Here is a 144,179-nt window from a genome sequence, read left to right as displayed (position 1 = left end):
AATCATACAATTTTCATACGCCAATTTTTTTTCCAGAATAGTTAACAGTGGCTATGTGAAACTTTTTCGTATTTAAAGTAATTAAATGCGTACTTGATCCTTAGTAGATTACTTGAATTAATATGTTATATTAATTAGTGAACTTAATTCAGTTGACGAATTAAACTAGAAACGATACGATTAAAGTTAATCGCCTAGAAAACTTTTCAGTTAACGGAACTCAGAAAAAACGATAGAATAATTATTCTTAATAATTATTGAACTTATGAAAGAAATTAATTTATTATTTACTTAATGAATTAAACACGGTGATTTTGTTTCAACGACTAGTTAACGTTCCGGAGATTCGGTACGGTTAATGGCACTTGAAACGAACCACGCGCGAACGAGCTTTTACACAAAACGAGCCCGAGACCCGAGCCCGAGGCCACATGGCCATGACCTCATACCTCATCATCCTTGGTCCCATGAGTAGCCAATGCATGTTGACTATTAGTTTAGGCTCATGTTCGTTGACTTTTGGTTGTTTAGGACACTAACTATATTCTCTTAATTTCTAAGTAACAAGAGAACATGTCCCATTCTTTTTCCTATCATTCTTGCTCCATGATTTCAGCCCCATACACACCAAATAATCCCATACCTTCATCCCTACAATTCTCCATCAAGTTTTGATCTCTTGTTTTTGCTTCTTTGATCAATATTGTTGCTTGCATCGTTCTCTACGCGTTTGTATAAACGATTTTGTGATCAAAGGTATAAACACATAAACTCTAGTCTCTAAAATCAGATTTTTATTAAGGTTTCATGGATTAGGTTGTCTATTGCTCAAGTCTTGATGTTTGATGAATACTAGATGCGATAAATTGCTCGTCTTGATTGTTTTATGCGAAAACCGAATTTGTATTTGATGTGTACAGTAATTATAATTTTTCAATTGTATGATATTATATTATAATTAGATTCCTTGCGAAAAACTATTGATTTTAGGCTTTGGATTCGCTTGATTTCATTTCCGGATGATCAAGTTATGGCCAATTGAAATTAACGTTGTGTTTTTGTGATTGATCAGAAATCTGGGTTTGATAGACCACGAATTGGATTGTGAAATTTATACCATTGGATAGGTAATTTAAAAACACTCAGTTTACACTAGGATATCATGTCGTTTGCTTATGTAAAACCCAAGATATGCTTGAATTAGTGTAAAAGTAGTTTTATACAGCACTTGCATAAAAGCGACCTTGTATGATAAAATGTGTTAGCTTCTGTGATTAAATCTTTGCATATTTGAAATCTACACAAAAATTAATTCATCTTTCATGTAGATATCATAGGCTAATTGTATCTAGATCTTCGGCTAATCGCGTACGAATGTGACTAGCGAAACTAGAATCGAATCTGTAAATTGCTCTCTGTTTTATACTCTGTGGATTGTGTTTATTGAATGAGCATGTAAGCTTCTGGAATATGAATTTTAACATGATATGAGACTTATTGTTAGTTTATGTCAATCTCTAAAACCTTATGCATTGGGCACAATAGGGCCATACTTTATGTAAATTCTGATTTGAGTTGAAAAACTGAATGTTCAATTTGCATGAATAAACTGTACAAATTAGCTAAACCAAAATTGCTCGATTTTTGATATGTGTTAGTTTAACTTGTTTTTGAACTATGGTCACTGGTCTTGTATTGATTGCATGTTCCTAACTCTGGTTATAGCTAAAACCAAATCAGTGCGCGGTCAGAAACTGACTTGGTGAACCTCAAATGTACCCCTTCTGATTCCTGACTTTTAATTATCGTATGAGACCCTGGCCGGACTTTTTGGAATCAATTTTAAGTATACTTATGATCTAGAGTTTTCCATGTTTACTTGAATTTTGTACTATGAGATAATATGCTAAGTTTACTACATGTACATGAACTTTGTGCACAACGATAAACTGAAATTGTGAAATTGACCAATTATGATCTAAAACGTGTTGTTTAACTTAGGTTTGATATGTTGACCAAAATTTGACATGAACCTACTGATTTTGACTTTAGTTGACTACTTGGACCAATTTTGACTTTTGGTTTGACTTCGGTTGACTTTGTTTGACTTGCATGAATTAGTTGACTGTATGTTGACTTCTACTTTGAAACGCGTCGATTCAAGCAATAAGACAACTTATACTATGAAACCACACTTGTTTAAGATATATTTATTGACCAACCTAAATACATATACTTAGGTTGCATTACTCGGCTATAAACCGTACAAGTAAATTGTCCACTTTTTAATCCGAGCTTTATTCAAAGGTGAGTCTACAGTCCCGCTTTTTACATGTTTTCAGGGATGAGAATACACGATGTTATACTTACATTATCAAATGCTTTTTGTATTGACACGAGTACTATATCTGCATATTGAGTTTGTACACAAAGCCTCTAGCTTGAATACTTTAAATACCATCGGTGTAGGCACAATTTAGATGGACGGATCCGTTAGGTTGATAACCTCACCCGCTATAAAAACTGTGGTGCATTTCTTTTGAACATAATACATTCGTACAAGTGTATAACATTTTTATGAGGTAAAGGCGGGTATAGTGGATTCTATACTCGGGTCATTGCTAGTATTCAGGTGCTCATAGATTATGCAAACGTTTCGCAACTTGAAGTTGTACTTGTAAAATCTCGTGGTCAAGGAAATTAAACTATTTTATGATAACTGTTTTTAGATACTATACAACGTTATTTAAAACTGTGGTTTACGAATAAATGAGATAAAATTTGACATGGTATTGTCTACGAATATTTGAAACTTTACATGGTAGTGTCAACAAACTTTTGAAATGGGACACAGAGTTGTATACAAACCTTTAACATTGAACCTTGGTTGTCTTCCACTAATAACCGTTTTTGAAATGTATTTCTTAAACATACTGTATTATTTTACCTAAAACCTGTAGATTCACTCAACATTGTTGTTGATCCGTTTTGCGTGTTTTATTCTCAGGTATTAATTGCTTCCGCTGTAGAATATTGCTGTTACGTAGAAGTCAAGCCAAACACTGGGACTAGAGTTAACATTCCATTAAAGGGATTTTTGACGGGGTGTTAAATATGGCTAAGTCTTTTGAGGAGTTATTTGAATTGGCTCGGGGTTTTGAGCCGGAGGTTCCAAGGAAGAGTGATTTCACTTTTTCAAAGAGAAAGTTTGAAGGTTCGAGTCATTCGAATTTTTCAAATAAAAAGAACAAGAAAGGCTCCGAGAGCGTTAATAGTGTGAAGAAGGGTACTTCCGGGGGTTTCGGACCCACGTGCTATAATTGCAACCAAAGAGGGCACATGGCCCGTGATTGCACCAAGACGTCGACCAAAGTCACTTGCTTTAATTGTGGTAAAGAGGGGCACAAGAGGCCGGAATGCCCCGATTTGAATAATGATCATACTAAGAAGTTAGAGAAGGCGGCGAGCACAGCTAGGGGTCGCAACTACTTGATGACCAAATGGCGAAGCCAAACAATCCAACGAAGTTGTCTCAGGTACTTTTATGGTTGACTCTAATCCGGCAAGGATTTTATTTGATAGCGGTGAAAATTTGTCGTTTGTGTCTCCAAAATTTGTGCCTAAACTTGATAGACCGTTGGCTAAGTTAAGTCGTCTGGTAGAAGTTGAAATAGCGGACAGCAAGATGGTGCTAGTGGTTGATGTGTGTAAAAATTGTGATGTTGTTTTTGGTGCCGAAAACTTTAAAATTGATCTCATCCTTATGACTTTGGGCGATTTTGATATCGTTGTTGGTATGGATTGGCTCGATCGAAATAGAGCCGATATTGCATGCCATGAGAAATTTATCCGCGTGAAGACCCCAAGTGGGGGAGAGTTAATTATTCACGGCGATAAACGAAGAAGACTTGTGCCGATATGTTCTTTTGCACGGGCACGTCTTTTTCTTGTTAGTGGTGGCATGGATTTTCTTGCCCATGTTGTTGATACTCGTGATGAGCCACCACCCATTCGTGAAATTCCGGTGGTTAGTGAATTCGAAGACGTTTTTCCGGACGAGTTACCGGGTGTTCCGGCGAAAAGACAAGTAGAATTTCGCATTGAGTTGGTTCCGGGAGCTACTCCCATTGCTAAAAATCCTTATCGTTTAGTGCCAACGGAAATGCAAGAGTTGTTAAATCAAACCCAAGAGCTACTTGAAAAGGGTTTTATCCGACCGAGTGCTTCGCCATGGGGCGCTCCGGTTTTATTCGTGAAAAAGAAGGATGGAAGTATGCGGATGTGCATCGACTATAGGGAGTTGAATAAAGTGACGATCAAAAATCGTTATCCATTGCCTAGGATTGACGATTTATTTGACCAACTCCAAGGTGCGACGTATTTCTCAAATATTGACCTATGGTCCGGCTATCACCAAATGCGGGTCCGTGAGGAAGATATTGACGAAACTGCTTTTCGAACGCGTTATGGGCATTTTGAGTTTGTAGTTATGCCTTTTGGTCTTACGAATGCACCGGCGGCATTCATGGATCTTATGAACCGAGTGTGCCAACCTATGTTGGACAAGTCGGTAATTGTGTTCATTGATGACATACTTGTCTACTCGAAAAGTATGAACGAACATGAACGCCATTTGCGCGAAGTTTTGAAGACGTTACGAAGGGAGAAGTTGTATGCTAAGTTCTCCAAATGTGAATTTTGGCTAAGGGAAGTTCAATTCCTTGGCTACATTGTGAACAAAGACGGCATTCAAGTGGATCCGGGGAAGATAGAGACGGTGAAGAGTTGGAGACAACCGACTACTCCTACGGAGGTTCGAAGTTTTCTCGGATTGGCCGGTTATTATCGTCGGTTTATCCAAGACTTTTCTAAGATCGCTTCTTCATTGACGAAATTGACGAGGAAGAACGCGAGGTTTGTTTGGGAGAACGAGCAAGAAGTTGCTTTTCAATTGTTAAAGGAGAATTTATGTCAAGCTCCGGTGTTAGTTTTGCCGGAAGGGGTGGAAGACATGATGGTTTATTGTGATGCCTCGTTAATTGGACTCGGGTGTGTTCTAATGCAAAGAGGTAAAGTCATCGCTTATGCCTCTCGACAATTAAAGGAACACGAGATGAGATATCCGACTCATGATCTTGAGTTGGCGGCGGCTGTGCATGCGTTGAAAATTTGGCGCCATTACTTGTATGGTGTCAAGAGTACGATTTATTCGGATCATAAGAGTTTGAAACATCTCTTTAATCAACGAGATTTGAATTATCGTCAACGTAGGTGGATGGATGTGGTGAAAGATTATGATTGTGAAATACTCTATCATCCGGGCAAGGCAAATGTGGTCGCGGATGCGTTAAGTCGAAAGAGTCAACACCCGGCGTTACGATTAGGATTGTTACGTATGATTATTACTAACGATTTCCTTGAAAAACTTGGTGTGATTCAAATAGAGGCTTACGTGCACAAGCATGCGGAATGAATTGTGGGGCAATCGGAATTCATTACAATGGGTTCGCATGGTTTGTTGTCTTTTCAAGGAAGAGTGTGGGTGCCTAATATGGGTGATTATCGACAAGTGTTACTTGATGAAGCACATAAGTCAAAGTATTCCATTCACCCGGGCGCGACGAAAATGTATCTTGATTTAAGGAAAGATTATTGGTGGCCGGGCATGAAACGTGATGTTGTGAAGTATGTTGAGCAATGTGTCACGTGTTTGCAAGTTAAAGCCGAGCACCAAAATTCGTATGGTAAGTTACAACCGTTAGAAATTCCGAAATGGAAATGGGAGCACATTACCATGGATTTCATCACAAAGTTACCTAAAACGGCGAGAACCCAGTTTGATTCGATTTGGGTTATAGTTGATCGACTGACGAAGAGTGCTTTGTTTCTTCCCATTAAGGAAGCGATATCGTCGGAGACCTTGGCTAAGTTGTTTATCAAGGAAGTCATCTCTCGACACGGTGTTCCTATATCTATTATTTCGGATCGAGATACTCGTTTTACATCTCGGTTTTGGGAAAAGTTTCATGAAGATATGGGTACGCAATTGAAGTTGAGCACGGCGTATCATCCTCAAACGGACGGTCAAACTGAACGTACGAATCAAACTTCGGAAGATATGTTACGAGCGTGCATTATTGATTTCGGTGGTAGTTGGGATGAGCATTTGCCTTTGGTGGAATTCTCGTACAATAATAGTTATCATACTAGTATCGGGATGCCGCCATATGAGATGCTTTATGGGCGTAGATGTCGAACCCCGATTTGTTGGGGTGAAGTGGGAAAAAAGGAAATCGGGAGTACCGATTTGGTTTTAGAGACGAATAGCAAGATTGATATGATTCGAGAGCATTTGAAAAAGGCTCAAGATAGGCAAAAGTCGTATGCCGACAAACGAAGACGAACGATCAAATTCCAAGAAGGTGACATGGTGATGCTTAAGGTTTCGCCATGGAAAGGTATTATTTGATTTTGAAAACGGGGAAAGTTAGCTCCTCGGTTTATTGGACCATTTAAGGTTTTAGCTCGTGTTGGTGAAGTCGCGTATCGATTGGAATTACCCGAAGAGCTTGCGGGGATCCATAATACATTTCATGTTTCCCATCTCCGTAAGTGTCTTGCGGATGATTAATCTTGGGTGCCTTTAGACGAGATTGAGCTAAACAATAAGTTAGAGTATGTTGAGGAGCCGATCGCTATACTCGATGAGAAGGTCAAGAGGTTGATACATAAAGAGGTAAGGACTTTTAAAGTCCAATGGCGTCGTAGTAAAGGTTTCGAATTTACTTGGGAGCCCGAAGAGTTCGTGTTGGTTTACCTTCCGGCTTGTCATGCGGCTTGGATCGCGAGGACGCGCTCCGATTCAAGTGGGGGAGAGTTGTAACATCCCGTTTTTCCCGTACATATTTAAAGGTACAAACTTAATTATTAGCAAGATTATAACTTGTTCGTTTATGTGATTAAATGAGCCAAAGTGTTAGTTTATGAGTTAGTGCATGTATGTGTGTGTATATATATGTATGTATGTATGTATGTATATATATATATATATATATATATATATATATATATATATTTGAGAATGCGTGCGTGAGCGTGTATATGTATGTGTCGTGATGGAGTTGAGTTGTGCGAGACTTAAGGTTGAAGCTTAGGCATGCATAGGAAGAGCGAATGAGGTGTGCTAGTTGTTTGAACCATCGTTTTGTGTTAAATTGTCGAAGTGGCCAGGCCTAGGCAAACGCGACTGGCGGGACCGCGCTGAGACAAACAAAGCAAACCTGGATCAGAAAGTGGGTTAAGAAGGGTAGAATTTCCCTTTATGTGTCGCACCGCGACGAATTGAGCCGCGCCGCGGCAGTCCTGCTGGACAGAATCCGGACTTAGCTCTTTTAAGGGATTTTAAGGGGCACAATGGTAAATTGACATGTGGATCTGATGGGAGCATTAAATCTCCACCACATATCCATTTAATTCATTTTCCTTTTATCTTTTCTTTCCATTTTCTCTCCCAAAACACATAACCCACTTAGTTTAATCTTGAGATTTGAAGGTGAAGATTTGTGAATCAAACCTAGGAGCAAGAATTAAAGTTGTTCTCCTTGTTGTTAGCTACAAGAGGATAGTCTTGGTAAGTTCTAACTTTATGTTTTAAGTTTTAATTGGTTAATGGCTAGGGTTTTGGTTACTAGAGATCTGTATGACCCATTTGAGGGTAAAATGGGTGAATTTGGGTTGTATTGTTGTAATGAAACCCTAATAACCACAATCTAGGGTTTTGGCATTATGATTTGAGGTTGTAAGTGTCAAATGGTGTTGTTAGTCACTAATGCACTTTAAGATTAATGAAAGAAGTGTTAATGTGTAAGTTTGACTTGACTGTGAGTCTAAGTAATATAAAATGGGTCAAAATGTACTAGTTGACCTAATTAGATGAAATGGGTATGGATTACCCTAAGTTTTGTGTTAATTGAAGTTAGTAGACTTTAATTCACTAGCCTTAGTGATTAAAGTCGAGTCTTGGCCATTTATGGGCGGTTGTGTGTAGTTGAGTCATTTAATGCAAATAGTCATTAAATGCTCAAGTGGAAGTATTATGGTTAATCCCACTAGTTGTGAAATTGAATGTGCACTTAATAATTTAGGTACATTGCGTTGAAGCTCGGAAGTGCTAAATCATCATCCTTGTGACAAGGTGAGTGGAGTAATTATACGTATGTGTATATAGCGTATTTATTTGTGAATGTTATGGTATGAACCACCGAGCCGGTAGTGCCATAACATGTGTGGGTTAGGATGTGAACCACGAGCCGGTAGCATCGAGTGTGAACCACGATCCGGTAGCACTATAAACTAAGATGTGAACCACGAGCCGGTAGCATCGAGTGTGAACCACGAGCCGGTAGCACTATAAACGAGTATGACTCAAACGCGTATGGTGTGAACCACGAGCCGGTAGCACCATAGCGATATTGGTTAACCATATTGAGATTATTGTTTTGTTTAGCATATCATATATATACTGAGTTTAGTATATGCTAATGAAGTGGTGTGATAATGTACGACTTGTTAGTGTTACGGGTATGTTGACATGCTATTTGAGTTACAAGTTCATATGAGGTATTTGGTGTTGTGATTGCAAATGGATAGGTTATATATATGCATGTATAATTGTTGCACTCACTAAGAATTGCTTACCCTCTCGTTGTTTATCATTTTATAGGTTCCGGCTTGGACAAGGGTAAGGGCATATGGTTGGATTAGTTGTCTCCCATTTATGTTGACAGGGGGTGCTTTTGGCATAGCTTTTGAAGTTGGCCTAACGTTTTGGGTAGTTTAGCCCAAAACCATGCTCGAGTGTCGTTTGGATTATAAACTATCATTGTAGTGGGTCGAACTTGTATTAAACTTAATTAATGGCCTTCGTGCCTTTTTGTAAACATTTAAATTGTTGTACGTTTAAATGGAAATTGTGGAATGGTTTGCATATTTAATTGGCGCGTAAATGTGTATTATAAAAAAAAAAAATTTATCGTATGGAATACGGGTTGGGTTGTTTCAATATTACTCAATAATGATAAAACTCTTTTTATCAACTCATATTTGTCATGAAAACATTTTTATTGTTAGCCATGACCACCTCACTCAAATTTCGGGACGAAATTTCTTTATCGGGTAGGTACTGTGACGACCCGAAAATTTTTGACCAAATTTAAGCTTAATCTTTATATGATTTCAACAAGATAAGCATAGCCTGTAATGTTGAGTCACAAAATTCTTGAACTGTTTATATGAATTCAGTTAACCTTTGACTACTTCCGACGATTCACGAACAATTGTGTGTACGTAAATATGTAAAAGTATATATATTTATAAATATAAATATAAGTGTATATATAATACTTTGAATTATTAAAATACACTTTAATTAATTGGAATTAAAGATGTAAAATAATATACAGAATAATTAAGTTGCAATTAAAATGAATATATATATGTATGAATTCTATACATAAGTAATAATATATATATATATTGTAAAATGTATAAAATTTATAAATATTAAATATTCAGTATATGATTAAATATTGTAAAAGGTAATAAAGTGTGATATTAATATATGTAATTACAAGATAATATAGTTATTGTATTAACACTAATATTGTTGTTACTACTTTCGTTATTATTAATATTAATATCAATATTAGAATTTTTAACATTATTATTATTATTATTGATAAATATAAATAACATTATAAGAATGATTAAACTATAAATTTAATTATTATTATCATTAATATTATTATTATTTCTAATAATTATCATTATTAGTATTTTTTTTATTATTAATAATATTCTCAATAATATTATTATTAATATACTTATTAATTATTAATATTAAAAATAATAATAAATAAATAATTGTACGAAGTTGTTAAACTTCCCTATCTACTTTTCACTTCTGTTTCTTCTCTTTTACTAATTGATTCCTGTGCATAATTGAAATTTAGGTAATACTCTTTTTGTTTTGGTTTGCCACTATCTATTTTTTTTAAACCTATACATATGCATATTATTGGGAAGAACAGAGAATCCATCTATCTTATTTCATTTCATCTATATTACACATATTCTTTCTTCTTCTTCTTCTTGATAACCGGCTCTCACCATCATCTAAAATCACCACAACCCGTCTCTCTCCTCTCTCTCTCTCACTAATCTCTCTTCTCTCCCTCTCCACTTTCCTTCTTCTTTTTCTGTTGGAATCGTAAACCCAAACCATCGAACACAACTAACCTGCTTTTGCAGTTTCTTTTGATTGAACCATCTTTCACCACCGGAGTCATCATACACCATAACAACCACCACCTACACGATAACCATCACTACAACCATCTTCAAATCATTATCGCAAACCATCTACTTCTACTATATATTGGTTTCAGTTTTACAGCCATCCACATCATTAGAACCACCCTCTTCATCATAACAAAACCACCATGAAACCATCTTATAATTTCAACCGGGTATTGTTGTTTCTGTCGAGCCAAGCCAAGGTACAACTAACACCCATCTAAATTCTGTTTTGATTATTTTTCCTTGCTATTACTTTCTTTCGATGACCACCACAACTATTATATCATCACCACTATCTGCTACAGCAGAGGTGTTGGTGTTTGCCGCCACACAAACCATCTCATACCCACCATCTTTGAAAACCCATTTAACAAACACCAAACTTCGATTACTTATCCCCACTAGCCTGTCTCAAAAGCAAAGTTGTTGCTGTAATCAAATTCACGAGACCTGCCGCTACTCGCCTTTTTAGTTACACCCCAATCATCACTTGAATCCATCACAAAACACCATCACCCTTACCTTCGTTTTTGTTGTTGTTGTTGTTTTGTTGCATGTTTCGTACAAAAATCACCTGCAAACATCACCATTTTCATAATCACCCTACGCTGCTACTTTTATCTCTTTGATTCAGTTTCTGTTATGAACGAACGAAGTACATGAAAGATAATGTTTATGATTGATAAACATTATAAGTGGAACCCATGTTAATTAGATGAACAAATTAAGAAAAAGTACAAAACAGACTGTACGCATGTGAGAAGCCTTTCCAGCTGTAGGCTGCAAATCAAATAAAAAAATAAAAAAAAATAAAGTTAAATAATGCAACGGATGGGAGTAGGCTGAACCGTACTGTATACAAGAGGCCCTAGATAAATAAAAATAAATAAAAGCCCAATGCTCTTGGACCAACACAAGCCCACGAATAAGAACACAAGCCCAACAGCAACCAAGCTGAGTGTCGTTCCTGTTTCTGTTTCATACGAACACAATTTACTCCTGTTGCTATTAGATGGACGATGAAGATGATGGGAAGGAAAAGATATGGCTGCTACTATGTGGTGGAGTTCTGTTGTTTTCAGATCGTCACAATCCATCACCATAACCATTTTAAACCAATCACAAACCCATTTAACTTTCCTATTTAAAATCCTATACTGCTTTTCTTTTCTGTTCAAACTACAACAAACAAAGATGATTCATGATGCTAACCGTGATGAGTCACGATGATGATGATAGTTGAATTAATATGATGATGATCATGCGTGAGTGATGATGATGATGAGGTGTTTAACTATGAGTAACGGTATGAAAATAATGATGTATGATCATAATGATACCAGATTATTATCACGAATGATGTTGGTAACTGTGATAATAATATGATTATGATAAGCGTTTATTATACTATGATGATGTTGGCCGTGATTTTTGTGATGATTACGTTAATCAAGATGATATATGATTAGATGATGATGGTTCTATTGATGAAGAGAATTACAAACGTACGGGTTATACCCTAAAAACCAAAAACAATGACCCAATACAGTTAACTTATTTCCATATTCAATTGGGCTATCTTGTTGGGCTGCTACATCTGTTGGGCTGACGAGAAGCTAGGCCTGGACAGTTTGGGCTTGTATCAATTCGTTTACATGAAATCAAAAAGAATGATGGTGTGTTGTGATGAAATTGATAATATAATTAAGATGATAATAATATAAGTAAGATGATGATAATATGATCATCGTGAAGTATGATTTCGATGATAATAATAGATGAAACATGATAATGATTATGTGATGTTAATAATGTTACTATAACGAAGAAGATGATATGATAGTGAAGATGAAAAGAAGAGATGATCATCGATGATAAAATGATGATGTATTAGGAGGAGGATGATGAACAATCATGATATGATTATGTTATGGAGATTAGATGATGTTATAAATGGAAGATTGATTAAGGATGTTATAGGGTTAGCGGGACGTCACGGGTTCAAACCCGGACTTGGGCATTTTTATTAAGGGGCTACTTCTTTGAGGTAGTTTACTTATTACTCATTATTATTATTATTATTATTAATATTATTATTACAATAATTATTATTAATATTATTACTATAAGTATTATTATTAGCATTATCATTTAAGTTATTATTAGTCTCATTAGGATTAAAACCATTATTGTTAATAATATTATCATTATAAGCAAATACAACTTTTATTACTATTATTGATATTATGTTACCAAATAAATATTTTGTATATAAAAATATACTTTTAGTAATATTACATATAAGTATGTATTAATCATGTTAACATTTTTTTTATATAAATATTCATATATAACAAATTAGGTATTTTGATATAATATTAATCATATTTAGATATTAATATAACTATATAAATATTAATCATTTTAAAAATATACACAAATTAAATATATAAAATATATAAATTAAGATAGAATATATCAATTTGTTCTATTACGATTATATGTGTTAATAAATATATAAATGATATAGGTTCGTGAATCCGAGGCCAACCCTGCATTGTTCAGTATCGTCGTATGAATATTTTTACGACAAAATATCGTATTGTGAGTTTCATTTGCTCCCTTTTTAAATGCTTTTGCAATATATATTTTTGGGACTGAGAATACATGCACTTTTATAACTGTTTTACGAAATAGACACATGTAATTGAAACTACATTATATGGGTGAATGATCGAAGCCGAATATGCCCCTTTTGTTTGGTAGCCTAAGAATTAGTAAACCGATCTACTAATTGACGCGAATCTTAAAGATAGATCTATTGGGCCTAACGAACCCCATCCAAAGTACTTCGAATTCGTTTTTATCATGTCCGAAGGATTTCCCGAATGATAGTGGATATTATTATATGCATCTTGTTAATGTCGGTTACCTGGTGTTCACCATATGAATGATTTTTGTCTCTATGCATGGGACGTATATTTATGAGAAATGGAAATGAAATTCTTGTGGTCTATTAAAATTATGGAAATGAATGATTATGATAAACTAAGGAACTCACCAACCTTTTGGTTGACACTTGAAAGCATGTTTATTCTCAGGTATGAAAGAAATCTTCCGCTGTGCATTTGCTCATTTTAGAGATATTACTTGGAGTCATTCATGACCTATTTCAAAATACGTTGTATTCGAGTCGTTGAGTTCATCAAGATTATTATTAAGTTAATTATAGATTGGATATATTTTGAAATGGTATGCATGCCTGTCAACTTTCGATGTAATGAAAGTTTGTCTTTTAAAAACGAATGCAATGTTTGTAAAATGTATCATATAGAGGTCAAGTACCTCGCGATGTAACCAAATGTAATGTATTCGTTCAGATGGATTAGGACGGGTCCTTTCAGTCTACATGCATCTGGGGCTGAAGAACATCGGTGTTACGAGTTTTTAACACCCAAAACCCGATTTTAACATGTTTGATCAATCTAACACTTCATGGACATCAATTATATATATATATATATATATATATATATATATATATATATATATATATATATATATATATATATATATATATATATATATATATATATATATATATATATATATAAAACTATTTTTAACATCAAACAATCAAAAACAATATCTTAAAAGCAAGATTTAATTAATACCCACTTTGTTTCAAACCTTTCTTAAAAAGAAAGATTTTGCATGGAATAAGTTATGAAATCAAGATTACTTTGGGTTGACCCACAACTCACAAAGAGTAGATTACACAACTTAACAAGCGTTTTCAACAAGCTAACGGAAGCGTTGACGGCTTTTATAGTTACGACTATCCCATTACGGCTAACTTAATAGGAGATGGGCCATGGAACGTCTTTTCTTTTAGATTCGAGAATAGGGCTGAAATAAAAAGTTAGGATGGGATACTGTCAACGGCAACTTAAAAAAGGTGGCGCCCTAGTTTCATTTTATCACCGTTTTGATGATTATCATGGATTTAATTTTCTTGACTAGTGTTTTTTGCTTTGATCTTTGTTTTAAGCATGTTTCCTTTTTATATAGTCTTGTTTAGATGATTTGGTCGGTTTGTTGGGCGACGTTCGATTATAGATAGTTTATTTATTGTATTTTAGTATCTTTTTAGGTTCGAGCATCTGTCGCGATCCGCTTTTGTATCCTTCTTTTTTTGACGTTTTCTTTTTGAAAATGTCTCAGTATCTATATGAGCATTCGTATTTTAGCCAAAAAAACTTTGGGTTTATGAATTTAGGATACGTATGTATATGTGTGTGTGTTGAGAAGTTTCCAAATAAGAAAATGAAATAGAAATCAGAATATAAGTGTTATTGGGGTTTCTACAAAGGATGGAAACCCCTTCCTCATAACAAATGGGTATTTTACAAGTTTTCAGTAATACAACGTACCTCATTAAGCGATCCAAACGAGGTTCAAATTAAATAAACAAATATGTTTTGAGACCCTTGTCATAAAACACATTCAACTAATTATTTAATTCATTATAAGCACATAATTAAAATTTTACTAATATTAATAAATTAATATAGACTAAGGGTAAAAAGGTTGTTACAGGTAACCGACTTCTTCTTCCGGTAACTGCTTTTCTTCAATTGACCATGAATTCAAATTTAAATTGATGTAAACCTATAGTTCCTTTGATTTGGGTATGAATACTTTTTTATTTTGTTAGTAAACTCATATGGGTATGATTCTTTTCTTATAGTTAGCAACATTACGTCTACATACCAAACAACAGTCAATGCTTTTTACTTTGTGAAACACCTTAATTCTGAGTGGAACACCTTGTATAAAAGACTTAGCAACATACCGGACAACACTCCACATATGGAATGGTTCTATGACACTTAACTAATAATATTTAATGACACCCTTCTTTTAATTAACATTTGTTAAAATAATCCTTTAAACAAATAAAACTATAATAGGTTACTTTATATGAGAAAAAGAAGTCAAAAAGTTATTTGTAATTATTCTATTTTCATTCTTTCTGGCTTTTCTCTCGTTTCAGTTTCACCCGATTTAGGATTTTCACTTTTAGTTAAAGTTGTTCATAATTTTAGTTAAACCTATTCGAATTTTTGATACATGGCTTGACATACCGGGTGTGAACAAAGTAGTGGATGATGCTTGGAATATGGGGGTCGTGGGAAAAAATCCGGATACCATTTTTTTAAAAAAGTTGAAAAATGTCAAAGTAGCTTTAAAGAACTTGAATCAAAGTACATATGGGTCAATCGATGGAGATCTTGAAAAACTGAAAAAAGAGGCTGAGATGTGGGAACTACAAGCAGAATCTGATGATCTAAATGATGATGACAGAAGAAAATGGCTAGAAACTAGAAGTCAATGGATCGAGAAAGACACTGTCAAAAGAAGAATGCTCAAGCAAAAAGCAAAAGTAAAGTGGTCGATTGAAAGAGATGAAAACACCAAATTTTTTCACTCAGCGATCAAGAGGCGGGAATCCAAAAATAATATTAGGGGGGTTACTGTGAATGGTACTTGTCAGGAAGATGCAAATTTAATTAAGGATGAAGTTTTTCGATTTTTCAAGAACCTGTTTAGTGAATCAGATACCGCTAGGCCTAAATTTGAAGGCACTCTTCCAAACAGAATCTCAGAAACAGATGCGAACAGATTGGAAACCCCGTTCACTGAACTAGAAGTGTTAAATGCTATTAAAGATTGTGGCGGGTCGGTTTTTCAAAAAATATTGGCACGTCATGAAATCGGACTTGATGGAGGCTATAGATTGGTTTTGGGATAAAGGTGAGATCTCAAGAGGATGTAACGCCTCTTTCCTCTCACTTATACCAAAAAAGAATGATCCATTGGTTTTAGGGGATTATCGCCCTATAAGCTTGATAGGGGCTTACTATAAAATAATTTCAAAATTGTTGGCGAATAGGCTGAAAGGTGTAATCCCGGATATCGTGGGCTCGGAGCAAAGTGCTTTTAGCAAAGGAAGATCAATTCTTGATGGCATTCTAATTTTAAACGAAGCGGTGGAAGATTTAAAAAGAAGAAAGTGTAAAAGTTTCATTCTCAAAGTTGATTTTGAGAAAGCTTTCGATACTGTGAATTGGTCTTTCTTGTTTGATATAATGAAACTCATGGGTTTTGGACAAAAATGGAAAAAATGGATCGAGGCTTGTTTCAAATCGGCTTCCGTGTCAGTACTCGTTAATGGTTCACCAACGAACGAATTTCAACTTGAGAAAAGAATACGTCAGGGAGATCCGTTATCTCCTTTTCTATTCTTGTTAGCCGGGGAAGGACTTAATTTTTTAGCAAAAGCAGCATGCTCTAGGGGCCATTTAAAAGGTGTAGAAATTGGGTCGGATAAAGTCTTACTCTCTCATTTGCAATATGCGGATGATACAATTTTCATTGGAGAATGGGGAAGGAGAAACGCTTGTAATGTAATGAAAATTCTTGAATACTTTGAAAGAGCCTCGGGTTTAAAGGTGAATAGGTCAAAAAGTATAATCTATGGCATTGGAGTTAGTCATGTGGAAACCGAATACCTGGCAGACCGATTAGGATGTTTAAGTGGATCACTCCCATTTACGTATTTGGGACTCCCGGTAGGTCTAAAGATGAACAAATTAAATGATTGGAAACCGGTAGTCGAGAAATTCAATAAAAGATTCGCGGGGTGGAAGTCTAGGTCGATGTCGTTTGGAGGCAGGTTAACCGTAATCAAATCGGTCCTTACAAGCTTACTGTTGTATTTCTTCTCTCTCTTTCGAGCTCCGACTGGCGTCATCAACCTTCTTGAGAGTTTGCGTCGTAAGTTTTTTTGGGGCGGGTCGGGTGATATCAATAAAATGTCTTGGGTAAAATGGGAAGATCTTCTCGTTCCATATGGGGCGGGAGGGTTAAACATTGGATCTTTAAAAGCAAAAAATCTTGCGTTACTTAGTAAATGGTGGTGGCGCTTTCGGGTGGAAAATGAGGCATTTTGGGTCAAAATAATTAAGAGTACTTATGGGCGGGAAGGCGGTTTGGGAAACTTATCTTTTAATCTTTCATGCTCTATTTGGTCCTATATTGTTAAAGTGAGTTCAACTTTGTCCAATCTTGGTCTTCCTTTTAATCAATCGTTTGTGAAAGAAATTGGTCACATTCTTTTGGAAAGACTTGTGGCTAGGTGAAAACAGGTTCAAAGATGTATTCCCGAGATTATTTCAACAGGAATCTAATAAAGATGCAAAAGTGGGCGATCGAATGCAAAAAGGGGCTGCTGGAATTCATCTCACTTGGGAGTGGTACAGGAGTATTTCTGGAAGGTCACAAAATGAACTAGAGCAGATACAATGCTTGTTACAATCGGTTCTGTTTGGGACTTCTGATATAGATCGGTGGAAATGGCAATGGGATTCGAGTGGGACTTTCAAAAGCAGTGAAATGGCGGCACGTATTGATGAAAAAATTTTAGGCAACTCTTTTCAAGATCACGAAACTTCGCGAAACAAGTTAGTTCCAAAGAAAATCGAAGTCTTCGTGTGGAGAACGATTCACAAAAGGATCCCTACCCGGGTAGAGTTAGATACAAAACATATCGACCTTGACTCGGTAAGGTGTCCGGTTTGTGACGATGATCTCGAAACGGTTGAACATACATTAGTGTTTTGTAAATTGGCTTCGGAAATTTGGAAAAGGATTTTCGCTTGGTGGAAATTTGACAACATGAATGCTTACTCTATTGATGAAATATTCAAGGATACAAGCCCATATTCGAACTCAAGCAAGATGGGTAAAATTTGGTAAGCGGTAAAGTGGATAAGTGGGTACTTGATTTGGAAGAACCATAATAGCATAGTTTTCGGGTCACATTCTTCTTCGAGCTCGAGATTAGTAGATGAAATTCAATGCAAAAGTTTTGAGTGGATTCGTACACGGACAAAGAAAATCAAGTTGGATTGGCACATTTGGCTCTCAAATCCAGTAGCGTCCGATCCGTGTGTGGGTGTGGGCTAATCGCAGAAAGCTCAGGCTTTTCCCTTTCGTTTTTGTATCATGTATAGTTCTCGAGAATTTACAGTATATGTTTGTTGTTTCATAGCTGAGTTTTTGTCTCCTGTATAGTATAGGATCCTGAGAATGTAGGCTGTTTTGTATCTTTTCTCCTTTAGTAATAAAAGTTGTTTTTCTGCTTTTCAAAAAATAAAAATAAAAAAAATAATAATTCATAGTGTAGTTTGATAGCATGGGCGAGTGTATACTTGTATGAGTGGTACCACATGGAACCACTCAAATAAGCCCATATAGTGTAAAATTTGTTAGGCTTTTGTCGGGCTTTTAGTGAGTGCTAACAATAAATTTTTTGTTTGAATCCTCTTAGCTGAATGTCTAATTTTCTAAAGCCTATTAAGTGTAAAACAAAGATACGATGTTTCTCGAATCTTTTCGATATACGATAGTTAAATCTGAGTTTTAATTCTCAAACAACTTCAACTAATATTTTATAAATCTCATATCTTATAAATGTCTAGTTTTATACTGTGTAGCTTGTAATCTATTTTATTCCCAAAAATAATTTCAGAGTTTATTACTTTATTTAAAACTTATTTATCTGCAATCTTAAAACTTAATTTATGTGCAATCCATTCAAGAATGCGGATATTTTACCTATGTGATTGTTATACATCGTTTGATATGATTAATGTGTTGATGTTTTATAATGTAATATTTTTATATGTATTCTTTATATATATATATATATATATATATATATATATATATATATATATATATATATATATATATATATATATATATATATATACTAGTAAATCTATTGATTGTGCCCATCCCAATCCAATATACCATCAACAATGTTGCAAATTGTTTGCCATGTTTAAGTCTTGAAATTACACCCTACGTGTCGCAGAGCGTAACAAGTGCAATATAATTCTGGTTTCAACTTTGGTACATCATAGTCGAATGGCAATTGGATTAGTTTGTCCTGAGCTATCATCATAGCTTACTTAATAAGAGCATATCACTAATCAGTCCAATTCCTTACCACTATCAGTCCTCAAGTAAACTAATGTCTAGTGCAAACTTTAAACTTACGTACTCCGTATAATATAATATACACACACTTGAGTTGTATCCATTGAGGCAAATATTCACCACATCATAAATGTTAGGAAGACGGGATCGCCCGGACGTTGGGAGATATAAATTTGAGAGAAAAAAAACTCTCAAACTCACACACACTCTCTAGGTTGTGATTACATTTCTCTGAGTGATTTAGGATGATTTACAACTGAGGTTTGCACCTCTATTTATAGTAAAAATTCTATGGCGGTGGAATGGTGTGAACGGAGAAGGTTGGCGGCCGTCATCGTCATCAACTTTGCTACTTCCATATGAGTTGTCAAGGTTGCCTACTTTGAATATCTAGAAGGTGGGCTTCTAGATTGTAGGCTGAAAATCTTCAATTCTCCCCCTCCAGCCTAATCCACGAACATTCCAGTTATGTTTCTGCATAACTCCAACTTCTCTCGAGTCACCACCTTTGTTAACATATCCGCAGGATTCTCCTTTGTATGGATCTTCACTAGTCTCAACAGTTGTCGATCAATTACCTCGCGTATCCAATGATAGCGAATATCAATATGTTTTGTACGGGAATGGTACATGGAGTTCTTGCTCAAATCTAGAGCACTCTGACTGTCACAATATACCTTGTACTCCTTTTGCTTGATTCCAAATTCTTGGAGATAACGCTTTAACCATAACATTTCTTTTCCAGCTTCTGCGGCAGCAATATATTCTGCTTCGGTTGTGGATAATGCAACACACTTCTGTAGTCTTGACTGCCATGAAACAGCTCCTCCTGCAAAAGTGTAAATGATTCCTGAAGTAGATTTCCTACTATCAGGATCACCAGCCATATCAGCATCCGTATAGCCTTCCAAGATTGGATCAGCTCCCCCGTAACAAAGACATATCTTCGTTGTACCTTTAAGATATCTAAGAATCCATTTTACCGCATTCCAATGCTCTTTCCCGGGATTCGAGAGAAAACGACTCACTGTTCCCACTGCGTGAGCAATATCGGGCCTTGTACACACCATTGCATACATCAAACTTCCAACTGCTAAAGAATATGGTACTGAAGACATCTCCCCGATCTCTTCCTTGGATGAGGGACAAGAACTCTTGCTTAACTTGAAATGGTTGGCTAATGGAATGCTAACAGGTTTGGCATTGTTCATATTGAGACGTGAAAGCACTCGTTCAATATACTTCTCCTGAGATAGCCATAACCTTTTATTCTTCCTGTCTCGGGTTATCTGCATTCCCAAAATCTGTTGAGCCTGTCCTAAGTCTTTCATGTCAAAAGACTTAGAGAGTTCCTTCTTCAGCTGGTTGATCTTCGTTGCGCCTTTCCCTACGATCAAAATATCGTCTACATAAAGTAGAAGAGCAACGAAATCTCCTTCAGAAAACTTCTGAATGTAGACACACTCATCTGCTGCAGTTTTCTTGTACCCGTGACTCACCATGCACGAGTCAAACTTCTTGTACCACTGCCTAGGTGCCTGCTTTAAACCGTACAAACTTTTCTTCAGCTTGCATACGAGGTTATCTCCTGAAACCTCAAAACCTTCTGGCTGCTCCATGTAAATTTCTTCATGTAAATCTCCATGAAGAAAAGCTGTTTTTACATCCATCTGTTCAAGCTCCAAGTTCATACTTGCGACCAATCCAAGTATGACTCTAATTGAAGTCATTTTGACTACTGGTGAAAATATCTCGTCAAAATCAATCCCTTTCTTCTGTTGGAATCCTTTGACTACAAGTCGTGCTTTGTATTTCACCACTTTTCCACTACCATCCTTTTTCAGCTTGAACACCCATTTATTTTTCAGTGCCTTCTTCCCGCATGGAAGTTCTACAATCTCATAAGTTTGATTTTTCTGCCGAGAATCCATCTCATCCTGCATTGCGAGCAACCATTTTTCTTTATCCTTATGAGTTACTGCTTCATGAAAACTCTCCGGTTCTCCATCTACAGTAAGTAGAAGGTACTCGGATTCTGGATATCTACTCGATGGAATCCGACCTCGTTCAGATCTACGAACTTCTGGAACATTCTGAGGAGATCCACCATCATCTTGACCTTGTGATGGTGCTGGAACGTCTGGCAGATGGGGTTGTGGCTCCCCCTGCTCAGCACCGTCATTTTCCTCATTATCTTCTACTTCTGGCATTTCTTCTTGCACTGAAAATTCATTTTTCATGAATGATTCCGTTGTTGCCTCTGGCACCTGAGCAGCAACATTTGACTTCTGAGATATTGTGGGCTTTTCAATATCTTCTATTGTCTGGCTTTCATGGAACACCACGTCCCTACTTCTGATCACCTTTTTCTCCTTTGGATCCCATAATCTGTATCCAAATTCTTCATCTCCATAGCCTATGAATATGCATGGAGTGGCCCTTGCATCCAGCTTCTGCCTGAGCTCCTTGGATACATGTGCGTACGCCAAACATCCAAATACTCTTAAGTGAGAGTATGATGGATCCTTTTCAGACCAAAGTTTCTCCGGAACTTCAAAATTCAGTGGTACTGATGGAGATCGGTTGATCAAATAACAAGCGGCTCTGACTGCTTCTCCCCAGAATGGCTTTGGCAGCTTAGCCATACTGAGCATGCTCCGAACACGTTCCATGATTGTTCGATTCATTCTTTCTGCTATACCATTATGTTGAGGGGTACGTGGGACCGTCTTCTCATGTCGGATGCCATATGATCTGCAATAGGCATCGAACTGCCTGGAAGAGTATTCACCGCCGTTGTCGGATCGAAGACACTTTAACTTCTTTCCTGTCTCACGTTCTACCATGACATGAAACTGTTTGAAGTAATCGAACACCTGGTCCTTCGTCCGTAAGAAATATACCCACACCTTTCGAGAAGTATCATCGATAAACGTCAGAAAGTATCGATTGCCGCCAATTGATTCAACCTCCAAGGGACCGCAAACATCAGAGTGTACCAGACTGAGTAACTCTGATTTTTTCATTGAAGAGGAATTAAACGAGACTCTATGCTGCTTACCAAACAGACAATGATTGCAAGGATCTAGTGCAGCATCCTTGTCTACATTGATAAGCTCCTTCTTTATTAGGGTAGACAACCCTTTCTCACTCATGTGACCGAGTCTCTGGTGCCATAAATTTTGTGAAGCCTCCTTTTCTGCAACATTAATACTGTCTGTGCAGATCTTCACATGAGTCTTGTACAGTGTGCCACAAATGTGTCCTCGAGCGACTATCATAGCGCCTCTTGACAATTTCCATGTGCCTTTACTGAAATGACTATCATAGCCCTGTTTGTCGAGAGCTATCCCAGAAAGTAAATTCAGCCGAAGATCTGGCACATGGCGGACATCCTTCAGAGTGATTGTGCTCCCAGAACTTGTCTTTATCCTGGCATCTCCAATTCCGACAATCTCAGCGGAACTGGAATTTCCCATCTTCACAACTCCAAAGTCACCAGCTTTGTATGTTGTGAAGTATTCCTTGTATGGAGTCACATGGTAGGAAGTTGCAGTATCTACCACCCATTCTGTTTCTTCTCGTGAGACGTGAAGGCATGTCTCATCATGGGTTGAACAATAAGCTACATCACCAGAGATAGTCACTAATGTTTCTCCACCCTTATTCTTCGGCTGTGAACTGCTTTGACCTTGTTCCTCTTTCAATCTATAGCAGTTCTTCTTCATATGTCCCTCTAATCCACAATGATGGCATTTATATGTTGGTTTTCTGCCATCAGCTGACCTGCCCCTGCTCTTGCTTCTGCCTCTACATTTATTTTTGCTACTCATTTGCTGTCTCCCCCGATTCTCTGTGACAAAGGCATGGGTCTGATCTGTGCCCATGTCCTTTCTCCTTGCCTCTTCACTGAATAGGACATCCTTGACCATTGACATGGTAAGTTTGCCATTCGGGGCTGAGTTGCTGAGTGTTACTACCAGCGTTTCCCAACTATCGGGAAGGGAACTAAGTAGCAGTAGCGCCTGAACTTCATCGCCAAGCGGCATCTCTACAGAAGATAACTGGTTGACCAAGCTCTGGAACTCACTGGTATGCTCGGCAACTGAAGTTTCACTTTTGAGCTTCATGTTGACTAAACGCCTCATCAGCAGGGCTTTATTCCGAGCAGTCTTGGCCTGATACATGTTCTCCAACTTTTTCCAGAGGACATATGCGTCTGTCTCTTGTGCAACATGGTGGAAGACACTATGATCAATCCATTGACGGATCTGACCAATAGTTTTTCGGTTTGATTTCTTCCACTCTTTCTCTTTGGCAGAATCAGGGTTTATACCCTTCAATTCAATAGGATCGAACAAATCCTTACAGCTGAGAAGATCTTCCATCCGAGGTTTCCACAGCGTGTAGTTTGTGGCTGTGAGCATAATCATAGCTCCGGAAGATGATGTTGACTCTTCTGTGGACATTATCACCTTACAAATAATTTTTTAACACAAACGGGGTTGAATTGTAGAAAACAGAGATCACCGTTACGTCCGGAACGGTTGAAAATGGTGGAATAGACACTTCGCGGCTTAAATTTCACTTACGGGGCAAAATTATAATTTTTATAAACAACAGGGACCAAAAATGAAATTCTGAAAATTTCAGGGACCAAATTGTAAAATTTCAAAATTGCTACAGTACCGCTACAGTACCGCTACAGTGACTTGCTACAGTGCCGCCAGCTGCTACAGTGAATTGCTACAGTGATCGTCTTCTCCGGCGAAAATTCCGGCACCGGTCGTCTTCTCCGGCGAGATTCCGGAGAGTTGACCAAACTTTGACCGCGTTTTCTGGGCTCGTTATAACTCCGTTTAAGTCGCCGTTTTTGCGTTGGACTCGGTTCGACGAGACGAATCCAATGGTACACTCAAAATTGAATTTTGAGAAAACTTCAGAAGACCCAAAAACTCAACCAACGTCTCTAACCAAGCTCTTGATACCACTTGTTAGGAAGAGGGGATCGCCTGGACGTTGGAAGATATAAATTTGAGAGAAAAACAACTCTATTACTCACAAGAATAGATTTACAGAGTATTACAAAACTCTTACAAAAAAAACTCTCAAACTCACACACACTCTCTAGGTTGTGATTACACTTCTCTGAGTGATTTAGGATGATTTACAACTGAGGTTTGCACCTCTATTTATAGTAAAAATTCTATGGCGGTGGAATGGTGTGAACGGAGAAGGTTGGCGGCCGTCATCGTCATCAACTTTGCTACTTCCATATGAGTTGTCAAGGTTGCCTACTTTGAATATCTAGAAGGTGGGCTTCTAGATTGTAGGCTGAAAATCTTCAATAAACCTGCACGCGAAAAGCCAAAATCAATATCAAATAACAAAATCAATATACACAAGCAGCATAGGACCGAAACTAAGTTTATTTATCTTTGAAGTCCAGGGACTCAGAATGAATGGAAGTTTAGTACATTTTTTCTCCACGGTCTTGTAAAAACTATGTTGCTCATCATGACTTCTGTCAAGGAGTAGACAAAAAATGATTTTACATGAATATGCCTAATAGACCGAGCCACCGCAGTTGTCAATATGTCATAGAATTGTTAACACAGTAAATTCATTAAACGGAGGGTGGTTCACTGAAACACTTCGTGATTATTTAAGAAATAATTTGGCTATGCAAATGCACATCCCAGTTTTTAATTTTATGCCTGTACCAAATAGAATAAAAAGAAACGTATCATCGATGACTTTTATAGTCTCTCAACAGCTAGGGGAGGAACATAAGGTATTCCAAAGGGGGCGCCCGTCCCCCTGGATTTAACGGGAAAAAAATTTACACAAAAAAAAATATTTACTAAAAAATAAGGTTTTTTTTTTTTAGTGTTTGCCCCTGCTGACAATGAAAAATTTATTAAAATTTTAGACTCGCCCCCTCTGTAGTCGGGTTCAAGTTCCGCTACTGTCAACAGCTATATGCATAGTAGTACAAAACATATAGTTAGTACTATATATTCTTTTCTCGTAAAGATCTTCATCCTAATTCTCAAGTTTGAAGTTGCTAGATGGTATAATATAAAGGACACTAACAACTTGTGGTTTAAAACCCATATCAGCTTATGGTTAAAGTAATACAACAGCCGATTCATTTCACATGTGTTATCAATATTTAATTAAATATTAGTGAAGTGTTATATTCAGCATAGAATTTCGTTACTTGCATAAACTACATAAGAAAAAGAATAAATGAATAGATCTAATAAAAATAATAACATAATCAAAAGAAAACTAATAACGCCATCAAAAGCATTCTTATTCAGGCATTATAACAAACACCTAGAGTGCATTAAACTAAATCATGAAAAAGCAAAGATCTTTGTGAGCAACCTAAACTATTGGCACTAATTCAAAATTACTACAAAAGCATAAGCTTACAATCAAATAGAAAGACAATAAGAAACACCCTAATTACACCAGAGATGTTAAACAGAAAAGAGTGATGCGAAACTGTTGAAAGCCATACATATAAAAAAAGAACAAATTTAACACAACAATGATCAATTTTAACATGCATATTATAACCCAACAACAAAAAATTAATAAATAGAGTCACAAGAAACTGATGATAACTAAATTACACTTTAGACTTCACAAATTATTTTTCCATGGCGGAAGTTGCGCAGCAGAAGTGAAGTGAGAAAGAAACAAAGAAGAGGGTAAATTGTAGTTGCAGATGAAAACTGGATACCGATAACAGAATTGAGATGACGACAAGTTATAAGTTGGGCTAATTAAAAGATTAGATGTGGCAATCTGCGAACATCACGTGTATTGAAGCATGAGGTGCGAAGCAGGTGCTGTCAATTGGTTAAGGTAAATACCGGGTAGAGTCAAAGCAGCTGCTGGCAAGAGGTGAGGATACACGGAGAACCAAGGGTAGGAGAGAACTTAAAGAACCACCTTCGATCTGCAGATTTTTCTTTTTCTTCAATCTGTATACATATTGAAGTTCAATCTATAGCATATTGAAAAAAAAATTAATTTTTTTTAAAAGTATTTTTAGTAACAAATCGGGTTCAATCTGCAGCAGATCGGGTTCAATCTGTACTCAATCTGTATACAGATTGAAGATGCTTTGGGTAAAAAAAAAAATTAATTTTTTTTTTTTAGTTTTTTTGTTTTTGATTTTTTCAATCTGCATACAGATTGAAGAACAATCTGCAGATCGAAGGTGGTTCTTTGGGTTCTCTTCTATGCTTAGTTCTCTCAGGATCCTTTCACTATATATATATATATATATATATATATATATATATATATATATATATATATATATATATATATATATATATGGGCATGATCAATGGGAAAGTAACTGATGTGTGTGTAACCATACATCTTTTTCCCTTTAAATTTATACAAGATTCAAACACTACAAATAAGTACACACAACTAACGAGCACTTAGAACCCGGTCATTATAGTACTTTAATGTAAGTATTCGTTTTAAGTTCGTCCCAAGAGAGCGGTATAAGTCGGATAATTGAAACTATTAATTGTCCTAGGGTTTGTTTGATTGGGGGTTTTAATAGATTTTAACTAACAACTAAAACTTACACAATTAAACAAACTTAAACTTAACAAGTAAACTAGTAGCAAGAAACAAGTAACGAAATATTAAGACTTAAATCAAATTAACTAAGAAGTGTTCATTTATCTAATCCTCTCTATGCTTTGCTTGCCCCGTTTTGCCTATATTGCTATCTCATTAGTTGTTGAACTATTAAATGTTTAACATCACTACTAAATCTCAAATCAAATGATACTCCACGAATTCACATAAGCTTTATATCTTAAAATCAAGTTAAGCATGATTTGGTCATTGAGATTGAACTTAGGTTAAAATCACTTAAAACCTCCAACTATCGAAATCACTTAAGATAATCGGCACTACTATGTTGACTAAAGGCCAATTGAAAACCAACCTAGATCAAGAACACAATCACTTGCAATTCCTAAGCTAGTTGTCTAGATCACCCAAGGTGTTGAAGCACACATTGATTCACTTCTCAAATCACTAAGAGAGCTACTCAATATATGTAATCAAAGTCAAGCCTAAAACAAACTCATAGCAATGGTTCTTTAGCTAACTCGACAACACATGATCATGTAATTCATTCAAACAACATTATTCAATTGATTAAGGGCTAATCTTATGCATTAGAGATTCATAGATAAGCAAACACAAATGATTTAGCCAAACATAGCAAAGATTACACTAGCAATAAGCATAAAAACATTAATAAACATCATCTTGATTGATTACAAGTAATTAATTCAAAGATAGATGAAGAAAAACAAAGATTACAACTAATTAGTGTAAAATGAGTAAAGTAAAGTGGAGATTACAACCCAAAATGGAGAAGAAACACTAAAATGGAGAATGGATGATGTGAATCTATCACTAATCTTCATGGAATTGGAGTTGGGAGCATGAAATTGGACTTCATCTTGATAGAATTATGATTGGAACCCTTTTAGGGCTCCAAAACGGCTTAAGGAAGCAGCTCCCTCACTCAAAAACCCCAAATTTGCCTTTATAGGTCGGCTGAATTTTTTGGCTGAATCAGCGCCAAGAGCGGCGCTTTTGGAACAGGAACGACGCTTTTGGGAGGACAGGAGCGGCGCTTTTGTGTAGGAGCGGCGATTTTGGAACATAGGAGCGACGCTTTTGTGCTGGAGCGGCGCTTTTGGCCATTGATCTTTTTTACACATGTTTTAGCACATATGGGCGCCGCTTTTGACCTTAGGAGCGCCGCTTTTGACCCTAAAACTTCATTTCACTCCAAAACTTCACTTGGTTCATTCCTTTGGCCCAAGGGTTGATTCCTTAGCATAGATATGAACTTTTAGACCACTTTTGTCCCGAAACAACTAAATACCACAAACCGCTCACTAATCATCACAACCCGTATCGAAATGCCACGAAAGTAGGGAGATATTGCGAAGATAAATATGTATATTTTGAGCAATATCAAATCCCCCACACTTGAACATTGCTTGTCCTCAAGCAATATAAGATCAAGCACTCTAAACTCAACCATCAATACCCAAACTAGTAGTCTCAAGCTCAAATGTAATAAAGATCAAACCAAACTTGCATTTCAAATAAATATGGCTAAAATGCAAAGTATTACCTCAAAGCACTTGCCATTCTTCAAATCATCACTTGAACTTGGGACTTGGGTAAACTCTTCAATCAACAATCAAAAACGATCTTCAATCTTCTCAAACTCAAACCTTCAAGCAATAACATCATCAACTTCAAATAATCTCTTCAACTAGAATATCTTCAAGTCTTCAATCCTCAAATACTAACACAATCACATTTCAAGCCTAAGTCTACTCGAACCAATCATGTCCCCGGTTAAAGTCAACTTCATCTACGAGAAAGTCATCAAACAACAATCACAAAGAATCAAATTTTTACCAACTCAAACCTTGACCTCCTTGACCTTGACCAAATATGTAGGATACACGGGATAGCCATAAACTCATCAAACTAACCAATCACATCAAATCTCCAAATCAATCAAAGTCTAACACAAAACTACTCAAACAAACCAAAGGTGTACCCAAAAGATGTAAAACGCACGCAAAATGAATAAGGGTCATGAAAATCGCACACATCACCAATCATCAAGAAATGCATCGTGTAAAGTATACGCTTCCAAAAAAAAAAGAATGCTCACCACATCAACCCGTGATGGCTATCCCTCTTCCACCTCCATGCCCCCAAAACACCTATTTTCGTCAATTCCAATAATGGTCTTCAATTCCAATATATGCCGTCAATTCCAAATGATAATCGTCAATTCCAAGAATTGGGTTATGGTGGGTGTGCCAAAGGTAAGGGACTGGGTACCCCACCTTTATTTGGTTACCCGAGCACGGGGTAACCGACACTCATCAAGCTTTCTATCACAACTCTATGGTTTCTCTCATAGTATGGCGAAAGCATTGACGGAGGTTCGTGGAAATAGGGCCCCACATGGCTAAATAAGAGAGTACGCCAATTCCAAATTTTTGAAGCACTAGGAAGACTTTAACTTCCTTTCAAATAATCGAGCTTGACTTGGGAGACTTTACTCCCAAGCTTGAAACAAACATAACTTGGAAGACTTTACTTTCAAGTTTGGAAGACTTTACTTCCAAAATGAGATGATGCTTATCTACTTCCCATATAACAAACTTTTATGCTTATTTTAAGAAAAGGTAGGAAGTAGTTACTATCTTTCCATTAATTGCATGCGCAAGGGTGTCATAGCTTTGGCTATGGGTTGTGTTGTCTAGCAACACTAGCACGAAGTCATTGCTCCTAAAAAGGATAGCACTTTGTGAAGCTCAAGGCTCCTCTTCCCACGGCACTTAGCATAGCTAAATGGGTAAAATGGTGTAGATTAAGAAGTCTTCTATACCAAGTGAATTAACCATTCAAGTTTATTTTTGAGACATAAGAGAGTGGACTTTAACCACCGAATTTTTGAAATCGGGAAGACTTTACTTCCCCCACACTTGAATGGAACTTTAACCATTCAAGTTGAAACTTGGAACCAAAAATGAATGGAACTTTAACCATTCAAAACAAGGTAAGTTATGGCTTAATTTTGACCAAAACTTTTCAACAATTCAACAAAACACTTAGGAAAATTTTAAAATTAGGTCATAATTTTGTTTAAAGTTAAGTCCACGAGAATTTATCTCTCTCCCCACACTTGAGATCATGTAATGCCCTCATTACATGAAATCAAAATAAAGTAATAAATTCGAGTGGAAAAAATTGGAAAAGAGATAGAAGTACCCGAGACTAAAGGCCATTTCCACAAGTAATTGTCAAATTGCATGAAGTTATCATCACATATCCGCATCGCCATATTTCCTTTAGCTTTGATTTTGATTAACGAGTCTTTATCTTGACTCATCCCCGTCTTCTCAACATTCCTTATCAGGGTGGTTCTCCCCCACACTTTATCGAACGACATGTGAAATCGGTGGAAAACGTTCCACGAATCAAGAGAGTGAGCCAATCATTAACCCCTCGGATGGTGTATAAGAGGAGAATAACCTTCTTCATTTGCATGAAGAAGATTGAACCAACCCGAGAGTCAACAAAAGACTCTCTTCCAAATACGGTTTTGAACACGAGGTTTGCTTTCTTAATCGGCTCACACATACATGAATCATCAACCTCGGGTTGCAAAACCTCCTTAAAATTGTCAATATCATATCTGAGAGGATTGTTGTAAACTTTAAGGATCTCGGGTATGATATCTTCACCATCATCATCATTATCCTCATCACTATCATCATCACTAACATCTTCACCAACCCCGAGTGGATTATCATAGACTTTAAAAACATTGGGCATTGGTAAAGCTTCAACTAATTCGTCATCTTCTTCATCACTTTCATCACCTTCATCAAATTCATCATCCTCATAATCTTCATCCTTTTCATCGTCTTTACTATCCTCACATTCATCGCTATCCTTCTCATCATCTTCATCCCCATCTTCATCATTGGCTATCAAAGATTCGGGTACTTGTGCAATCTTTACTACTTCGGTCTTGGCATAAAAGCTTACATCATCATCATCATCATAAAAGACCCAATTTCTTGACCGAGAAGTAGAAACTACAGGTGAGGTGGGTGGTGAAATGGTAGTGAATACAAAATCTTCAACTAAAGGGAGCATGAAACTCACGGTTTTATCTAAGATTTGAATTGAAGCTTGTTGAATTTCTAACATTTCCCTCAAATCTATTCTCTATTGAATTAAAGTCTCCATACGGTTATGGTGGGTTCTCATAGCGTTTGAGAATAACTCTAGTAAATTCGAATCGATCTCCTCTTGTTGTTGATTTTGAAATTGAAATTGAGAAGAATCCAATGTCGAGTCATCTCCCTCATAACAATAGTCCATTGGTTGACTCATAAAGTCAAAATTGGAAATAGGACCATTATTACAAGGTTGATCAATGGGGGTGAAATTATTCATGTATCTATCATCATAACCCCCGTCTTGATAGCATCCATCATAAGTACCACAATAACCATTCGGCTCAAAATTAGCTTGGCCCAAATCCATATAACCGTTGTTGTTCATACCCATGTAACCATCATTCATATTCCCATAACCATCATTCATACCCAAATAATCACCATTGTTGCCCAAATAACCATTGTCATCATTCATGCCCAAATAACCATTATTCATATCCATGTAACTTGAGTATCCCATCAATTGTTGATCATAATTCGCGCTTTTTGACATCAAGTAGTCACACAAAGCATCATAATCCGCCATCTAGCTTAATCACACCACAAACAAACATACGTTTTCCGAATACAAGCAAATATAAAAAAAAAGTAACTTTTACAAGATTGAAATTTTTACAAAAGGATCGAACAACTAAAAGTTTAAATCAACTACCCAACTTAGCTAACCGCTCCCCAGCAGCGCCGCCAAGAAAGTGTTGATGTGTGCGTAACAATACATCTTTTACCCTCTAAATTTATACAAGATTCAAACACTACAAATAAGCACACACAACTAACGAACACTTAGAACCCGGTCATTATAGTACTTTAATGTAAGTATTCTTTTTAAGTTCGTCCCAAGAGAGCGGTATAAGTCGGATAATTGAAACTATTAATTGTCCTAGGGTTTGTTTGATTGGGGGGTTTTAATAGATTTTAACTAACAACTAAAACTTAAACAATTAAACAAACTTAAACTTAACAAGTAAACTAGTAGCCAGAAACAAGTAACGAAATATTAAGACTTAAATCAAATTAACTAAGAAGTGTTCACTTATCTAATCCTCTCTATGCTTTGCTTGCCCCATTTTGCCTATATTGCTATCTCATTAGTTGTTGAACTATTAAATGTTTAGCATCACTACTAAACCTTAAATCAAATGATACTCCACGAATTCACATAAGCTTTATATCTTAAGATCGAGTTAAGCATGATTTGGTCATTGAGATTGAACTTAGGTTAAAATCACTTAAAACCTCCAACTATCGAAATCACTTAAGATAATCGGCACTACTATGTTGACTAAAGGCCAATTGAAAACTGATATGCCCGAATCGGATGGTTTTATTTATGCGGTGTCGTTATGTAGTGACCCGAATTTTTCCATGTTTATATATATTAATTGAGATTGATATTTACATGATTAAATGTTTCCAACATGTTAAGCAATCAAACTTGTTAAGACTTGATTAATTGAAATATGTTTCATATCGACAATTGACCACCCAAGTTGACCGGTGATTCATGAACGTTAAAACTTGTAAAAACTATATGATGACATATATATGGATATATATATATATATATAGTTAACATGATACTATGATAAGTAAACATATCATTAAGTATATTAACAATGAACTACATATGTAAAAACAAGAATACTAACTTAATGATTTTTAAACGAGACATATATGTAACGATTATCGTTGTAAAGACATTTAATGTATATATATCATATTAGGAGATATTCATACATGATAATATCATGATAATATAATAATTTAAAATCTCATTTGATATTATAAACATTGGGTTAACAACATTTAACAAGATCGTTAACCTAATGGTTTCAAAACAACACTTACATGTAACGACTAACGATGACTTAACGACTCAGTTAAAATGTATATACATGTAGTGTTTTAATATGTATTTATACACTTTTGAAAGACTTCAATACACTTATCAAAATACTTCTACTTAACAAAAATGCTTACAATTACATCCTCGTTCAGTTTCATCAACAATTCTACTCGTATGCACCCGTATTCGTACTCGTACAATACACAGCTTTTAGATGTATGTACTATTGGTATATACACTCCAATGATCAGCTCTTAGCAGCTCATGTGAGTCACCTAACACATGTGGGAACCATCATTTGGCAACTAGCATGAAATATCTCATAAAATTACAAAAATATGAGTAATCATTCATGACTTATTTACATGAAAACAAAATTACATATCCTTTATATCTAATCCATACACCAACGACCAAAAACACCTACAAACACTTTCATTCTTCAATTTTCTTCATCTAATTGATCTCTCTCAAGTTCTATCTTCAAGTTCTAAGTGTTCTTCATATATTCTACAAGTTCTAGTTACATAAAATCAAGAATACTTTCAAGTTTGCTAGCTCACTTTCAATCTTGTAAGGTGATCATCCAACCTCAAGAATCTTTGTTTCTTACAGTAGGTTATCATTCTAATACAAGATAATAATCATATTCAAACTTTGGTTCAATTTCTATAACTATAACAATCTTATTTCAAGTGATGATCTTACTTGAACTTGTTCTATAACAATCTTATTTCAAGTGATGATCTTACTTGAACTTGTTTTCGTGTCATGATTCTGCTTCAAGAACTTCGAGCCATCCAAGGATCCGTTGAAGCTAGATCCATTTTTCTCTTTTCCAGTAGGTTTATCCAAGGAACTTAAGGTAGTAATGATGTTCATAACATCATTCAATTCATACATATAAAGCTATCTTATTCGAAGGTTTAAACTTGTAATCACTAGAACATAGTTTAGTTAATTCTAAACTTGTTCGCAAACAAAAGTTAATCCTTCTAACTTGACTTTTAAAATCAACTAAACACATATTCTATATCTATATGATATGCTAACTTAATGATTTAAAACCCGGAAACACGAAAAACACCGTAAAACCGGATTTACGCTGTCGTAGTAACACCGCGGGCTGTTTTGGGTTAGTTAATTAAAAACTATGATAAACTTTGATTTAAAAGTTGTTATTCTGAGAAAATGATTTTTATTATGAACATGAAACTATATCCAAAAATTATGGTTAAACTCAAAGTGGAAGTATGTTTTCTAAAATGGTCATCTAGACGTTCTTTCGACTGAAATGACTACCTTTACAAAAACGACTTGTAACTTATTTTTCTGACTATAAACCTATACTTTTTATGTTTAGATTCATAAAATAGAGTTCAATATGAAACCATAGCAATTTTATTCACTCAAAACGGATTTAAAATGAAGAAGTTATGGGTAAAACAAGATTGGATAATTTTTCTCATTTTAGCTACGTGAAAATTGGTAACAAATCTATTCCAACCATAACTTAATCAACTTGTATTGTATATTATGTAATCTTGAGATACCATAGACACGTATACAATGTTTTGACCTATCATGTCGACACATCTATATATATTTCGGAACAACCACAGACACTCTATATGTGAATGTTGGAGTTAGCTATACAGGGTTGAGGTTGATTCCAAAATATATATAGTTTGAGTTGTGATCAATACTGAGATACGTATACACTGGGTCGTGGATTGATTCAAGATAATATTTATCGATTTATTTCTGTACATCTAACTGTGGACAACTAGTTGTAGGTTACTAACGAGGACAGCTGACTTAATAAACTTAAGACATCAAAATATATTAAAAGTGTTGTAAATATATTTTGAACATACTTTGATATATATGTATATATTGTTATAGGTTCGTGAATCAACCAGTGGCCAAGTCTTACTTCCCGACGAAGTAAAAATCTGTGAAAGTGAGTTATAGTCCCACTTTTAAAATCTAATATTTTTGGGATAAGAATACATGCATGTTTTATAAATGATTTACAAAATAGACACAAGTACGTGAAACTACATTCTATGGTTGAATTATTGAAATCGAATATGCCCCTTTTTATTAAGTCTGGTAATCTAAGAATTAGGGAACAGACACCCTAATTGACGCGAATCCTAAAGATAGATCTATTGGGCCTAACAAACCCCATCCAAAGTACCGGATATTTTAGTACTTCGAAATTTATATCATATCCGAAGGGTGTCCCGGAATGATGGGGATATTCTTATATATGCATCTTGTTAATGTCGGTTACCAGGTGTTCACCATATGAATGATTTTTATCTCTATGTATGGGATGTGTATTGAAATATGAAATCTTGTGGTCTATTATTATGATTTGATATATATATATAGGTTAAACCTATAACTCACCAACATTTTTGTTGACGTTTTAAGCATGTTTATTCTCAGGTGATTATTAAGAGCTTCCGCTGTCGCATACTTAAATAAGGACGAGATTTGGAGTCCATGCTTGTATGATATTGTGTAAAAACTGCATTCAAGAAACTTATTTTGTTGTAACATATTTGTATTGTAAACCATTATGTAATGGTCGTGTGTAAACAGGATATTTTAGATTATCATTATTTGATAATCTACGTAAAGCTTTTTAAACCTTTATTGATGAAATAAAGGTTATGGTTTGTTTTAAAATGAATGCAGTCTTTGAAAAACGTCTCATATAGAGGTCAAAACCTCGCAACGAAATCAATTAATATGGAACGTTTTTAATCAATAAGAACGGGACATTTCAGTTGGTATCCGAGCGTTGGTCTTAGAGAACCAGAATTTTGCATTAGTGTGTCTTATCGAGTTTGTTAGGATGCATTAGTGAGTCTGGACTTCGACCGTGTTTACTTGAAAAATGATTGCTTAACAAATTTTGTTGGAAACTCTATATTTTTAACATGTGAATATTATGTGATATATTAATCTCTTAACGCGTTTGATATTATGTGATAGATGTCTACCTCTAGATCAAGTCCCATTGACTCACCTAATAATAATGAAGAGTCAAATGTAAATTGGAATGATTCGTGGACTGATTCACAAGTTCCCGAAGAGGAACCGGAAGAAGAGTCGGAACCGAAAGAAGAATCGGAACCGGAAGAAGAATCGGAACCGGATGAAGAAATAGAACCGGTGGGGGAAATAATAAAATGGTTAAGTAAAAGAAAATCCTCAACCAACCGACCAAGGTTAATTATGGTCAAAGGTGTTTCCGCCAAGGAAGCAAAATATTGGGAGGATTACCAATTCTCCGATGAATCGGATTCCGACGAGAATTCCGATGATGTTATAGAAATTACCCCAACTGAATTTAAAAAGGCAAAAGAAACTAATAAGGGAAAGGGCATAAAAATAGAGAAATCTAATTCCAACCCCGATGAACTTTATATGTATCGTCAACCCCCGAAGTCCTTAAGTTGTAACAATGACCCGGGAACCTCTAAACCACCAGGTTTTTCTAAACCAATGTGGAAAACGACGGCTCGTATTAGGGGAACATCATATATCCCTAGAAACTTGGCAAAACGAACCAAAACCGAAGAAGAAGAAACAAGCGAGTCTGAATAAGATAGTTGTATTCGTGTGGTGTAATATATGTAATATAGTGTGCTTATGCTTTATGATATATGTAAAAATTGCTTGTATTAATAAGTATTTTTTTTATGAATCTAACTCTTGTCTATTTTACAGTATAAAAACACAATATGGATAGACAACCCAATATTTTAAGAGACCTACCCGAAGACATGATTGATGAAATCTTGTCTAGAGTCGGTCAGAATTCTTCGGCACAACTATTTAAGGCGAGATCAGTTTGTAAGACATTCGAAGAACGTTCTAAGAATGTCTTGGTTTATAAAAGGCTTTCGTTCGAAAGATGGGGGATATCACATTGGGAAATCCATAAGTTACGATGTGTTTACTTTGACGCATATATTGCGGGGAACCCAAATGCTATTTTACGCAATGGGTTAAGAAATTATTTTGACTCAATATATCCGAATATTGGACTTCGTGATTTAGAAAAAGCGGCTAACATGCAACATAAAGAAGCATGTTATGCTTACGGATTAGTAATGTTCGCTTCTCACCAAAGTGAGAACAAGAACATCGGGCTACAACTATTAAACAAAACGTTCCCACAAGTAACGGAGTCGGTAATTGCGGTAAGAAATGAGGTTTTTAGATTGTTACGGGACTGTTGGACATTACGTAACCCTCGTCCCTTTGACGACGTTACAACACGGTGTCTTATCAACGGCCATAACGGTTATGTTCCACAAGACCAAGGATGGGAAGTAATCCTAGTAAAACCAGAATGCATGACTTGTTTCTGGACGTATGAATTACGTGTCTTTATTGCCTTTGCTGAACGACTTGTGTACTAGCTAGAATTATCTTCACAACCATCTTGTATCAAATTTATTGTGTGCTATATTTCATGCTATATGTAAAATAAGCGGTTTTGTAAGTTTGTAAAATATTGTGTAAAAGTTTGAACGCGAAATATTATTATAATCAGTTTTTCATATAGAATTTAGTAGTTGAATTGTATATTAGCTACTAAGTATGAACTTAACGGGTAGGTACTACCCAAATTTAAACTTATAAAACGCTAATATGAAGAAAAAGCTTTTATAAATGAGTTCATATTATGCTACGAAATACTATTAACTACTCTTAATATTCTGTATGATTAACTTGTTCCATTTGACTATTTTGAAGGAAATGGCACCGACTACTCGACACACCGTGAATATGAATGAAGAGGAATTCCGTACTTTTCTAGCTTCAAACATAGCTGCAGTACAGGCTGCGCTACATACCAACAATAACCTTGGATCTAGCAGTACAGGAAATCGTGTAGGATGCACCTACAAAGAATTCACTGCCTGCAAACCTTTAGAATTTGATGGAACCGAAGGACCGATCGGATTGAAACGGTGGACCGAGAAGGTCGAATCGGTGTTTGCCATAAGTAAGTGTACTGAAGAGGACAAAGTGAAGTACGCTATGCATACCTTCACAGGTTCTGCATTAACATGGTGGAATACCTATCTAGAGCAAGTAGGACAAGACGATGCGTACGCACTACTGTGGTCAGCATTCAAGCACTTGATGAACGAGAAGTACCGTCTCAGAACCGAGGTCAATAAGCTCAAGACAGAACTTAGAGGGTTACGAACCTAAGGATTTGATATTACCACGTACGAAAGACGATTCACAGAATTGTGCCTATTGTGTCCGGGAGCATTCGAAGATGAGGAAGAGAAGATCGACGCGTTTGTGAAAGGATTACCGGAAAGAATCCAAGAAGATATAAGTTCACACGAGCCCGCCTCCATACAACAGGCATGTAGAATGGCTCACAAACTAGTGAACCAGATTGAAGAAAGAATTAAAGAACAGACTGCTGAAGAGACCAATGTGAAGCAAGTTAAAAGAAAGTGGGGGGAAAATGGTGATAAGAATCACCAATACAACAACAACAGCAATTACAACAATAATCGCAACAATTATCCCAACAATCGCAACATCAATCGCAACTACAACAAACGTCCCAACAACAACAACAACAACAACAACAACAACAGCAACTACAACAATCATCCCAACAACAATAATAACCGCAACAACAACAACAATCAGAAGCAGCTATGCCAAAGGTGTGAAAAGTATCACTCGGGGTTCTACACTAAATTTTGCAACAAGTGTAAAAGAAATGGTCATAGCGCGGCGAAGTGTGAGGTCTACGGACCAGGAGTTAATAGAACAAAAGGAACAAATGGTGTCGGAACGAGTAATGGCGAAGCAAGTAGTGTCGGAGCAAGTTATGCCAATGTAGTTTGTTATAAATGTGGAAAACCGGGCCACATTATTAGAAATTGCCCGAACCAGGAGAACACGAATGGACAAGGCCGCGGAAGAGTTTTCAATATTAATGCGGCAGAGGCACAGGAAGACCCGGAGCTTGTTACGGGTACGTTTCTTATTGACAATAAATCTGCTTACGTTTTATTTGATTCTGGTGCGGATAGAAGCTATATGAGTAGAGATTTTTGTGCTAAATTAAGTTGTCCATTGACGCCTTTGGATAGTAAATTTTTACTCGAATTAGCAAATGGTAAATTAATTTCAGCAGATAATATATGTCGGAATCGAGAAATTAAACTGGTTATCGAAACATTTAAGATTGATTTGATACCAGTAGAGTTAGGGAGTTTTGATGTGATAATCGGTATGGACTGGTTGAAAGAAGTGAAAGCAGAGATCGTTTGTTACAAAAATGCAATTCGCATTATACGAGAAAAAGGAAAACCCTTAATGGTGTACGGAGAAAAGGGCAACACGAAGCTACATCTTATTAGTAATTTGAAGGCACAAAAACTAATAAGAAAAGGTTGCTATGCTGTTCTAGCACACGTCGAGAAAGTACAAACTGAAGAAAAGAGCATCAATGATGTTCCCATTGCAAAAGAATTTCCCAATGTATTTCCGAAAGAATTACCGGGATTACCCCCACATCGATCCGTTGAATTTCAAATAGATCTTGTACCAGGAGCTGCACCAATAGCTCGTGCTCCTTACAGACTCGCACCCAGTGAGATGAAAGAACTGCAAAGCCAATTACAAGAACTATTAGAGCGTGGTTTCATTTGACCAAGCACATCACCGTGGGGAGCTCCTGTTTTGTTTGTCAAGAAGAAAGATGGTACATTCAGGTTGTGTATCGACTACCGAGAGTTGAACAAACTTACCATCAAGAACCGCTACCCACTACCGAGAATCGACGACTTATTTGATCAACTACAAGGCTTGTCTGTTTATTCAAAGATTGACTTACGTTCCGGGTATCATCAAATGCGGGTGAAAGAAGATGATATTCCAAAGACTGCTTTCAGAACACGTTACGGTCATTACGAGTTTATGGTCATGCCGTTTGGTTTAACTAATGCACCAGCTGTGTTCATGGACCTTATGAACCGAGTGTGTGGACCATACCTTGACAAGTTTGTCATTGTTTTCATTGATGACATACTTATTTACTCAAAGAATGACCAAGAACACGGTGAACATTTGAGAAAGGTGTTAGAAGTATTGAGGAAGGAAGAATTATACGCTAAGTTTTCAAAGTGTGCATTTTGGTTGGAAGAAGTTCAATTCCTCGGTCACATAGTGAACAAAGAAGGTATTAAGGTGGATCCGGCAAAGATAGAAACTGTTGAAAAGTGGGAAACCCCGAAAACTCCGAAACACATACGCCAGTTTTTAGGACTAGCTGGTTACTACAGAAGGTTCATCCAAGACTTTTCTAGAATAGCAAAACCCTTGACTGCATTAACGCATAAAGGGAAGAAATTTGAATGGAATGATGAACAAGAGAAAGCGTTTCAGTTATTGAAGAAAAAGCTAACTACGGCACCTATATTGTCATTACCTGAAGGGAATGATGATTTTGTGATTTATTGTGACGCATCAAAGCAAGGTCTCGGTTGTGTATTAATGCAACGAACGAAGGTGATTGCTTATGCGTCTAGACAATTGAAGATTCACGAACAAAATTATACGATGCATGATTTGGAATTAGGCGCGGTTGTTTTTGCATTAAAGACTTGGAGGCACTACTTATATGGGGTCAAAAGTATTATATATACCGACCACAAAAGTCTTCAACACATATTTAATCAGAAACAACTGAATATGAGGCAGCGTAGGTGGATTGAATTATTGAATGATTACGACTTTGAGATTCGTTACCACCCGGGAAAGGCAAATGTGGTAGCCGATGCCTTGAACAGGAAGGATAGAGAACCCATTCGAGTAAAATCTATGAATATAATGATTCATAATAACCTTACTACTCAAATAAAGGAGGCGCAACAAGGAGTTTTAAAAGAGGGAAATTTAAAGGATGAAATACCCAAAGGATCGGAGAAGCATCTTAATATTCGGGAAGACGAAACCCGGAATAGGGCTGAAAGGATTTGGGTACCAAAATTTGGAGATATGAGAGAAATGGTACTTAGAGAAGCTCATAAAACCAGATACTCAATACACCCTGGAACGGGGAAGATGTACAAGGATCTCAAGAAACATTTTTGGTGGCCGGGTATAAAAGCCGATGTTGCTAAATACGTAGGAGAATGTTTGACGTGTTCTAAGGTCAAAGCTGAGCATCAGAAACCATCAGGTCTACTTCAACAACCCGAAATCCCGGAATGGAAATGGGAAAACATTACCATGGATTTCATCACTAAATTGCCAAGGACTACAAGTGGTTTTGATACTATTTGGGTAATAGTTGATCGTCTCACCAAATCAGCACACTTCCTGCCAATAAGAGAAGATGACAAGATGGAGAAGTTAGCACGACTGTATTTGAAGGAAGTCATCTCCAGACATGGAATACCAATCTCTATTATCTCTGATAGGGATGGCAGATTTATTTCAAGATTCAGGTAGACATTACAGCAAGCATTAGGAACTCGTCTAGACATGAGTATTGCCTATCATCCACAAACTGATGGGCAGAGTGAAAGGACAATACAAACGCTTGAAGACATGCTACGAGCATGTGTTATTGATTTCGGAAACAGTTGGGATCGACATCTACCGTTAGCAGAATTTTCCTACAACAACAGCTACCATTCAAGCATTGAGATGGCGCCGTTTGAAGCACTTTATGGTAGAAAGTGCAGGTCTCCGATTTGTTGGAGTGAAGTGGGGGATAGACAGATTACGGGTTCAGAGATTATACAAGAAACTACCGAGAAGATCATCCAAATTCAACAACGGTTGAAAACCGCCCAAAGTCGACAAAAGAGCTACGCTTACATTAAAAGAAAAGATATAGAATTTGAAATTGGAGAGATGGTCATGCTTAAAGTTGCACCTTGGAAAGGCGTTGTTCGATTTGGTAAACGAGGGAAATTAAATCCAAGGTATATTGGACCATTCAAGATTATTGATCGTGTCGGACCAGTAGCTTTACGACCTGAGTTACCTCAACAACTCGCGGCTGTACATAACACTTTCCACGTCTCGAATTTGAAGAAATGTTTTGCTAAAGAAGATCTCACTATTCTGTTAGATGAAATCCAAATCAACGAAAAACTTCAATTCATCGAAGAACCCGTCGAAATAATGGATCGTGAGGTTAAAAGACTTAAGCAAAACAAGATACCAATTGTTAAGGTTTGATGGAATGCTCGTAGAGGACCCGAGTTCACCTGGGAGCATGAAGATCAGATGAAGAAGAAATACCCGCATCTATTTCCAGAAGATTCGTCAACACCTTCAACAGCTTAAAATTTCGGGACGAAATTTATTTAACGGGTAGGTACTGTAGTGACCCGAATTTTTCCATGTTTATATATATTAATTGAGATTTATATTTACATGATTAAATGTTTCCAACATGTTAAGCAATCAAACTTATTAAGACTTGATTAATTGAAATATGTTTCATATCGACAATTGACCACCCAAGTTGACCGGTGATTCACGAATGTTAAAACTTGTAAAAACTATATGATGACATATATATGGATATATATATATAGTTAACATGATACTATGATAAGTAAACATATCATTAAGTATATTAACAATGAACTACATATGTAAAAACAAGACTACTAACTTAATGATTTTTAAACGAGACATATATGTAACGATTATCGTTGTAAAGACATTTAATGTATATATATCATATTAGGAGATATTCATACATGATAATATCATGATAATATAATAATTTAAAATATCATTTGATATTATAAACATTGGGTTAACAACATTTAACAAGATAGTTAACCTAATGGTTTCAAAACAACACTTACATGTAACGACTAACGATGACTTAACGACTCAGTTAAAATGTATATACATGTAGTGTTTTAATATGTATTTATACAATTTTGAAAGACTTCAATACACTTATCAAAATACTTCTACTTAACAAAAATGCTTACAATTACATCCTCGTTCAGTTTCATCAACAATTCTACTCGTATGCACCCGTATTCGTACTCGTACAATACACAGCTTTTAGATGTATGTACTATTGGTATATACACTCCAATGATCAGCTCTTAGAAGCCCATGTGAGTCACCTAACACATGTGGGAACCATCATTTGGCAACTAGCATGAAATATCTCATAAAATTACAAAAATATGAGTAATCATTCATGACTTATTTACATGAAAACAAAATTACATATCCTTTATATCTAATCCATACACCAACGACCAAAAACACCTACAAACACTTTCATTCTTAAATTTTCTTCATCTAATTGATCTCTCTCAAGTTCTATCTTCAAGTTCTAAGTGTTCTTCATATATTCTACAAGTTCTAGTTACATAAAATCAAGAATACTTTCAAGTTTGCTAGCTCACTTCCAATCTTGTAAGGTGATCATCCAACCTCAAGAATCTTTGTTTCTTACAGTAGGTTATCATTCTAATACAAGGTAATAATCATATTCAAACTTTGGTTCAATTTCTATAACTATAACAATCTTATTTCAAGTGATGATCTTACTTGAACTTGTTCTATAACAATCTTATTTCAAGTGATGATCTTACTTGAACTTGTTTTCGTGTCATGATTCTGCTTCAAGAACTTCGAGCCATCCAAGGATCCGTTGAAGCTAGATCCATTTTTCTCTTTTCCAGTAGGTTTATCCAAGGAACTTAAGGTAGTAATGATGTTCATAACATCATTCAATTCATACATATAAAGCTATCTTATTCGAAGGTTTAAACTTGTAATCACTAGAACATAGTTTAGTTAATTCTAAACTTGTTCGCAAACAAAAGTTAATCCTTCTAACTTGACTTTTAAAATCAACTAAACACATGTTCTATATCTATATGATATGCTAACTTAATGATTTAAAACCTGGAAACACGAAAAACACCGTAAAACCGGATTTACGCTGTCGTAGTAACACTGCGGGCTATTTTGGGTTAGTTAATTAAAAACTATGATAAACTTTGATTTAAAAGTTGTTATTCTGAGAAAATGATTTTTATTATGAACATGAAACTATATCCAAAAATTATGGTTAAACTCAAAGTGGAAGTATGTTTTCTAAAATGGTCATCTAGACGTTCTTTCGACTGAAATGACTACCTTTACAAAAACGACTTGTAACTTATTTTTCTGACTATAAACCTATACTTTTTCTGTTTAGATTCATAAAATAGAGTTCAATATGAAACCATAGCAATTTTATTCACTCAAAACGGATTTAAAATGAAGAAGTTATGGGTAAAACAAGATTGGATAATTTTTCTCATTTTAGCTACGTGAAAATTGGTAACAAATCTATTCCAACCATAACTTAATCAACTTGTATTGTATATTATGTAATCTTGAGATACCATAGACACGTATACAATGTTTTGACCTATCATGTCGACACATCTATATATATTTCGGAACAACCATAGACACTCTATATGTGAATGTTGGAGTTAGCTATACAGGGTTGAGGTTGATTCCAAAATATATATAGTTTGAGTTGTGATCAATACTGAGATACGTATACACTGGGTCGTGGATTGATTCAAGATAATATTTATCGATTTATTTCTGTACATCTAACTGTGGACAACTAGTTGTAGGTTACTAACGAGGACAGCTGACTTAATAAACTTAAAACATCAAAATATATTAAAAGTGTTGTAAATATATTTTGAACATACTTTGATATATATGTATATATTGTTATAAGTTCGTGAATCAACCAGTGGCCAAGTCTTACTTCCCGACGAAGTTAAAATATGTGAAAGTGAGTTATAGTCCCACTTTTAAAATCTAATATTTTTGGGATAAGAATACATGCATGTTTTATAAATGATTTACAAAATAGACACAAGTACGTGAAACTACATTCTATGGTTGAATTATTGAAATTGAATATGCCCTTTTTTATTAAGTCTGGTAATCTAAGAATTAGGGAACAGACACCCTAATTGACGCGAATCCTAAAGATAGATCTATTGGGCCTAACAAACCCCATCCAAAGTACCGGATGTTTTAGTACTTCCAAATTTATATCATATCCGAAGGGTGTCCCGGAATGATGGGGATATTCTTATATATGCATCTTGTTAATGTCGGTTACCAGGTGTTCACCATATGAATGATTTTTATCTCTATGTATGGGATGTGTATTGAAATATGAAATCTTGTGGTCTATTATTATGATTTGATATATATATAGGTTAAACCTATAACTCACCAACATTTTTGTTGACGTTTTAAGCATGTTTATTCTCAGGTGATTATTAAGAGCTTCCGCTGTCGCATACTTAAATAAGGACGAGATTTGGAGTCCATGCTTGTATGATATTGTGTAAAAACTGCATTCAAGAAACTTATTTTGTTGTAACATATTTGTATTGTAAACCATCATGTAATGGTCGTGTGTAAACAGGATATTTTCGATTATCATTATTTGATAATCTACGTAAAGCTTTTAAACCTTTATTGATGAAATAAAGGTTATGGTTTGTTTTAAAATGAATGCAGTCTTTGAAAAACGTCTCATATAGAGGTCAAAACCTCGCAACGAAATCAATTAATATGGAACGTTTTTAATCAATAAGAACGGGACATTTCACGTTAGGTCGCAAAACGTCAATTCAGGATACCAAGAGAAGAAGTTGATTATTTAATTTATATATGCTGGACCTAAATCTATTATTCCTTCCTATGGGTTAGCAAGGGCAAATATGACCTAGGGTCATTCCTTGAGCGGTCGAATTTGAAACGAAGTTTATCTAGATAATTTAGTAATTAAGATTGGGTTTATACACAATTTAGTATCCAAGATTAGTGGCCAGGTACACCTTGTGTGGAGAGGCAGGATCCATTTGGTCCCAATAAATTGGTGACTGTTCGGAAAATCCAACAACCAAGTCCAACCGGTTTATTCTAGACACCACTTTTATCCGGAATATCAAATTGTGTAAAGGCAATAGTTGGGTTGAATAGTATGTATAATTGTAATTAAGATATTAAAGCAATATAATTAAAATAAGCTAACTAGCATGCAACAGCTAAGAACAGAGAAGACGTGGTTCACCATGATTTAAGATAACGTAGTGTCGGGATAATTATGAGACACTCCTTGGATAGATATACCTTGGTGTGAACACTAGATTCCCTACTAAGCGGTTTCCCGATTAGCATGTCACGAGGAACTAGGCTTTGAAGATTCTGATCGGATGGACTATGCTCAACTCCCGACGCTTCATCCGGTTTAAGGATATAAGCGGCCTATCTTGGATGCAATGCATACCTTGGGCACACGAATAAAGTAGCATAGCCATATACATATGATATCTAACCTTTCTTAACACCTTAGTGTATCACCCAAGTGGGTGGTTATGGTTGTGTTTTGAATCCATTTCTGTCAATGGTTTGGTAAAATCTAAGGGTTTGTAGACAAATTAGAACTTCTGATAGTTCTCAGTCATCCTTAAAGATTTATAAGCTTAGTTTGTATTGTACTGCGTTAAATTCCCATTTATGATTTAAACCAGCCCTTACTTAAATCTACCCAATAAATCCCTTAGTTATCCACCATGTACTAGACTTATAGTGGTTCCATAGCTTCTAACCTTGACCATGCCCAAGTGGTCCTATAGTATATCGACATGAGTCTTATACTCTTGACCAACGTCTTGATCTGGTCCTATGGTAATTCCCCATGTACTTTATAGTATTTTCGATGGGTTCAAACCTTGACTAATGTATAAACACAGATAATTAATTACCCTTATAATGTTGACTTTATAAAAGGTTTTAATCACGTTTTTTGGTGGAAGGACAATAATAACGAGGTTTAATATCATAGACAAAAAGTAACTACGAAACGATAATCATCCCTAACTAACATTATTAATTCATGGCAAATAATCAAGCAATTACTCACACATCATGGCAACAAGCATTTCTAATATTAATAAATCACAAACATCTAAGAAGAATATTATAATAAATTAATAAAAGAAAGGATAGATGTTACCGAATAATGTCGGCAGAATAACACTTGTATTTCTTCATAATATCCATAGCGTTACAATGCTTGATAGCTTCTACTACTAACTACATACTAATCTCCTATTGATCACTAGAGAGCGACAATAGAGAGATAATTACATTTCCTAATTTCTGTACTTTTCTCTCTCTAGAATCTAGAGAGAAAGTAGAGAGAGAACTAATCTCCTATAGATCACTAGAGAGCGACTATATAGAGATATTTAGAGAGAGAAGTGAAGAATGGTGTGTAAGGTGTGTGTTGAAATGAGAAATGAAGCCCTCCTTTTATAAGCAAAGCTTGAGGGCAAAATTGTAATTTTTGGCCAAAAAGCCTGGCAAGGGGCACTGGCAAGGGGTTTTTTCTGAAAAACGCCTGGCAGGCCGTATGGCAAGGGGCTTTGGCAGGGGGCTCTGGCAGGGGGCTCTGGCAAGCCATACCCCATACTGGCAGGCCGTATGGCAAGGGGCTTTGGCAAGGGGCTCTGGCAGGCCGTACCCCATACTGGCAGGCCGTACGGCAGCCCATATGGCAGGCCGTGTTTGGTGCTGGTCAGCCTTGATTCACTGGATCGTAACTTGATTTCTTGTCTTTCACCGTTTTCGATCTAGAATCATCGTTTTAGCTCCGTTTTTTATGATTCTTACGCCCACACGTTCGTAATTGAATATCCTACAACATGAGTTTAAGTAATTAAACTTTTCCAAAAATTATAAAATAATTTATTTAAACGCGAGTTAATCGTCTTAGCCGGTTTTGCTCGTTTTTCCTCGTTTCTCATCCGTTTTTAGTGATTATTGAAACATAGCCTTTGTAATGACTAAATATACCAAATTAACCAACAAAGTGATTATTTTGGCGATAAAGTTTGGAACTTTATGGTTTTAGGGCTCAATATCGGGGGTAAAAATGTGACTTTTTGGCCGATATCAAATATCCCACACTTAGACTTTGCTTGTCCTCAAGCAAACCTTTATTTTATTTGGAGTTCAAGGATGCTCCCTGTAGTGACCCGAACTTTTCCATGTTTATATATATTAATTGAGATTGATATTTACATGATTAAATGTTTCCAACATGTTAAGCAATCAAACTTGTTAAGACTTGATTAATTGAAATATGTTTCATATAGACAATTGACCACCCAAGTTGACCGGCGATTCACGAACGTTAAAACTTGTAAAAATGATATGACGATATATATATGGATATACATATGGTTAACATGAGATTATGATAAGTAAGTATCTCCATAAGTATATTAACAATGAGTTATATACATATAAACAAGACTACTAACTTAAGGATTTTGAAACGAGACATATATGTAACGATTATCGTTGTAACGACATTTAAATGTATATATATATCATATTAAGATATATTAATATATCATAATATCATGATAATATAATAATTTAACATCTCATTAGATATAATAAACAATGAGTTAACAACATTAATTGAGATCGTTAACTTAAAGGTTTCAAAACAACACTTATATGTAACGACTAACGATGACTTAACGACTCAGTTAAAATGTATATACATGTAGTGTATTTAGATGTATTAAAATACTTTTGGAAGACTTCAATACATATATCAAAACACTCATACTTAACGAAAATGGTTACAGTTACTTTTCCATTCTTTTCTTTCATCAAGAATTCTAGTCGTATTCTTACCCGTATTATACACAGCTTCAAAATGTACTTACTATGAGTATATACCAATAGGAACTAGCATGGGATTCCACTCTTGATTATGTCATGTATGACTAATCAATTTTAACTTCTACCATGAGCTAGTCAACTAACTAGAACTCCTTTTAACCCCACTCACCACTCACCAATTACCACTCATCATTCACTCCATTTCACTTCCAATTCTCTTTCTAATTCTCTCTCAACACACACACACTATTATGAACGTATTTTTCCAGTAGTTAATCATCATCTTCATCAAAAATCACTTCAAGAATCAAGCTATAATCATCATAGGAAGAACACTTCAAGAAAACTTCAAAAATCCCTTTAAGTTTACTAATTTACTTCCAAGCTTTCTAATCCATTCCAAGTAATCATCTAAGATCAAGAAACCTTTGTTATATACAGTAGGTTATCTTTCTTATTCAAGGTAATATTCATATTCAAACTTTGATTCAATTTCTATAACTATAAACTATCTTAATTCGAGTAAAAATCTTACTTGAACTTGTTTTTGTGTCATGATCCTACTTCAAGAACTTTCAAGCCATCCAAGATCCTTTGAAGCTAGATCATTTCTTGTCACTTCCAGTAGGTTTACCTACTAAACTTGAGGTAGTAATGATGTTCATAACATCATTCGATTCATATATATAAAACTATCTTATTCGAAGGTTTAAACTCGTAATCACTAGAACATAGTTTAGTTAATTCTAAACTTGTTCGCAAACAAAAGTTAATCCTTCTAACTTGACTTTTAAAATTAACTACACACATTTTCTATATCTATATGATATGCTAACTTAATGATTTAAAACCTGGAAACACGAAAAACACCGTAAAACCGGATTTACGCCGTCGTAGTAACACCGCGGGCTGTTTTGGGTTAGTTAATTAAAAACTATGATAAACTTTGATTTAAAAGTTGTTATTCTGAGAAAATGATTTTTATTATGAACATGAAACTATATCCAAAAATTATGGTTAAACTCAAAGTGGAAGCATGTTTTCTAAAATGGTCATCTAGACGTCGTTCTTTCGACTGAAATGACTACCTTTACAAAAACGACTTGTAACTTATTTTTCCGACTATAAACCTATACTTTTCTGTTTAGATTCATAAAATAGAGTTCAATATGAAACCATAGCAATTTGATTCACTCAAAACGGATTTAAAATGAAGAAGTTATGGGTAAAACAAGATTGGATAATTTTTCTCATTTTAGCTACGTGAAAATTGGTAACAAATCTATTCCAACCATAACTTAATCAACTTGTCTTGTATATTATGTAATCTTGAGATACCATAGATACGTATACAATGTTTCAACCTATCATGTCGACACATCTATATATATTTCGGAACAACCATAGACACTCTATATGTGAATGTTAGAGTTAGCTATACAGGGTTAAGGTTGATTCCAAAATATATATAGTTTGAGTTGTGATCAATACTGAGATACGTATACACTGGGTCGTGGATTGATTCAAGATAATATTTATCGATTTATTTATGTACATCTAACTGTGGACAACTAGTTGTAGGTTACTAACGAGGACAGCTGACTTAATAAACTTAAAACATCAAAATATATTAAAAGTGTTGTAAATATATTTTAAACATACTTTGATATATATGCATATATTGTTATAGGTTCGTGAATCAACCAGTGGCCAAGTCTTACTTCCCGACGAAGTAAAAATCTGTGAAAGTGAGTTATAGTCCCACTTTTAAAATCTAATATTTTTGGGATGAGAATACATGCAGGTTTTATAAATAATTTACAAAATAGACACAAGTACGTGAAACTACATTCTATGGTTGAATTATCGAAATCGAATATGCCTCTTTTTATTAAGTCTGGTAATCTAAGAATTAGGGAACAGACACCCTAATTGACGCGAATCCTAAAGATAGATCTATTGGGCCTAACAAACCCCATCCAAAGTACCAGATGCTTTAGTACTTCGAAATTTATATCATATCCGAAGGGTGTCCCGGAATGATGGGGATATTCTTATATATATGCATCTTGTTAATGTCGGTTACCAGGTGTTCACCATATGAATGATTTTTATCTCTATGTATGGGATGTGTATTGAAATATGAAATCTTGTGGTCTATTGTTACGATTTGATATATATAGGTTAAACCTATAACTCACCAACATTTTTGTTGACGTTTAAAGCATGTTTATTCTCAGGTGAATACTAAGAGCTTCCGCTGTTGGATACTAAAATAAGGACAAGATTTGGAGTCCATGTTTGTATGATATTGTGTAAAAACTGCATTCAAGAAACTGATTTCGATGTAACATATTTGTATTGTAAACCATTATGTAATGGTCGTGTGTAAACAGGATATTTTAGATTATCATTATTTGATAATCTACGTAAAGCTTTTTAAACCTTTATTTATGAAATAAAGGTTATGGTTTGTTTTAAAAATGAATGCAGTCTTTGAAAAATGTCTCATATAGAGGTCAAAACCTCGCAACGAAATCAATTAATATGGAACGTTTTTAATCAATAAGAACGGGACATTTCAGTTGGTATCCGAGCGTTGGTCTTAGAGAACCAGAAAATTTGCATTAGTGTGTCTTATCGAGTTTGTTAGGATGCATTAGTGAGTCTGGACTTCGACCGTGTTTTCTTTAAAAATGATTGCTTAACATTTTTGTTGGAAACTATATATTTTTAACATATGAATATTATGTGATATATTAATCTCTTAACGTGTTTGATATTATGTGATAGATGTCTACCTCTAGAACAAGTCCCATTGACTCACCTAATAATAATGAAGAGTCAAATGTAAATTGGAATGATTCGTGGACTGATTCACAAGTTCCCGAAGAGGAACCGGAAGAAGAGTCGGAACCGGAAGAAGAATCGGAACCGGAAGAAGAATCGGAACCGGAAGAAGAAATAGAACCGGTGGGGGAAATAATAAAACGGTTAAGTAAAAGAGAATCCTCAACCAACCGACCAAGGTTAATTATGGTCAATGGTGTTTCCGCCAAGGAAGCAAAATATTGGGAGGATTACCAATTCTCCGATGAATCGGATTCCGACGAGAATTCCGATGATGTTATAGAAATTACCCCAACTGAATTTAAAAAGGCAAAAGAAAATAATAAGGGAAAGGGCATAAAAATAGAGAAATCTAATTTCAACCCCGATGAACTTTATATGTATCGTCAACCCCCGAAGTCCTTAAGTTGTAACAATGACCCGGGAACCTCTAAACCACCAGGTTTTTCTAAACCAATGTGGACAACGACGGCTCATATTAGGGGACATCATATATCCCTAGAAACTTGGCAAAACGAACCAAAACCGAACAAGAAGAAACGAGCGAGTCGGAATAAGATAGTTGTATTCGTGTGGTGTAATATATGTAATATAGTGTGCTTATGCTTTATGATATATGTAAAAATTGCTTGTATTAATAAGTATTTTTTTTATGAATCTAACTCTTGTCTATTTTACAGTATAAAAACACAAAATGGATAGACAACCCAATATTTTAAGAGACCTACCCGGAGACATGATTGATGAAATATTGTCTAGAGTCGGTCAGAATTCCTCGGCACAACTATTTAAGGCGAGATCAGTTTGTAAGACATTCGAAGAACGTTCCAAGAATGCCTTGGTTTATAAAAGGCTTTCGTTCGAAAGATGGGGGATATCACATTGGGAAATCCATAAGTTACGATGTGTTTACTTTGACGCATATATTGCGGGGAACCCAAATGCTATTTTACGCAACGAGTTAAGAAATTATTTTGACTCAGTATATCCGAATATAGGACTTCGTGATTTAGAAAAAGCGGCTAACATGCAACATAAAGAAGCATGTTATGCTTACGGGTTAGTAATGTTCGCTTCTCACCAAAGTGAGAACAAGAACATCGGGCTACAACTATTAAACAAAACGTTCCCACAAGTGACGGAGTCGGTAATTGGGGTAAGAAATGAGGTTTTTAGGTTATTACGAGACTGTTGGTCATTATGTAACCCTCATCCCTTTGACGACATTACAACACGCTGTCTTATCAACGGCCATAACGGTTATGTTCCACAAGACCAAGGATGGGAAGTAGTCCTAGTAAAACCAAAATGCATGACTTGTTTCTGGACGTATGAATTACGTGTCTTTATTGCCTTTGCTGAACGACTTGTGTACTAGCTAGAATTATCTTCACAACTATCTTGTATCAAAGTTATTGTGTGCTATATTTCATGCTTTATGTAAAATAAGCGGTATTGTAAGTTTGTAAAATATTGTATAAAAGTTTGAACGCAAAATATTATTACAATCAGTTTTTCATATAGAATTGTAGTAGTTGAATTGTATATTAGCTACTAAGTATGAACTTAACGGGTAGGTACTACCCGAATTTAAACTTATAAAACGCTAATATGAAGAAAAAGCTTTTATAAATGAGTTCATATTATGCTACGAAACTATTAACTACTCTTAATATTCTGTATGATTAATTTGTTCCATTTGACTATTTTGAAGGAAATGGCACCGACTACTCGACACACCGTGAATATGAATGAAGAGGAATTCCGTACTTTTCTAGCTTCAAACATAGCCGCAGTACAGGCTGCGCTACATACCAATAATAACCTTGGATCTGGCAGTACAGGAAATCGTGTAGGATTCACCTACAAAGAATTCACTGCCTGCAAACCTTTGGAATTTGATGGAACTGAAGGACCGATCGGATTGAAACGGTGGACCGAGAAGGTCGAATCGGTGTTTGCCATAAGTAAGTGTACTGAAGAGGACAAAGTGAAGTACGCTATGCATACCTTCACAGGTTCTGCGTTAACATGGTGGAATACCTATCTAGAGCAAGTGGGACAAGATGATGCGTACGCACTACCGTGGTCAGCATTCAAGCACTTGATGAACGAGAAGTACCGTCCCAGAACCGAGGTCAATAAGCTCAAGACAGAACTTAGAGGGTTACGAACCCAAGGATTTGATATTACCACATACGAAAGACGATTCACAGAATTTTGCCTATTGTGTCCGGGAGCATTCGAAGATGAGGAAGAGAAGATCGACGCGTTTGTGAAAGGATTACCGGAAAGAATCCAAGAAGATATAAGTTCACACGAGCCCGCCTCCATACAACAGGCATGTAGAATGGCTCACAAACTAGTGAACCATATTGAAGAAAGAATTAAAGACCAGACTGCTGAAGAGGCCAATGTGAAGCAAGTCAAAAGAAAGTGGGAGGAAAACGGTGATAAGAATCACCAATACAACAACAACAGCAATTACAACAATAATCGCAACAATTATCCCAACAATCGCAACATCAATCGCAACTACAACAAACGGCCCAACAACAACAACAGCAACAACAACAACAGCAACTACAACAATCATCCCAACAACAATAATAACCGCAACAACAACAACAATCAGAAGCAGCTATGCCAAAGGTGTGAAAAGTATCACTCGGGGTTCTGCACCAAATTTTGCAACAAGTGTAAAAGAAATGGTCATAGCGCGGCGAAGTGTGAGGTCTACGGACCAGGGGTTAATAGAACGAAAGGAACAAATGGTGTCGGAACGAGTAATGGCGGAGCAAGTAGTGTCGGAGCAAGTTATGCCAATGTAGTTTGTTATAAATGTGGAAAACCGGGCCACATTATTAGAAATTGCCCGAACCAGGAGAACACGAATGGACAAGGCCGTGGAAGAGTTTTCAATATTAATGCAGCAGAGGCACAGGAAGACCCGGAGCTTGTTACGGGTACGTTTCTTATTGACAATAAATCTGCTTACGTTTTATTTGATTCGGGTGCGGATAGAAGCTATATGAGTAGAGATTTTTGTGCTAAATTAAGTTGTCCATTGACGCCTTTGGATAGTAAATTTTTACTAGAATTATCAAATGGTAAATTAATTTCAGCAGATAATATATGTCGGAATCGAGAAATTAAACTGGTTAGCGAAACATTTAAGATTGATTTGATACCAGTAGAGTTAGGGAGTTTTGATTTGATAATCGGTATGGACTGGTTGAAAGAAGTGAAAGCAGAGATCGTTTGTTACAAAAATGCAATTCGCATTATACGAGAAAAAGGAAAACCCTTAATGGTGTACGGAGAAAAGGGCAACACGAAGCTACATATTATTAGTAATTTGAAGGCACAAAAACTAATAAGAAAAGGTTGCTATGCTGTTCTAGCACACGTCAAGAAAGTACAAACTGAAGAAAAGAGCATCAATGATGTTCCCATTGCAAAATAATTTCCCGATGAATTTCCGAAAGAATTACCGGGATTACCCCCACAGCGATCCGTTGAATTTCAAATAGATCTTGTACCAGGAGCTGCACCAATAGCTCGTGCTCCTTACAGACTCGCACCCAGCGAGATGAAAGAACTGCAAAGCCAATTACAAGAACTTTTAGAGCGTGGTTTCATTCGACCAAGCACATCACCGTGGGGAGCTCCTGTTTTGTTTGTCAAGAAGAAAGATGGTACATTCAGGTTGTGTATCGACTACCGAGAGTTGAACAAACTTACCATCAAGAACCGCTACCCACTACCGAGAATCGACGACTTATTTGATCAACTACAAGGCTCGTCTGTTTATTCAAATATTGACTTACGTTCCGGGTATCATCAAATGCGGGTGAAAGAAGATGATATTCCAAAGACTGCTTTCAGAACACGTTACGGTCATTACGAGTTTATGGTCATGCCGTTTGGTTTAACTAATGCACCAGCTATGTTCATGGACCTTATAAACCGAGTGTGTGGACCATACCTTGACAAGTTTGTCATTGTTTTCATTGATGACATACTTATTTACTCAAAGAATGACCAAGAACACGGTGAACATTTGAGAAAGGTGTTAGAAGTATTGAGGAAGGAAGAATTGTACGCTAAGTTTTCAAAGTGTGCATTTTGGTTGGAAGAAGTTCAATTCCTCGGTCACATAGTGAACAAAGAAGGTATTAAGGTGGATCCGGCAAAGATAGAAACTGTTGAAAAGTGGGAAACCCCGAAAACTCCGAAACACATACGCCAGTTTTTAGGACTAGCTGGTTACTACAGAAGGTTCATCCAAGACTTTTCCAGAATAGCAAAACCCTTGACTGCATTAACGCATAAAGGGAAGAAATTTGAATGGAATGATGAATAAGAGAAAGCGTTTCAGTTATTGAAGAAAAAGCTAACTACGGCACCTATATTGTCATTGCCTGAAGGGAATGATGATTTTGTGATTTATTGTGACGCATCAAAGCAAGGTCTCGGTTGTGTATTAATGCAACGAACGAAGGTGATTGCTTATGCGTCTAGACAATTGAAGATTCACGAACAAAATTATACGACGCATGATTTGGAATTAGGCGCGGTTATTTTTGCATTAAATACTTGGAGGCACTACTTATATGGGGTCAAAAGTATTATATATACCGACCACAAAAGTCTTCAACACATATTTAATCAGAAACAACTGAATATGAGGCAGCGTAGGTGGATTGAATTATTGAATGATTACGACTTTGAGATTCGTTACCACCCGGGGAAGGCAAATGTGGTAGCCGATGCCTTGAGCAGGAAGGACAGAGAACCCATTCGAGTAAAATCTATGAATATAATGATTCATAATAACCTTACTACTCAAATAAAGGAGGCGCAACAAGGAGTTTTAAAAGAGGGAAATTTAAAGGATGAAATACCCAAAGGATCGGAGAAACATCTTAATATTTGGGAAGACGGAACCCAGTATAGGGCTGAAAGGATTTGGGTACCAAAATTTGGAGATACGAGAGAAATGGTACTTAGAGAAGTTCATAAAACCAGATACTCAATACATCCTGGAACGAGGAAGATGTACAAGGATCTCAGGAAATATTTTTGGTGGCCGGGTATGAAAGCCGATGTTGCTAAATACGTAGGAGAATGTTTGACGTGTTCTAAGGTCAAAGCTGAGCATCAGAAACCATCAGGTCTACTTCAACAACCCGAAATCTCGGAATGGAAATGGGAAAACATTACCATGGATTTCATCACTAAATTGCCAAGGACTGCAAGTGGTTTTGATACTATTTGGGTAATAGTTGATCGTCTCACCAAATCAGCACATTTCCTGCCAATAAGAAAAGATGACAAGATGGAGAAGTTAGCACGACTGTATTTGAAGGAAGTCGTCTCCAGACATGGAATACCAATCTCTATTATCTCTGATAGGGATGGCAGATTTATTTCAAGATTCTGGCAGACATTACAGCAAGCATTAGGAACTCGTCTAAACATGAGTACTGCCTATCATCCACAAATTGAGGGGCAGAGCGAAATGACGATACAAACACTTGAAGACATGTTACGAGCATGTGTTATTGATTTCGAAAACAGCTGGGATCGACATCTACCATTAGCAGAATTTTCCTACAACAACAGCTACCATTCAAGCATTGAGATGGCGCCGTTTGAAGCACTTTATGGTAGAAAGTGCAGGTCTCCGATTTGTTGGAGTGAAGTGGGGGATAGACAGATTACGGGTCCGGAGATTATACAAGAAACTACCGAGAAGATCATCCAAATTCAACAACGGTTGAAAACCGCCCAAAGTCGACAAAAGAGCTACGCTGACATTAAAAGAAAAGATATAGAATTTGAAATTGGAGAGATGGTCATGCTTAAAGTTGCACCTTGGAAAGGCGTTGTTCGATTTGGTAAACGAGGGAAATTAAATCCAAGGTATATTGGACCATTCAAGATTATTGATCGTGTCGGACCAGTAGCTTACCGACTTGAGTTACCTCAACAACTCGCGGCTGTACATAACACTTTCCACGTCTCGAATTTGAAGAAATGTTTTGCTAAAGAAGATCTCACTATTCCGTTAGATGAAATCCAAATCAACGAAAAACTCCAATTCATCGAAGAACCCGTCGAAATAATGGATCGTGAGGTTAAAAGACTTAAGCAAAACAAGATACCAATTGTTAAGGTTCGATGGAATGCTCGTAGAGGACCCGAGTTCACCTGGGAGTGTGAAGATCAGATGAAGAAGAAATACCCGCTTCTATTTCCAGAAGATTCGTCAACACCTTCAACAGCTTAAAATTTCGGGACGAAATTTATTTAACGGGTAGGTACTGTAGTGACCCGAACTTTTCCATGTTTATATATATTAATTGAGATTGATATTTACATGATTAAATGTTTCCAACATGTTAAGCAATCAAACTTGTTAAGACTTGATTAATTGAAATATGTTTCATATAGACAATTGACCACCCAAGTTGACCGGCGATTCACGAACGTTAAAACTTGTAAAAACGATATGACGATATATATATGGATATACATATGGTTAACATGAGATTATGATAAGTAAGTATCTCCATAAGTATATTAACAATGAGTTATATACATATAAACAAGACTACTAACTTAAGGATTTCGAAACGAGACATATATGTAACGATTATCGTTGTAACGACATTTAAATGTATATATATATCATATTAAGATATATTAATATATCATAATATCATGATAATATAATAATTTAACATCTCATTAGATATAATAAACAATGGGTTAACAACGTTAATTGAGATCGTTAACTTAAAGGTTTCAAAACAACACTTATATGTAACGACTAACGATGACTTAACGACTCAGTTAAAATGTATATACATGTAGTGTATTTAGATGTATTAAAATACTTTTGGAAGACTTGAAGACATATATCAAAACACTCATACTTAACGAAAATGGTTACAGTTACTTTTCCATTCTTTTCTTTCATCAAGAATTCTAGTCGTATTCTTACCCGTATTATACACAGCTTCAAAACGTACTTACTATGAGTATATACCAATAGGAACTAGCATGGGATTCTACTCTTGATTATGTCATGTATGACTAATCAATTTTAACTTCTACCATGAGCTAGTCAACTAACTAGAACTCCTTTTAACCCCACTCACCACTCACCAATTACCACTCATCATTCACTCCATTTCACTTCCAATTCTCTTTCTAATTCTCTCTCAACACACACACACACACACACACTATTATGAACGTATTTTTCCAGTAGTTAATCATCATCTTCATCAAAAATCACTTCAAGAATCAAGCTATAATCATCATAGGAAGAACACTTCAAGAACACTTCAAAAATCCCTTCAAGTTTACTAATTTACTTCCAAGCTTTCTAATCCATTCCAAGTAATCATCTAAGATCAAGAAACCTTTGTTATATACAGTAGGTTATCTTTCTTATTCAAGGTAATATTCATATTCAAACTTTGATTCAATTTCTATAACTATAAACTATCTTAATTCGAGTAAAAATCTTACTTGAACTTGTTTTTGTGTCATGATCCTACTTCAAGAACTTTCAAGCCATCCAAGATCCTTTAAAGCTAGATCATTTCTTGTCACTTCCAGTAGGTTTACCTACTAAACTTGAGGTAGTAATGATGTTCATAACATCATTCGATTCATATATATAAAACTATCTTATTCCAAGGTTTAAACTCGTAATCACTAGAACATAGTTTAGTTAATTCTAAACTTGTTCGCAAACAAAAGTTAATCCTTGTAACTTGACTTTTAAAATTAACTACACACATGTTATATATCTATATGATATGCTAACTTAATGATTTAAAACCTGGAAACACGAAAAACACCGTAAAACCAGATTTACGCCGTCGTAGTAACACCGCGGGCTGTTTTGGGTTAGTTAATTAAAAACTATGATAAACTTTGATTTAAAAGTTGTTATTCTGAGAAAATGATTTTTATTATGAACATGAAACTATATCCAAAAATTATGGTTAAACTCAAAGTGGAAGTATGTTTTCTAAAATGGTCATCTAGACGACGTTCTTTCGACTGAAATGACTACCTTTACAAAAACGACTGGTAACTTATTTTTCCAACTATAAACCTATACTTTTCTGTTTAGATTCATAAAATAGAGTTCAATATGAAACCATAGCAATTTGATTCACTCAAAACGGATTTAAAATGAAGAAGTTATGGGTAAAACAAGATTGGATAATTTTTCTCATTTTAGCTACGTGAAAATTGGTAACAAATCTATTCCAACCATAACTTAATCAACTTGTATTGTATATTATGTAATCTTGAGATACTATAGACACGTATACAATGTTTCGACCTATCATGTCGACACATCTATATATATTTCGGAACAACCATAGACACTCTATATGTGAATGTTGGAGTTAGCTATACAGGGTTGAGGTTGATTCCAAAATATATATAGTTTGAGTTGTGATCAATACTGAGATACGTATACACTGGGTCGTGGATTGATTCAAGATAATATTTATCGATTTATTTCTGTACATCTAACTGTGGACAACTAGTTGTAGGTTATTGATGTCGTAGCGTGGGGGTATGAAATAGTTATTAATTTTTACTAGGAAATACTATTAAATACGATATATTTTTACACAAGATATTTATTTATTTAGAGAACGGATATACTTAAACCTTGCTACAACACTTATAGGCAGTGTACCTAATCGTACAGTAGTGTAGTTTTTAGTAAGTTCGGTTCATTCCACAGGGAATCTTTTTTTTAAACAAAGCTCAACACTATATAAAAATACAAACATATATATAAGTAATATTATTATTATAAAGGGGGGTTTTTACCGTTTAATGACCGGTTTGTCGATTTTAAAACTTTAGTCGCAGTTAAAACCTAATGTAAAATATTAAATAAATAAAAGACTTAATTTAAAGCGTAAAATAAATAACGATAATGAAATTGCAATAAAAGTGCGATAAAATAAAATTGCGATAATTAAAAAGTACGATAATTAAAAGTGCGATTAAATAACAATAAATAAAAGTGCGATAATTAGAAGTGCAATTAAATATAAAATAAAGGAAATTAAATATGAAATAAAAGAATTATGCTTATTTAAACTTCCGTAATCATGATGTTTGACGTGTTGATTTTAGTTTTATGCCCATGGGTTAATTGTCCTTTGTCCTGGATTATTTAATATGTCCGTCTGGTTTTTGTCCATAACAGTCCATCAGTCATAAATATAAAGTGCGAGTGTCCTCGTCAAATTATCCTTATACCAGAAGTTAAATATTCCAACTATTTGGGGATTTAAACTGTAACAAGATTTTAATACTTTGTTTAATAATTACACCAGGATGTCGACTGAGTGTAACCCAAGGTTTTAATATTTTGTTATCAATTATACCAAGTGTCCTTTGTACATAATTTCACCCCTGTTTTAATTATTCTAGTGGCTATTAATCCATTCCCGTGTCCGGTTAAATGAACGATTATTCGTACATATAAATACCCCGCCCATCGTGTCCGATTGAATGTATATGGTAATTTATAGGGACGCCCAATTGTAAATCTTTATATTAACATTAACAAACTATCATTTAGTTAAACAAATATAAAGCCCATTAATAGCCCATAGTCTAATTTCCACAAGTGTCGTTCTTTTGTCCAAACCCCAATTATGGTACAAAGCCCAATTACCCAATTTTAGTAATTAGCCCAACATCATGATTACTTTGTTTTAAATAAGCATAATAATAACTTAGCTACGAGACATTAATGTAAAAAGGTTGAACATAACTTACAATGATTAAAAATAGCGTAGCGTTACACGGACAGAATTTCGACTTACACTCTTACAACATTTGCTAACATACCCTTATTATTAGAATTATAATTAAAATTAAAATATAATTTATATATATATATATATATATATATATATATATATATATATATATATATATATATATATATATATATATATATATATATATATATATATATATATATTTTACGTGTGAGGAGAAGAAGAAAAAGATGATGAAAATGATCAGATTTCGGTTTGCTTTATAGGGAGTTTCAAAACTGGGGGCTCCGCGACTCGCGGCCATTTTGGCCTTCAAACTCCGCGAGTCGCGGAGTTTGAAATTACAGCTCACAACTTTGGAGTCTTTCTCTGCCGACGGTTTTTATTAATAAATATAATATATATATAATTAATATAATTAATTATATATTATATTATATTTATATACATAGTTAACTTGTAATTTTTAGTCCGTTGCGTCGAGCGTTAAGAGTTGACTCGGGTCCCGGTTCCGGATTTTCGAACGTTGATGTGTGCAGCGGGGTGTACGAAATAGTATTAATTTTTACTACAAAATGCGACGAAATATTACACAAGTTTTATTTATTTATTTATCGAGTGGATATACCTAAACCTTGCTACAACACTTATAGGCAGTGTACCTAATCGTAGAGTAGTGTAGTTTTTAGTAAGTCCGATTCGTTCCACAGGGAGCTGGTGAAGTTAACGCTATATTATTAAGTTTATTTGTAAAAATATATATATAAATAAGTAGTAGTATTATTATAAAATGGGGGTTTTACCGTTTAATGACCGGTTTGTCGATTTTAAGCGTAAAAATAAATGACAAAAATTAAAGTGCGTAAAATAAATTGCGATAAATAAAATGACAGAAAATAAAAGTGCGATGAAAAATACAATAAAACAATTATGCTTATTTAAACTTCCGTAATCATGATGTTTAACGTTTTGATTTTAATTAATTGTTACTCGGGTTAATTGTCCTTTGTCATGGTTTATTTGATACCTATCTGGTTTTTATCCATAATAGTCCATCGGTCATAAATATAAAGTGCGAGTGTCCTCGTCAAATTACCCTTATACCAGAAGTCAAATATTCCAACTAATTAAGGATTTAAACTGTGACGCAGTTATCACTTCTGTCAACAATTACACCAGTTATCACTGTATGTAATCTACCCCTGTTTTGATTAGATATGAATATTAATTTACCCACTTGATCAGTTTGAATAATCAATTACCCAACCCGAATAATTAATTAAATGATTATAATAGATTCCATATGAACGTCACTAAATAGGACAACCATAATCATTATTAATTATTAGGATAATTAATTTGAAGATAGGTTCGACAGACTCCAATGAGTTGTCACTCAATTAGACAATACCCCCCATCTATTAATAGTCAATAGTCCAATTTCCACAAGTGTCGGTCTTTTGCCCAAACCTTAATTATGGTACAAAATCCAATAACCCCGTCTTAATATTTAGTCAAACATCACGATTACTTCGGCTTAAATAAGCATAATAATAACTTAGTTACGAGACATTAATTTAAAAAAAAAAGAACATAACTTACAGTGATTATTAATCGCGTAGCGTTACACGGACAGAGTTCCTACTTTAAAACCCGTAAAACATTTCTTACAATAACCCAATTATTATTAATCTTAAATTAAACTTAATATTATAAATATAAATATAAATTACATAAGAAAGAAAGAAGATTGGAAAAAGGTGTATCTAAATCATCGATTTAGATGGCCTTTTATAGGCAAATGATAAATTGAAATTTTCACTTATGACCCCTGAACTATGCTCAATTAACAACTTTTTATTATTTAATATTATTATTATTATGAATTATTTAAATATTATATTATATTCTTGTGCATAGTTGACTTGTACTTTCAGCTCCGTTGCGTCGAGCTTTGAAAGTTGGTTCATGCCTCGGGCGTTGATAGTTGACTCATGTCCCGGTTCGGGATTTTCGAACGTCCTTGCGTACAATTTAATATCTTGTACTTTACATTTTGTAACTTGTACTCTTGTCATTTTGAGACGTTTCTCATCAATAAATTGAACCTTTTGAATTGTATTTTGTACATTTGAGCTTTTTGGACATTTGTGTCTTCAAATCTTCATTTTCGCCTTTTGTCTTCGCACTTATTTATTTAAACAATTACAATGAAAATATAATACAATTACATATGAAAACCTATTATTTAGGAGGGATATTGCTATAAAATATATGTTCCTTTTTAGCCTTATCAAATATCCCCACACTTGAGCGTTGCTTGTCCTCAAGCAATACAGAACTTGAAATAAAAACATACATGAATCACTTTTTTATTCATCACACTTTGTACATTAGTAATTTTGATATAGTGGTATAAACAATGATAGTAACGATAGAACCATGGTTAAAGGTGGGTGTGTCATCCACAGTTGCCTCGGGTTTAGGTCAACGACACTTGCAATCAAATAGCCGATTTACTTTCGGTTTTCAAAGCAAAGTGCACATTTGAAAGGTGGTTTACAGTCCCACATGACTATGAAAATTTAGATCCTTTAGGAAATTGGATCTTTATGAAAACATTTGATCTTTTGAAAATTCAATCTAGCTTTTACCCTAGACAAGTTTTCCGGAATAACCCTTCACCGGTGTTTGCAAAATATTTTTGTGGGTTGTGTGGGTTTCAGATTTGAAAATTTTAGCTCAACACTTGTGGTTTTGTGTTACCCACTTGCTAACCTTGTATTAGGAAAGCAACACGTCCAGTTTACTTGTCCCGTATATTACCTTTCGGCAAACTACCGTCCGGTTGTAAAGGAAAGCGATGAACAAGAAACTGTTAAGGCAATGTCCCGTGACATGCTTTTAATCATGGTCCAAAAACGTGTCGGATGCTTTTACTATCCTTTGTAGGAGCAATAGTAAAGCTCACCCTTATAATTTTTCGGTCTGGCACAAGGTCCTGTCTCCGACCATGCTATGCAACCACCGTTCTTACGGTTGACACCCGATTTGGTTCAGGTGACCTAATGAATTCTGATGAATTCTCAGGATTTTACGTTCAATGGTAATGAACGCATTGAAAATGGGTTTTCAGAAAACAAATCGGTTTTAATTTTGATCAAAATATTTTCTCGTTCAAGCTCGAGTTTAGATATCATTGAATTCCATGAGTTTGAATTCTCAATCTTTAAGGTCAATCTCTAGGATTGAGTAATATCAGTCTTAAAAGCTGATTTTTAATCTTTAAGGAGATTATCCTTTCTGGGGATCTGATTCATTAGTCTTATCAAGCTAATTTGCACGGTGCCCCCCCATTGTACGAGATAAATCCTTCTCATGGTTAGGATAAATCTGACCACATGGCGACCCTGTTTGATGCTGAGGTCCGTGGATTTCCAGCCGATTTTAGTGTTGACTTTTCTAGATTTTTCGTCAACCTACAGCTGGTCTGGACGACAACTTCTTGACCTAAATCAAGAAGCGTGTGTCTTTTTCGGAAGACTTTACTTCCTTCAAATGATGGAATTGATTCATCGTGTAGATCCATCTTTCTTTCAAAAGTATTATAGTAAATCGGGTAAAACTGATTAGTATTATCCAAAACAAAAGTACCTGCAATAATCTTGTACAAAAATATGTGATAGATAGTTTTTAATTGAATAACTTGGTACATTCTCCCCACACTTAGTTTCTTTCTTTGCCTTTTTATTCTCCTTTATTCCATTTTAAATGAATTCAAGCATTTTAAGTTGTTTCTCAATTTATGTCCTTTTCGAGGTAACGATAATTTCGGTATTAACACCTAGTTTTCATCGTTCATAAATATGTATAAACATGATTTTGAGTTCATTTAGTTGAAAATTTTTCAAATTTTCACAAAATTTGGCAAATAAACCAAGTATAAACCTGAGAGAATTTATAACCCTTTCCCACACTTAAGATCATGCAATGCCCTCATTTGCATGAAATCAGATTCTAATTATAAATTCATGAGGGTGATTAGTGTAGAAAAGTGATTAGAAAAACCCAGTTTGTAAATTCTAAGCTCATCGAATGATAGATGGCGCGCCTCATCGTTCATTCCTTCATTTGTATATCACATTTGTTGTTTTGCGTCTTGTCGTCAAAATCAGTAGCTATTGCTGAACTTAATGTTAGTCTTTGAAAGTGCGTTGTTCTACCCTGCTTTGTACATAATATAAAATACAAACATATATATACATATTTTTGAAGTTGGGTATATTACCCCACGTTCAAAAATTTATAAAGTCTAATATCTTTTTGGCATACTTTAGATCAATAAAATTAAAAATAATGATAACAAAATTTGCCGTCCCACCCTCGGGTAAAGCAATTTCGGTTCAACGACCTAATCTTCAACTCACGACGAATTTTAGAAATCATTTTTTCAACTTAATGAATTAAAGTAAATTTTGTTTTTAAAAACTTAAATTAAAATGCATATTAATTTCATATAAAACCTAAAAAAAAATAAAAATTCAGAATGGAGGGAGAAAACTAGTTCTTTAGTGTCTGCTAGCGGAAAAGACCAATCGGATTCCATTCTCGGAACTACACGAGAACAGAACAAATAACTTTAGACAGCATTATCTTTTTAGAACATTCGAATCTCCCCATACTTAGGTAGCTGTGGTGTTGAAATTGTGATTAACTTCATTGTCAATTTCTCTTGGTCCATAATCAACTTGCCTATCTGTGACTTTTTCTTTAAGCCAGTGCCCGGCTTCTTCCGTAATATCCCATAATTCAACTAGCTTCGCCCTTTCTTTAGGCGACAGATTGGATACTAACCGGTTACATAACTTAAAGTTCCCCTTACTTCTAGCATCAATAGCCCGTTTAAAAAGTTTCTTCATTGAACTGTTAATAACGGGGTCATTTAATTTCGTATCAATAACGGGGTTCTTTGTTATCATGTCATCATTAGGTGTTACTTCATTTTCCCCACACTTAGGCGTTTTATTATTATTAAGCACTACCGTTGGAGTTGGTAAAACAACATGGTTCTTACCAATCATTTTTTCTGGTTCAACGGTCTTGGTTGGTGGAGATTTAGACTTTCGAATCATAAAGGTGATAGATTTGTCACCACTTTTAAGTGTCATTCTTCCATTTCCTACATCAAATAACGCCCCGGTGGACGCAAAGAATGGTCGACCTAAAATTAGAGGAATGTTTGGGTCCTCTTCTATGTCAATGACAATGAATTCGACTAGAAAGGTTAAATTACCTACTTGAATGGGTAGGTTGTCAGCAATTCCAACTGGGTGCTTAATGGTTTGATCAAAGAGTCGAACACTCATATCCGTTGGACTTAACTCACCTACTCCTAATCTCTTATATAATGAAAGAGACATAACACTCACACTTGCACCTAAATCTGCTAGTGCATCATACATGACACAATCACTAAGTAGACAAGGAACAATAAATTCACCCGGATCACCTACCCTAGGTGGAGGTTTTGGTGGAACTGTATTCACCGGGTTTACTTCTACGGCTTTTGTTTCTTGTACTTTCTTATTCTTTTTCTTCTTCTTCTTTCCAGAAGTATCACAATCTTTATTACTTATTACTTGCTCATACTCAACTCCTTTTCTTGGAAACGGGATGGGTGGTTTGTATGGTGTCACCACTGGCTTTACATACTTGGGTGGTGGTGGTGATGTAACTTCTTCATTGTTACTCACATCTAAAACCTTCCCATCTTCTGGAGCTGGTTTTTCAGAATTTGTTGACACCATATTAACATTCTCTTTTCGAGGATTTACTTCAGTATTACTCGGTAGCTTTCCTTGTTCCCTCTCACTCATCATGCTAGCAAGAGTACCTACGTGTTTTTCTAGATTCAAAATGGAAGCTTTTTGAGTTCTTAATGACTGATCAAACCTCTCGTTCGTTTGGGTTTGAGTTTCAATAAATTGTGTTTGAGATTCAACTAGCTTGAATACCACGTCTTCCATATTTGACTTTTTCTCTTCGGTTTGTTGTTGTGGTTTATATAAGCCAGGTCTTTGTTGATTGAAAGTGTTGTTTTGAGTTGGTTGGTTATTCGGACCTTGTTGGTTATACCAGTTATTTTCGGGTCCTTTTGGATTGTAAAGAATGTTTTGATTTCGATTGAAGTTTAGCTTTGGCGGTTGATAATTATTTTGATAATTATTTCCCGGCCTTTGGTTCATATAGAAAACATTCTCTCGTTGTTCCATGGTTGGTTCAATGTGACAATCTTTCAATAAGTGTGCTCCACCGCATAGCTCACAACTGATTCGTATTGCGTGAATATCTTTATTCATCTTTTCCATTCGTCTTTCGAAAGCATCTATTTTTGCGGAAACGGAATCAAAGTCATGGCTAGAATCGGCTCTAGCCGCTTTAGATGATCGAAAGATATCTTTTTCTTGGTGCCACTCATGTGAGTGGGATGCTGTGTTATCAATAATTTTGTAAGCTTCAGTTACGGTTTTCTTCATAATGGAACCACCGGCTGTTATGTCGATGTCTTTTCGTGTAGCAACGTTGACACCTTGGTAGAATATTTGTACTATTTGGTAAGTGTCTAAACCGTGTTGAGGACATCCTCTCAACATCTTTCCAAATCTTGTCCACGCCTCATATAGAGTTTCATTTGACTTTTGTGTGAACGTAACAATTTCTCCTTGAAGTCTCACGGCTTTAGATGCCGGAAAGAATTTTTGAAGAAATTTCTCAACTAAAACATCCCATGTGTCAATCGTTCCTTCAGGTAATGATTCTAACCAATCTTTGGCTTCTCCCTTTAAAGTCCATGGGAACAACATAAGATAAATAGTTTCATCCTCAACTTCTCGGATTTTAAAGAGATTACAAATCCGATTAAAAGTTCGAAGATGTTCGTTTGGATCTTCTTTTGTTGTACCACCAAATTGGCACTGATTGGTGATCATGTGTAGGATTTGTCCTTTGATTTCAAAATCTGATGCTCTAACATCTGGCTGAATAATGGCGTGACCTTGGCCCGTGCGTGTGGCTCTCATTCGGTCTTCCATACTTAGAGGTTCTAGATTTTCCATGATTGGAAGTGTTGTATCCGAATCACTAGAGGTTTCTAATTTAATGGTTTCTTCCTCAACAATCTCTGTTTGAATGATTGGTGGTTCTGGAGGAATAATTAGTGGATCAGGGTCTCGGAATTGTCCCTGAGTATTCTCCGGATTCTCAATTGTGAGGTTTGTTTCAAAAACTGGGTTATCGGAAATTTGAACTGAAGTACTTGGTCGACTGGATGACGATTCTAAAGAAAAATCAATGGCGGTTATATTTGCTAAATGTCTTGATCTAGTTACAGGTGGTGAACGTACAAAAGGTGGTGAACGTCTTGCTCGGTGCATTCACTGAATATCCTATTAGTTTTTAAAAGAAAAGAAAAATTATAATAAGTTATCCAATCAATAGACTTTTCTGATTTTGTCCACGTTTCGAATAGCCAAAAGATGCAGCAGAGGGGCAGGATTCGTTTGGTCTCAATATAATTGAGTACTGTTTGGCTCCAATAACCCGGTCCACGTACAAATCCAACTATTACTACGAACCAGAAAATTTTGATGTCTATCAATTTAACCACTTAAAATAAATTTTCGTAATTTTAAGAAATTTAGAGAAGAAGTAGAAAAAATTCTAAGTCCTAAAAACTAGAATGGCGAGAAATAAGAGAGAAAAAGATTGCGCGTCGAAAAGTGTCGAAAAATAAAAAGGTCGAAAAATAGGCGTCGAAAAATAAAAATAAGAAAGTAGTGCGAAATACGGCGTCGTAAAATTCTAAAGCACCTAAAACTTAGTCTAAGGAATAAGCACTTAAGGGATTTTACGGCAAAGCCTAAAAATTCTAGAAGTAAAAATAACTATGGCAAAACTAAACTTAATACTAAAAGTTGCGACTATAGTCTAAAAATTTAAAGGTAATAAAACTAAAAAAAAAAACATTTTTTTTATAGACAAAATCTTAAAAAAATATATATATATTTTTTTTAATATTTTTTTTTTACGTTTTTAATTATTTTTTTTTTTTTACGTTTTTTTTTTTACGTTTTTTTTTTTTTACGTTTTTTTTTTAAGTTTTTTTTTTTTTTTTTAAAAACGATTTTTTTTACAAATTAATAATTTTTTTATAATTATTATTTTTTTTTCAAAACTTTTTTTTTAATTCATTTACTATTCATGAATAGTAAATGAAAAGAAATTAATTAATTTACTATTCACATGAAAGCGATATGATAGAAATTATTAATTACAAGTTACATAATATACCCCTGAAGTATTTAATAAATACGACTTTTTAAAATTTTACGTATCAAATTTTGATTCTAAAATATTATTATATTATTATATTCTATTTCAATATTATTATATTATTATATTCTATTTCAATATTATTATATTATTATATTTTATTTCAATATTATTATAATTAAAAATATAGCGTTTTAGCACTCCCCGACAGCGGCGCCAAAAACTTGATGTGTGCAGCGGGGTGTACGAAATAGTATTAATTTTTACTACAAAATGCGACGAAATATTACACAAGTTTTATTTATTTATTTATCGAGTGGATATACCTAAACCTTGCTACAACACTTATAGGCAGTGTACCTAATCGTAGAGTAGTGTAGTTTTTAGTAAGTCCGATTCGTTCCACAGGGAGCTGGTGAAGTTAACGCTATATTATTAAGTTTATTTGTAAAAATATATATATAAATAAGTAGTAGTATTATTATAAAATGGGGGTTTTACCGTTTAATGACCGGTTTGTCGATTTTAAGCGTAAAAATAAATGACAAAAATTAAAGTGCGTAAAATAAATTGCGATAAATAAAATGACAGAAAATAAAATGACAGAAAATAAAAGTGCGATGAAAAATACAATAAAACAATTATGCTTATTTAAACTTCCGTAATCATGATGTTTAACGTTTTGATTTTAATTAATTGTTACTCGGGTTAATTGTCCTTTGTCATGGTTTATTTGATACCTATCTGGTTTTTATCCATAATAGTCCATCGGTCATAAATATAAAGTGCGAGTGTCCTCGTCAAATTACCCTTATACCCGAAGTCAAATATTCCAACTAATTAAGGATTTAAACTGTGACGCAGTTATCACTTCTGTCAACAATTACACCAGTTATCACTGTATGTAATCTACCCCTGTTTTGATTAGATATGAATATTAATTTACCCACTTGATCAGTTTGAATAATCAATTACCCAACCCGAATAATTAATTAAATGATTATAATAGATTCCATATGAACGTCACTAAATAGGACAACCATAATCATTATTAATTATTAGGATAATTAATTTGAAGATAGGTTCGACAGACTCCAATGAGTTGTCACTCAATTAGACAATACCCCCCATCTATTAATAGTCAATAGTCCAATTTCCACAAGTGTCGGTCTTTTGCCCAAACCTTAATTATGGTACAAAATCCAATAACCCCGTCTTAATATTTAGTCAAACATCACGATTACTTCGGCTTAAATAAGCATAATAATAACTTAGTTACGAGACATTAATTTAAAAAAAAAAGAACATAACTTACAGTGATTATTAATCGCGTAGCGTTACACGGACAGAGTTCCTACTTTAAAACCCGTAAAACATTTCTTACAATAACCCAATTATTATTAATCTTAAATTAAACTTAATATTATAAATATAAATATAAATTACATAAGAAAGAAAGAAGATTGGAAAAAGGTGTATCTAAATCATCGATTTAGATGGCCTTTTATAGGCAAATGATAAATTGAAATTTTCACTTATGACCCCTGAACTATGCTCAATTAACAACTTTTTATTATTTAATATTATTATTATTATGAATTATTTAAATATTATATTATATTCTTGTGCATAGATGACTTGTACTTTTAGCTCCGTTGCGTCGAGCTTTGAAAGTTGGTTCATGCCTCGGGCGTTGATAGTTGACTCATGTCCCGGTTCGGGATTTTCGAACGTCCTTGCGTACAATTTAATATCTTGTACTTTGCATTTTGTAACTTGTACTCTTGTCATTTTGAGACGTTTCTCATCAATAAATTGAACCTTTTGAATTGTATTTTGTACATTTGAGCTTTTTGGACATTTGTGTCTTCAAATCTTCATTTTCGCCTTTTGTCTTCGCACTTATTTATTTAAACAATTACAATGAAAATATAATACAATTACATATGAAAACCTATTATTTAGGAGGGATATTGCTATAAAATATATGTTCCTTTTTAGCCTTATCAAACGTCCTTGCGTACAATTTAATATCTTGTACTTTGCGTTTTGAATCTTGTACTCTTGTAATTTCGAGACGTTTCTTATCAATAATTGGAACCTTTTTGATTGTCTTTTGTACTTTTGAGCTTTTTGGTCGTTTGCGTCTTCAATTCGTCGAATCTGTCTTTTGTCTTCACCTTTTATTATTTAAACGAATATCACTTGTAAATAGAACAATTGCAACTAAAAACTTGTCTTTCTTGAGGAATAATGCTATGAAATATATGTTCGTTTTTAGCATTATCAAATATTCCCACACTTGAGCGTTGCTTGTCCTCAAGCAATATCGTCTTGAAATACTAGAATCACTTCTTTATTCTTCACACTTTGTACATCAGTGATTTTCTATACGACGGTATAAACAATGGTAGTAACGATATGGTTTACAGTCCCACATGACTATAAAAATTTAGATCCATTAAGGAAATTGGATCTTTATGAAAACATTTGATCTTTTGAAAATTAAATCTAGTTTTTACCCTAGATAAGTTTTTCGGAATAACCCTTTACCGGTGTTTGCAAAATATTTTTGTGGGTTTGGTGGGTTTCAGATTTGAAAATTTTAGCTCAAAACTTGCGGTTTTGTGTCACCCACTTGCTAACCTTGTATTTGGAAAGCAACACGTCCAGTTTACTTGTCCCGTATATTACATTTCGGTAAACTACCGTCCGGTTGAAAGGAAAGCGTTGAACAAGCAACTGTTAAGGCAATGTCTCCTGACATGCTTTTAATTATGGTCTATAACGTGTTGGACGCAATTACTATCCTTGGTAGGAGCAATAGTAAAGCTCACCCTTATAATTTTTTGGTATGGCACAAGGTCCTGTCTTTGACCACTATGCAACCACCGTTCTTACGGTTGACACCCGATTTGGTTCAGGTGACCTAATGAATTCCAGGTGAATTCCTAGGATTTTACGTTCAATGGTAATGAACGCATTGAAAATAGGGTTTTCAGAAAATAAATCGGTTTGTAATTTTGATCAAAATATTTTCTCGTTCAAGCTCGAGTTTAGATATCATTGAATTCCATGAGTTTGTAATTCTCAATCTTTAAGGTCAATCTCTAGGATTGAGTAATATCAGTCTTAAAAGCTGATTTTTAATCTTTAAGGAGATTATCCTTTCTGGGGATCTGATTCATTAGTCTTATCCAGCTAATTTGCATGGTGCCCCCCCATTGCACGAGATAAATCCTTCTCATGGTTAGGATAAATCTGACCACTTGGCGACCCTGTTTAATGCTGAGGTCCATGGATTTCCTGCTGATTTTAGTGATGACTTTTCTAGATTTTTCGTCAACCTACAGCTGGTCTGGACGACAACTTCATGACCTAAATCAAGAAGCGCGTGTCTTTTTCGGAAGACTTTACTTCCTTTTAATGATGGAATTGATTCATTGTGTAGATCCATCTTTTCTTTTCTTTCATTGGGTAAAACAGTTTAGTTTAGTCCAAAGCAAAAGTATTTTCAGTTATTTGTTACAGATATATGTGACATATGTTTAAGATAACTTGGTAAATTTTCCCACACTTGGCTTTTATTTTCCTTTTTTATCGTCCTCTATTCCATTTTAAATGAATTTTAACATTTTAGTTTGTTTCTAAATTTATGTCCTTTCCGAGGTAACAATAATTTCGGTGTTAAAACCTAGTTTTATCGTTCATAAATATGTATAAACATGATTTTTAGTTCATTTAATTGAAAATTTTGAAAAATTTTACTAGAATTGGGTAGTCAGTATATAAGACCAGGGCTGTTCTTTATTATCAGAGAGCACTAGATTCTAATACAACTACTGCTTTACTAGTATTTTTAATGGTAACCAAGTGTATAAAGTAAAAATTTTTAAAATCCGAAAGAATTTAACCCCTTCCCACACTTAAGATCTTGCAATGCCCTCATTTGCAAGAAATCAGTAACAATTTAAATTATTGAGGGTGATTTGTGTGAAAATGATTAAATTTTACCAAAGTTTCCAAATATATTGGCGTTTGTTTGCTGAATGATAAATGGTGCACATCATTTGTTCATTCCGTCTTGTTGTTTTTTCACATATATTTTGCATCTTGTCGTCAAAATTAGTTGCTTTTGCTGAACTTAATGCCAGTCTTTGAAAATGCGTTGTTTTACCCTGTTGTGTACATAAGATAAACTGCAAACATATATACATATTTTTGAAGTTTGGTATATTACCCCACATTCAAAAATTATTAAAATCTAAGAATAAAAGTTAGATAATTATAAAAATGATTACAATATTAACAAAAGTATTAAACGTATCAATAATTACAAATTACAAAATAAATAAAACTAAGTATACTAGGGATGATACTGGTACCAATAGGGGTTCCAGGCATAACCATAGGTGCTATAGAATGCTTCGGCAGGGTCATACGTAGGATATGGTGGCTGCATCTCTATAGACCAGGGAGGGAAGATGGGTTTCGGTGTAGGAATATAGTTTCTACCTATATGTTGGCAATGAGCTATGATTTGGTTCTGATGAACTTGCCAATCCTCAAATGCTCTCTGTCTAGCATTTTCGTATTCCTGAGAAGCTATAAACCTTTGCATTTCTTGCATCTCATTCCCCCCTCCTACATTACCTTGCTGTTGGTTTCTCTCCACCTGTGGATGTCTACCATGGTATCGTACTGCGGCGTTATTTCGCCTCTTCAAAACTTTCGCACCATGGTATACATTTAAACCTATAGTATCGCGGGGTTCTGGTTCTTCTACTAATAATCCCCCCCGACTTATATCCACACCGAGATATTCACCAATCAAAGTAATAAAAATACCACCTCCTATTATGCTATGCGGTCACATCCCCCGAACCATAGCTGATAAATAATAACCCACACAATACGGTATACTTACAGCGCTTTGTGGGTCTCGAATACACATATGGTAAAACAAATCCTGTTCATTTACTTTTTCCTTGTTCTTACCCCTTTGTGTAATCGAATTAGCTAAAAACCTATGTATCACTCTTAATTCGGCTCTATCTATATCCAAATAAGAGTAATTTCCCCCTTTGAAACGGTGATGGCTTGTCATTTGACTCCACACACCGTGTGTATCAAAATTTTCATCTATCTTTCTACCGTTTAGTATCAACCCTCTACAATCGGCAGATGCTAACTCCTCAGGCGTATATATACGTAAAGCCTGAGCCATGTCCAGTAAAGACATGTGGCGCATCGAACCGCCTAACAAAAATCTAATAAAAGAACGATCGGTTAAACTAGCTACCCGATCATTCAACTCTATACTACATAACAATTCTTCACACCATACTTTATATACAGGTCTACGCATGGTGAATAAACGTACCCAGTCATTAAAAGAAGAATTACCATACCTCTGTACAAGTAATTCCCTAATTGGCCCGGCCAATTCTACAGCTTCTAAGGGTCCCCATTCTATGACCCTCGGTACCTCAATAACCTTAGAATGAAGAGTATGCAAACCCCTTTGGTATTTTGGATAATCTATCCAAAGTCTGTCAAATCTCAGGTTCGGGTGCAACTCTTCCAAGTGCATATCGGAAAAGGTCATGACTGGATGAGGTATATCCTGCTTGTAGTAGTTATCCACCTCCTGTTGTTCCGCATTCTCAGCAGGAGCATTGCGGGCTTGGGATGAAGATTCACCCCTTTCAGTCTGCAAAACACATCAAACACAAATTTTGTGCATACAAATATGCATTAGTGTCAGCAAAATCATCAATCAAAATAATTACAATGACATTATCAATTTATATCAAACTTAAGCTTATTTTCATATTTTCATCAAATCTACACTTTTTCAAATAAGCATATACGAAAATGTTCGCCAAGTTCATAAGCATTTAACTCAAATAACATGTCAAAATAATCATTACTAGCAATTAAAGAAGTCTCAAATGGCATTATCTTTTAAAAATCAAGTTCATGAATTTTAGACTTGAAAAAGTCCACTTTAATTCTCAAAATCATGTTTAGGCTCAAAGTTTGGATCATTTAACTACCTAGACATGTTACACTACTCAATTTAGCAACAATTCATGACAAAAATCGGCCATAACCTGTTTATATCAAAAAGCCCCAAATTTGCTCAAGAATACAAACCCTAGATTACTCAAAATTTGAAGTTTAAGGCTTCTAATCATGTTAAACAGCATCAATCTAGGTTATACAAGCATAATACATAAACAATTTAAGCCTAATTACACTAAAAAGCATCAAAATCAAATTGGGGAAAAAATTGCTCAAGAACACTAAATTTCGGATTAAATGGTGTTTAGGTGTAGAAATTTACCATTTTTCTTGAGTAATTCCTAGATAGCATCCTTCTCAACATGATTTTAGTAAAAGATTTGGTGATTAACGGTTAAAAATTGTGATTTTGGGGTGTATTTTTCGGGTTTTTCGCGCAGGTTTTCGCAGTTTTTTTTTTTCTGTGTTGGGACTGATCAGTTCGGGTGTTTATATTTTTTTCTGATTTTTCGACCCCTTCGCGAGTCGCGGAGATTAAAGCTCCAAACTCCGCGAGTCGCGGAGTTTGGTATTTTTATTTTTTATTTATTTATAATCTTTAACTTATTAAAACAATTAAGTAATTAATTTTAAAATTTTGTTTCCCTTGTTATTTAGGACGAGGTCGTTTCGGATCGATGTCCTAGTCCGTCCCTCGACAAAATTTTAAAATTTGTCTTTTTGTAGCGATTGTTTTAAAAGCTAAAATTTTTGGGTTTTTTCAATGTTTTTGGCATACTTTAATTCAATAAGATTAAAAATAATGATAATAAAAGTTCTCGTCCCTCCCTCGGGTAAAGCAATTTCGGTTCAAAGACCTAGTCTTCAACTTACGACGAATTTTAAAAATCATATTTTTAACTTAATGAGATAAAGTAAATTTTTGTTTTTAAATTCACACAACTTAAATATAAAATTCAAAATTAATATTAAAAATTCACACCAAACTTAATATTTGAAATGCATAAAATTAAAAATTCATATTTTAAAAATTAAAAATTCACACCAAACTTAATTTTAAAAATTCATATTATAAATTCACACCAAACTTATATTAATTTTTCAAATATTTACAATTTTAAAAATATTTTTTTTTACAAAGTTTACAATATTAATTTAAGATTTAAATATTAATTTTAAAAACATGGTAAAAATAAAATTAAAAATCTTTTTGTCTTTTTATCCCACTTTAATCAATCAAATATTATCAAAAATATGCGCCCCTCTTTTCGGTAAAGTAATTTCGGTTCTAAGACCTAATTTAACTCATGACGAATTTTTGAAATATTTTGGGTTGATTGATTAAAGATATTTATACCTTAAGAATAAACGTTAAATTTCGCAGTGATGTAATAAATTTTTGAATGATATCAATAATTTCGGTCGCCAAACCTAATTTTATTCAATACCAATTTAATACTTTTTAGCGAACAAATTAGCGTTTATTATCAAAAGGTTAAAAATAAAAATAAAAATAAAAACTGTACAGACATACCTGTGAGATAGATTTCTTAGTTATATGATCTATCCCATTCATAAGATAGTCGGTTTAATTGGTTTTCCATAGCTACATAGGCGTAACCTCGAGCATTCAGTGTCTTTTCTTCTAAACATATGAATGGTCCGTCTCTGCATAAAGTAACAAATTCAGTATTTGAATAGGTTTGATTATTTGAACATTTACCTCCATGTGACCATTTTCCGCATTTGTGACATCTTTCTAGGTGTCGTGCTCTTCTTTTCGCTGCGGATTTTGATTTTCCTTTACCAAATTGTAACTTATTATCTTCGCATCTGGATTCTTTTCTAACTCCGTCCATTCTTTCTCTGATTACTGATACTATTTCACTTGGTAGTATGTCATTATTTCTTTTAGTGATCAAAGCGTGTAGCATTAGACCATGGTTTAGTTCACAGGCAGTCTTCATTTTGTAAAAACCTAAAAAAAATAAAAATTCAGAATGGGGGGAGAAGACTAGTTCTTTAGGGTCTGCTAGGGAAAGACCATTCGGGTTCCATTTTCGAGAACTACACGAAAACAGACAATCTAACTCTAACAGAAATACATATTATCCTTTAAAGACTTGATTCTCCCCACACTTAGTTAGCTGTGGTGTCGAAATTGTGATTAACTTCGTTGTCGACTTCCATCGGACCATGTATGTAATGTTTAACTCTGTGACCATTAACTTTAAATTCAATCCCATTTGAATTTATCAATTCTATCGTTCCGTATGGGAAAACTCTTTTGACTATGAATGGTCCAGACCATCTTGATTTCAATTTTCCAGGAAATAGCTTGAATCGTGAATTGAAAAGAAGAACTCTGTCTCCTTCTTTAAATTCTTTTGAACTTCTGATTCTTTTATCATGCCATTTCTTCGTTCTTTCTTTATAGATTAACGAATTATCGTATGCTTCATGTCTTAATTCTTCTAATTCGTTTAGTTGACTTAATCGTAGACGTCCGGCTTCATGTAAATCAAGATTACATGTCTTCAAAGCCCAAAATGCTTTGTGTTCAATTTCTACTGGAAGATGACATGCTTTTCCATAAACAAGTCTAAAAGGTGTGGTTCCAATTGGAGTTTTGTAGGCTGTTCTAAAAGCCCAGAGTGCATCCTCCAATTTAATGGACCATTCCTTCGGATTTGATCCTACGGTTTTCTCTAGAATACGTTTTAAAGCTCGGTTGGTGTTTTCAACTTGTCCACTTGTTTGTGGATGATATGCGGTGGAGATTTTATGAGTTACTCCATATCTTTTAAGAACTTTCTCAAGTTGATTATTACAGAAATGAGTACCCCGATCACTTATTAAAGCTTTCGGTGTTCCAAACCTTGCAAAAAGACGTTTTAAAAAATTGACTACAACTCGTGCATCGTTAGTTGGGAGAGCTTGTGCTTCCGCCCATTTAGATACATAATCAATGGCTACGAGTATATATAGATTATTATGAGATTTTGGAAATGGACCTATAAAGTCAATACCCCAAATGTCAAATACTTCACATACTTGGATGATATTTTGTGGCATTTCATCACGTTGACTTATTTTTCCGGCCCTTTGACATGCATCACAGGATTTGCAAAGAAGGTGTGCGTCTTTGTAAATTGTAGGCCAATAGAATCCAGCTTCATAAACTTTTCTTGCTGTTAGTTGAGGCCCATAATGCCCTCCTGTTGGTCCTGTGTGACAATGGTTTAATATTTTACTAGCTTCATCTCCAAATACACATCGGCGTATTATTCTATCGGGACAACTTTTAAACAGATGTGGATCTTCCCAAAAATAGTGTTTTATATCACTGAAGAATTTCTTTCGTCTTTGGTACGTTAATCCTTTTTCAAGGAATCCACAAACTAAGTAGTTTGCATAGTCTGCAAACCATGGGATTTCTTTATAATCTATCTTCAATAGATATTCATCAGGAAAGTTGTCTTATATGGCCGATTCATTTAGAACTTCTAACTCAGGATTTTCAAGACGAGAAAGATGATCAGCGGTGAGATTTTCTGCTCCTCTTTTATCTCGGATTTCAATATCAAACTCTTGTAAGAGTAAGATCCAACGGATTAATCTTGGTTTAGCATCTTGTTTTGAAAATAGGTATCTAAGAGCAGAATGGTCGGTATAGACCACCATTTTTGCTAGAACGAGATATGATCGAAATTTTTCAAAAGCAAAGACAATAGCAAGGAGTTCTTTTTCAGTAGTTGTATAGTTCGTTTGTGCTCGTTGTAATGTCTTACTAGCATAATATATAGGTTGAAATCGTTTTTCAATCCTTTGTCCTAAAACGGCTCCCATTGCAAAATCACTTGCATCGCACATTAGTTCAAATGGTAGATTCCAATTTGGTGTTATCATGATCGGCGCATTAGTGAGTTTCTCTTTAAGAATATTAAAAGATTTGATACACTCATCTGAAAAGATGAATGGCGCATCCTTTTCTAGGAGTTTATTCATAGGAGTGGCAATTTTAGAAAAATCTTTTATGAAACGTCGGTAAAAACCGGCATGCCCTAGAAAACTCCTAACTCCTCTAACATTGGTGGGATGTGGAAGTTTAGCAATTACATCTACTTTAGCTCTATCCACTTCAATTCCTTCTTTTAAAATTTTATGTCCAAGAACGATGCCTTCTTTAACCATGAAATGGCATTTCTCCCAATTAAGTACTAGATTTGATTTTTCGCATCTAAGGAGCATTCGTTCCAGATTAACTAGACATGATTCAAATGTATCACCGAAGACTGAAAAGTCATCCATGAATACTTCCATGCATTCTTCTATTATGTCGTGAAAAATCGCCATCATACACCTTTGAAAGGTTGCAGGGGCGTTGCAAAGTCCAAATGGCATGCGTTTGTAAGCAAAAGTACCATAAGGGAACGTGAATGTGGTTTTCTCTTGATCTTCGGGTGCTATTGGAATTTGAAAATATCCGGAAAATCCATCTAGAAAACAATAGTAACTATTTCCGGCTAATCTTTCCAACATTTGATCTATGAAAGGTAAGGGAAAGTGATCTTTTCTGGTGGCGTCATTTAATTTTCTATAATCAATACACACACGCCATCCTGTTACAGTCCTAGTAGGAATAAGCTCATTTTTCTCATTTGTAATTGAAATGTCCCGTTCTTATTGATTAAAAACGTTCCATATTAATTGATTTCGTTGCGAGGTTTTGACCTCTATATGAGACGTTTTTCAAAGACTGCATTCATTTTAAAACAAACCATAACCTTTATTTCATCAATAAAGGTTTAAAAAGCTTTACGTAGATTATCAAATAATGATAATCTAAAATATCCTGTTTACACACGACCATTACATAATGGTTTACAATACAAATATGTTACAACAAAATAAGTTTCTTGAATGCAGTTTTTACACAATATCATACAAGCATGGACTCCAAATCTCGTCCTTATTTAATTATGCGACAGCGGAAGCTCTTAATAATCACCTGAGAATAAACATGCTTAAAACGTCAACAAAAATGTTGGTGAGTTATAGGTTTAACCTATATATATCAAATCATAATAATAGACCACAAGATTTCATATTTCAATACACATCCCATACATAGAGATAAAAATCATTCATATGGTGAACACCTGGTAACCGACATTAACAAGATGCATATATAAGAATATCCCCATCATTCCGGGACACCCTTCGGATATGATATAAATTTCGAAGTACTAAAGCATCCGGTACTTTGGATGGGGCTTGTTGGGCCCGATAGATCTATCTTTAGGATTCGCGTCAATTAGGGTGTCTGTTCCCTAATTCTTAGATTACCAGACTTAATAAAAAGGGGCATATTCGATTTCGATAATTCAACCATAGAATGTAGTTTCACGTACTTGTGTCTATTTTGTAAATCATTTATAAAACCTGCATGTATTCTTATCCCAAAAATATTAGATTTTAAAAGTGGGACTATAACTCACTTTCACAGATTTTTACTTCGTCGGGAAGTAAGACTTGGCCACTGGTTGATTCACGAACCTATAACAATATATACATATATATCAAAGTATGTTTAAAATATATTTACAACACTTTTAATATATTTTGATGTTTTAAGTTTATTAAGTCAGCTGTCCTCGTTAGTAACCTACAACTAATTGTCCACAGTTAGATGTACAGTAAAATAAATCGATAAATATTATCTTGAATCAATCCACGACCCAGTGTATACGTATCTCAGTATTGATCACAACTCAAACTATATATATTTTGGAATCAACCTCAACCCTGTATAGCTAACTCCAACATTCACATATAGAGTGTCTATGGTTGTTCCGAAATATATATAGATGTGTCGACATGATAGGTCGAAACATTGTATACGTGTCTATGGTATCTCAAGATTATATAATATACAATACAAGTTGATTAAGTTATGGTTGGAATAGATTTGTTACCAATTTTCACGTAGCTAAAATGAGAAAAATTATCCAATCTTGTTTTACCCATAACTTCTTCATTTTAAATCCGTTTTGAGTGAATCAAATTGCTATGGTTTCATATTGAACTCTATTTTATGAATCTAAACAGAAAAAGTATAGGTTTATAGTCGGAAAAATAAGTTACAAGTCATTTTTGTAAAGGTAGTCATTTCAGTCGAAAGAACGACGTCTAGATGACCATTTTAGAAAACATACTTCCACTTTGAGTTTAACCATAATTTTTGGATATAGTTTCATGTTCATAATAAAAATCATCTTCTCAGAATAACAACTTTTAAATCAAAGTTTATCATAGTTTTTAATTAACTAACCCAAAACAGCCCTCGGTGTTACTACGACGGCGTAAATCCGGTTTTACGGTGTTTTTCGTGTTTCCAGGTTTTAAATCATTAAGTTAGCATATCATATAGATATAGAACATGTGTTTAGTTGATTTTAAAAGTCAAGTTAGAAGGATTAACTTTTGTTTGCGAACAAGTTTAGAATTAACTAAACTATGTTCTAGTGATTACAAGTTTAAACCTTCGAATAAGATAGCTTTATATGTATGAATCGAATGATGTTATGAACATCATTACTACCTTAAGTTCCTTGGATAAACCTACTGGAAAAGAGAAAAATGGATCTAGCTTCAATGGATCCTTGGATGGCTCGAAGTTCTTGAAGCAGAATCATGACACGAAAACAAGTTCAAGTAAGATCATCACTTGAAATAAGATTGTTATAGTTATAGAAATTGAACCAAAGTTTGAATATGATTATTACCTTGTATTAGAATGATAACCTACTGTAAGAAACAAAGATTTCTTGAGGTTGGATGATCACCTTACAAGATTGGAAGTGAGCTAGTAAACTTGAAAGTATTCTTGATTTTATGAAACTAGAACTTTTGGAATTTATGAAGAACACTTAGAACTTGAAGATAGAACTTGAGAGAGATCAATTAGATGAAGAAAATTGAAGAATGAAAGTGTTTGTAGGTGTTTTTGGTCGTTGGTGTATGGATTAGATATAAAGGATATGTAATTTTGTTTTCATGTAAATAAGTCATGAATGATTACTCATATTTTTGTAATTTTATGAGATATTTCATGCTAGTTGCCAAATGATGATTCCCACATGTGTTAGGTGACTCACATGGGCTGCTAAGAGCTGATCATTGGAGTGTATATACCAATAGTACATACATCTAAAAGCTGTGTATTGTACGAGTACGAATACGGGTGCATACGAGTAGAATTGTTGATGAAACTGAACGAGGATGTAATTGTAAGCATTTTTGTTAAGTAGAAGTATTTTGATAAGTGTATTGAAGTCTTTCAAAAGTGTATAAATACATATTAAAACACTACATGTATATACATTTTAACTGAGTCGTTATGTCATCGTTAGTCGTTACATGTAAGTGTTGTTTTGAAACCTTTAGGTTAACGATCTTGTTAAATGTTGTTAACCCAATGTTTATAATATCAAATGAGATTTTAAATTATTATATTATCATGATATTATCATGTATGAATATCTCTTAATATGATATATATACATTAAATGTCTTTACAACGATAATCGTTACATATATGTCTCGTTTAAAAATTATTAAGTTAGTAGTCTTGTTTTTACATATGTAGTTCATTGTTAATATACTTAATGATATGTTTACTTATCATAGTATCATGTTAACTATATATATATATCCATATATATGTCATCATATAGTTTTTACAAGTTTTAACGTTCGTGAATCACCGGTCAACTTGGGTGGTCAATTGTCTATATGAAACATATTTCAATTAATCAAGTCTTAACAAGTTTGATTGCTTAACATGTTGGAAACATTTAATCATGTAAATATCAATCTCAATTAATATATATAAACATGGAAAAGTTCGGGTCACTACAGTAATGACAGTCATGCCACCCTTCTTAGGTACGCATTGAACTGGGCTTACCCATGGACTATCAGAAATTGGATATATCAAACCTGCATCTAGTAGTTTAATAATCTCTTTCTTAACTACATCTTGCATATTAGGATTTAGTCTTCGTTGGCGTTGCACATACGTTTTATGACCGTCTTCCATAAGGATTTTATGTGTGCAATACGAAGGACTTATTCCTTTAATATCATGAATTTTCCATGCAATGGCTGGTTTATGAGCTTTCAACACAGAAATGAGTTGTGATTTCTCATTTTCAGTAAGAGAAGACGATATTATTATAGGTAATTCAGATTCACCATGTAAATAAGCGTATTCCAAATGGTTTGGAAGTGGCTTTAACTCTAATTTCGGAGGTTCTTCTATCGATGATTTGTATCGATATCTGTCTTCTTCTTTTAGCATTTGAATTTCTTCTGTTGTTGGTTCATATCCATTAGCTATAAGTGTAGCTAACATTTCAGCTTCATCAATTGGTTCATTACCTTCTCCTAAAGAACATTCTCCTGTTCCTTGTAATTCTGGAAATTCTTCTAATAATTCTGCATGTGCATCTATAGTTTGAATATAATAACATGTATCATCTGCAGATTGTGGTTGTTGCATTGCTCTATCAACTGAAAAGGTAACACTCTCATCCTCTATACTTAGGGTCAGTTTCTTACCGAACACGTCTATCATTGCTTTAGCCGTGTTTAAGAATGGTCTTCCTAATATGAGAGGAACTTGAGTATCTTCTTCCATGTCCAAAACAACAAAATCTACTGGAAATACTAAAGTACCAACTTTAACTAGCATGTTCTCCATTATCCCTCTAGGATATTTTATTGATCTATCGGCTAGTTGTATGCTTATTCTTGTTGGTTTCAATTCTCCAAGGTCTAGTTTAGTGTATAGTGAATACGACATTAGATTTATACTAGCACCTAAGTCTGCCAATGCTTCTATTGAACTAAGACTACCCAGAAAACATGGAATTGTGAAACTTCCTGGATCAGATAATTTTTCTGGTATCTTATTCAACAGCACTGCTGAACAATTAGCATTCATAGTAACAGCCGAGAGTTCTTCCATTTTCTTCCTATTTGAAATTAGATCTTTCAAGAATTTAGCATATCTAGGCATTCCTGAAATCACATCAATGAAAGGAAGATTTACATTTATCTGTTTAAACATATCCAAGAATTTGGATTGCTCGGCTTCAAGTTTCTCTTTCTTCATTTTACTCGGGTAAGGAAGTGGTGGTTGGTATGGTTTAACATAAGGTTTATCCTTAACTGTGTTATTTTCATTAACCTTTTCAACTACCGGTTCTTTTTCCTTATCTTGATCAGGTTGTAGTTCTTGTGGAGTAGGAATAGTTTCATCAGAAGTTACAGGTATTTCCGGTGGTTTAAGTGTTGTACCACTTCTTGTGGTAATGGCTTTAGCTGTTTCATTCCTGGGGTTAGCATTTGTATCACTAGGTAGACTTCCCAGTTTTCTTTCACCTATTAACCTTGCTAGGTTACTTACTTCTTGTTCCAGATTTTGAATAGAAGCTTGTTGATTTCTAAATGCTTGAGCATTTTGTTCATTGGTTTGTTTCTGAGATGTGAAAAATTGCGTTTGAGTTTCAACTAGCTTCGTCATCATATCTTCTAAATTCGGCTTTTTATCATCGGTTTGTTGTGGTGGTTTGTTTTGAAAATTAGGTCTTTACTGATTATAAGTATTATTGGATACTTGTTGATTGCTAGGACCTTGTTGGTTGTTGTATGGAATATTTCTGTTATAATTCTGGTTTTGATTGTAAATCGGTCTTGGCGGTTGATAATTATTCTGATAATTATTTCCAGGCCTTTGGTTTATGTCTGAAATATTCTCTCTTTGTTCCATTGTTAATTCAATACTGAGACAATCTTTTGTCAAATGTGGTCCTCCACACTGCTCACAACTAATTCGTATTGAGTGAATATCTTTAGTCATCTTTTCCATTCGTCTCTCCACAGCATCTATCTTTGCGGAAATGGAATCTAAGTCATGGCTAGAATCGGCTCTAGCTGCTTTAGATGATCTAACGATGTCTTTTTCTTGGTGCCACTCATGTGAGTGGGAAGAAGTATTATCAATAATTTTGTAAGCATCATTTTCGGTTTTCTTCATAATAGAACCACCAGCTGCTATATCTATGTCTTTTCTTGTAGTGATGTCGCATCCTTGGTAGAATATTTGTACTATTTGACAGGTGTCTAAACCATGTTGCGGACATCCTCTTAACAACTTTCCATATCTAGTCCACGCCTCATATAGAGTTTCATTTGGTTTCTGTGTGAACGTTACAATTTCTGCTTGAAGTCTTACGGCTTTAGATGCAGGAAAGAATTGTTTAAGAAATTTGTCCACTAAAACGTCCCATGTATCAATCGCCCCTTCAGGTAACGATTCCAACCAATCTTTGGCTTCTCCCTTTAAAGTCCAGGGAAATAACATGAGATATATCTGTTCATCCTCCACTTCTCGGATTTTAAATAGTGTGCAGATCCTATTAAAGGTACGTAGATGTTCATTTGGATCTTCCTTCGGCGCACCACTAAATTGGCATTGATTAGTCACCATGTGTAGAATTTGTCCTTTGATTTCATAATCTGGCGCATTAATGTCTGGATGAGTAATTGCGTGACCTTGGCCAGTGCGTTTAGCTCTCATTCGGTCTTCCATACTTAAAGGTTCCAGATTCTCCATAATTGAATTTGTTGAATCGGTATCACTAGATGATTCTGATTTAATGGTTCATTCCTCAACAATCTCTGTTTGAATAATTGGTGGCTCCGGAGGAAAGTTTAATGGTTCAGGATCTACGAACCATTCCTGAATATTTTCCGGATTCTCAATTGTGAGGTTGGGTTCAAAAAATGGATTATCGGAAATTTGAACTGAAGTACTTGGTCTACTGGATGACGATTCTAAAGAAAAATCAACGGCGGTAATATTTGCTAAATGTCTTGATCTAGTTACAGGTGGTGAACGTACAAAAGGTGATGAATGTCTTGCTCGGTGCATTCACTGAATATCCTATTAGTTTTAAAAAGGAAAGAAAAATTATAATAAGTTATCCAATCAATAGACTTTTCTGATTTTGCCCACGTTTCGAATAGCCAAAAGATGCAGCAGAGGGGCAGGATTCGTTTGGTCTCAATATAATTGAGGACTGTTTAGCTCCAATAACCCGGTCCACGTACAAATCCAACTATTACTACGAACCAGAAAATTTTGATGTCTATCAATTTAACCACTTAAAATAAATTTTTGTAATTTTAAGAAATTTAGATAAGAAGTAGAATAAAAATCTATGTCCTAAAAACTAGAATAGCGAGAAATAAGAAAGAAAAAGAGTTCGTCAAAAAAGGTCGAAAAAGAAAAATGGTTGAAAAATAAAAGGTGACGAAAAAATAAAAGAAACTTATAAAACTTAAAAATACTTGACTAATCTAACCTTATTACTACAACTAACTTAAAATTATAATCGCAAATTGAAATTACTAATTGGAATGATAATTGATACATAGGTAAAAGTCGTCTAAAAATATTAAAGCTTACAGGAAAAACTATATCCCAAATGGAAATAACTTAAAAAGAAACTAAAACTTAAAAAGGCGTCGCAAAATTCTAAAGTACCTAAATCTTAATCTAAAGAAAAAGCACTTAAGGAATTCTACGGCAAAGCCTAAAAATCTAGGAGTAAAAATAACTATAGCAAAAACTAAGTTTAAAATTAAATATGAGCGAAAAAAATACAAATATTACGCTACAACGATTAAAAAGGGACAAAATATAAAAATATACAAAAAGTTGTAAAAATTACAATTTTTATAAAAATATTATTTTTATATTATTTATTTAATAAATCTACTAATTTTATAATTTAATTAAACTAATTAATACTAAATACATAAATTAAATAAAAAGTAAAAGTTAAAATAAAACTAATAATAATAATAATAATAATTAGGGTTAAATAATAATAATAATTAATAATTACCCGTAATTAATGCTGAATTAGGGTTTTGTCGCCTGTCAGAAAATCTCCGCGAGTCGCGGTAATCAATGCAGCAAACCCCGCGAGTCGCGGGGTTCAGAAATTCAGATCTGAAACAGTTTAAAATTTACGCGTTTTTTTTTTTTTTTCTGTTTTCTGTTTTTATATAAATAAAAGATATTTAAATAAAACTTATATTTTTATAAACTAAAATAAAAATAAAGAAACTTATAAAACTTAAATATTTAACAAAATCTTAAAAATACTTATATTTTTGTTTTTATTTTTATATTTTCGAATATTTAAAACGTTTTTTTTTATATTAGCGTTGCGCTTCCGGCGTTTAGAAAGTTTCCCGGCAGCGGCGCCAAAAATACTTGATGTCGTAGCGTGGGGGTATGAAATAGTTATTAATTTTTACTAGGAAATACTATTAAATACGATACATTTTTACACAAGATATTTATTTATTTAGAGAACAGATATACTTAAACCTTGCTACAACACTTATAGGCAGTGTACCTAATCGTACAGTAGTGTAGTTTTTAGTAAGTCCGGTTCGTTCCACAGGGAATCTTTTTTTTAAACAAAGCTCAACACTATATAAAAATACAAACATATATATAAGTAATATTATTATTATAAAGGGGGGTTTTTACCGTTTAATGACCGGTTTGTCGATTTTAAAACTTTAGTCGCAGTTAAAACCTAATGTAAAATATTAAATAAATAAAAGACTTAATTTAAAGCGTAAAATAAATAACGATAATGAAATTGCAATAAAAGTGCGATAAAATAAAATTGCAATAATTAAAAAGTACGATAATTAAAAGTGTGATTAAATAACAATAAATAAAAGTGCGATAATTAGAAGTGCAATTAAATATAAAATAAAGGAAATTAAATATGAAATAAAAGAATTATGCTTATTTAAACTTCCGTAATCATGATGTTTGACGTGTTGATTTTAGTTTTATGCCCATGGGTTAATTGTCCTTTGTCCTGGATTATTTAATATGTCCGTCTGGTTTTTGTCCATAACAGTCCATCAGTCATAAATATAAAGTGCGAGTGTCCTCGTCAAATTATCCTTATACCCGAAGTTAAATATTCCAACTATTTGGGGATTTAAACTGTAACAAGATTTTAATACTTTGTTTAATAATTACACCAGGATGTCGACTGAGTGTAACCCAAGGTTTTAATATTTTGTTATCAATTATACCAAGTGTCCTTTGTACATAATTTCACCCCTGTTTTAATTATTCTAGTGGCTATTAATCCATTCCCGTGTCCGGTTAAATGAACGATTATTCGTACATATAAATACCCCGCCCATCGTGTCCGATTGAATGTATATGGTAATTTATAGGGACGCCCAATTGTAAATCTTTATATTAATATTAACAAACTATCATTTAGTTAAACAAATATAAAGCCCATTAATAGCCCATAGTCTAATTTCCACAAGTGTCGTTCTTTTGTCCAAACCCCAATTATGGTACAAAGCCCAATTACCCAATTTTAGTAATTAGCCCAACATCATGATTACTTTGTTTTAAATAAGCATAATAATAACTTAGCTACGAGACATTAATGTAAAAAGGTTGAACATAACTTACAATGATTAAAAATAGCGTAGCGTTACACGGACAGAATTTCGACTTACACCTTTACAACATTTGCTAACATACCCTTATTATTAGAATTATAATTAAAATTAAAATATAAATTATAAATATATATATATATTTTACGTGTGAGGAGAAGAAGAAAAAGATGATGAAAATGATCAGATTTCGGTTTGCTTTATAGGGAGTTTCAAAACTGGGGGCTCCGCGACTCGCGGCCATTTTGGCCTTCAAACTTCGTGAGTCGCGGAGTTTGAAATTACAGCTCACAACTTTGGAGTCTTTCTCTGCCGACGGTTTTTATTAATAAATATAATATATATATAATTAATATAATTAATTATATATTATATTATATTTATATACATAGTTAACTTGTAATTTTTAGTCCGTTGCGTCGAGCGTTAAGAGTTGACTCTGGTCCCGGTTCCGGATTTTCGAACGTCCTTGCGTACAATTTAATATCTTGTACTTTGCATTTTGAATCTTGTACTCTTGTAATTTCGAGACGTTTCTTATCAATAATTGGAACCTTTTTGATTGTCTTTTGTACTTTTGAGCTTTTTGGTCGTTTGCGTCTTCAATTCGTCGAATCTGTCTTTTGTCTTCACCTTTTATTATTTAAACGAATATCACTTGTAAATAGAACAATTGCAACTAAAAGCTTGTCTTTCTTGAGGAATAATGCTATGAAATATATGTTCGTTTTTAGCATTATCAGTTACTAATGAGGACAGCTGACTTAATAAACTTAAAACATCAAAATATATTAAAAGTGTTGTAAATATATTTTAAACATACTTTGATATATATGTATATATTGTTATAGGTTCGTGAATCAACCAGTGGCCAAGTCTTACTTCCCGACGAAGTAAAAATCTGTGAAAGTGAGTTATAGTCCCACTTTTAAAATCTAATATTTTTGGGATGAGAATACATGCAGGTTTTATAAATAATTTATAAAATAGACACAAGTACGTGAAACTACATTCTATGGTTGAATTATCGAAATCGAATATGCCCCTTTTTATTAAGTCTGGTAATCTAAGAATTAGGGAACATACACCCTAATTGACGCGAATCCTAAAGATAGATCTATTGGGCCTAACAAACCCCATCCAAAGTACCGGATGCTTTAGTACTTCGAAATTTATATCATATCCGAAGGGTGTCCCGGAATGATGGGCATATTCTTATATATATGCATCTTGTTAATGTCGGTTACCAGATGTTCACCATATGAATGATTTTTATCTCTATGTATGGGATGTGTATTGAAATATGAAATCTTGTGGTCTATTGTTACGATTTGATATATATAGGTTAAACCTATAACTCACCAACATTTTTGTTGACGTTTAAAGCATGTTTATTCTCAGGTGAATACTAAGAGCTTCCACTGTTGCATACTAAAATAAGGACAAGATTTGGAGTCCATGTTTGTATGATATTGTGTAAAAACTGCATTCAAGAAACTGATTTCGATGTAACATATTTGTATTGTAAACCATTATGTAATGGTCGTGTGTAAACAGGATATTTTAGATTATCATTATTTGATAATCTACGTAAAGCTTTTTAAACCTTTATTTATGAAATAAAGGTTATGGTTTGTTTTAAAAATGAATGCAGTCTTTGAAAAACGTCTCATATAGAGGTCAAAACCTCGCAACGAAATCAATTAATATGGAATGTTTTTAATCAATAAGAACGGGACATTTCACTCCCAAGGTTTCCGTTCTATTATTCAAGTGGCTTGTTATTTATTGTAAGAGCAAGATCAGACAAGTCGTCTTCTAAAAGGGTAGAAACTATCTCTGCAAGCATGAGGGGAGGTTACATGACTTTGGCTTCCTTACACGGGTCACTCAAATCACTTAAGTGTTTGGGGTTCTGATGTTATGCGAGGTGTATACGAAATAGTTATATTTTTATTGCGAAATAATATTAAATACGATACAATTTTACACAAGTTATTTATTTATTTATAGAATGGATATACCTAAACCTTGCTACAACACTTATAGGAAGTGTATCTAATCGTAGAGTAGTGTAGTTTTTAGTAAGTCCGGTTCGTTCCACAGGGAGCTAGTGATTACGTAATATATTTTTATAGAACTATATTTTTACAAAATATATATAATTGTATATAGGTAGTAATATTATAAAAGGGGGGTTTTACCGTTTAATGACCGGTTTGTCGATTTTATATTTTAAGTGTAAAGATAAATGACAATAATTAAAGTGCGTAAAATAAATAACAATGACGATATATAAAATTGCGAATAATAAAATGACAGTAATTAAAAGTACGATGAGAAATACGATAAAAGAATTATGCTTATTTAAACTTCCATAACCATGATGTTTGACGTTTTGATTTTAATTTATTACTCTGGGTTAATTGTCCTTTGTCCTGGCTTATTTGATACCTATCTGGGTTTTGCCCACAATAGTCCATCGGTCATAATTATAATATACTCGTCAAATTAACCATATTCTCGAAGTCAAATATTCTAACTAATTAGGGATTCGAACTGTAACAAGGTTTTAATACTTTGTTAATAATTACACCAGGTTATCGACTGCGTGTAATCCAAGGTTTTAATACTTTGTTAACAATTACACCAATTATCCTTGTATGTAATCCAACCCTGTTTTAATTAGTCCATGATACATTAATTTATTCACTTGGCCATAATGAATAATCAATTACCCAATCCAATTGATTAATTAAATGATTGTAAATGATGTTGTATAAACGTCACTAAATAGGACATTCGTAATCAATTTAATAATTATTAGATTAACTAATTTGAAGATAGGTTCGACAGGTTCCAATGAGTTGTCATTCAATTAGAAAATACCCCCTACCTATTAATAGTCAAAAGTCCAATGTTTACAAGTGTCGGTCTTTTGTCCAAACCAGTGATTATTTATCGCATAGCGTTACCCGGGCAGAGTTTCGACTTAAAACCCGTAAAACATTCCTTACAAAAACCCAACTAAACCATAATTTTTTATTAATCTTAAATTAAAATTATAATTATAATTATAAATATAAATATAAACTGAGAAAGGAAAAGAAAAGGGGTGTAATGAAATTGATCAGAATGCGCGGCCTTTTATAGGCCCACTTTGAACTGTTGTGCTAAGCGACTGCGGAGTTTTTGTGCTTCACAGCTCCGCGAGTGCGGAGATATGGATTCCAGCTCACCATAGTGATTTAAACGTGGGCTGCTTTTAATTATAATATATAATAATATATATAATTAATTATATATTATATTATATTCTTGTGCATAGTTGACTTATAATTTTTGGTCCGTTGCATCGCACGTTGATAGTTGGTTCATGTCTTGGTTCCGGATTTTCGAACGCCCTTGCGTACTATTTAATATCTTGTACTTTGCTTTTTACGGCTTGTACCCTTGTAATTTCTAGACGTTTCCCATCAATAATTTGAACCACTTAGATTGTACTTTGTACTTTTTAGCTTTTTGATCGTTTGCGTCTTTAAATCGTCGATTCTGTCTTTTGTCTTCACCTTTTATTATTTAAACGAATATTACTTGTAAATAGAACAACTGCAACTAAAAGCTTATCTTTCTTGAAGGATAATGCTATGAAATATATGTTCGTTTTTAGCATTATCAAATATTCCCACACTTGAGCGTTGCTTGTCCTCAAAAAATATAGGTCTTGAATAAAACTTTACTAGAATCACTTCTTTATTCTTCACACTTTGTACATCAGTGATTTCAATACGGCAGTTATGAACAATGATGGTAACGATGTGGTTTACAGTCCCATATGACTATAAAAATTTAGATCCGTTAGGATATTGGATCTTTATGAAAACATTTGATCTTTTAAAAATTCAATCTAGTTTTTACCCTAGATAAGTTTTCAGGAATAACCCTTCACCGGTGTTTGCAAAATATTTTTTTTTTGTGGGTTTTGTGGGTTTCAGATTTGAAAATTTTAGCTTAAAACTTGCGGTTTTGTGTCACCCACTTGCTAACCTTGTATTAGGAAAGCAACACGTCCAGTATACTTGCTCTGTATATTACCTTTCGGTAAACTACCGTCCGGTTGTAAAGGAAAGCGATGAACAAAAAACTGTTAAGGCAATGTCTAATTACATGCAGATGTTCATGGTCCACAATGTGTTAGATGCAATTACTATCCTTTGTAGGAGAAATAGTAAAGATCACCCTATAATTTTTTTGGTCTGGCACAAGGTCCTGTCTTCGACCATGCTATGCAACCACCATTCTTACGGTTGACACCCGATTTGATTCAGGTGACCTAATGAATTCTGATGAAATCTTAGGATTTTACGTTCAATGGTAATGAACGCATTGAAAATAGGTTTTCAGAAAACAAATCGGTTTTAATTTTATCAAAATATTTTCTCGTTCAAGCTCGAGTTTAGATATCATCGAATTCCATGAGTTTGTAATTCTCAATCTTTAAGCTCAATCTCAAGGATTGAGTAATATCAGGCTTAAAAGCTAATTTTTAATCTTTAAGGAGATTATCCATTCTGGGTGTCTGATTCATTAGTCTTATCAAGCTAATTTGCACGGCACCCTCCCCATTTTACGAGACAGATCCTCTCATGGTTAGGATAAGTCTGACCACTTGGCGACCCTGTTTGATGCTGAGGTCCGTGGATTTCCAGCTGATTTTCGAGAAAACTTTTCAAGGTTTTTCGTCAACCTACAGCTGGTCTGGACGACAACTTCCTGATCTAAATCAAGAAGCGTGTATCTTTTCGGAAGACTTTACTTCCTTTTAATTATGGAATTGATTCATCGTGTAGATCCATCTATTCTTTCAAAAGTATTACAATAAATCGGGTAAAACTGACTATTTTAGTCCAAAGCAAAAGTACCTGCAATAATCTGTACCAAAAATGTAATATGTGTTTTAAAGAACTTGGTAAATTCTTCCCACACTTAGCTTTTATTTATTCTTTTCTTTGCCTTTTTATTCTCTTCTATTCCATTTTAAATGAATTCAAGCGTTTTGGGTTGTTTCTCCATTTATGTTCTCTCCGAGGTAACAATAATTTCGGCATTAACACCTAGTTTTATCGTTCATAAATATGTATAAACATGATTTTGAATTCATTTAGTTGAAAATTTTTCAAATATTCACAAAATTTTGCAATTAAACTAAGTGTAAACCCGAGAAAATTTATAACCCTTCTCCACACTTGAGATCATGCAATGCCCACATTTGCATGAAATCAGACTATAATTATAAATTCATGAGGGTGATTAGTGTAGAAAAGTGATTAAAAATACCGAGTTTGCAAACATATTATTTTATGTCACATTTAATATTTTGCGTCTTGTCGTCAAAATTAATAGCTTTTGCTGAACTTTAATTTCAGTCTTTGAAAATGCCATGTTTTACCCTGTTTTGTATATATATTTAAAAAACTTTTATTTATTAAAACAATTTAAATGAATAATTTTTTAAAATTTTGTTTCCTTTTACTTTAGGTAGTTTCGGTACGTTTACTTAGTCCGTCCCTCGACAAAATTTAAAATTTTGTCGTTAAAGCGATTGTATATATATATATATATATATATATATATATATATATATATATATATATATATATATATATATATATATATATATATATATTTACAAAACCTTTATTTATTAAAACAATTTAAATGAATAATTTTTTAAAATTTTGTTTCCTTTTACTTTAGGTAGTTTCGGTACGTTTACCTAGTCCGTCCCTCGACAAAATTTAAAATTTTGTCGTTAAAACAATTGTTTTAAAAGCAAAGATTTTTGGGTTTTTTAATTTTAATATTTTTTTTGTATACTTTAGATCAATAAAATTAAAAATAATGATAACAAAATTTTTCGCCCCGCCCTCGGGTAAAGCAATTTCGATTCTATGATCTAGTCTTTAACTTACGATGAATTTTAGAAATTATTTTTTTAAACTTAATGAAATAAAGTAAATTTTGTTTTTAAATTCACACAAAATTTAAAAAGCGAATTAATTTCATACAAACCTACAAAACAAAATAAAATTCAGAATGGGAGGAGAAAACTAGTTCTTTAGTGTCTGCTAGTGGAAAAGATCAATCGGATTCCATTCTCGGAACTACACGAGAACAGAACAACTAACTCTAGACAGCTTTTTCTTTTTAGAATATTTGAATCTCCCCACACTTAGGTAGCTGTGGTGTCAAAATTGTGATTAACTTCATCGTCAATTTCTCTTGGACCATAATCAACTTGCATATCTGTGACTTTTGCTTTAAGCCATTGGTCGGATTCTTGTGTAATATCCACAAATTAAACTAGTTTTGCCTTTTCTTTAGGCGATAGATTGGATACTAACCGGATATATAACTTAAAGTTCCCCTTGGTTCTAGCATCGTGAATCCGTTTAATAAGTTTCTTTATTGAACTGTTAATAATGGGATCATTTAATTTCGTATCAACAACGGGGTTCTTTGTTATCAAGTCATCATTAGGTGTCACTTCATCTTCCCCACACTTAGGCGTTTTATTATTGCTAAGCACTACCGTTGGAGTTGGTAAAATAATATGCTTCTCATCGATCATTTTTATTGGTTCAACGGTTTTGGTTGGTGGAGATTTAGACTTTCGAATCACAAAGGTGACCGATTTGTCACCATCACTAAGTGTCATTCTACCCTTTCTTACATAAAATAATGCCCCGGTGGACGCTAAGAATGGTCGACCTAAAATTAGAGGAATGTTTGAGTCCTCTTCTATGTCAATGACAATAAATTCGACTAGAAAGGTTAAATTACCTACTTGAACGGGTAGGTTGTCAGCAATTCCAAATGGGTGCTTAATGGTTTGATCAAAGAGTCGAACACTCATTTCCGTTGGACTTAACTCACCTACTCCTAATCTCTTATATAATGAAAGAGGCATAACACTCACACTCGCACCTAAATCTGCTAGTGCTTCATACATGACACAATTACTAAGTAGACAAGGAAAAATAAATTCACCCGGATCACCCACCTTGGGTGGAGGTTTTAGTGTAACTGTCTTCACCGGGTTTACTTCTATGGTTTTTGTTTCTTGCACTTTCTTATTCTTCTTCTTCTTTCCAGAGGTATCACAAACTTTATTACCTATTACTTGCTCATACTCAACTCCTTTTCTTGGAAACGGGATGGGTGGTCTGTATGGTGCCACCACTGGCTTTACATACTCGGGTAGTGGTGGTGGCGTAACTTCTTCATTGTTACTCACATCGAAAACCTTCCCATCTTCTGATGCTGGTTTTTCAGAATTCGTTGATACCATATTAACATTCTCATTCCGAGGATTTACTCCAGTATCACTAGGTAGCTTTCCTTGTTCCCTCTTACTCATCAAGCTAGCAAGAGTACCTACGTGTTTTTCTAGATTCAAAATGGAAGCTTGTTGAGTTCTTAATGACTGATCAAACCTCTCATTTGTTTGGGTTTGAGATGTAATAAATTGTGTTTGAGATTCCATTAGCTTTACCATCATTTTTTTCCAGATTTGGCTTTTTCTCTTCGGTTTGTTGTGGTGGTTTATATAAGCCAGGTCTTTGTTGATTGAAAGTGTTGTTTTGAGTTGGTTGGTTATTCGGACCTTGTTGGTTGTACGAGTTATTGTTGGGTCCATTTGGATTGTAAAGAATGTTTTGATTTCGATTGAAGTTTGGCCTTGGCGGTTGATAATTATTTTGATAATTATTTCCCGGGCCTTTGGTTCATGTAGGAAACATTCTCACGTTGTTCCATCGTTTGCTCGATGTGACAATCTTTCGTTAAGTGTGGTCCACCACATTGCTTATAACTGATTCGTATTGCGTGAATATCTTTAGTCATCTTTTCCATTCGTCTCTCGAAAGCATCTATTTTTGCAGAAACGAAATCAAAGTCCTGACTAGAATCTGCTCTAGCCGCTTTAGATGATTGAAATATATCTTTTTCCTAGTGCCACTCATGTGAGTGGGAGGCTGTGTTATCAATAATTTTGTGAGCTTCGGTTGCGGTTTTCTTCATAATGGAACCACCAGCTGCTGTGTCGATGTCTTTTCATGTAGTAACATCGCATCCTTGGTAGAATATTTGTACTATTGGATAAGTGTCTAAACCGTGTTGAGGACATCCTCTCAACAATTTTCCGAATCTTGTCCATGCCTCATATAGAGTTTCATTTGGCTTCTGCGCGAACGTAACAATTTCTCCTTGAAGTCTCACGGCTTTAGATGCCGGAAAGAATCTTTTAAGAAAATTTTCAACTAAGACATCCCATGTGTCAATCGCTCCTTCGGGTAACGATTCTAACCAATCTTTGGCTTCTCCCTTTAAAGTCCAGGGAAATAACATGAGATAGATCTGTTCATCCTCAACTTCTATGATTTTAAATAGAGTACAAATCCTATTAAAGGTTCGAAGATGTTCGTTTGGATCTTCTTTTGGTGTACCACTAAATTGGCATTGATTAGTTACCATGTGTAGGATTTGTCCTTTGATTTCATAATCTGGCGCATTAACATCTGGCTTAATAATGGCGTGACCTTGGCCAGTGCGTGTGGCTCTCATTCGGTCTTCCATACTTAGAGGTTCCTGATTTTCCATGATTGAATTTGTTGAATCTGAATCACTAGGGGATTCTGATTTAATGATTTCTTCCTCGACAATCTCTGGATGAGTAATCCGTGGTTCAGGAGGAATGATTAGTGGTTCAGGATCTCTGAATTGTCCTTGAATATCCTCCGGGTTCTCAATTGTGAGGTCGGGTTCAAAAAATGGATTATCGAAAATTTGAATTGGAGTACTTGGTCGACTAGATGATGATTCTAAAGAAAAATCAACGGCGACAATATTGGCTAGATGTCTTGATCGAGTTACAGGAGGTGAACGTATGAAAGGTGGTGAACGTTTTGCTCGGTGAATTCACAGAATATCCTATTAGTTATAAAGATAAAAATTATATAAGTTATCAAATTAATAAACTTTTCTGATTTTGCCCACGTTTCGAATAGCCAATAGATCCAGCAGGTAGCCAGGACCCTTTAAATTAAAAGCCCACAACTCGCCACTAACAAATCCAACTATTACTACGAACCAGAAAATTTTGGATGTCTATCAATTTAACCACTTAAAATAATTTTTCGTCAAGATTTAAAGAAAATATAGAAAATTCTATGTCCTAAAAACTAGAGCGTAGAAATGAGAAAGAAAAAGCGCGTCGAGAAATAAGAGTCGAAAAACAAACATCGAAAATTAAACAGTCGAAAAATAATAAACATTGAAAGGAAAGCGTCGAAACTTAAAAGTCTAAAAACTAAATATTAAAAGTTGCGTCTAAAGGAATTAAAGCTTAAAAGGAATTCTAAACCCAAAACGGCAATAACTTAAAAAGGTACTAAAATTTATTAAATACTAAAGCGATAAGCGACGTCGTAAAATTCTAAAGCGCCTAGATCTTAATCTAAAGAAAAAGCACTTAAGGGATTTTACGGCAAAGCCCAAAAATCTAGAAATATAAAAATTCTACGGTAAAAACTAAGTTTAAAACTAATTACAAACGATAAATACACAATTGACGACTTAAACGATTAAAATATACAATTTATAAAAAGATATAAAAAATGATAAAATTACTTATTTTTATAAAAATATTATTTTTATATTATTATTTTATAAAAGTATTAATTTATAAAACTAAATAAAACTAAAAATAACAAATTATAATTAAACTAAACTAAATATATTAAATTAAAACCCTAATTAGATTTAATAATAATAATTATAATTAATTAAAACCCTAAATTCGTAATTAATGCAGGCTGAGGTTTGATCTGTCAGGGAGGCTCCGCGAGTGCGGTTTGATGATGCCAGAGGTGCTCCGCGAGTGCGGAGTTACACAGATTCAGAATTCGTGCACGCCAAAATTGCAGGTTTAGCGTAATTTTTTTTATTTTTTTATATATAAAAAACTTATATATATAGCTTAAAAACTTATTTTTTATAGCATTTCGCTTTCGGCTCCCCGGCAGCGGCGCCAAAAACTTGATGTTATGCGAGGTGTATATGAAATAGTTATATTTTTATTGCGAAATAATATTAAATACGATACAATTTTACACAATTTATTTATTTATTTATAGAATGGATTTACCTAAACCTTGCTACAACACTTATAGGCAGTGTACCTAATTGTAGAGTAGTGTAGTTTTTAGTAAGTCTGGTTCGTTCCACAGGGAGCTAGTGATTACGTACTATATTTTTATAGAACTATATTTTTACAAAATATATATAATTATATATAGGTAGTAATATTATAAAAGGGGGGTTTTACCGTTTAATGACCGGTTTGTCGATTTTATATTTTAAGTGTAAAGATAAATGACAATAATTAAAGTGCGTAAAATAAATAACAATGACGATATATAAAATTGCTAATAATAAAATGACAGTAATTAAAAGTACGATGAGAAATACGATAAAAGAATTATGCTTATTTAAACTTCCGTAAACATGATGTTTGACGTTTTGATTTTAATTTATTACTCTAGGTTAATTGTCCTTTGTCCTGGCTTATTTGATACTTATCTGGGTTTTGCCCACAATAGTCCATCGGTCATAATTATAATATGCTTGTCAAATTAACCTTATTCTCGAAGTCAAATATTCCAACTAATTAGGGATTCGAACTGTAACAAGGTTTTAATACTTTGTTAATAATTACACCAGGTTATCGACTGCGTGTAATTCAAGGTTTTAATACTTTGTTAACAATTACACCAATTATCCTTGTATGTAATCCACCCCTGTTTTAATTAGTTCATGATACATTAATTTATTCACTTGGCCATAATGAATAATCAATTACCCAATCCAATTGATTAATTAAATGATTGTAAACGATGTCGTATAAACGACACTAAATAGGACATTCGTAATCAATTTAATAATTATTAGATTAACTAATTTGAAGATAGGTTCGACAGGTTCCAATGAGTTGTCATTCAATTAGACAATACCGCCTACCTATTAATAGTCAACAGTCCAATGTTCACAAGTGTCGGTCTTTTGTCCAAACTAGTGATTATTTATCGTGTAGCGTTACCCGGACAGAGTTTCGACTTAAAATCCGTAAAACATTCCTTACAAAAACCCAACTAAACCATAATTTATTATTAATCTTAAATTAAAATTATAATTATAAATATAAATATAAATTGAGAAAGGAAAAGAAAAAGGGTGTAATGAAATGGATCAGAATGCGCAGCCTTTTATAGGCCCACTTTGAACTGTTGTACTCCGTGACTGCGGAGTTTTTGTGCTTCACAGCTCCGCGAGTGCGGAGATATGGATTCCAGCTCACCATAGTGATTTAAACGTGGGCTGCTTTTAATTATAATATATAATAATATATATAATTAATTATATATAATATTATATTCTTGTGCATAGTTGACTTGTAATTTTTGGTACGTTGCGTCGAACGTTGATAGTTGGTTCATGTCTTGGTTCCGGATTTTCGAACGTCCTTGCGTACTATTTAATATCTTGTACTTTGCGTTTTACGGCTTGTACCCTTGTAATTTCTAGACGTTTCTCATCAATAATTTGAACCACTTGGATTTTACTTTGTACTTTTTAGCTTTTTGGTCGTTTGCGTCTTCAAATCGTCGATTCTATCTTTTGTCTTCACCTTTTATTATTTAAACGAATATTACTTGTAAATAGAACAACTGCAACTAAAAGCTTATCTTTCTTGAAGTATAATACTATGAAATATATGTTCGTTTTTAGCATTATCAGGTTCCCTATCAATCTATGAAATGAATTCGCTCATAGCCAGTCATGTTGCAAGTATTGTCATAGGCTTGACCAGGAATCAAATCTCCACCGGTTAGATAAGGACGGCACCGATCTTCTTCCTAATCATTCTTTCAAGAGGAAGATAGGGTTTAAAGGTTGGTTTACGGAAAAAAGCGAAGGTTTTGATATGGCGAAAAGGGTGATTTTCGAATCATTGAAATTTAGCCAGATTCGATAGATTTCGGTTTTATGAAGATATACTTTTTTCTAGGAAAGATGGTACTCTATTTTTGTTGAAGAGTTCCTTTAGAGAGTGCTGATTTTTAGAGAAGACTTTGCTTCTTTTCTGCAATATCCTGGGTCACAATCTTCATTTTCTTGGGAATATATATTTTTTTAAAAGACTTTTCTCTTCTTTATTTTTGAGACTTTGCTCAACAAAATTTTTATTTTTTTATTTTTTTTATCTTCATAACTTTGTCTATTTCTTCTTGTGCCCAGAGAGAAAGGTATTTCACCAGAAATAGGTCTTTTTGACCTATCAAAAACAGTCTGGAATTTCAGAATTTCTCGACAAGTGTTTGAAGTAAACTTGGTCGATCTATCTCTTTGAATTTCTAGATTTTGAAAATGAAAAAGGAAAGATCGTGGAAAGGGTAACGTATTTGATAGTAAATTTGGGGTGAGTATTTTCTGATTCATCAACTCTTTAGGATGAGTTGGTCGGTTTAAATGCGTGGAGTGGAAACGAAAACGGATGGTTTTTGTCTTCTCTATCCAGAATGATTTCGGAAGGAGTATCGCACCTACACCACGTATGGTGCTTACTAACCATTGGCCTCGAAATGTATGTCAAGGTCAAGTTCTAACTCTAAATGCTAACATCGGCACTCTCAACGGAAAAGATAGTGAAACATTAAGAATGAATGCTTATTGGGCCATTTTTGGGGTGCCTCACAACAATTATATTGGGTTGATAATGCCTAGTCATGCAATGCTATTTTAGAGAATTGGTTCATCCTTAAGAGGAGTTATGTCCTCATTTGTCTTAATTTTAGAACAGACACGCTTGATTTTCGAAAGTACTTTTTCAGAAAGTGTCATTTAGTCAAAATTTTTGAAAAATTTACGTTGAGGACAAAGAATCTAAATAGTAGGTATACTCGAAAATCTTAGTAATATTTTTAAGTTAAGAACATTTTTCGAGCATCCCATAGCTAATTACGGTGTACTACACCGCTATCCCACACTTAGAGAACATTGTCCCTAATGTTCATTCTTAGATTTTAGGGGATCTAAAATCCCACACTTAGAGTTTGAACATGTCAAAAAATGTATCTAAGCTCAATACTGGGTTAGAATCCCACACTTAGTGATAAGCTTAGGATAGGGTATAGTTTAAGGATATAACGAAGTAAAATAAGTAAAAGAAGAGAAAGAAACGAATTACTCCCCTTGGGTGCGGTGGTGAGCTGAGGATCTGAAGGTAGACGGAGTCAGAACCATCTTCCGTTGGATTCGAATCGGTCTTCTAGAAGTGTACTCAAGCTCAATAGGGCGTTCTCATCCTCCATTCAACATTCACCAATAACTTGCAATGAAATAATCAACGGGTTTCCTTGTCGTTCCATCATTATTCAAAGAGTCTCCACCACAGGCATCAATAACTGTCTATTACTTTGTAAAGATAGAAAACATTAATCCTAGACAAGTGATTAAGCTTTAGGCCATAGACTCACTGACTTGCGTTTTGATGAAAAAGTAATTTGAAAATTAGGTTTTGAAAATTCAACAAATCAGTGTATGACTAAAAAGCTTAATCCCACACTTAAAGTGTTGACTGCCTTTAATTTTAAGACTTTGAAAATGATGTAAATATTGCAATTAAGTTCATGACAAGTAAGAAACTTTGAAAATCTCATTTTAAGTTTCACTTTCTCATTTATTCAATTAACCTAATTATCCTAATCTAACAACTACTACTAAAGCTATAAAAAATAAACACACGGGTTGCCTCCCGAGAAGCACTTGTTTTTGTTCGAGTCACGAGCCTGACTCTAGCCTTATTTCTCAGGAAATCTAGGCGGCTCCCTTGCATCCATCAGTAGATACATGAGGTAATATTGGAACATACAGATGAGATTGAAGCGGACATAGAATAAGGTATGTCCAATGAGAAGAGAAGGTGGTTTGAAGTGAATGCTTTGTTTAACTTGAGGTATAACAAAGCTATCAGTTTCTTCTACCTCCTCGATTTGTGCGGGTTGGTCAGAGGGGTCCTCATCACTCCATGATGTGTATGTCATTATGTATTTGAGTGATGGTTTGTAGGGTAGCCTTGACGCAAAACCCGTATTTCTTCTTTGTGACTTCAGGTTGGTCATAATGTTGTACTCTAAGGATAGAGGTGGGACGATGTCCATTGACGTCTCCAATATGGTTACAACATTAACAACTACTTTGATGCTAGAATCCTCCATCTCTTTCTTCTTCTCCGGGCTCTCCATTTCAATTTCTTCATCTACCTCCTCGTCACTCTGGTTGGGAGTTTCAAGTATAATTGGTTCAGAGAGTTCTTCTAGAACGAAGTCCTTTCCAGTCATTAAAAGATCAAAATAAGGTGGGAGTGAAGATTGGGTAGGTGTGGAGTGGTTATTCTTCTTGTCTTCTACTTCTATTTTCTTCTCTTCATTCTCGGAATAGAATGTGACTTTCCTTGTGGAAATGGTATTTACTTCGGCGTTCCCATCAGAAGGACATACAAACTCGTCGATCGTGAAAGTGACCTCTTCTCCACAGGCTCTCAAGGTGATTGTCCGTGAATAAACGTCAACGATCGCTTTGGCTGTATTCATGAAAGGCCTTCCTAAGATGATAGGGGTTTTCATGTCTTCTTTATAGTCCATAACCACAAAGTCAGTCGGAAAGAGGAATTTATCGACCTTAACCATGACGTTCTCAGCTATTCCCTTAGGATATCTAGTGGATTGGTCAACTAGCTGGATGTGATGGAATTCAACATAACAACATGTTTATAATGTCAACATAATCACAAATCCATTTTATGATAGTAAAGTAAGCGGAAGCATGATGATTAATAAAACAAGTTTATGTGTTAAACCATTTTAATTGAATTCCATATAGTAATCAAGTTATGAAATAATGCTTACATATAACAAAGAAGGAAGAAGATTATACCTCCTCCAAGATGAGTTAGGAGCTGAATTTGGACAGCAATATGGATGATAAAGATGATGGAATAAAGCCTCTAACTTGAAGCCTCAAGCAAGTAATACCCCAAGCTTTCAATCACCAACACCTTCCTTTATGTGGTTAGGATTTTTGGACACTTAATTAGCAAGATACCAAGCAAGAAACCCTCTCTATTTGCTCTCTCAATTTCGGCCAGAATCTGTCCCAAATGAATGCAAGAGTGTTTTGAACTTGTAAGTCTTGAGAATGAGTCAAATGCTTGGTATATGAACTCACATGCAACCTATGGAAGTGTGTTATTAAAAGTAACAAGATTCTAGCATGGAATGGACTTCTTGGAGCCCTCAAAAACGTCCTCCCATGTTTAGTATATAATAAGTTTTGTATTTTATAAAACTTGTTATATAATTCCATGTATTTGTTAAGTTACTTGCATTTTATAAACTATTTTATAAAATATAACACAACATAATTATTTAAACCTATAAATAATTAAATCCATATCATATATAAATTATCCAAATAATTTATCTCAAGTGATTATAATTTAGAAAACCCATTTTCTAAAATCTAAGTGTCGCGTACTTATTTAACGATCCATTCGTTAAGTTTAAATACATATAAGGTGTCGGTAAGCTTGTTATTGGGTATGACCCGACTTGGATCACAACACATTAGCCACATTAATTTAATATGTCTCTCGGGCATAAGAAAACCTTCAATCTCCCACTTGCACGAGAAACATAAGAAATTAATGCAAGTGACGGATACCACCTAACGACCGTCCATCACCCCCAATATGTTATGACTTTGTGCCATTCAATAACATCATCCTTTTCGAGTTCCCATCTCGAATATGATTAGGTGAATCTTTCATTTTATCCTTTCATCCTAGATGTCATGTTAAATCCAAGAGATACAGAGTGATCACTCTCTTTTAGATTTAACTTTATCAGGCCTTAGACATCTGACTCTCAACGAATAAGAGGGACAAATTCCATCTTGACTACATACGTCCTAGATACACACTTTTGTATTATACCTGAGCTCTTCCTTATGTACTACCATATTTCAGAATAGCGAAGGAAAGAATCAAGGCATAATACTCGGTGAATATTAGGACCCAATATGTATCTCAGGTCAGAGGATACGATGATATTCGCCTTTACTCAAGATTACATGTGATCAACCACAAAGGCTCCATACAGTAAGTCTTGAGAGCGGGTCTTCCAATATTTGTATCCCACAAATATCTATGAACCTTGATAGCAACCTTGGCCCACATTCAGTCCGTGAATGTTTACCAATCCAAGTTCATAATAGTCTAAACCTCACATTCATTCCCACAAATGTGATCGACTACGGAATTTAGAATAATAGCTTATTCATGGATAACCAATATTTGTATCCCACAAATATCTATGAACCTTGGTAGCAACCTTGCGCACATTCAACCCTGTGAGTGTATACCAATCCGAGTTCATAATAGTCTAAACCTCATACTTGTTCCCACAAATATGATCAACTACGGGATTTAGAATAAATATTTATTCATGGATTAAATATGCAAAATAGGAACATAACTCAAAATTGAATTAATACCATAATTATATTAATGAGTTTGAACTAATTCGTTCCGTTACAATACAGAAAATAGATCATTTCCAATCACTAGAATATCGAAGCCCTAATGCACAAACATGTCCCTCATGTTTTGGCCCATGTAAAAGCTTCGTGAGTGGATCCGCAACATTATGATCTGTGTGAACTTTGTGAATACATATCTTTCCCTTTTCAACCTCATCCCTGATGTAGTTGAATCTCCGCTCAATGTGACGAGTCTTTTGATGAGCACGAGGTTCCTTGATTTGAGCAATCGCACCCTCGTTGTCACAAAAGATCTCAAGAGGGTCCTGAATGGAAGGGACCACTCCTAAGTCGTCGATGAATTTCTTCATCCATGCAGCTTCCTGAGCTGCCAGTGAGGCGGCAATGTACTCCGACTCTGTAGTGGATAACGCAACAACTTCCTGTTTTGAGCTCTTCCAAGAGACTGCACCACCATTTAACATGAATACATAACCGGATTGTGATCGAGAGTCATCTCGATCAGTTTGGAAACTCGCGTCCACGTAACCTTTTACAGCGAGTTCCTCCTCACCAGACCCATATATTAGAAACATATCCTTAGTTCTTGATAGTGCTCCAAATGAACATATATTTTGTAGCAATATCGTTCCAATATGTAAAGTTTTTAAATGTAATTTCCTTATTTTTAGTTGTAATAGTTAAATAAATAAGTGCGAAGACGAAAGACGCAAATCGCTCGAAAATGGAGATTTAAAGACAAAAACGAAGATTTGAAAGACCAAAACATCCAAAAAGCTCAAATGTACAAGATACAATTCAAAAGGTTCAATTTATTGATGAGAAACGTCTAAAAATGACAAGAGTACAAGTTACAAAACGCAAAGTACAAGATATTAAATTATACGAAAGGACGTTCGAAAATCCGGAACCAGGACATGAACCAACTCTCAACGCTCGACGCAACGGTGTAAAAATTACGAGTCAACTATGCACAAGAATAAAATATAATATTTAAATAATTCATAATAAGAATAATATTAAATAATAAAAAGTTGTTAATTGAGCATAGTTTAGGGGTCGTAAATGAAAATTTCATTTCATAATTCGCCTATAAAAACAAGTTATATCGATCAATTTTAGGGACACACTTTTCGATCATATTTTCTATCCTCGATCCATCTATCAAATATCTATATCTAATATCCAATATCTATATTCTATATCTCTATCATAATGTTAACTTAATAAGATATAACAATAATCTTAATTTTAATTTTAAATTATGATAATAATAAGATTTATGATAGAGATCGTTTGAGTGTGTAAGTCGAAATTCTGTCCGTGTAACGCTACGCTATTTTTAATCATTGTAAGTTATGTTCAACCTTTTTACATTAATGTCTCGTAGCTAAGTCGTTATTATGCTTATTTAAAATGAAGTAATCATGATGTTGGGCTAATTACTAAAATTGGGTAATTGGGCTTTGTACCATAATTGGGGTTTGAACAAAAGAACGACACTTGTGGAAATTGAACTATGGGCTATTAATAGATGGGGGGTATTGTCTAATTGAGTGACAACTCATTGGAGTCTGTCGAACCTATCTTCAAATTAATTAACCTAATAATTAATAATGATTATGGTTGTCATATTTAGTGATGTTCATATGGAATCTGTTATAATCATTTAATTAATCAATTGGGTTGGGTAATTGATTATTCATTCTGATCAAGTGGATGAATTAATATTCATAAACTAATTAAAACAGGGGTGGATTACATACAGTGATAACTGGTGTAATTGTTGACAGAAGTGATAACTGCGTCACAGTTTAAATCCTTAATCAGTTGGAATATTTGACTTCGGGTATAAGGGTAATTTGACGAGGATACTCGCACTTTATATTTATGACCGATGGACTATTATGGACAAAAACCAGATAGACGTATCAAATAAACCAGGACAAAGGACAATTAACCCATGGTAATAAATTAAAATCAACACGTCAAACATCATGATTACGGAAGTTTAAATAAGCATAATTCTTTTATTATATTTCTCATCGTATCTTTATTTACTGTCATTTTATTACTCGCAATTTTATTTTCTGTCATTTTATTTATCGCAATTTATTTTACGCACTTTAATTTTTGTCATTTATTTTTACGCTTAAAATCGACAAACCGGTCATTAAACGGTAAAACCCCCATTTTATAATAATACTACTACTTATTTATATATATATTTTTACAAATAAACTTAATAATATAGCGTTAACTTCACCAGCTCCCTGTGGAACGAACCGGACTTACTAAAAACTACACTACTCTACGATTAGGTACACTGCCTATAGTGTTGTAGCAAGGTTTAGGTATATCCCATCCGTAAATTAATAAAACTTGTGTCATATTTTGTAGTATTTTGTATTAAAAATTTAATACTATTTCGTACCCTCACGCTACATCATCAAGTTTTTGGCGCCGCTGCCGGGGAGCGCTAAAACGCTATATTTTTAATTATAATAATATTGAAATAAAATATAATAATATAATAATATTGAAATAGAATATAATAATATAATAATATTGAAATAGAATATAATAATATAAAAATATTTAAGAATCAAAAATTTACGTAAATTTTAAAAAAGTCGTATTTATTAAATACTTCAGGGGTATATTATGTAACTTATAATTAATAATTGCTATCATGTCGCTTTCATGTGAATAGTAAATTAATTAATTTATTTTCATTTACTATTCATGAATAGTAAATGAATTAAAAAAAAAAAGTTTTAAAAAAAATTATAATTATAAAAAAATTATTAATTTGTAAAAAAAAATCGTTTTTAAAAAAAAAAAAAAAAAAAAAAAAAAATTTCGTTTTAAAAAAAAAAAAAAAAATTTGTGTAAAAAAAAAAAATCGTTTTTTTTAAAAGAAAAAAAAAATCGTTTTAAAAAAAAAAAATTTGTAAAAAAAAAAAAAATCGTTTTTTTTTTAAAAAAATTTAAAAAAAAAAAAAACGAAAAAAAAAAAAAAAAAAAAAACGTAAAAAAAAAAAAAAAAAATTATTAAAAAAAAATATATATATTTTTAAAATTTTGTCTATAAAAAAAAATGTTTTTTTAGTTTTATTACCTTTAGATTTTTAGACTATAGTCGCAACTTTTAGTATTAAGTTTAGTTTTGCCATAGTTATTTTTACTTCTAGAATTTTTAGGCTTTGCCGTAAAATTCCTTAAGTGCTTATTCCTTAGACTAAGTTTTAGGTGCTTTAGAATTTTACGACGCCGTATTTCGCACTACTTTCTTATTTTTATTTTTCGACGCCTATTTTTCGACCTTTTATTTTTCGACATTTTTCGACGCGCAATCTATTTCTTTCTTATTTCTCGCCATTCTAGTTTTTAGGACTTAGAATTTTTTTCTACTTCTTCTCTAAATTTCTTAAAATTACGAAAATTTATTTTAAGTGGTTAAATTGATAGACATCAAAATTTTCTGGTTCGTAGTAATAGTTGGATTTGTACGTGGACCGGGTTATTGGAGCCAAACAGTCCTCAATTATATTGAGACCAAACGAATCCTGCCCCTCTGCTGCATCTTTTGGCTATTCGAAACGTGGGCAAAATCAGAAAAGTCTATTGGTTGGATAACTTATTATAATTTTTCTTTCCTTTTTAAAACTAATAGGATATTCAGTGAATGCACCGAGCAAGACGTTCACCACCTTTTGTACGTTCACCACCTGTAACTCGATCAAGACATCGTTTAACGAATATCGCCGCCGTTGATTTTTCTTTAGAATCGTCATCAAGTCGACCAAATCCTCAAACTCAAATTTCCGATAATCCAGTTTTTGAAACAAACCTCACAATTGAGAATCCGGAGAATATTCAGGAACGGTTTGTAGATCCCGAACCATTAAACTTTCCTCCGGAACCACCAATCATTCAAACAGAGATTGTTGAGGAAAGAAACCATTAAATCAGAATCCTCTAGTGATTCGGATACAACAAATCCAATCATGGAAAATCTAGAACCTCTAAGTATGGAAGAACGAATGAGAGCTAAGCGCACTGGCCAAGGTCACGCCATTATTAAACCAGAAGTTAATGCTCCAGATTATGAAATTAAAGGACAAATTCTACACATGGTAACTAATCAGTGCCAATATAGTGGTACGCCGAATGAAGACCCAAACGAACATCTTCGTACGTTTAATAGGATCTGTACACTATTCAAAATCCGAGAAGTGAAAGACGAACAAATCTATCTCATGTTATTTCCCTGGACTTTAAAGGGAGAAGCCAAAGATTGGTTAGAATCGTTACCTGAAGGGGCGATTGACACATGGGATGTTTTAGTTGAAAAATTTCTTAAACGATTCTTTCCGGCATCCAAAGCCGTGAGACTTCAAGGAGAAATTGTTACGTTCGCGCAAAATCCAAATGAAACATTATATGAGGCGTGGACAAGATTCGGAAGGATGTTGAGAGGATGTCCTCAACACGGATTAGATACTTTTCAAATAGTACAAATCTTCTATAAAGGCGTAGACATCGCCACACGAAAAGACATCGACATAACCGCTGGTGGATCCATTATGAAGAAAACCGCAACTGAAGCTTACAAAATTATTGATAACACAGCCTCCCACTCGCATGAGTGGCACCAAGAAAAAGATATCTTTCGATCATCTAAAGCGGCTAGAGCCGATTCTAGCCCTGACTTTGATTCCGTTTCCGCAAAAATAGATGCTTTCGAAAGACGAATGGAAAAGATGAATAAAGATATTCACGCAATACGAATCAGTTGTGAGCAATGCGGTGGACCACACTTATTGAAAGATTGTCACATTGAACCAACGATGGAACAACGAGAGAATGTTTCCTATATGAACCAAAGGCCGGGAAATAATTATCAAAATAATTATCAACCGCCAAGGCTAAACTTAAATCGAAATCAAAACATTCTTTACAATCCAAAAGGACCCGAAAATAACTGGTATAACCAACAAGGTCCGAATAACCAACCAACTCAAAACAACACTTTCAATCAACAAAGACCTAGCTTGTATAAACCACCACAACAACCCGAAGAGAAAAAGCCAAATCTAGAAGAAATGATGGCAAAGCTGATTGAATCTCAAACACAATTCATTACATCTCAAACCCAAACGAACGAGAGGTTTGATCAGTCATTAAGAACTCAACAAGCTTCCATTTTGAATCTAGAAAAACACGTAGGTACTCTTGCTAGCATGATGAGTGAGAGGGAACAAGGAAAGCTACCGAGTAATACTGAAGTAAATCCTCGGAATGAGAATGTTAATATGGTGTCAACGAATTCTGAAAAACCAGCATCAGAAGATGGGAAGGTTTTAGATGAGAGTAACAATGAAGAAGTTACACCACCACCACCCGAGTATGTAAAGCCAGTGGTGGCACCATACAAACCACCCATCCCGTTTCCAAGAAAAGGAGTTGAGTATGAGCAAGTGATAGGTAATAAAGATTGTGATACCTCTGGAAAGAAGAAGAAGAAAAAGAATAAGAAAGTGCAAGAAACAAAAGCCGTAAATATAAACCCGGTGAAGACAGTTCCACCAAAACCTCCACCTAGGGTAGGTGATCCGGGTGAATTTATTGTTCCTTGTCTACTTAGTGATTGTGTCATGTATGATGCACTAGCGGATTTAGGTGCGAGTGTAAGTGTTATGCCTCTTTCCTTATATAAGAGATTAGGTGTAGGTAAGTTAAGTCCAACGGATATGAGTGTTCGACTCTTTGATCAAACCATTAAGCACCCAGTTGGAATTGCTGACAACCTACCCGTTCAAGTAGGCAATTTAACCTTTCTAGTCGAATTTATTGTCATTGACATAGAAGAGGACCCAAACATTCCTCTAATTTTAGGTCGGCCATTCTTAGCGTCCACCGGGGCGTTATTTGATGTAGGAAATGGAAGAATGACACTTAAAAGTGGTAACAAATCTATCACCTTTATGATTCGAAAGTCTAAATCTCCACCAACTAAAACCGTTGAACCAGTAAAAACGATTGGTAATAACCATGTTGTTTTACCAACTCCAACGGTAGTGCTTAGCAATAATAAAACGCCTAAGTGTGGGGAAAATGAAGTAAAATCTAATGATGACTTGATAATAAAGAACCCCGTTGTTGATACGAAATTAAATGACCCCGTTATTAACAGTTCAATGAAGAAACTTTTTAAACGGGCTATCGATGCTAGAAGTAAGGGGAACTTTAAGTTATGTAACCGGTTAGTATCCAATCTGTCGCCTAAAGAAAAGGCGAAACTAGTTGAATTTTGGGATATTACGGAAGAAGCCGGGCACTGGCTTAAAGAAAAAGTCACAGATAGGCAAGTTGATTATGGACCAAAAGAAATTGACGATGAAGTTAATCACAATTTCGACACCACAGCTACCTAAGTGTGGGGAGATTCAAATGTTCTAAGAAAATGTTATCTAGAGTTAGTTGTTCTGTTCTCGTGTAGTTCCGAGAATGGAATCCGATTGGTCTTTTCCGCTAGCAGACACTAAAGAACTAGTTTTCTCCCCCCATTCTGAATTTTTGTTTTTTTTAGGTTTTATATGAAATTAATATGCTTTTAAGTTTTGTGTGATATTTAAAAACAAAATTTACTTTATTTCATTAAGTTGAAAAAAAAAAAAAAATGATTTATAAAATTCGTCGTAAGTTGAAGACTAGGTCATAGAGCCGAAATTACTTTACCCGAGGGCGGGGCGACAAATTTTGTTATCATTATTTTTAATTTTATTGATTTAAAGTATGCCAAAAATATTATACTTTATAAATTTTTGAAAAGTGGGGTTATAAACCAAACTTCAAAAATATATATACATATATATATATGTTTGTATTTTATCTTATGTACAAAACAGAGTAAAACAATGCACTTTCAAAGACTGTCATTAAAGTTAAGCAAAAGGTACTAATTTTGACGACAAGACGCAAAACAACAAATATGATATAACAAATGAAGGAATGAACGATGAGGCGCCATCTATCATTCGACGAGCTTTGTAATTACAAACTCGGTATTTTTAATCACTTTTCTACGCTAATCACCCTCATGAATTTAAATTATAGTCTGATTTCATGCAAATGAGGGCATTGCATGATCTTAAGTGTGGGGAAGGGTTATAAATTCTCTCAGGTTTATACTTGGTTTATTTGCCAAATTTTGTGAAAATTTGAAAAATTTTCAATTAAATGAAGTCAAAATCATGTTTATACATATTTATGAACGGTGAAAACTAGGTGATAATACCGAAATTATCGTTACCTCGGAAAGGACATAAATTGAGAAACACCCTAAAACGCTTGAATTCATTTAAAATGAAATAAAAGAAAATAAAAAGGCAAAGAAAGAAACTAAGTGTGGGAAGAATGTACCAAGTTATTCAATTTAAAACAAATATCACATATTTTTGTACAAGATTATTGCAGGTACTTTTGCTTTGGACGATACTAATCAGTTTTACCCGGTTTACTGTAATACATTTGAAAGAAAGATGGATCTACACGATGAATCAATTCCATCATTAAAAGGAAGTAAAGTCTTCCGAAAAAGACACGCGCTTCTTGATTTAGGTCATGAAGTTGTCGTCCAGACCAGCTGTAGGTTGACGAAAAACCTAGAAAAGTCATCACTAAAATCAGCAGGAAATCCACGGACCTCAGCATCAAACAGGGTCGCCAAGTGGTCAGACTTATCCTAACCATGAGAGGGTCTGTCTTGTAAAATGGGGAGGGCACCGTGCAAATTAGCTTGATAAGACTAATGAATCAGATCCCCAGAAAGGATAATCTCCTTAAAGATTAAAAATCAGCTTTTAAGACTGATATTACTCAATCCTAGAGATTGACCTTAAAGATTGAGAATTCAAACTCATGGAATTCAATGATATCTAAACTCGAGCTTGAACGAGAAAATATTTTGATCAAAAATACAAACCGATTTGTTTTCTGAAAACCCATTTTCAATGCGTTCATTACCATTGAACGTAAAATCCTGAGAATTCATCAGAATTCATTAGGTCACCTGAACCAAATCGGGTGTCAACCGTAAGAACGGTGGTTGCATAGCATGGTCGGAGACAGGACCTTGTGCCAGACCGAAAAATTATAGGATGATCTTTACTATCGCTCCTACCAAGGATAGTTCTAGCATCCGACACGTTAATAAGACCATAATCATCTGCATGTCACGGGACATTGCCTTAACAGTTTCTTGTTCATCGCTTTCCTTTACAACCGGACGGTAGTTTGCCGAAAGGTAATATACGGGACAAGTAAACTGGACGTGTTGCTTTCCTAATACAAGGTTAGCAAGTGGGTAACACAAAACCACAAGTGTTGAGCTAAAATTTTCAAATCTGAAACCCACACAACCCACAAAAATATTTTGCAAACACCGGTGAAGGGTTATTCCGGAAAACTTATCTAGGGTAAAAGCTAGATTAAATTTTCAAAAAGATCAAATGTTTTCATAAAGATCCAATTTCCTTAAGGATCTACATTTTAATAGTCATGTGGGACTGTAAACCACCTTTCAAATGTGCACTTTGCTTTGGAAACCGAAAGTAAATCGGCTATTTGATTGCAAGTGTCGTTGACCTAAACCCGAGGCAACTGTGGATGACACACCCACCTTTAACCATCATTACTGTCATTGTTTATACCGCTATATCAAAATCACTGATGTACAAAATGTGATGAATAAAAAAGTGATTCATGTATGTTTTTATTTCAAGTTCTGTATTGCTTGAGGACAAGCAACGCTCAAGTGTGGGGATATTTGATAGTGCTCCAAATGAACATATATTTTGTAGCAATATCGTTCCAATATGTAAAGTTTTTAAATGTAATTTCCTTATTTTTAGTTGTAATAGTTAAATAAATAAGTGCGAAGACGAAAGACGCAAATCGCTCGAAAATGAAGATTTAAAGACAAAAACGAAGATTTGAAAGACCAAAACATCCAAAAAGCTCAAATGTACAAGATACAATTCAAAAGGTTCAATTTATTGATGAGAAACGTCTAAAAATGACAAGAGTACAAGTTACAAAACGCAAAGTACAAGATATTAAATTATACGAAAGGACGTTCGAAAATCCGGAACCAGGACATGAACCAACTCTCAACGCTCGACGCAACGGTGTAAAAATTACGAGTCAACTATGCACAAGAATAAAATATAATATTTAAATAATTCATAATAAGAATAATATTAAATAATAAAAAGTTGTTAATTGAGCATAGTTTAGGGGTCGTAAATGAAAATTTCATTTCATAATTCGCCTATAAAAACAAGTTATATCGATCAATTTTAGGGACACACTTTTCGATCATATTTTCTATCCTCGATCCATCTATCAAATATCTATATCTAATATCCAATATCTATATTCTATATCTCTATCATAATGTTAACTTAATAAGATATAACAATAATCTTAATTTTAATTTTAAATTATGATAATAATAAGATTTATGATAGAGATCGTTTGAGTGTGTAAGTCGAAATTCTGTCCGTGTAACGCTACGCTATTTTTAATCATTGTAAGTTATGTTCAACCTTTTTACATTAATGTCTCGTAGCTAAGTCGTTATTATGCTTATTTAAAATGAAGTAATCATGATGTTGGGCTAATTACTAAAATTGGGTAATTGGGCTTTGTACCATAATTGGGGTTTGAACAAAAGAACGACACTTGTGGAAATTGAACTATGGGCTATTAATAGATGGGGGGTATTGTCTAATTGAGTGACAACTCATTGGAGTCTGTCGAACCTATCTTCAAATTAATTAACCTAATAATTAATAATGATTATGGTTGTCCTATTTAGTGATGTTCATATGGAATCTGTTATAATCATTTAATTAATCAATTGGGTTGGGTAATTGATTATTCATTCTGATCAAGTGGATGAATTAATATTCATAAACTAATTAAAACAGGGGTGGATTACATACAGTGATAACTGGTGTAATTGTTGACAGAAGTGATAACTGCGTCACAGTTTAAATCCTTAATCAGTTGGAATATTTGACTTCGGGTATAAGGGTAATTTGACGAGGATACTCGCACTTTATATTTATGACCGATGGACTATTATGGACAAAAACCAGATAGACGTATCAAATAAACCAGGACAAAGGACAATTAACCCATGGTAATAAATTAAAATCAACACGTCAAACATCATGATTACGGAAGTTTAAATAAGCATAATTCTTTTATTATATTTCTCATCGTATCTTTATTTACTGTCATTTTATTACTCGCAATTTTATTTTCTGTCATTTTATTTATCGCAATTTATTTTACGCACTTTAATTTTTGTCATTTATTTTTACGCTTAAAATCGACAAACCGGTCATTAAACGGTAAAACCCCCATTTTATAATAATACTACTACTTATTTATATATATATTTTTACAAATAAACTTAATAATATAGCGTTAACTTCACCAGCTCCCTGTGGAACGAACCGGACTTACTAAAAACTACACTACTCTACGATTAGGTACACTGCCTATAGTGTTGTAGCAAGGTTTAGGTATATCCCATCCGTAAATTAATAAAACTTGTGTCATATTTTGTAGTATTTTGTATTAAAAATTTAATACTATTTCGTACCCTCACGCTACATCATCAGTTCTCCTAAGGTATTTCAATATACTTTTAACAGCAATCCAATGACTGTTTCCTGGGTTGTTCTGGTATCTACTTGTCAAGCTTAGAGCGCATGACACATCCGGTCTAGTACATATCATTGCATACATGATAGACCCAATAGCAGATGCGTATGGGACTTTCTTCATTCTCTCTTGTTCATCTTTCGTGGTAGGACACTGAGATGAACTGAGAACAGTTCCTCTTTGAATAGGTACCAAACCTTTCTTAGAGTTTTCCATCTTGAACCTTTTCAAGATTTTATCAATGTATGTACTTTGACTTAAACCTATCAATCTCTTGGATCTATTCCTATAGATCCCTATCCCCAATATGTATTGTGCTTCTCCAAGATCCTTAATGGAGAAGCAACTCTTTAGCCAAGTTTTGACTTCTTGCATTGTGGTAATATCATTCCCAAATAATAATATATCATCCACATACAGCACAAGGAACATTATAGAGCTCCCACTAGCCTTCTTGTATACACAAGCTTCATCACCATTTTTAATGAAGCCAAATTTCTTTGCCTCTTCATTAAAACGATGATTCCACATTCTAGATGCTTGTTTCAATCCGTAGATTGATTTCTTTAACTTGCATACCTTTTTAGGATTTTTCGGATCAACAAAACCTTCGGGCTGTACCATATAGACATCTTCCTCAAGATATCCATTTAGGAAAGCGGTTTTGACATCCATTTGCCATATTTCATAGTCATAATGAGCAGCTATGGCAAATAATATCCTAATAGACTTTAGCATTGCCACTGGTGAGAAGGTTTCATCATAATCAACCCCTTGAGTTTGAGTGAAACCTTTTGCTACAAGTCTAGCTTTATATGTATCCAAGTTTCCATGTATGTCGGTTTTCATCTTGAAAAGCCATTTACAATCAACTAGCCTTGAGCCAGTAGGTTGTTCAACAAGTTCCCAAACTTGGTTGTCATACATGGATTGCATCTCAGCGTTCATGGCTTCCTGCCATTTATCCTTATCAATCCTTGATAAAGCATCTTGGTAGTTTGTTGGTTCATCCAAATCAACCACATAGCAACCATCCATGAGAAACCCATATCTCTCAGGAGGATTACTAATCCTACCAGATCTGCGAACGTCTTGTGTATTTTGATCATCCATTTGATCACTCTCAACATTTTCATGTTGAGTGCTAGTGTCAACCAATTGTGTATCATCTACTTGATCTTGAACCTCTTCAAGATCTATCTTCCTTTCACTATTTCCTTCCATTAGGAACTTAGTTTCAAGGAATTCAGCCTTTCGAGCAACAAATACATTTTGCTCGGATGGATCATAGAAATAATATCCCATATCATCCTTGGGATATCCTATGAAGATACACTTCGTGGATCGAGCATTCAACTTATTAGGGACGTAACGCTTAGGATAAGCTTCACATCCCCATACCTTTAAGTATGATAGAGATGGAGGTTTTCCAAACCACATCTCATGAGGAGTTCGTTCCACTTTCTTGGTTGGGGCCATATTTAAAATACGGGCCGCGGAGCATAGACAATAACCCCAAAATGATAGAGGTAACGTGCTTCTAGCCATCATAGATCGAACCATATCCATTAGGGTTCGGTTCCTCCTTTCGGAAACTCCATTAAGTTGGGGTGTTCCAGGTGGAGTAAGTTGTGAGATAATCCCACAACTCCTAAGATGATCTTGGAAAGCATCGCTTAGGTATTCACCTCCTCTATCGGTACGAAGTACCTTGATTGTCTTATTGAGTTGATTTTGTACTTCGCTTTGATATTCTTTGAATGCTTCAAAAGTTTCGTCCTTATGTCTTAACAAGTAGACATATCCAAAACGACTGAAGTCATCAATGAAAGTAACGAAGTATCTTTCACCATTCCTAGCTATGGGCTTAAAGGGTCCACATACATCCGAATGTATTAATCCCAATAAGTCCTTAGCCCTTTCATAGGTCCCTTTGAAAGGTGCTTTAGTCATTTTGCCTTGTAAACAAGATTCACACACATCAAACGAGTCCATCTCATTTGATTTCAAGAGTCCATTCTTTTGAAGTGTATGCATTCGGTTCTTGTTTATGTGACCAAGGCGACAATGCCATAAGTAGGAATCACTCAAATCCCTTTTGAGTTTCTTGGTGCTAGTATGGTATATAGAGCTCGATGATGTGTCATCATGAACCAATTCATAAATTCCATTTGAAGGCGAAGCCTTGAAATAGAATACATTATCTTTAGAAACATGAATATCATCATCAATAAAATTAACAACGTAACCACATTGTCTTAAGCAAGAAATAGAAATAATGTTTCTACACAAATCCGGAGCATACAAAACATTTTCTAAAATAAGTTCCAATCGTCTTGGAAGCTTCAAAATAAAATCTCCTTGAGCTTTAACATGCACCTTTGCACCATTGCCCATATAGAGACTTGATGTTCCCGCCTTATGATCACTTCTTTTGAACCCCTGCAAAGAATTGCAAATATGAGTTCCACATCCCGTGTCTAATACCCATGTATTAGAAGAAGTAATACTAAGCTCTATATATACCATATACATATTACCTGAGGTTTGCCCTGCATCCCTCTTGTCCTTCAACTCCTTAAGATAGACCGGACAGTTTCATTTCCAATGACCCATCTCACCGCAACCGAAACATGGGTCTTCTTTGGGGTTTGCCTTCTCGGCTACCTTTTGCTTCTTAGCCTTGTTGATGGTTGGGGTAACCATCTTCCCTTTCCCTTTGCCTTGATGGGCGGGTCCTTTTCTCTTGGCCACCTTTGGCTTAGAGGTGTTACCTTTTGACCCACCTTGATCGATTGCTAACACGGGTAAAGCCCTTTTACCCATGCTAGTTTCCGCCGTTCTAAGCATACCGTGAAGCTCACCTATGCTCTTATCCATCCCATTCATATTGTAATTAATTACAAATTGATCAAACCTTTTTGATAGGGAGTTAAGGATAAGATCGGTGGCTAACTCATTTGATATGTTTAGGTTAAGACGGTTAGCACGATCAATAAGGCTTTTCATCTTAAGGACATAAGATGAAACCGATTGGGTATCGTCCATACGACAAGCATGTAGCGCCCGAACGGTCTCGAAGCGCTCGACACGCGCTTGTTGAAGGAACATCTCCTTCAATTGCGTTATCATGTCGTATGCACTATGATGCTCGAAATCCTTTTGGAGTTCGGGAATCATAGTCCCAAGCATTAGGCATGAGACTTGAAGGGAGTCGTGGCAATACTTGTCGTAAAAGGCCATTGCCTCCTCATCATCCTCATCCGGTTGATCGGGAATGGGGTCCTCAAGTACATACGCTTTATCCTCTTGTTTGAGGACAATCCGAAGATTGCGGAACCAATCCATAAAGTTGGTATGGTTGAGTTTGTCTTTCTCTAAGAGAGACCTTAATGATAGGTTGTTAAGGTTAAGTGGTGCGTTTTGCATGTTGTTGTTGTTATTGGCGGCCATCTACAAAATTTAACAAAGTTCATTTAAGTATTGATTTTAAATTTAATAAACAATACCCTTTTAATTTGTTTTATTAAATATTAGAATCCAACGGTAAATCAAATTTCGGTTAGGTGACCTTTATCCCGTCATTTGATTTAGCTAGGTAGTCATAATGACAATTGCAATCCTTTTGCAACTTCTAATTTATGGGATCATGCAATCCTTTTGCATGGCATATTAATCCCATCAACGCCTATTTGTTCATCATGCTTCGGTGACCCTAAGTTCATGATTTCCAAATCAAGTCATCCTACTTGTATAGACATGTAAACTTAGCATACAAGTGGTTAGGTGACCTTTATCCCACAAGTGTGCGAAATTTACCTTAATCATATTAGTTTGCTCATAACGGTTAGGTGACCTTTATCCCATTATAAGTTCCCTAATATTTTTAAGTGTCATACAATAGGATGGCATTTAAACTTGTTGACCTAGTGTAAAGGGTTTTAAGTTTTCTTTAATTCTAGTTTGAGAAAACATTTATGCCATACACCAACATGCATTTAGTGTATGGTTTAATTGAAATCCATTTTCAAGTCTAGTAATTTTAACCAATTACTTGATATAAACCATTTTATATATATGATCCTTATCATGTTCTTAATAACCGTTTATTAATGTCCTTTTAGCCATTTCAATTTAACCATTTAAATTGTCGTTTTGCATGTCGTTAATAACGTCTAATTTAACCAATTAAATTTCATTTTAGCTTGTTGTTAACTTGTGTGATTAATTTTTAGCAACCAAACATACAAACCATAATCAAACAACACAACTATGCATGCAAAACAATTTTGTTCACAATCAAGCCTTTTGGTAAGCATTTTGTTTAGCCGAAAACAAAATGCCACCGGGTAATGGGTCATAACACAAAATAGGAGATTTTACCACTCCCACTTATTCTTGCATCCAAGTAGATTCTTCTTGTGTTCTTCCTTTGACTCCATCCTTTCATCTTCATTTTTACAAAAAATATATCCTAATACATTTTTTCTAAAAAATGAAAATACAACCTAATCTATTTTACATACCAAATATAAAATAAATTACATAACTAAAATTAATATTACATACCAAATGAATAATTAATTTTACAAACCAAATGAATGAATATTACAACCATATCAATTGAATAATAAATCAACCAAACAAGCATTCATTCAAACACATGGTCATGGCTATGATTGTGAACAATAATTTATCAACAAATATGAACCAAAAGGCAAGTCCAAAACCACCTTTGGAGCCCTCTAAATTCGGCCAAAAACATGAACCCACCCAAAACCATCAATTTTGCATTCTACTTTCATGCATGTTAATAAAATGCAAAGTTGGTGGGTTTTAAAGACCATATATAAGAAGCATATTTCATAGACTTCGGCTCTAGATACCATTGATGGAATTCAACATAACAACATGTTTATAATGTCAACATAATCACAAATCCATTTTATGATAGTAAAGTAAGCGGAAGCATGATGATTAATAAAACAAGTTTATGTGTTAAACCATTTTAATTGAATTCCATATAGTAATCAAGTTATGAAATAATGCTTACATATAACAAAGAAGGAAGAAGATTATACCTCCTCCAAGATGAGTTAGGAGCTGAATTTGGACAGCAATATGGATGATAAAGATGATGGAATAAAGCCTCTAACTTGAAGCCTCAAGCAAGTAATACCCCAAGCTTTCAATCACCAACACCTTCCTTTATGTGGTTAGGATTTTTGGACACTTAATTAGCAAGATACCAAGCAAGAAACCCTCTCTATTTGCTCTCTCAATTTCGGCCAGAATCTGTCCCAAATGAATGCAAGAGTGTTTTGAACTTGTAAGTCTTGAGAATGAGTCAAATGCTTGGTATATGAACTCACATGCAACCTATGGAAGTGTGTTATTAAAAGTAACAAGATTCTAGCATGGAATGGACTTCTTGGAGCCCTCAAAAACGTCCTCCCATGTTTAGTATATAATAAGTTTTGTATTTTATAAAACTTGTTATATAATTCCATGTATTTGTTAAGTTACTTGCATTTTATAAACCATTTTATAAAATATAACACAACATAATTATTTAAACCTATAAATAATTAAATCCATATCATATATAAATTATCCAAATAATTTATCTCAAGTGATTATAATTTAGAAAACCCATTTTCTAAAATCTAAGTGTCGCGTACTTATTTAACGATCCATTCGTTAAGTTTAAATACATATAAGGTGTCGGTAAGCTTGTTATTGGGTATGACCCGACTTGGATCACAACACATTAGCCACATTAATTTAATATGTCTCTCGGGCATAAGAAAACCTTCAGGATGCTCATTTTGGTAGGGTTAAGGTTTCCAATTTTGAGTTTTTGAAACAGTGAGTAGGGCATGAGATTGATGTTGGCACCAAGGTCAGCGAGAGAATAGATAGTACCAGATTGGTAGATAGAATAAGGAAGGGTAAATCGTCCGGTGTCTCCTAGTTTTTCAGGAAGAGTATTTAAAAGAATGGCTGAACAATCCGCGTTCAGTGGGACATTGGGTACTTCGGGTACATTATCCTTGGTTGATAGGAGTTTCTTAAAATACTTCTTACTATGAGGATTTTTAGACACAGTGTCCAAAGATTTACCGTCAAGCTTGAAAGATTTCATCTTGTTATATCTTTGCTTGAGACGGCCCGGGAATGGGATGGGTGTTTTAGGTGATGACTCAATGACTACTACCGAACAGGTATTAGTTAGTTTCTTATCCTTAGAAGAAACTGAAGGTAGGCTATGTGCCACCTTTGAGTCATTTTTAGGACAACCAAGAGAATCGAGACGATGATTTAGCTGGCTTATTTGGTTTTCAAGACTACTCAGGTGATTAGTCATGACTAAGTCAGTTGCGTCTTGTCTTGCTGTGATCATGTGGATGATTCGCAGTAGGACATCGTCTGGACTTATCTCTGGTAGGGTAATGAAACGACCCGTCCATATTACTATAAACACAGTACGTTATTCATTGGTCCCATAGCGAGGTATTTGACCTCTATATGATACGTTTTAGAAAAATATTGCATTCGTTTCATAAAAAGCACACCATTATTATACATAATGCGTGTTTTAAAAAAGTGGGCGATTATTTAAGAAATAATCTCCATGATACATCAGTTACCAAATACTACACACATGACATAACTGTCGAATATAATACATGACAAAGGTTTTATTGAATGCAACACTTTATTTAAACAAAAGCACGAGACTCCATGCATAGCTTGCTCAGATAATACAACAACGGAAGACTTTTTTAAGGATCAGAGAATAAACATGCTTAAACAGTCAACACAAAGGTTGGTGAGATATATAGGTTTAGCATCGATATAAATACAGACCACAAAATTTCATAGTTATAAAATATATGTATACTCGCAAGTGTATAAAAGTATTCTATAAGTTGTTGAGCGCTTCGGTAACCATACTTAACCATAAATGTAGCATATTCCCTTTATTATGAAATCTCCCTACACTGTACCAAGTGTAGTAAAAACGAAGTACTATGCAACCGTTTACGATACTAGAGCGACTATCCCAGTTGGTGAAATGTCCCGTTCTTATTGATTAAAAACGTTCCATATTAATTGATTTCGTTGCGAGGTTTTGACCTCTATATGAGACGTTTTTCAAAGACTACATTCATTTTTAAAACAAACCATAACCTTTATTTCATAAATAAAGGTTTAAAAAGCTTTACGTAGATTATCAAATAATGATAATCTAAAATATCCTGTTTACACACGACCATTACATAATGGTTTACAATACAAATATGTTACATCGAAATCAGTTTCTTGAATGCAGTTTTTACACAATATCATACAAACATGGACTCCAAATCTTGTCCTTATTTTAGTATGCAACAACGGAAGCTCTTAGTATTCACCTGAGAATAAACATGCTTTAAACATCAACAAAAATGTTGGTGAGTTATAGGTTTAACCTATATATATCAAATCATAACAATAGACCACAAGATTTCATATTTTAATACACATCCCATACATAGAGATAAAAATCATTCATATGGTGAACACCTGGTAACCGACATTAAGAAGATGCATATATAAGAATATCCCCATCATTCCGGGACACCATTCGGATATGATATAAATTTCGAAGTACTAAAGCATCCGGTACTTTGGATGGGGTTTGTTAGGCCCAATAGATCTATCTTTAGGATTCGCGTCAATTAGGGTGTCTGTTCCCTAATTCTTAGATTACCAGACTTAATAAAAAGGGGCATATTCGATTACGATAATTCAACCATAGAATGTAGTTTCACGTACTTGTGTCTATTTTGTAAATCATTTATAAAAGGGAGCTGATACGTACACCACTTACTTTTTGCCATACACCACCAAAATTTAATTTTGGACCATTTTACCCTTTCTCATAATTAATTTAGGGAAAAGGGCCTTGAGTTAGAAAGGGTAAAATAGTCAAAAATTGTAGTTTGGTGATGTATGGCAAAAAAACAAGTGGTGTACGGATCAACTCCCTTTATAAAACCTGCATGTATTCTCATCCCAAAGATATTAGATTTTAAAAGTGGGACTATAACTCACTTTCACAGATTTTTACTTCGTCGGGAAGTAAGACTTGGCAACTGGTTGATTCACAAACCTATAACAATATATACATATATATCAAAGTATGTTCAAAATATATTTATAAAACTTTTAATACATTTTGATGTTTTAAGTTTATTAAGTCAGCTGTCCTCGTTAGTAACCTACAACTAGTTGTCCACAGTTAGATGTACAGAAATAAATCGATAAATATTATCTTGAATCAATCCACGACCCAGTGTATACGTATCTCAGTATTGATCACAACTCAAACTATATATATATATTTTGGAATCAACCTCAACCCTGTATAGCTAACTCCAACATTCACATATTGAGTGTCTATGGTTATTCCGAAATATATATAGGTGTGTCGACATGATAGGTCTAAACATTGTATACGTGTCTATGGTATCTCAAGATTACATAATATACAATACAAGTTGATTAAGTTATGGTTGGAATAGATTTGTTACCAATTTTCACGTAGCTAAAATGAGAAAAATTATCCAATCTTGTTTTACCCATAACTTCTTCATTTTAAATCCGTTTTGAGTGAATCAAATTGCTATAGTTTCATATTGAACTCTATTTTATGAATCTAAACAGAAAAATTATAGGTTTATAGTCAGAAAAATAAGTTACAAGTCATTTTTGTAAAGGTAGTCATTTCAGTCGAAAGAACGACGTCTAGATGACCATTTTAGAAAACATACTTCCACTTTGAGTTTAACCATAATTTTTGGATATAGTTTCATGTTCATAATAAAAATCATTTTCCCATAATAACAACTTTTAAATCAAAGTTTATCATAGTTTTTAATTAACTAACCCAAAACAGCCCGCGGTGTTACTACGACGGCGTAAATCCGGTTTTACGGTGTTTTTCGTGTTTCCAGGTTTTAAATCATTAAGTTATCATATCATATAGATATATAACATGTGTTTTGTTGATTTTAAAAGTCAAGTTAGAAGGATTAACTTTTATTTGCGAACAAGTTTAGAATTAACTAAACTATGTTCTAGCGATTACAAGTTTAAACCTTCGAATAAGATAGCTTTATATGTATGAATCGAATGATGTTATGAACATCATTACTACCTCAATTTCCTTGGATAAACCTACTGGAAATGAGAAAAATGGATCTAGCTTCAAAGGATCCTTGGATGGCTTGAAAGTTCTTGAAGCAGAATCATGACACGAAAACAATTTCAAGAAAGATTTCTACTCGAAATAAGATTGTTATAGTTATAGAAATTGAATTAAAGTTTGAATATGATTATTACCTTGTATTAGAAATATAACCTACTGTAAGTAATAAAGGTTTCTTGATCTTGGATGATTACTTGGAATGGATTTAGAAAACTTGGAAGTAAACTTGTAATCTTGGAAGTATTCTTGATTTTATGAAACTAGAACTTTTGGAATTTATGAAGAACACTTAGAACTTGAAGATAGAACTTGAGAGAGATCAATTAGATGAAGAAAATTGAAGAATGAAAGTGTTTGTAGGTGTTTTTGGTCGTTGGTGTATGGATTAGATATAAAGGATATGTAATTTTGTTTTCATGTAAATAAGTCATGAATGATTACTCATATTTTTGTAATTTTATGAGATATTTCATGCTAGTTGCCAAATGATGGTTCCCACATGTGTTAGGTGACTCACATGGGCTGCTAAGAGCTGATCATTGGAGTGTATATACCAATAGTACATACATCTAAAAGCTGTGTATTGTACGAGTACAAATACGGGTGCATACGAGTAGAATTGTTGATGAAACTGAACGAGGATGTAATTGTAAGCATTTTTGTTAAGTAGAAGTATTTTGATAAGTGTATTGAAGTCTTTCAAAAGTGTATGAATACATATTAAATCACTACATGTATATACATTTTAACTGAGTCGTTAAGTCATCGTTAGTCGTTACATGTAAGTGTTGTTTTGAAACCTTTAGGTTAACGATCTTGTTAAGTGTTGTTAACCCAATGTTTATAATATCAAATGAGATTTTAAATTATTATATTATCATGATATTATGATGTATGAATATCTCTTAATATGATATATATACATTAAATGTCGTTACAACGATAATCGTTACATATATGTCTCGTTTCAAAATCATTAAGTTAGTAGTCTTGTTTTTACATATGTAGTTCATTGTTAATATACTTAATGATATGTTTACTTATCATAATATCATTTTAACTATATATATATCCATATATATGTCATCATATAGTTTTTACAAGTTTTAACGTTCGTGAATCACCGGTCAACTTGGGTGGTCAATTGTCTATATGAAACCTATTTCAATTAATCAAGTCTTAACAAGTTTGATTGCTTAACATGTTGGAAATACTTAATCATGTAAATAACAATTTCATTTAATATATATATATAAACATGGAAAAGTTCGGGTCACTACAGTACCTACCCGTTAAATAAATTTCGTCCCGAAATTTTAAGCAGTTGGAGGTGTTGACGTGTCTTCTGGAAATAAATGCGGGTATTTCTTCTTCATCTGATCTTCATGCTTCTAGGTGAACTCGGGTCCTCTACGAGCATTCCATCGAACCTTAACAATCGGTATCTTGTTTTGCTTAAGTCTTTTAACCTCACGATCCATTATTTCGACGGGTTCTTCGATGAATTGAAGTTTTTTGTTGATTTGGATTTCATCTAACGGAATAGTGAGATCTTCTTTAGCAAAACATTTCTTCAAATTTGAGACGTGGAAAGTGTTATGTACAGCCGCGAGTTGTTGAGGTAGCTCCAGCTGGTAAGCTACTGGTCCGACACGATCTATAATCTTGAATGGTCCAATGTACCTTGGATTTAGTTTCCCCCGTTTACCAAATCGAACAACGCCTTTCCAAGGTGAAACCTTAAGCATGACCATTTCTCCAATTTCAAACTCTGTATCTTTTCTTTTACTGTCCGCGTAGCTCTTTTGTCGACTCTGGGCGGTTTTCAATCTTTGTTGAATTTGAATGATCTTCTCGGTAGTTTCTTGTATTATCTCCGGAACCGTAATCTGTCTATCCCCCACTTCACTCCAACAAATCGGAGACCTGCACTTTCTACCATAAAGTGCTTCAAACGGTGCCATCTCAATTCTTGAATGGTAGCTGTTGTTGTAGGAAAATTCTGCTAACGGTAGATGTCGATCCCAACTGTTTCTGAAATCAATAACACATGCTCGTAGCATGTCTTCAAGCGTTTGTATCGTCCTTTCGCTCTGCCCATCAGTTTGTGGATGATAGGCAGTACTCATGTCTAGACGAGTTCCTAATGCTTGCTGTAATGTCTGCCAGAATCTTGAAATAAATCTGCCATCCCTATCAGAGATAATAGAGATTGGTATTCCATGTCTGGAAACGACTTCCTTCAAATACAGTCGTGTTAACTTCTCCATCTTGTCATCTTCTCTTATTGGCAGGAAGTGTGCTGACTTGGTGAGACGATCAACTATTACCCAAATAGTATCATAACCACTTGCAGTCCTTGGCAATTTAGTAATGAAATCCATGGTAATGTTTTCCCATTTCCATTCCAGGATTTCAGGTTGTTGTAGTAGACCTGATGGTTTCTGATGTTCAGCTTTGACCTTAGAACACGTCAAACATTCTCCTACATATTTAACAATATTGGCTTTCATACCTGGCCACCAAAAATGTTTCTTGTGATCCTTGTACATCTTCCCCGTTCCAGGATGTATTGAGTATCGGGTTTTATGAGCTTCTCTAAGTACCATTTCTCTCATATCTCCAAATTTTGGTACCCAAATCCTTTCAGCCCTATACCGGGTTCCGTCTTCCCGAATATTAAGATGCTTCTCCGATCCTTTGGGTATTTCATCCTTTAAATTTCCCTCTTTTAAAACTCCTTGTTGCGCCTCCTTTATTTGAGTAGTAAGGTTAGTGTGAATCATTATATTCATAGATTTTACTCGAATGGGTTCTCTGTCCTTTCTGCTCAAGGCGTCGGCTACCACATTTGCCTTCTCTGGGTGGTAACGAATCTCAAAGTCGTAATCATTCAACAATTCAATCCACCTACGCTGCCTCATATTCAGTTGTTTCTGATTAAATATGTGTTGAAGACTTTTGTGGTCGGTATATATAATACTTTTGACCCCATATAAGTAGTGCCTCCAAGTCTTTAATGCAAAAACAACCGCGCCTAATTCCAAATCATGCGTCGTATAATTTTGCTCGTGAATCTTCAATTGTCTAGACGCATAAGCAATCACCTTCGTCCGTTGCATTAATACACAACTGAGACCTTGCTTTGATGCGTAACAATAAATCAAAAAATCATCATTCCCTTCAGGCAATGACAATATAGGTGCCGTAGTTAGCTTTTTCTTCAATAACTGGAACGCTTTCTCTTGTTCATCCTTCCATTCAAATTTCTTCCATTTATGCGTTAATGCAGTCAAGGGTTTTGCTATTCTGGAAAAATCTTGGATGAACCTTCTGTAGTAACCAGCTAGTCCTAAAAACTGGCGTATGTGTTTCGGAGTTTTCGGGGTTTCCCACTTTTCAACAGTTTCTATCTTTGCCGGATCCACCTTAATACCTTCTTTGTTCACTATGTGACCGAGGAATTGAACTTCTTCCAAGCAAAATGCACACTTTGAAAACTTAGCGTATAATTCTTCCTTCCTCAATACTTCTAACACCTTTCTCAAATGTTCACCGTGTTCTTGGTCATTCTTTGAGTAAATAAGTATGTCATCAATGAAAACAATGACAAACTTGTCAAGGTATGATCCACACACTCGGTTTATAAGGTCCATGAACATAGCTGGTGCATTAGTTAAACCAAACGGCATGACCATAAACTCGTAATGACCGTAACGTGTTCTGAAAGCAGTCTTTGGAATATCATCTTCTTTCACCCGCATTTGATGATACCCGGAACGTAAGTCAAAATTTGAATAAACAGACGAGCCTTATAGTTGATCAAATAAGTCGTCAATTCTCGGCAGTGGATAACGGTTTTTGATGGTAAGTTTGTTCAACTCTCTGTAGTCAATACACAACCTAAATGTACCATCCTTCTTCTTGACAAACAAAACAGGAGCTCCCCACGGTGATGTGCTTGGTCGAATGAAACGACGCTCTAAAATTTCTTGTAATTGGCTTTGCAGTTCTTTCATCTCACTGGGTGCGAGTCTGTAAGGAGCACGAGCTATTGGTGCAGCTCCTGGTACAAGATCTATTTGAAATTCAACGGATCGATGTGGGGGTAATCCCGGTAATTCTTTCGGAAATACATCGGGAAATTCTTTTGCGACGGGAACATCATTGATGCTCTTTTATTTAGTTTGTACTTTCTCGACGTGTGCTAGAACAGCATAGCAACCTTTTATTATTAGTTTTTGTGCCTTCAGGTTACTAATAAGATTTAACTTTGCGTTGCTCTTTTCTCCGTACACCATTAAGGGTTTTCCTTTTTCTCGTATAATGCGAATTGCATTTTTGTAACAAACGATCTCTGCTTTCACTTCTCTCAACCAGTCCATACCGATTATCACATCAAAACTCCCTAACTCTACTGGTATCAAGTCAATCTTAAATGTTTCGCTAACCAGTTTAATTTCTCGATTTCGACATATATTATCTGCTGAAATTAATTTACCATTTGCTAATTCGAGTAAAATTTTACTATCCAAAGGCGTCAATGGGCAACTTAATTTAGCACAAAAATTTCTACTCATATAGCTTATATCCGCACCCGAATCAAATAAAACGTAAGCAGATTTATTGTCAATAAGAAACGTACCCGTAACAAGCTCCGGGTCTTCCTGTGCCTCTGCCGTATTAATATTGAAAACTCTTTCGCGGCCTTGTCCATTCGTGTTCTCCTGGTTCGGGCAATTTCTAATAATGTGGCCCGGTTTTTCACATTTATAACAAACTACATTGGCATAACTTGCTCCGACACTACTTGCTCCGCCATTACTCGTTCCGACACCATTTGTTCCTTTCGTTCTGTTAACCCCTGGTCCGTAGACCTCACACTTCGCCGCGCTATGACCATTTCTTTTACACTTGTTGCAAAATTTGGTGCAGAACCCCGAGTGATACTTTTCACACCTTTGGCATAGCTGCTTCTGATTGTTGTTGTTGTTGCGGTTATTATTGTTGTTGGGATGATTGTTGTAGTTGCTGTTGTTGTTGTTGTTGTTGTTGTTGGGCCATTTGTTGTAGTTGCGATTGATGTTGCGATTGTTGGGATAATTGTTGCGATTATTATTGTAATTGCTGTTGTTGTTGTATTGGTGATTCTTATCACCGTTTTCCTCCCACTTTCTTTTAACTTTCTTCACATTGGCCTCTTCAGCCGTCTGTTCTTTAATTCTTTCCTCAATCTGGTTCACTAGTTTGTGAGCCATTCTACATGCCTGTTGTATGGATGCGGGCTCGTGTGAACTTATATCTTCTTGGATTCTTTCTGGTAATCCTTTCACAAACGGGTCGATCTTCTCTTCCTCATCTTCAAACGCACCCGGACACAATAGACACAATTCTGTGAATCGTCTTTCGTACGTGGTAATATCAAATCCTTGGGTTCGTAACCCTCTAAGTTCTGTCTTGAGCTTATTGACCTCGGTTCTGGGACGGTACTTCTCGTTCATCAAGTGCTTGAATGCTGACCACGGTAGTGCGTAAGCATCATCTTGTCCCACTTGCTCTAGATAGGTATTCCACCATGTTAACGTAGAACTTGTGAAGGTATGCGTAGCGTACTTCACTTTGTCCTCTTCAGTACACTTACTTATGGCAAACACCGATTCGACCTTCTCGGTCCACCGTTTCAATCCGATCGGTCCTTCGGTTCCATCAAATTCCAAAGGTTTGCAGGCAGTGAATTCTTTGTAGGTGCATCCTACACGATTTCCTGTACTACTAGATCCAAGGTTATTGTTGGTATGTAGCGCAGCCTGTACTGCGGCTATGTTTGAAGCTAGAAAAGTACGGAATTCCTCTTCATTCATATTCACGGTGTGTCGAGTAGTCGGTGCCATTTCCTTCAAAATAGTCAAATGGAACAAGTTAATCATACAGAATATTAAGAGTAGTTAATAGTATTTCGTAGCATAATATGAACTCATTTATAAAAGCTTTTTCTTCATATTAGCGTTTTATAAGTTTAAATTCGGGTAGTACCTACCCGTTAAGTTCATACTTAGTAGCTAATATACAATTCAACTACTACAATTCTATATGAAAAACTGATTATAATAATATTTCGCGTTCAAACTTTTATACAATATTTTACAAACTTACAATACCGCTTATTTTACATAAAGCATGAAATATAGCACACAATAACTTTGATACAAGATAGTTGTGAAGATAATTCTAGCTAGTACACAAGTCGTTTAGCAAAGGCAATAAAGACACGTAATTCATACGTCCAGAAACAAGTCATGCATTCTGGTTTTACTAGGACTACTTCCCATCCTTGGTCTTGTGGAACATAACCGTTATGGCCGTTGATAAGACAACGTGTTGTAACGTCGTCAAAGGGACGAGGGTTACGTAATGACCAACAGTCTCGTAATAACCTAAAAACCTCATTTCTTACCCCAATTACCGACTCCGTCACTTGTGGGAACGTTTTATTTAATAGTTGTAGCCCGATGTTCTTGTTCTCACTTTGGTGAGAAGCGAACATTACTAACCCGTAAGCATAATATGCTTCTTTATGTTGCATGTTAACCGCTTTTTCTAAATCATGAAGTCCTATATTCGGATACATTGAGTCAAAATAATTTCTTAACCCGTTGCGTAAAATAGCATTTGGGTTCCCCGCAATATATGCGTCAAAGTAAACACATCATAACTTATGGGTTTCCCAATGTGATATCCCCCATCTTTCAAATGAAAGTCTCTTATAAACCAAGACATTCTTGGAACGTTCTTCGAATGTCTTACAAACTGATCTCGCCTTAAATAGTTGTGCCGAGGAATTCTGACCGACTCTAGACAAGATTTCATCAATCATGTCTCCGGGTAGGTCTCTTAAAATATTGGGTTGTCTATCCATTTTGTGTTTTTAAACTGTAAAATAGACAAGAGTTAGATTCATAAAAAAATACTTATTAATACAAGCAATTTTTACATATATCATAAAACATAAGCACACTATATTACATATATTACACCACACGAATACAACTATCTTATTCCGACTCGCTCGTTTCTTCTTCTTCGGTTTTGGTTTGTTTTGCCAAGTTTCTAGGGATATATGATGTTCCCCTAATACTAGCTGTCGTTTTCCACAACGGTTTAGAAAAACCTGGTGGTTTAGAGGTTCCCGAGTCATTGTTACAATTTAAGGACTTCGGGGGTTGACGATACATATAATGTTCATCGAGGTTGGAATTAGATTTCTCTATTTTTATGCCCTTTCCCTTATTGTTCTCTTTTGCCTTATTAAATTGTGTTGGGGTAATTTTTATAACATCATCGGATTCCTTGTCGGGATCCGATTCATCGGAGAATTGGTAATCCTCCCAATACTTTGCTTCCTTGGCGGAAACACCATTGACCATAATTAAATTTGGTCGGTTGGTTGAGGATTTTCTTCTACTTAACCATTTTATTATTTCCCCCACTGGTTCTATTTCTTCTTCCGGTTCCGATTCTTCTTCCGGTTCCGATTCTTCTTCCGGTTCCGACTCTTCTTCCGGTTCCTCTTCGGGAACTTGTGAATCAGTCCACGAATCATTTCAATTTACATTTGACTCTTCATTATTATTAGGTGAGTCAATGGGACTTGTTCTAGAGGTAGACATCTATCACATAATATCAAACACGTTAAGAGATTAATATATCACATAATATTCACATGTTAAAAATATATAGTTTCCAACAAAAATGTTAAGCAATCATTTTTAAAGAAAGCACGGTCGAAGTCCAGACTCACTAATGCATCCTAACAAACTCGATAAGACACACTAATGCAAATTTTCTGGTTCTCTAAGACCAACGCTCTGATACCAACTGAAATGTCCCGTTCTTATTGATTAAAAACGTTCCATATTAATTGATTTCGTTGCGAGGTTTTGACCTCTATATGAGACGTTTTTCAAAGACTGCATTCATTTTTAAAACAAACCATAACCTTTATTTCATAAATAAAGGTTTAAAAAGCTTTACGTAGATTATCAAATAATGATAATCTAAAATATCCTGTTTACACACGACCATTACATAATGGTTTACAATACAAATATGTTACATCGAAATCAGTTTCTTGAATGCAGTTTTTACACAATACCATACAAACATGGACTCCAAATCTTGTCCTTATTTTAGTATGCAACAGCGGAAGCTCTTAGTATTCACCTGAGAATAAACATGCTTTAAACGTCAACAAAAATGTTGGTGAGTTATAGGTTTAACCTATATATATCAAATCGTAACAATAGACCACAAGATTTCATATTTTAATACACATCCCATACATAGAGATAAAAATCATTCATATGGTTACAAGTCATTTTTGTAAAGGTAGTCATTTCAGTCGAAAGAACGACGTCTAGATGACCATTTTAGAAAACATACTTCCTCTTTGAGTTTAACCATAATTTTTGGATATAGTTTCATGTTCATAATAAAAAAATTTTTCCCAAAATAACAACTTTTAAATCAAAGTTTATCATAGTTTTTAATTAACTAACCCAAAACAGCCCGCGGTGTTACTACGACGGCGTAAATTCGGTTTTACGGTGTTTTTCGTGTTTCCAGGTTTTAAATCATTAAGTTATCATATTATATAGATATAGAACATGTGTTTAGTTGATTTTAAAAGTCAAGTTAGAAGGATTAACTTTTATTTGAGAACAAGTTTAGAATTAACTAAACTATGTTCTAGCGATTACAAGTTTAAACCTTCGAATAAGATAGCTTTATATGTATGAATCGAATGATGTTATGAACATCATTAATACCTCAAGTTCCTTGGATAAACCTACTGGAAATGAGAAAAATGGATCTAGCTTCAAAGGATCCTTGGATGGCTTGAAAGTTCTTGAAGCAGAATCATGACACGAAAACAATTTCAAGTAAGATTTCCACTCGAAATAAGATTGTTATAGTTATAGAAATTGAATTAAAGTTTGAATATGATTATTACCTTGTATTAGAAAGATAAACTACTGTAAGTAACAAAGGTTTCTTGATCTTGGATGATTACTTGGAATGGATTTAGAAAACTTAGAAGTAAACTTGCAATCTTGGAAGTATTCTTGATTTTATGAAACTAGAACTTTTGGAATTTATGAAGAACACTTAGAACTTGAAGATAGAACTTGAGAGAGATCAATTAGATGAATAAAATTGAAGAATGAAAGTGTTTGTAGGTGTTTTTGGTCATTGGTGTATGGATTAGATATAAAGGATATGTAATTTTGTTTTCATGTAAATAAGTCATGAATGATTACACATATTTTTGTAATTTTATGAGATATTTCATGCTAGTTGCCAAATGATGGTTCCCACATGTGTTAGGTGACTCACATGGGCTGCTAAGAGCTGATCATTGGAGTGTATATACCAATAGTACATACATCTAAAAGCTATGTATTGTACGAGTACAAATACGGGTGCATACGAGTAGAATTGTTGATGAAACTGAACGAGGATGTAATTGTAAGCATTTTTGTTAAGTAGAAGTATTTTGATAAGTGTCTTGAAGTCTTTAAAAAGTGTATGAATACATATTAAATCACTACATGTATATACATTTTAACTGAGTCGTTAAGTCATCGTTAGTCGTTACATGTAAGTGTTGTTTTGAAACCTTTAGGTTAACGATCTTGTTAAGTGTTGTTAACCCAATGTTTATAATATCAAATGAGATTTTAAATTATTATATTATCATGATATTATGATGTATGAATATCTCTTAATATGATATATATACATTAAATGTCGTTACAACGATAATCGTTACATATATGTCTCGTTTCAAAATCATTAAGTTAGTAGTCTTGTTTTTACATATGTAGTTCATTGTTAATATACTTAATGATATGTTTACTTATCATAATATCATGTTAACTATATATATATCCATATATATGTCATCATATAGTTTTTACAAGTTTTAACGTTCGTGAATCACCGGTCAACTTGGGTGGTCAATTGTCTATATGAAACCTATTTCAATTAATCAAGTCTTAACAAGTTTGATTGCTTAACATGTTGGAAACACTTAATCATGTAAATAACAATTTCATTTAATATATATATAAACATGGAAAAGTTCGGGTCACTACAGTTGGAGTTGTCAAACCCGATAGATCTATCAATAGGATTCGCGCTTACATGTTCTTACAACATGTAAATATTAGTTACCAAGCTATTAGGGAAGATATGCAAGGTGGTACAACTCAACGTAGAATATATTTTAAGTACTTGTGTCCATGGCATAAAACATAAAATGCATGTATTCTCATCCCAAAATATTTTTAGAGTTTAAAAATGGGACTATATACTCACGGTAGTAAAAGTATATTAATAATAAGTTTTCAGCTTATTAAAAATATGGCGGTCGTCCTTGGATTCACGAACCTATAACAATAATAATGATTTAGATAATAATACGACATGTGATTAAAATAAAACAAGTTCATAGAATACTTATATATTAATTTTTAACATTTTTATGTTAGTAGTCCTTTGTTAGTAGTCCAAAATAGTCCGAAATGTCCAACAGTCCAATAATCGGTATATATATAATCTTAGAATTACCCCACGACGTATTGTATATGTATTTATTTTGCATAAACCCAGAGACATATTGTATACGTATTGTCTTATAATTTATCAAAACGTATTGTATAGTTATTGTCTTAGGATTTATCAAAACGTATTGTATACTTATTGTCATGGAATGTACCAAGATTATTATATATATATATACAATCTCGGAATTAACTAAGATTATAATATTTTATTATACTAATGATAACATGTGAAAATATATATAGGATATTGGAAAAGTTAGCAAGGATATGGTTAATATAGTTTTTACAATATAAATTTCGTCCATACAACGTTAATTTTAGCAGATTTTGTTTTTCTTGCCAAATATTCATTACAACTCCGTTTAAAGTGAATCATATTGCTATGGATTCCTTAAGAAGTTAATTTCTCAAAAACAATTTGAAAAGTTCGGTCCATGTATTAATATTTAGAGTTTTACCCTCTTTTTGTGCCGGTGGAAAGATTTGGAAGAATCCCGGCACCCACCCAATATATAATGTTTGATAAAATACTTACATTTTGTCTAAAATCATGAAAAAAATACTGGAAGTCTTATTTATATATATTAACATATTTCCAAAGTCTTAGCCTCGAACTCAAAGTCTAAGATAGGTTTTTAATTCCCAACCCAAAACAAACCGCTTTTTACCGAATGGAGATTAAACGATATATGTTAAGTTTCAAGGTGTTCTTCATATGTACAAGTTATAAGTTCTTATATTAACTTAATATAACATCATAGTACATATAAATAAGTGTTACTAGAGTTAAGTTAGAAAGATTAGATTAGTTCTTCAAACAAGTTTAGAATCAACTAAACTATGTTCTAGTTTATAAACTCTTATATAGATAGCTATAAACATATGAATTGAACAAGAGTTGAAGTAGAGTTTTTACCTCAAGTTTAGAATGTAAAGTTGCTGGAAAGAAGTAGTAGAATAAAATTTGAGAGAGTTCTTGCAAGTGTGTGTGAAAATTGGAAGTAAAATTTGGAAAATCAATGTGTAAAAATGAGTTAGAAATGGTGCTTATTTATAGGCTTAAAAATTTGGTTTTTAGTGAAAATATCTAAGATAAGTTAAAATGTATTAAGTCATGGATGACATATTAAATTGATTAGGTCATGGATGACATATTACACAAATAATTGCAGATTTCTATTGGTATATACCAATAGTAAATACTTCTAGAAGCTGTGTATAATACAGGTAAAAATACCGTATGAATGCGAGTAGAATTCTTGAGGAAATTGAACGAAAATATGAGTATAGCTATCCTTTATATGTATTGGTATATTATAAAGTGTATTTAATAATTTTAAGGATGTATTTACACTCGTAATACTTTATATGTAAATACATTTTAACATAAGTTAATTACGTCGTTTAAATAGTAACATATATATTGTTCAAAAACTCTTTAAATTAGTAGTATGAAAATATATATATAATACTTTGTTAATATACTTAATGAGATATTTACTTATCATATTTTCAAGTTAAATCTATATATATATATATATATATATATATATATATATATATATATATATATATATATATATATATATATATATATATATGTACAAGTTATGACGTTCGTGAATCGTAAGAATAAAAGGGTGACCAAAAGCTTGTGTAAAACTCTTTCTGGAGGTTGAAGACTTATTAAAATTCATTTCTTATCAAGTCGGAATTATATAAAGATTAAGTTTAAATTTGGTCAGAAATTTTCGGGTCGTCACAGGTAATGGGTTTAGTGGGTGGGTTTTGTGGATGAGCTAGGATCTTATCGGAGTAGGCAACATCGTCCTCACATTCAGCCTCATATAACTTTGTCAGATGTGGTTCAGTACAATTCTGGCATAATTGCACTTGCGACACATGTTGCGGGAGTTTCTTTAGCTCTCCAACTTCTTTGGTGAGGTTTTCTATTTGTTCCGAGAGATATTTTATGATTTGGATAGGATTGGAGGCGAAAAGCAGTGTTGCTGATTAAATGTTCTCTTCCGTGTTCCAATAGTGATGGTGCATAGTCATCTCCTCGATTAATCTCCAGGCCTCGTCAACAGTGAAGTTCATGAAGTTACCTTGAGAAACAGCATCAAGAGTAGACATACTATTCTGATTCAGACCTTTGTAGAAGGTCAAAATCTGATCAGAGCTCTCAAGATGGTGATTCGGGCATCTTCGAAGCAAGTGTTTGAATCTTTCCCATGCAGTGTAGATTGATTCATCGTATGCTTGTTGAAAGTTTACGATATCATTCCTAAGTCTGATTTTTTTAGATGGGGGAAAGTACTTGATTAAGAAAGTTGTTGCCATTTCTGAAAGGACCCGTTCATATACATTATAAACGATTCACAATAGTTGATTACATCGCGAGGTATTTGACCTCTATATGATACATTCTACAAACACTACATTCGTTTTTAAAAGACAAACTTTTTTTACATCGAAATTGGACAGGCATGCATACCATTTCTTAATATCCACTATCCAACTATAAGTTGAATTAATATAATCTTTTATGAACTCAATGACTCGAATGCAACATTCTTAGAAATATGCCATGAAAGACTCCAAGTAATATCTTTAAAATGAGCAAACGCACATTGGAAGATTTATTTAATACCTGAGAATAAACATGCTTTAAAGTGTCAACAAAAAGGTTGGTGAGTTCATTAGTTTAACATAATCATTCATTTTCATCATTTTAATAGACCACAAGAATTTCATTTCCAGTTCTCATAAATATACGTCCCATGCATAGAGACAAAAATCATTCATATGGTGAACACCTGGTAACCGACATTAACAAGATGCATATAAGAATATCCCCTATCATTCCGGGAAATCCTTCGGACATGATATAAAATGAATTCGAAGTACTAAAGCATCCGGTACTTTGGATGGGGTTCGTTAGGCCCAATAGATCTATCTTTAGGATTCGCGTCAATTAGGCGTGCACTAATTCTCAAAATTAGTGATGTTCCCTAATTCTTAGGCTACTAGGCAAAAAGGGGCATATTCGGCTTCGATCATTCAACCATATAATGTAGTTTCGATTACTTGTGTCTATTTCGTAAAACATTTATAAAAATTGCGCATGTATTCTCAGCCCAAAAATATAAAGGGTAAAAAGGCAAATGTCATAACCCGTCCTTAACCATAAGAACGAGTTAGATAACGTATGCTTTCATTGCGCGGTATTGACCTCTATATGCGACATTTTTAAAAAAAAACAACTGCATTTATTTTACATTACAAACCATAACTCTTATTTTAGTACAAGCTTTAGACAATAAAAAGATGATTATCGTTTAGCGATAATCTTAGACTTACAAACTTTACATGTGATGATAACAATACGATTTCTAGCATATTTTACATTACAAATCCTCCGATATGCAGTTTTATTTTTGACACAAATATGCATACTCAAGATCTTGTTTAAATTCAACATGTTGCAGCGGAAGCTTTTAGTTATCACCTGAGAATAGACATGTTTAAAACGTCAACATAAAGTTGGTGAGATATAGGTTTAATGCCGGCAGCAATATATATATATAGACCACAAGATTTCATATATAAACATTTTAATAAAAATATTCTAAGTGGTTGAGCACTTGGTAACCATACTTAACATTTAATCACGTCGCATATTCCATTTATTATGAAATCTTACTACACCGTACCAAGTGTAGTCACGAAACGAAGTACTGTGCAACCGTTGAATACTGGTCGTCCAGTCCGGTTGGGGTTGTCAGGCCCGATAGATCTATCAACAGGATTCGCGTTTACAATACCGCTGTAAATAATAGTTACCAAGCTACAGGGAAGTATGCCAGTGGTACAACTCAACGTAGAATATATTTTTCAGTTACTTGTGTCCATATCGTAAAACATAAAATACATGTATTCTCATCCCGAAATATTTAGAGTTTAAAAGTGGGACTATATACTCACTTTTGTCTTGAAGATATATATATATTTTGACTTGGTCTCCGGTTGATATCACGAACCTATCCATATATAATATATATCAATATATTTTCATTTTAAACGATCGTCACGTATATATACTTGTAATACTTTTAATGTCTTCTTAGTCCGTAGTTAGCAATTCAATTTTAATGGTTCATATTTAGGTGTTAAATAAATAAATAAACCCCCAATGAAATAAATAAAACCCCCATCGTATTCGTATTGGTCGGGATTAATCTTGACCCACTGTACCGGTGTTGTCAAATGACGTGTTGCGTACATAAAGTACCGGTGTTGTCAAATGACGTGTTGCGTACAATCATGGGATCTTATGATTAATCTTCTCGTATTGTTTACGGGTGATCCTGAAATATATAAAATTAAATTATGAGTACATATATATAAAATATCATGTTATTTTAGAAAGATGTGATTTATTTAATTTTTCTCCAATTATTTTCGTGGCTAAACTAGTTTTGGATATCCGATTTTGTTTTGGTCATAGTTTCTTCGTTACAACTCCGTTTTCGTTGGTTCAACTTGCCACTTCCTTGGATCGAGTCCCTCTTTAAGAATATGAACTGTAAATACCTTAGTTTGTATTCGAAATCACAGGTCATAGGTCAAACTTTGGTGAAACTTATGAAGTTAATCATTTTCCATCATATAAACAACCTTAAATGATTATTTTTCTAAAAAATACTTATACTTTGAGTTAAATCATGAAATTTTTATGTGTTATCATATTCATAGTAAATATCAATTTTCCAGAAAATAAGCCTCCAACTCAAAGTTTAAGATGGTTTTTAATTATCCAACCCAAAACAGCCCCCGGTTGCACTCCGACGTCGTAAATTCAGTTTTTAAGGTGTTCTTTGAAAAACCAAGTTATACCTTGTTAAATTAGCATATATTTATGATATATTACAGGTCTTGAAGTATTTTAAAAGTTAAGTGAGAAGGATCTATTTAGTTTGCAAACAAGTTTGAAAACATTCAAACTATGTTCTTGTTGTTAAAATTTTATACCACAAAATAAGATAGCTATATATATATGAATCGAATAAGGTTATGAACAAAGTTACTACCTCAAGTTACTTGGACAAGATTGCTGTAAAAGAGAAGTAAAAATCTAGAACCAAAAGAGTGATGGAGTTGGATGAAAGATTGGAAGTAAACTTGTGTTCTTGAAAGGATTCTTGAAGTGTTTTTGTAAGGTTTTTCTTATGGTGTTTAAGTGATGTTTTTATGGCTAGATCTTCATGGATACTAGCTGAATGGTTATGGAGTTTCTTAAGAGTGTGTTTTTGGTTAAAGAAATGAGGTAATAAAATTTGAAAATGGAAGATGTATTTAAGGCCATAAAAACATGATTAATGGAAAAACATGGACAAAATTTTATGTTGTATTTTTATGTAATTAGTCATACTAAACATCAAAAGTAGTTACCTTATACATAAGGCATGAACAAGAGAGTTACCTTATACATAAGGCATGAACAAGGGCTGGTTGGTGGTGATTTGATGTGTATATACCAATAGTAAATACGTATAGAAGCTAGGTATGATACGAGTACATATACTCTAGATATACGTATAGAAAATCTTGTGAAAAATGGAATGAGAATTCAAATATAGCTATCTTTTGTGAATATACTTATATTGTTTTATGTATTTAAGTCTTTAAAAGTGATTAAATACATTACATATACGATATATGTATAAACATTATATGTTATAAGTATTTATGTCAAATAACGTTACGTATGGTTATCGTTTTGAAAACTTAAGTTAGTAGTTTCAAAATATACTTATAACTTATTGTTATTAATACAAAATGAGATATTAAAACATCCTTAGATCATGTTAAATATGTATATATACATATATATACACAAACGTATAATTATCATATGTTATATAGTTCGTGATATCATCGGTCAAACTAGACGGTCAAACGTTGTGTAAAACTCATTTCAAAAACATAAGTCTCAATAATTTGGATTGCTTATCATGTTGGTAAGGTTTAATTTATGTAAATATTAATCTTATAAGTATAAATTGATCGAAAAAGTCCGGGTCATTACAGTACCTACCCGTTAAATAAATTTCGTCCCTAAATTTTAAAATCGTACCTATTTTGCGTCACCGGGAAACAAATGCGGGTATTTTTGTTTCATTTGATCCTCTCACTCCCAAGTAAACTCGGGACCTCTTCGTGCATTCCAACAAACTTTAACGATCGGTATGTTGCTCTGCTTGAGCCGTTTAACTTCACGGTCCATGATCTCGATTGGTTCTTCTATGAATTGTAGTTTCTCGTCAACTTGAATTTCTTCAATAGGAATGGTGAGGTCTTCCTTTGCAAGACACTTTTTAAGGTTCGAGACGTGAATTGTATTATGTACTCCGGCGATTTGTTGCGGTAACTTGAGTCGATAAGCTACCGGTCCGATGCGTTCGATAATTTTGAACGGGCCTACATACCTTGGGTTTAGTTTACCCCTTTTTCCAAAACGTATTACACCTTTCCATGGTGACACCTTTAACATAACCATGTCACCGATTTTAAACTCTAATGGTTTCCTTCGAACATCGGCGTAGCTCTTTTGGCGACTACGTGCTGTTTTCAATCTCTCCTTGATTTGTACTATCTTCTCAGTCGTTTCGTGTATGATCTCGGGACCAGTTAATTGTCGATCTCCTACTTCATTCCAACAGATAGGAGATCTACACTTCCTTCCATACAATGCTTCGAATGGTGCAGCTTTAATGCTCGCATGATAACTATTATTATACGAGAATTCTGCTAACGGTAAATACTTATCCCATCCGTTTCCAAAATCGATCACACATGCCCTGAGCATGTCTTCAAGAGTCTGAATTGTTCTTTCACTCTGCCCGTCGGTTTTCGGATGATATGCGGTGCTCATATCCAAACGAGTTCCTAGGGCCTCTTGTAGTGATTGCCAGAACTTTGAGGTAAATCTACTATCACGATCAGATATAATGGAAATAGGTATTCCATGCCTTGAAACAATTTCATTTATATACAATCGTAATAGTTTCTCCATTCTATCTGTTTCCTTTATAGGCAAGAAATGTGCAGACTTGGTGAGACGATCAACAATCACCCAAATGGTGTCGTATCCCCAGGCAGTCTTTGGTAACTTCGTGATGAAATCCATGGTAATACCATCCGATTTCCATTCTGGGATTTCTGGTTGTTGAAGTAACCCTGACAGCTTCTGGTGTTCTGCTTTGACCTTGAAACAAGTTAAACACTCCCCAACATATGTTGCAACGTCTGTCTTTAAATTAGGCCACC

The sequence above is a fragment of the Rutidosis leptorrhynchoides genome, chromosome 9, assembly GCF_046630445.1.
Source record: "Rutidosis leptorrhynchoides isolate AG116_Rl617_1_P2 chromosome 9, CSIRO_AGI_Rlap_v1, whole genome shotgun sequence".
Lineage (NCBI taxonomy): Eukaryota > Viridiplantae > Streptophyta > Magnoliopsida > Asterales > Asteraceae > Rutidosis > Rutidosis leptorrhynchoides.
The sequence above is the reverse complement of the archived record's forward strand: the minus strand, read 5'-3'. Positions refer to the sequence as shown.